The 101,803-nt window shown below is 38.7% G+C and overlaps 4 protein-coding genes across 4 annotated transcripts in view; 3 read left to right on the top strand and 1 right to left on the bottom strand.

Annotated features, from left to right (window-relative positions):
* The first annotated feature begins 1,659 nt into the window (after positions 1 to 1,659).
* g2e3 (G2/M-phase specific E3 ubiquitin protein ligase) lies at positions 1,660 to 14,967 on the top strand. The gene is made up of 17 exons (XM_085440704.1): positions 1,660 to 1,807; positions 3,328 to 3,402; positions 3,736 to 3,833; positions 4,261 to 4,362; positions 5,038 to 5,162; positions 7,161 to 7,329; positions 8,144 to 8,250; positions 8,373 to 8,489; positions 9,501 to 9,625; positions 9,809 to 9,902; positions 9,975 to 10,145; positions 10,234 to 10,388; positions 10,485 to 10,669; positions 10,766 to 10,938; positions 12,065 to 12,104; positions 12,350 to 12,521; positions 12,713 to 14,967. The coding sequence occupies exons 2-17, from the start codon at positions 3,345 to 3,347 to the stop codon at positions 13,009 to 13,011; spliced, it is 2,190 nt and encodes a 729-aa protein (XP_085296830.1). The 5' UTR covers positions 1,660 to 1,807; positions 3,328 to 3,344; the 3' UTR covers positions 13,012 to 14,967.
* A 4,512-nt stretch (positions 14,968 to 19,479) lies between these two features.
* On the top strand, positions 19,480 to 57,425 carry scfd1 (sec1 family domain containing 1). The gene is made up of 25 exons (XM_085440804.1): positions 19,480 to 19,564; positions 20,745 to 20,815; positions 21,410 to 21,498; positions 22,083 to 22,173; positions 23,155 to 23,277; positions 23,645 to 23,732; positions 28,216 to 28,305; positions 29,211 to 29,266; positions 30,254 to 30,339; positions 30,762 to 30,861; positions 33,216 to 33,352; positions 34,574 to 34,664; positions 35,046 to 35,119; positions 37,696 to 37,777; positions 38,497 to 38,593; positions 38,796 to 38,866; positions 49,431 to 49,510; positions 49,704 to 49,766; positions 50,728 to 50,803; positions 53,069 to 53,122; positions 55,144 to 55,196; positions 55,302 to 55,335; positions 56,007 to 56,072; positions 57,067 to 57,135; positions 57,235 to 57,425. The coding sequence occupies exons 1-25, from the start codon at positions 19,534 to 19,536 to the stop codon at positions 57,256 to 57,258; spliced, it is 1,896 nt and encodes a 631-aa protein (XP_085296930.1). The 5' UTR covers positions 19,480 to 19,533; the 3' UTR covers positions 57,259 to 57,425.
* A 19,515-nt stretch (positions 57,426 to 76,940) lies between these two features.
* coch (coagulation factor C homolog, cochlin (Limulus polyphemus)) lies at positions 76,941 to 92,651 on the top strand. Its single transcript, XM_085442095.1, has 15 exons — positions 76,941 to 77,038; positions 78,130 to 78,181; positions 78,281 to 78,325; positions 78,883 to 79,039; positions 80,315 to 80,448; positions 80,841 to 80,912; positions 82,406 to 82,462; positions 84,506 to 84,653; positions 85,220 to 85,323; positions 86,177 to 86,403; positions 87,320 to 87,434; positions 87,888 to 88,031; positions 88,114 to 88,270; positions 88,631 to 88,725; positions 90,814 to 92,651. The coding sequence occupies exons 2-15, from the start codon at positions 78,151 to 78,153 to the stop codon at positions 90,984 to 90,986; spliced, it is 1,659 nt and encodes a 552-aa protein (XP_085298221.1). The 5' UTR covers positions 76,941 to 77,038; positions 78,130 to 78,150; the 3' UTR covers positions 90,987 to 92,651.
* A 4,751-nt stretch (positions 92,652 to 97,402) lies between these two features.
* The window catches only part of strn3 (striatin, calmodulin binding protein 3), a 53,118-nt gene continuing 48,717 nt past the window's right edge, over positions 97,403 to 101,803 (bottom strand). Inside the window, exon 16 of the mRNA XM_085440846.1 lies at positions 97,403 to 101,766. Coding sequence (XP_085296972.1) covers positions 101,597 to 101,766 — 170 coding nt within the window. The 3' untranslated portion in view covers positions 97,403 to 101,596. The remainder of the gene's footprint in view (positions 101,767 to 101,803) is intronic.

Here is a 101,803-nt window from a genome sequence, read left to right as displayed (position 1 = left end):
GGATAGTTTTTTAGGCCCTCATACAGATGTATGACATGAAAGTAAGTAAAAACTAACTGTAGCCTAATTAAGCCACGGATGGAATAGTACGGAAGGTTTAACTTGAACTAAAAGTGCTCATTATGCAGACTTATATAAATGAGAGTAGCGATTAGATCATAATACTGATTCATTAATGTTTCTATTCCTTTAGTAAAGCAACAGGAGATGGTTCTAATGAATTTAAGCTTAATCTGTAATAATGCAGTAACATATATTAGTAGAAGTATAATGATAAGTAGCAAAAGCCAACATACGGTTACTTCAATCAAACTATTGTGAAGTAAAAAAACTCAAAGGACAGTAATCAAGTAAATATACTAAGTTACTTTCCACCACTAAACTGTCCTTTAGTGGTGGAAAGTAACTTAGGACAGCGAAGAAAGTGAGACAAGTGCAACAATATATGTTAAATAGTGCCATGAAAAAATATTTGCCTACTTCTTGATTTGTTAGTTTTTTAAAAATATTTGTCGCATTTAAATGTTTCAGATCATAAATTACTTCTACTATTACTACTATTAATAATAATGGTAATAAACAAAGATAAACTGTGTAAATACAGTTTTTGAATGATAATGTGAAAATAGAGCTGTTGTTATAGGGAGATGTTGTCCTGTAGCACCCACTATTATTGAAAAACCACCGCAGCATATGTGTTCTATAAGGATTAAATTGCTGGAAGTTAAAATAGCCAAGGGCCAAAACAGAAATGGTCATTTTAGAGATATTTATTTTTTGGATGCTCCTGGTATTGTATAGTTTAAAAGGGTGTACACCTTTCCTTTCAGTGGATCATGCAGTAGCAAAGTTAGACCAAGCACAGTAGCAAATCTAAAAAGAAAAAAATATCACGGTGTTGCAGCCAGTGAAAGTCCAGACATCAACCAGACTGAAATACTGTAGTGAGTTATTAAGAGAGCTATTCATAAAGGAATATCTGTAAACATCAATGAATTGAAGCAACATTTTTTTAAAGAAAAGTTGACTAAAATTCCCCCACAAGTGATGTGGGAGAAAATTGGACAAAAAATCTTCAACCTTCAAGTGACTTATTACTGGCAGAGGTGGTTCCTTAAGTTACTGAATCTTATTAACTTACTTGCTTTTTCACAAACTGTTTCTGCATATTTGCTTAGTGTTTATTAATAAATAATAACACTGTGTATTATGTCATGTTTTGTAGTTCATCTGAGGCTGCATTTACCTAATTTTAAGGCCTGCTAAGAACCATATTATTATTATTATTATTATTATTATTTTTGTTGTTGTTGTTGTTGTTGTTATTCAAAAGTCCAAATAATGAGATCCTGTGTCAAAGTCATAACCTTTAACTCATGTTAATTTTGAAATACCAAGTGTGTATCATGATTACCAAAGTTTCATTTTAATAAAATTCTGAAAACTTTACCTACCTTAAAAATGTAGTTTGTGTATATATTATGGAGACACTGTTTTTAATCAGGATTTATTTCCTCCACATATCTTAGTTTTTCACCATCTGTTGAGATATTTAATATTATTGAGAGCATTATCAACACCAACCATCAGGGGGCGCGCATGTAGGCAAATGAGAACCTAGTGCGAAAAATCCTCTAAAGCAAACGAAGAAGAGGCGGAAGCGGAAATAAGGTTCTTTTGTTTTGAAAGAGGGAAATTTAAAAACTCGACGGTGTTAGTCGGAAATAAACAAAAGCATTGGGAGTAAGCCTTCAAAAAACGACAGGAAAATGGACGCAAACTAACACTCTTCGCCCCTGAATGTAAAGTAGGTCACCGGAGAAACATTTTGTAGTGTTTAGGTTGCGTTTGAAACCGAGCCTTTCTTTGATGTCAGCGTCTCAGCTGAACGTGTTCAAACTCCTTTTCCTTCTTGCACTTAATGTATTTTTCCGACTAAATGTTTACAGATAGGAGTATAATGGAGTAGCTATAACGCAATGTTAGGCATCATGTTAGGAACATTTGGTCGACTGTAGGTCTAACAGAGAGAGCTGTCGATCTTAGCACAACGGAAGCTTTTAGAGCTGCCACAGAAAATAATTTGAATGCTTTTATAGTTAAATACTAATATTAGTTGTAGTTAAGGAAATATCAAAAGAAGAATCTTTCCAGGCATAAAGATTACTTTTTTATTGTTGTTGTTTTTTATTTTTATTTAGCTGATATTATTATGTGTTTTTGGGTTTTTTTCGGTGTGTGTGTGTAACAAAACAAAACGAGACATCACTGTAAGACTTTCAGGCTCGATTAACCTTATGAGAGGCCGTCAGTGACTTCCGGTATACAACTTTGTTTCTAATAAAGTGAGACCTCTTTGTAAAATGTAAATAAAATCAAAAGAAAATATTATTTTTGCTAAAAAATATACGCTTGTTCAATTCAATTAGTATTTTAACCATATGTATTTAAAAAAAAAAAAAGAAGAAGCTTCAAACAGGCTGAATAAAAAATGAAAAATGCAGATTAATCTGAAAGGCTGCCTAAATAATTTAAGAGCATTGTTTCTGCCTAAATAATTGCCTGGAGTTGACACCAGGATGGTTGCTGAAGTGAAATGGATAAAACAGTCCTTTTGCCTGACTAATAAAAACGTGACATATTTTTTGGAAATGTAGGAGCAACTGTAGGCATGTCCTCCCAGGTAACAAAGAAAGAGCACGAAAGCACCTGAAAGGAGGCTTGTTTGTTTTTTAAGCTATTACATCCGTAAAGGCACCATGAATGCTAAAGGATACATTACGTTAAAATAAATAGTGTTGTCTCTTCAATCCTCAGACATTCTAAATGTATTTTATTGTTAAAGTTTACGCTGAGGGGGAGTTTTCTTTTAACTTTCTACTCTTATTTGTTTAATTAAAAAACTATATTTTGTGATAAGTCAAATTGTTCTTGTTATATAATGTAATTTTTGTAATATCATAATGACTTTGCTTGAAATATCTGCATATGTGCAAGTGGTGCAGGCCTTACTCTTAGAGCTTAAACAAATTTGAGCTCTAAATTTTATGTTGAACTTTAGCTTCACTTTCAGTTTAATGACCGTACAGTGACAGGTATTTGGGGCTAGAATATGTCTCTAGATTCATTCCAAATCATTTTTATGAAAAAACTAGTAAAAATGGGAAAGCTTAGGAGTTTATCGTCAACCTGGAATTCTTTTCAGGGAAGTCAAATATGGTCAGGTTGGAAGCATTTGTTCAATAACCCACTGCGTTGTGTAGTGAGCATGTTGTGATGACAGTGTTTGTAAAAGCTCAGTAAATGTGGTCTTTCATTTTCCTGCAGGGTTGATTCACACAAACATGAAGAAAAAGGCAAGGAGGTCGCAGGAGACACACACAAACAGTGTCCAGGAGGAGTGTGAGTGACTTTCACACACAGTTGGAAGTCAATATCTCCTGCTGCTGTTTTTTTTGTTGACAAATGTGTATTTAAACCACCTTTTGACTGCTAATTCCAGCCATTGTGTGTTGTGTGTTAGGCTTGACTTTTCAGCTCTGTTGTGTTGTCGCTGTGGTTTTAGATATAGTGCTCTTACTGTTAAAAAAAGAAAATCAGCAACTAAAGCTATATCTTCACATTTCTCCTTACATACGTTAAAACCTTAATGAGTGTTTATGATGATGTCTTTTGGGGCCTTGAGAAAGCTTTTTTAGTTGAATGAAGGTTTGCATATTTTGTGTGTATCTGCAGGCTGTGCTTTGTGTAGGTGCAGTGATGATGACCCAGCCATGTTTGGGGAGAAAGTCACACTCAAAGAACATAAACTCTCTGTCCACTACTTCTGCTTGGTAAGACAACGCCTGCAAGTATTTCTGTTTTCACAGGAATATGTATTTTTCAGCCTTCAAGCATATTTTATTGAGACTTGCTTTACAAGTGCCTGACCAACAGTTATAGCATTAAAAATATTCTTTCTGAAAGACTTGTACAAACCAAGTCACAATCAATCGAATATAAAAATAAATAAATAAAAGAAGCAAACAAAGAAGGAAATGATTTATTCTATGACCTCATTATGATTTAAGTGAATTTATTTGGTGGTAAATATTAGAGGAGGGAGCACAGTCACCACAGAACAAGAGGGCTCATGGTTTGTATTTTTCTGTCCCACAAATAAAGTGACAATGATGTATTTTCTTAGATTAAAAATGCTTTAAAAGGGTCTGTTTGTTAAGAGTGTGTCTTAATAATATTGTAAGCATGTGTTTGTCTCAGCTAACATCTTGTGGAGTTTATCAGCGAGGAGAGGAAGACGAAGGCATCTTCGGTTTCCTGGTGGAGGACATCAAACAGGAGGCCCGCCGGTCAGCTCGACTGGTGAGCAGTTCAATATTATTACCTTGCATATATTAAGAGCTCTACAGTATCTCACAAAAGTGAGTACACCCCTCACACTGCATACAATGGGTCTGCATGGCACAAGAAAGCCCACAAACAGTTTGCTAAAGACAAGCAGACTAAAGACATGGACTACTGGAATTACGTCCTGTGGTGTGATGAGACCAAGATGAACTTATTTGGTTCAGATGATATTAAGCATGTGTGGTGGCAACCAGGTGAGGAGCACAAAGACAGATGTGTCTTGCCTACAGTCAAGCATGGTGGTGGGAATGTCACGGTTTGGGGCTGCCGGCACAGGGGAAAAAATGGTGGCCACAAAAAATATTGACACGTTGGACACAATTTGGACATTTTCATTTAAGGGCGTACTCGTCTTTGTTGCCAGCAGTTTAGACATCAAATTTATACTGTTATATTATATCAAAGTGTCATATCTTCAGTGTTGTCCCTTGAAAAATTATAATAAAATATTTCTTAAAAGGTGAGGGGTGTGCTCACTTTTGTGAGATACTGTAGAGCAAATACAACAAATAAGATCCCAACACCCTTCTACATTTGGTCAACAGCAAATCCTCTAGGTGTGATTTGTGATTGAAGTGTGCGGGCCTGTTTGTATTTACTGTTTCCTTGTGTGCTGTATATGTGTCTCAGACATGTTTTGGCTGTAAGAAGAAGGGAGCATGTGTCGGCTGTAATGTCAGGAGCTGTAGGAAGATGGTTCACTTCCCCTGTGGGAGGAAGCAAATGTTTGTCTCCCAGTTCACTGGACTCTTCCCGTGAGTGCTGACAACACATTAAATTCTTTAATTGTATTTGTAGGTTGGTTAAAGGCATAAAGCACTGTTTGCTAACATGAAATACTCCTGCTGTGGCCAAACGGTAGTCATAAAAGATATACACAAGCTGATTTTTCAGTGTTTGCCACACATAGGCTTTACATGCATGGGTGTTAGTTTCTTTCTATGTCGCCCTAGTATGACAAACGTACTAGGGCAACATACTAAGATTTGTCATGGATGCAACCCACATTCTCATCTCTACTGCTTAATCCACAAATGCATTTTGCTTACAAATGTGGCAACATTTAAGAGAAAATAAACAGACTTTCCAGTGGTATAAAATTTATTGCCAACAAACATTGTTACAGCAAAGAAACAACTGACCAAAAGCAAGTTACTTTGTGTGCTAAGGTACATATAGGGTTCTGGGCAGTAACTTAGCTTTTTGTAGGACTGCTCTCTTCTGGACAGAATCATCTGATGTTGTGCTGGGAATCTGCAGGAGCCACTCTTCCAGTTTTGGGGTTATAGCTGCTAATGGTGGTGGTCAGAGGGCCCGGTGGCGCCAGTGTCCGGCAGCCTCGCCTCTGTCAGTGCGCCCCAGGGTGGCTGTGGCTACAATGTAGCTTGCCATCACCAGTGTGTGAATGTGTGTGTGAATGGGTGGATGACTGGAAATGTAAAGCGCTTTGGGGTCCATAGGGACTAGTAAAGTGCTATATAAATACAGGTCATTTAGGCCATTTAATGCTCCTGATTACTGATCTCAGCTCATCTTCGGGGGTCATCTTCTTAGATTGTGGGTCTGACACTCACTAATCTCTGCCCTTCCTCTTTCCATTGCTCACAGAGCCTCAATGATGGAGCACCTGTCTTACCTTCTGAAGGTATTTGACTTGTTGACATTCAGGCATCTTTATCATTTTTCCTTTACCCTGTGGGACACCTAGGTACTTTGGTTGTCCAGTATATCTTTTAGTCTGACTTCTGGTGGCTCCATCCCTTTAGTTCGAATCACCTCGCCTCTATGAAACCATTTGACCACACTGGGAATGTCTTCTGGTGTTATTTCCAGTGCCTACTCATCTTGTCATGATGTGGAGAGGCTGGATGAATGAGTATTTGCTGTTAGCAGCCCATTTATTTTTGTTGCAAGGTGGTCATGGAGTGCATTTAGCTTCTTCAGCCAGTAGGCATGGCTCGTGTCAGGTCTTCATGGTGTACAGCTCTTCATTCCAGAGACTCATTGTTGGATGTCTGTCTTTGACTGGCTGTTGACTGGCTCTTGTTCTAGAAAGCTATGGTCTGCTCTGAGTTCCACCAGGCACTTGGCTCTTTCTCCAAAATGTTCTTCCAGTATTGCTTAGTTTCAGCTCTCGGTGGGTCTCCTCCTGTGCTATTATTTCTTTGAAGCTGATAGTACATCGTGGATCTTTCTTTGGAGAACACACCATTTATTTTCTTGGCCTATTACTTTGTTGCCTCATCAGTTCTATGGTTAGACCTACTCCAGCTACACCATCTCAGTCTGCATCTAGAAGTGGTAATCCTTACTCTGTTGCTGCAGCAGATCCACAGATGTGATTTAAGAGTGGAGTCTGTCAGAGAGGCAGGTGAAACTGTTATTCATTTATCACCAAGTACTTTGGGAGTGATGTATCTGTAAAGAAAAAATTAAGAAGTAGATGTACCTCTTCTTTGTGAACCCATAAAAAACAGTTTCTGCCACAAAAAGAATCTAATTCTACTGAAAACTGAATTACAAAAATGTCCAAACTATCATAGAATTTAAAACTTAAATTCTTAAAACTTAAATAAACTGCTGTAAAATGCTGTCAAAGTTCAGCTTCAATAGTGTTGGTTCCTTTTAAAAAGTATATGCACCAAATTGCAGAGAAATTGCAAAACTCTTCCAAGCTGCAGCTGCATAAAACTGCTAAACTATAATACTGTAAATATAAAAGATAGTAACTGCCCCTCTGTCTGTGTGTCCAGATCTTACTGTCCAGATCATAGTCCCTCCCAGTCTCTGTGTACTGGGTTAGACATCAGTCTGCCTCGATCCTGCTCCATCTGTCTGGACTCTATTGATCCCGTTTTGTCTTACTCCATCCTCAAGTGTCCATCCTGCCATACCAGCTGGTTCCACAGAGACTGTGTGCAGGTACCATGAGTGTGCAGAGAGCCCTGATTTTATATGTTGGGTTGGCTATTTAGTACTATTTAGAAAGGTTTACAGGAAATGCAGCTCGACTTTGCTTTCATGGGAGCTGAATGTTTTGAAATATTCCCTGAATATGTGGTCCTGCATTTTTTTTAATGGTTTATATGGCTGTCCTGCATACTGGACTCTGCTGAATTGATTATCTGCAGTTCTACCACCAAACTGTGTCCATTCAGTTTGAGAAGATTAAATTCATTTTTTACACTCCATGTTACAGTGGTCCCTTGTTTATTGTGGGAGTTACATTCCAAAAATGTGAAATCCACGAAGTAGCAAACTTAATTTTTTACAATTATTATAGATGTTTTAAGGCTGTAAAATCCCTCACTACACGCTTTATACATTTTTCTCAGACAGGCATGAACATTTTCATACTTGTATCTTTTGTTTAAACACTCTCAAAGTTCAAACCTTCGTAGAAAAATAAGTCCAGTATTATAGAATGAAACCAAAGGCACCCGCGGCTGCCTTGGACAGTGTAAAATGTTTCGTCGACGTGTAAATTTGACAAGCTGAATGCATTCTGTACTGTACAGGAGACACTGCACAAGATTGATTGACAATGTTCTACAGCCAATCAGGATGCAGAACACAATGCGCTGTATGGAAAATTGCTCAAAAAAAATCTGCGAAACAGCAAGGCCCCGAAAGGTGAACCGCGTTATAGCAAGGGACCACTGTATATAAAAAGTACAATGCATGTGTAACTTTTTGTATTTCTGTGTATTTTTATTGGCGTGTGTCTGTGTGTTAGCGTCAGGCCCACAGTGCAGGCCTGTTCTTCTTTAGATGTACCCTGTGTAACAACAAGGAAAACTTCCAGGAGGAAATGCTCAGAATGGGAATATACATCCCAGAGAGGTAACCTTAAATTATATCTGCAGCGTTTCAGCACTTGTTTGTCCAGGAAAAACTGTTATTTGCTTTGGTTTGTTTTTGTTTTTTGCCCCCCCACCTGAACCCTTTGTCTGGGCTTCCTGCAGAGATGCCTCGTGGGAGTTGGAGGCAAATGCATATGCAGAACTGTTGGAGGTTTACAAACGCTGTGACGCTCTCACCTGCCTCTGCAACAATGGTTGTACACACTCTGCCAAGAGCGGGTATGGCATTTATATTTTTCTTTCATTAGTTTACAGATTTGTATCTTTCGTATCTAAGGATGCTTGTAAAAACAACATTTTCTGTATATTAGTAATGTATGCACATTACTAATATGTATTCCAAATATATATGCATATATATGTGTGTGTGTGTGTGTGTGCGTGCGTGTTTATACATATATGTCAAATATACAGCGGTCAGCAGTTTGAATAATGTGCAAAAGGAATAGCAATATGAATGGACTGTATGTAATGGACTGTATAGTGTTGAAGTTCCGGTAGATGAGGGTGAGGTGTCTATGAATGTCACTGTTCAGCAAGCGTTATTACATTAATAAAGTTTGGCCTATTTGAATTAAAGAAATACAGACTCTTAAGTTAGCAGAGTTTCTTAAGGTTAATATCAGTACATAAGTGGAGAAACTATTGAAATCCATCAGATTTCAATAGTTTTTCCATTCAATTAATGTTCAGACTTATTGGAGACAGTTCAGATTTGCTCCTTTAAGTGGTGTTTAACAGTCTGAGATTAAGAAACAAGAAAAGAATAAAAACTAAGTACAAAAAAGTATTTGTTTTAAGGTCATACGTTATTTCTTATAGAACATTAAAAATGTTGTAAAATTGTTTAGAGCCAACAGGAAAAATAGTCAAGAAGTAAAGTTGCGTCTAAGGATCTATATTTATAACTGCTGTTTATCAAATAAAGACATTAGTTACTGTTAAAAAAAAAACTTAAAATCCTTTAAACAACAGAACCACATTAGCACAGGGGCAGCTGTTTGTGTGCTAATGCTGTGCTTTACATTATGTAAGGCATCAAGACTGGCAAAGTGTAGCAATAAAATGAGTGGAATAAAAAAATTCAGTGCTGTTGTCTCAGCGGAGCAGATCTTAGTTTCCTCAGCTGTGTGAAGCATAATCATTAGTGATATTTCTCTGGCTTTCGTCATCTAGAGATTAGGAAATATTATGGGAATCACTTTATAATTCTGTTTTTGTGTTTCTCAGATGGTTTGAGGTGATCCGCTGCCGACTGTGTGGCTCTAGAGGGACTCACAGGAAATGTTCGGGACTAAAGTTGGACACTAAAGACTGGGCCTGCACTGACTGCACACAAGCGACAGATGGGAAAGGTATGGGTGGTTAATGATGGCTGGTTCCATGTTTGTAAAACACTGGCTAATCCTACCTTTTCCATTTTTTTTCATATTTGACAACGTCTGAGACAACATGTCACTCAGCTCTGCCTCCTCTTTGCTTTATAAATTGATGGAGAGATGACTAAACACTCTGAACCGTGTTACCTTGTTCTCCAGCCTCCCTTGTTAGGTCTCCTCAGGGAGGTCCGAGGAGAAGTCTGCTGTCCAAACGCCACAGGCCTTCAGTTCACTCCTCCATCAGCTGTAAAAGGTACAAGTTAACCTGCCAGTACCTCATCGAGGATGCAGGATTTGTTCTTAATTGTCACTCTCTGTCTCTTAGACCATCTTTACCCGAAAGATCTGGATCGCCTGAAGAGCTCCTGCAGTCTTTGGTCCCTCAGCTTCATCCCCCAAGTGTCCAGGTGGAGGTGATCGGGGACCAGGCTCTGTCAGCTGGTCTCGACTTAGTCAGGAGGGCTGATTTTGACCCCACACAAACCCTGTCTGTCAGGTCAGTGGCGAAAAGCTTTCCTGAGTTGTGCTTGTTGTTTAGACTTTTTGCTATTTGTCTTCTTTACTGTGGGATGTTATTTGTCCAGGTTCAAAGACATAGATCAGACTCCCCTTCCCAACAACCTCTGGGACAGTGACACAGCCAAGGAGTACTTCCTGAAGCTGCTGATGCAGCAGATACAGGAGTGTGTAGTGTTCGAGGGCCCAGATGGATCCAAAAACTTGGCGCTGGACTCAGGGGGTACTTCCAAAGCTTATTTTTGTGTTATAAAGCCATTATGCAGTTGTATGTAAATGAAAAATTTGAACAAAGACACTGACTGTGTATGTTATTCAGCTCTGCGTGAGGACCTTTATTTTGATGTCGGCTGCCTGCTGGCCCTCTCTCTGGTCCATGGTGGTCCACCTGTTGGCTTCTTCTCGCGTGCTCTCTATCAGTGTCTATTCAACTACCCAGCCAACCGTCCCCTCAATGTCACACATATGACCCCTGACACACACTTCACCCACCAGGTCACCAAGGTAAGAACAAGACAAACTTTCATGGAAGGCACAGTGGCTAAAAACGTATAAAATAAAATTATAGGTAGTTTTAAAATAGAGATCGAATCATTTCAGATCACAGAGGCAGAGTCTTTAGAAGAGCTAAAAGAAGTCATGGCAGTCAGCTGGGAGTACCTGGAACTAGCTGGCTGTAATCGACCAATCAGCAGCCTGAAGGAGAGAGAGGCTCTGGTGGAGGATTTGGTGAGCTTCACCATAATCACCAGGATGCAGCTGCCACTGCAGAGGTAAGATAAATAAACATGGAAGTACAGTAGATGGCTGTTTTCCTGCATGCACTGCAGTCCTGATCTTTTCTGAATGTCACCTAATAGAGGTGCCCATAAATGTGTATGAAATCAGTCTTAAATAGTTATAGCAGCACCCTAGTGCATGGCCCGTGTGATGTTTAATCGCTCCCGTGTAAGAAAAGTGAAGGTAATTCTCCAGCAAAGTCAGCGTAAGCATGCCAGGACCCCGTGTGCTTTATCCTAGAGGAGAAAGGGCTGCTGTGGCTTGAACTGGTGCTTATGTTATTTAGACCGTTGTTCTGAATATAAGACGCAGAGTATAAAATGACCCCGGTTTTCTTTATGGACAGCTAAAACTCCATCACTGAATATAAATAAAGAAAACAAAGAAAACAACAAAAGCTTGTCAAAATATAATTCTCCTTTTCTAATTTACAAAAATATTACCACTATGGTCATCAGAGGTGTACTGCTTTAAGTCATTAAATGTAATTAAACCTATTCTTTGAATGTGACCTCAATCAGACCTACTCTCATTAAGGAGAATCCTAATCCATCCATCTCTACAGTAACACACAAATATTATTTTCCATTTATATATTAAACTTTGTTACATACAACTCTGGGCAGATGGTGGTGCAATAGTTCGCACTTTTACTCACAGGCAAGAAGGTCCTGAGTGTTATTGATCTTAGTCATTTGTTATTTTATGAATAAATACTAAATGAGTTGGGGAAGCAATGCTTAAGTGGAAACTGATGTTGCCGTACACACAAAGATTACTAGTCTCATCCTCACAGTGGAAAATCCAGTTATTAATTTAACACAGTTATGAGATCAGTACTTGGTATCAGCAGATGCATAAAACCAAGACATCGTAGCATATTAGAACGGGAAAAGCCTGGATTGGTGCATCCTAGTTACTAATTGTAGTCCTAATAGTAAAAGAAACCAAATTAAACAACACTTCCTTATAACAGCACCTGCTGATCTTCTTTAGGTGTCTTATTTTGTATTTTTTAAGATATGCTTTTTCCATTGTAATGATTGTGGTGATAACTCTCCTGTTTTCCTTGGTCTTTCTTGTATTTTCAGTGTTTACTTTGCTTATTTTCATCCTCAGGTTTCGGGAAGGTCTACAGACTTTGGGTGTCTTTGATCAGGTGACTGAAGTTTGAAAAGAAATTTACCCTTTTCTAAATCAGTTCAAAAATGTCTCAGAGCTGTTTGTAACCCTGTTAACACAAATGGGAATATTTGATGGGAAAACAAAGACTAAGTGACTTAAACTGGACTGATTAATATAAAAAGCAGCAATTAATGTTATTAAACATCAAGATAAAGTATTCAGAAGTTGAAATGAAGAAAAGTGAAGCTAAAAACTCTAATTACATTGTACTATGATCAGGTTCAGCTCTTCCCATCTGTCTTCTGTGGAGTTTTCTGCGAAGCTGGTGATCATCTCACAGCTCAGAAGATTGGTCAGCTCTTCACCATCAACTTCTCTGAGCAGGAGGAAAAATTGAAACGAGAGACGCCCGTTGTCACCTTCTGGAGGCACTTCCTGCTTGAGTGTGAAGGTGAAATGTTAATCCTATTTTTTATTATTATAAATAAAAAATATTGCATTAGGATGGATAAAAGTGGTAGTGGGTCCTTTTCTAACTCTCTGTTTTATGTGTTGATACGTTTTCCCAAAGTGTCCCACAGAAATGATGATGATAATATTTATGCTCTAAAATGTTTATACTCCCTTTCTGTTTTTCCTCAGTTGGAAGGAGCTCCATCTCCCTTCAGGACCTCCTTCGCTTTGCCACAGGAAGTGCCAAGCAACAAGCTGTCAGTGCCGTCTCTTCTCCCTCCATCTCCTTCCTCCATCCTCTCACACCCTCCCCATTAGGATTCAAAGAAGGGAGAGGTGTGGACTGGAGGGATGAGGGACTCTTCCCTCAGAGTGAGCCTGAGTCCAAACACCTCCTCCTACCCGTCACTTCCTCCTACCAGGCTTTTAAAAGCTCCATGGAGCAGGCCATCAGCCACCATGTGCACCTTCTCCCCTCAGATGGTTAAAGAAGTAGGTGGGGTTGGCTCTGGTCTGGTTTGGGATCTGTGTTTGAAGATAAACTCTGATTGTTTTTTTGTTTTTTTCCAAGGGGTTTCTTTGTGATTGACAGAGAGAAATTTGGGCAATGTACGCATTTAAAACATAATGAACAAGGTTTTTTGATGTTTTGTTAAAGAAATCACTATTTGCTTCAGCAAGAAAAACTTTCAGTATCGTAGCTGGTTGAGTGGTATTGTTTACAGATACCATGACACGGTATTAATGTGTAGACCTTAGTGTTTTCTATATCATTTATACTGAGTTAGCTGGTGTTGTATACCTAGAGGACCGACAGTGTTACGTAATACTCTTCTTTTTTCTGACATATGTATAATATTCTTTAGTAGAATGCTAGCGCAGCATGCCTTCACAAGCTTGGAAGAGTGCAAACTCACAAGCACTAGGCGATTCCTGTCAATAGGCTTCTTGGAGTTGGCTGATAAGAAGAAAGAATGTTCTGTATGTTCTTTTGAAGATGTAAATCTAGATGCAAATATCCATCCTTTTATCTATTTACTTAACTGCTTAAACAAGCACGGAATATGAATTGAACCACAAACCCTTTCCTTCTTGTGGCGCTCTGCTCCAAGCTCAAAGGTTCCTGCTGAGGATCCAAGCTGTTAAACGCCTCACAAATAGTTTGATCTTGACGGCAGCATCCGTGGATCAGTCCTGACTTGAAGCTGTCAGCGACGGGTGTTTGGGTACATTGAAATTTTGTCCTTTCGAAAAAGCTAGACTTCAATATTAAAACACTTCTTGAAGGCTGTAGTTACCTGAAGTGAAGCTACTATCGTATCTCTGTTATTACAACCTTGCAAACACATTCTGAGTCATGAGAGTGGTGCATTATTGTTGTTGTTTGTTTGTTTTTATCTATGTTTCTTTTACAATAACACATTTGACCAAATAGGCTTCAGTTCATTTTTAATGCTTGTCTCTCCATAGAGCTTGTCTCTCTTTTGATTGTATCCCAGTATATCTTAAATACATTTATGCTTATGGTGATTGAGGATTTTGTACATATTGTTTGTAGTTGCCTAATGATTAATCCTGCCTCATGTGTTGTTTTTCTGGGTTTGGAAGTGTGGGGAGATTTTTTTTGGGGGGGGAGGGGGGCATTTTAGAGACAGAAAACATTGATGGCCAAAACGTAGCCCCTCATCCTGGAATTGTCCTTGGAATCCATTTAGCATTAAAAGGTCTTCAACCGTCGTCACTTTCTGTTATGTAATCTCAACATCTTTTGTGATACGGTGCTGATTTTGTAACCTTGACTTTTAGTTCAGTCATACTTTACTGTACATATTTTTCAAAAACCTCTTTTAACGAGCTGTCCTTGCTTTCCTTGTACTTTGTTCATATTTGCAGATATAAAGATTAAAAAAAAAACTCTGTAATCATTATATTTTATCCAAATGTAAACAAACAAGGGGTCTATGTGTTGACATTAAATGATGTTTCGGAAGTGAAATTAACTTTACTGATTTAATATTCTCAGTGATAAACAGATTTTTTTTTCTGTGTTGTGTCAGCTATTAAGCTAGCAATGTAAACAGAGTTGGCAGCAGATTAGGATCAAGCATAACACTTAACATTTCATTTCTGTATGAGAATCTGAATACATTTGTCAGTGGCATATTTTGCACTGCTGTAACTTTACAACAGGACTTGTAGAAGAAAGTAGAAATGTACAAACTTTTACGCTCATTAAATTGAAACTACATTGTCATTTCAATTTCATTCATAATTTTGGCCTATAGCTTCAAAAAAAGCTAATTTTCATTTAAATAAGATGCCCAGAAAGCTGCAGAAGAAGAAATGTTAGCTGGAGCTTTGCCAAATAAGGAGAACTGTGGCTTTCCTGCAACTTTTTACCTTAGTGTCCTGTTTATCACACATAATAAAAAGCATTTACTGTCTGGTTGTGGTGCTCTTTGTGATAGGGCAGCATTTTTTCTTTTTTTTTTCTTTTTTTTTACTTCAACTTCTTAACACATTGGCTTTTTCTCAAAACGAACCCAACAACAGCAGTGCATTTTGTGATGAAATAAATTGTGCCGTCCTTATAGCAAATTTGGTTTTCCACTTGCTGTGGAGGGTGAAGCAGCGCACAGTTAGATTAAGACTTGCTCGTTTATCAAGGCAGTTCATAAATATGTAAGCTATAGTTTAGATGTGTAAAATGTGTTAATTTCATTTGGTTTAAGTGTTTGTGTATAGGCAAATGTTTGTCATGCTGAGGGCAAACTGCAGTTTCTGTTTGTAGAGTTCAAAAAACTGTTGTTGATTCATTCTGATGATATCGTATTTTTGTGTCTGTAAATTCAAACTGGGTCCTTATGCTGCTAATGTCATTTGAAGTTTAAACTGGTGTTAGGCAGCCATTCTTCCATAGCATGAACAACAGTAATATTCTAAGGCAGTTTTGGACTAGTAATATTAGTTTTTGAATTATTGTTAGTTTTAGAAATTTCAGGTATTTTTTAACTGCTTTCATATGCAATCATTCAGGGTGTTTATTTTGATTGAAGTGCTGATTGCTGCCCACAGCATCGTGTTTTGGAATACGGTTTTAAGGGTTTAAAAGCATTACAAGGTGAAAAGAAATGGCACTTGTGTATCATTCTTACATCTACTTGTATGACCAGGGCCTTCTTAAATAAACCGGACACGAGTGAACAAAGGTGACTAAATCTGCAGTCTCCATGAAACTTTTCAACTCATATACTCTTTCACCAGTCTGCGAATAAATACTGTGATGGCGGTCAGACCCACACCAGGTCCTGAGTTTGATATGTAATGAATCTCCACCAGGAGGTAATGTGGCAGATACCCACAAAGAAAAATTGGTATGGCCCGGATCTGGCCCACACAATATGCTTACATATGGCCCACCTACCGCGAAGAATGACGGCCCTTTGGTGGCCCAGATCTGGTTTGCCAGAGGTGGCCCACACATGGGCCAGCACAAGGCCAGTTGCAGACACACTGCTGGCCCTGTGCTGGCCCAGAACAGTTTCAGCTCTGGCCCCAGATGTCCTTAATCAAGCCATGTAATAACAACATGTGCTGGAACATACATAATAGTGCAAAAATACCATGACAAAACTCTGTTCAGACAGTGAATGGACTGATTCTCATATAGCACTTCTCTACCCTCACATATTACTCAAAGTGCTCTATACAACATGCCACATTCACACACTTTTTCTAAACTGAGTGCTTCCTAACTACATTTGAAGTCTCCACACGCTGACTAGAGGAGAGAGGGGTCAAACCACTAACCTTCCGATCAGTAGATGCCCTGCTCTACCTCCTGAGCTACAGCCACCCAGTGTTGAACATGAGTAAACCCTCACTAGGTTTCGGATAAAGTGTACACTCACAAACCTGTCAAACCTGCATTTGAAACGCTGGCTACCATAGGAGTATAGTATTGAAACATGGCATTTGGGTCTTCTAAAGAAAATAGGAACATAAATAGTGCCATCATTGCCAGACCTGGCCCACATCTGGTTGACATACACCCTGCCATGACACCAGTCAGTCAGAAGTGCCAGCTTGGTGCCAGATCCGGGTCATACCCGTTTTCTATGAGTTTGGGCCAGATGGACCAAACCACAATCAGTCCAGATATGGCATGCCATCACATAAAGAGTGCTATCTATGCCAGGCCTGGCCTATATCTGGATGACATACGTCTTATCATGCCAAGAGTCAGCCAGCAGTGCCGGCTTAATACCAGATCTGGGCCAGACCTGCTTACTATGTGGGTAACCCTGGGAATCTTCACCATTAATAAGGAAGGGGCAGAACCTACAGATGACCTTAAAGATGTTGGAAGAATCATGAAGGTGTTAAAGTGCTTCATGACCACATAACATTGCAAATGCATTCGCCATTTTATTTAGCCTCATTTACTCATTGGTCTTGAGCTACCCCACAAAGCCTAAGTACACATTTGAGGTTTTACAAAAAATTGTGATGGAACTGGATGGAAACTGTCTCTCAACAAAAGATCTAGTTTGAACTGTTTGAATGAAGAGTTCAGACAAGAGATTTCAAGAAAACAGGGGAGCACTGAAAGACTGTTTAGTGTACCCTTGAAACCCTTGGACAAGGGTTTTTGTCCCAGACTATCAACACAACTGGAATATTTTGGATCCACACATTGAACTACTAATGGTCTTCGGAAATGATGTCTGAATATATTTTAGCAGACTTTTAAATTGTTCATATGAGGTTTTCATTTTATGTTGGTCAGGGAAGGGGGGGAAATATAAATGGAGACTGTAACAAAGATTGGCATGAAAAAGTGGGCAATAAGAGATGGACTGTGGTCCAGTCCGGTTATGTGGACCCTCAGCAAAGATGAATAATGTCAGAAACACCAGTTTTATTGTTTCACTGTGTTTTTTAATTTATGTATTTAATATAACTGAAAATGAATAAGAAACCAGTAACAGATGATAAAACACATTAACACACAGATTACATAATAACACAAACAATCATACTGGCAGTGATTGCTTGTACTAAATTAAAATCCATTAAGAATGCGGTATTTATTTAAGGTTATTTTTCTTTACACTTTCAGTTGGCATGCGCTTTTCAAACATTACTTTTAAACTATTTAATATAGCAGTTATTCCATTCACTCACTCACATCTTTAATAGTTTTTGAGCTGTTGGTGAAAAATGTGTTCATGACAGTGCAGATTTCACTCATTTTGTGTAAGTTTAAGCATGTAACGATTTGGTTATTTTTAATACAAAAAAGAGTTTGAAATCATGCTTTCATGCTATTTATGCCTTTTTTGTTGCTTTTTTTAAAAACTTATTCTTTTTAAACTGTATTTATTTTTTTAAAACTGTATTTATTCTTGTAGAGGCTGTAGAGGCAGGTGAGAAACAGTATTTCATTTCAGGCTGAGTAACACCATACGAAATGACAATAAACTTCTTGAGTCTTGAGTCTTGAAATTAAGTTAGACTTGTGTTTTTAAATGAACCACCCTATGTTGTGTAGCTTTCTGGATTTTATACTTATTGGACTACATACTTATTTACTATATAGGCTATACAGTACATAAAATCCAAATTTGCATGTTTTATATAACTGAAATGTTTAATTATATGGGCTAAAGAAAATAAGAAAGTTATAGAGTATATTTATATGAACCATGTGTATACTTACTGCATTTGATGTATTTTGACGATATATAATGCATATTACAGAATGTAACACCTGCATGTGTGTAAAAGCCTTTGATTTTGCTACCACATTCGATTTCCATGCCACCCTCATACCAGCCTAAGAAAATTTCTCTAGATCTGCCCCTGGAGAAGAATGTTCACTATTAGTGCTATATGGATTGATATTGCTACTATAGATGCTTAAGGGACTAGAAAGAGAGAGCATATTTCTCCTGTTTTGGCTTCCCTTCATTGGCTTCCTGTTAAATCCAGAATTGAATTCAAAATCCTGCTCCTCACATACAAGGTCTTAAATAATCAGGCCCCATCATATCTTAATGACCTTGTAGTACCATATCACCCTATTAGAGCACTTCGCTCTCGCTCTGCAGGCCTACTTGTTGTTCCTAGAGTATTTAAAAGTAGAATGGGAGGGAGAGCCTTCAGTTTTCAGGCCCCTCTTCTGTGGAACCAGCTTCCAGTTTGGATTCGGGAGACAGACACTATCTCTACTTTCAAGATTAGGCTTCAAACTTTCCTTTTTGCTAAAGCATATAGTTAGGGCTGGACCAGGTGACCCTGAATCCTCCCTTAGTTATGCTGGAATAGACGTAGGCTGCCGGGGGATTCCCATGATGCATTGAGTTTTTCCTTTCCAGTCACCTTTCTCACTCACTATGTGTTAATAGACCTCTCTGCATTGAATCATATCTGTTATTAACCTCTGTCTCTCTTCCACAGCATGTCTTTTATCCTGTCTTCCTTCTCTCACCCCAACCGGTCGCAGCAGATGGCCCCGCCCCTCCCTGAGCCTGGTTCTGCCGGAGGTTTCTTCCTGTTAAAAGGGAGTTTTTCCTTCCCACTGTCGCCAAAGTGCTTGCTCATAGGGGGTCATATGATTGTTGGGTTTTTCTCTGTATCTATGAAGCGCCTTGAGGCGACTTTTGTTGTGATTTGGCGCTATATAAATAAAATTGAATTGAATTGAATTAAGGCTGAGCTCATTTCAAATATTTCATACTCCTAATCAATTCCTCATATTCTATTAAATCAGTGCCTGTAGTGGCTGTTTTGTGAGGACCACATAACTCTGAAAAACAGCTGTTAAAAATTTCATTATTGGTCTACTGGAAAACGGAACTTTACTTTGATGATCTGCGTTCTTTCTTGTATTCTCTGTTAAACAGCACCAGAGTGAGACCTCTTCACTTTCTACTCTTCTCTGACGTGTGAGCTGACGTCGAGCTGGTGCCACGTCATCAGTCACTCCGTAACTAACAACATCAAACATGGCGGCGTCTGTCCGGGAGAAGCAGACAGGTTTGTTAAAATGTTTTCTTTCCTTCGTTAGCATTATATCAGGCGAAAGACAGCAGCGCTGACGGTCTGTGGAGAGGTCCACCAACCCGAAGTCTGACTGAGATACCATTCCCCCTCTTAAATAGCTGACAAACTAAACTACGCGCTAAACTAACAGGGGCTGAGCTACTTCATTAATGTTCCTGTTTCACTATTTATAGCGGAACTCGTTCATTTTTCCTATATTTACAGACACGTTAACTTGTCAACCACACTGTTAAATTATTTACCCAAAGTTAACCCGTCGTCCTGTCAGCTATCAGTGCTGCTAGCTCTACTACGGTAGAAATAGCTACGGATAGCTAGCCTCCTGCTAACTGTGAAGAAAGCCTTAAGCTATTTCTAGTTTCTAGCTTCATATACACTGGATGAATCCTCTCGTCATCATGTGATTATACTCTTATGGTTTCAGTAAGCTTTGTTGTTTGGATCAGTTTATTGTTGTATTGCTTTTTAATATTATTTATTAATATTAAATATTGGATGGACAGGAGAATGTGGATGTCTTATTCTTGCATATACTTTTTTTTATTCAAGTACATTTATTGAATATTTTTGTGGGCAGTCTGGTCAGTGAATAAAGAGATTTATCAATGTGTGATCTAGAGCTGCAGTGATTAGTGGGATTATCAAATCGATAGCTGGCAAAAAATAAAGCTAGCTGTTTACTGCAGTCCCAGAGGACTGCATTAGTAGTCTAGTTTCAAGTTAATAAATATTTTCTCTATGAAATGCTCAGAGAAATGTTTCCACACACTAAAATCACATCCTACAGAATTTCGTTTTTAGTCAAAAGTGCAACAGTTAGTCAATTATGATTATCATAGCAGATGGTCATTATTGATATTTTTAAGAAACAAATGTGACAAATAAAGCCTAAAATGCAAAGATTTTAGGCTTTATTTTGTCATATGGCATGCCATATCCCCAGGCTCGTTTCACTATTAAAAAAAAAAGCATGTTAAACCCTTGACATATTTCAGAAGAGTATTTGTTGAGATGTCTAAAACAATATTTTGATTACAGAAACAACTGCTTCTCAGTTAAGCTAGTATTAATGGAGCAGTATTTATTAGCCATGTGGATACTGATCTGGTTGTGTGTGCCCTAACATAAAAGTTTCTGTGTTGCATTTCTGCAGTCGCTTTGAAGCGAATGTTGAACTTCAATGCACCTCCTCTGAAGAACACTGCAGCTGAGCCAGTATGGAAGGTAAGTCACTTTGACAGTGCAGTAACTCAACAGGCGTCAAGGAAAAACATCCAGCCTGAAATCATGACTTAAATACTGAGACTCATACTCGCCGTGCATAAATGCTCAATGTCTTCAGAAAATGCAGTGTGCTGCATTGTGTGTTAAATCTTATTTAGGATTAACTCAGCCTCTTAAAATCCACATCCTGTGTTTCTAAGAGGAGTTGAAGGGACAGTGTACGTGCTTACTGTGTAATGAAGAATGTCATGCTTTTCAAGGTGAACTCAAAGTTTAATAAATAAATACATAATAATTCTATAGTTCACATAGGCCATGTAGTCAACCTAAGCCACAATGCTGGCAAATCAGCTGATGTCAGTGCCAGCCCACATCCCCAACTCAATCTTTCATGCTGTTAATCAGTGTATGTATGTATCAGTAGTTCACCCTCAGATCTGCATTCCACTAGCAATCACTGCGTTCACATGCCAGACTTTTCACACAGTGAAAGCAGTCACATAAATAAGTGTTGTGTGGTTTATCAGTAAGACTTTGTATTTGTGATTTCTGCCTGGGTCAGAAAAAGTCTTTTGATCTCTGCCTTTTCTGCAGGTGTTAATATATGACCGGTTTGGCCAAGACATCATCTCCCCACTGCTGTCTGTCAAAGAGCTACGAGACATGGGCATCACTCTGCATCTGTAGGACACACACACACACACACACACACACACACACACACACACACACACACACACACACACAGAGCTGTTTTAAGAGAACAGCAAAACAAAATATTACATAATCAAAAATAATCATAATCATCGGTAATCACCACAAAGCCAGCTGGTCACATGCTCCTCTCAGAGAAGGCACTGGAGAGTCACCTCAGCTGTTTACCTCGGTTTAAATATGCTGTGGTTTTGGCACCAAAACTTTCACACACTTTTTCTGAAATCAGTTGTGTATAACAAAAAACTTGCTGTTATATAATCATTATAGAAATTCATAAATAGATTCAAAATATGAATGAATTAATACATTTCTTCAGTTGAATCTGTGAAAATAATAATTGCTAAAAATGTTTCATTTTCCTAGCAAAATATAAAGAAACAAGAGTTTTGCACAACATTGTAGCAGTTGATTATGGGGCAGCTGTTTCCCAAATTTTACTTTTGTTTCGTTTTGCAGTTTTTAACAGAGAAAAAATTTTGTGTGTGTGTGTGTGTGTGTGTGTGTGTGTGTGTGTGTGTGTGTGTGTGTGTGTGTGTGTGTGTGTGTTCAGGCTGCTTCATTCAGACAGAGATCCTATTCCAGATGTTCCTGCTATTTATTTCGTCATGCCCACAGAGGAGAACATCGACAGGATTTGTCAGGTGATCGCACACAGTAACTCATTAAGCTGCACTCAGCTCTTTGCCTGAGTGCGTTTATCTACTCTGGGAATTACAGAAGAGTTCCTTTCAGAAGTTGCAGGACCAAAACCATGAGCTAAAAGACGCTAAAAGCTCAAATCATTTTTCAGTTATCCCGTTTAATTTTCATCTGTCATTAAAGTTTGGTAAAAACATTGACAATCCCAGCTTTATTCGTTTATTCGTCCGCCTTTCTGGAGCTTGACCTTTCCTTTTTATTGAGAAATGATTTATCATTTTTCTGTGTTTGTGTCATCTGTGAGGAAAGCTCACGGCTTTCCTTCTTAAATTTAAGCCCAAGTTTCTGTGTTTTTGTGATTTGATGAGTTCATTAACCTCCTAATGCCTCTTTAACTCTTGAACTCTTTAATTGCATGAATCTTTAATTTCTCTTTGCTATTTGGGTTGATTGTGCAAAATTTAATATTGTGGTCTAGACATCCCAAAATGTGATGTCCACATATGTGGACGACAGGTTCTTAGAGGTTAAAAATGCAGCAGCAAAATATTGTTATTATCATTTATCATCTTTTAGCAACTGATGATACTCAGCATCCCACACTGGAATATTTTCTGGATTTTTGTTGTCAGAATACTCTAATACAGAACTTGCTTGCAATAAAGAACCAAGTACTGCTGCTTGGTGTGGAGGGAAAACAGAACTTGATGAATTGATCCCGATTCTTAAAGGATGTCTTGGTTCTGTTGTGTCATGTCATTTTTTTTAAAATTGTGGCACATATAGTGTGGACACTTAGGGATGATCTTGAGCTCTGGAAACATTTTTGTTGATTATTTAACGATCCAATAATCAGTACTTGTCAGACTGAGATATTTTGGCCTACTACGCACTAATTTTTAGAAATGCAGTGTTCATCATATTCGCAATCTCATCATTGTGTGTGTGTGTGTGCGTGTGTGTGTGTCTGTGTGTGTGTGTAGGACTTGAGGAACCAGCTGTATGAGTCATACTATCTGAACTTCATCTCTGCCATCAGTAGAAGTAAATTGGAGGACATTGCCAGTGCCGCATTGGCTGCTAACGCTGTTACCCAAGTCACCAAGGTTACGTTCTTTCTGTGTTTATGAAGCACTCCTTTTTGGTGCAGTGACAACTAAATAAATGTTTAAAATGCAAAAATATTTCAATAAGGCAATGACAATTTATTAAATAACAAAAAAATTAGCAACATTTGACAAATGTAAATATTAAAAGGTTTATTTGATTTTTTTACTTTTGCTTTTATTACTATCATTATTATTATTATTATTGCTAGATTGTGGTCATTATTTTTGCTTCCTTCTCTTTGCAACCTTGCGGGATAATTTATATCAGCTCAGTAACACAGGTTTTGTAATAGATTCACCGAGCAGGTGTAACATTATTGTGTCCAGCACTAATTAATCAGGCTGATATCTGTTTGTGTTTCAGGTGTTTGATCAGTATCTAAACTTTATCACTTTGGAAGATGATATGTTCATCCTCTGCCATCAAAATAAGGAGCTCATTTCCTACCATGGTAAAACAAAGACACACACACACACACACACACACACCTTTCTGTCTTTGTGATCTAAATCTACAGTTTCCCGTTATTTCTACAACTCTGATTTTCCTCTGACAGAGTGATTGGAACAGATACTCTTTTGTCACAAAAAACATTCATGAAGTTTGGTTCTCTTATGACTTTATTATGGGTTAACAGAAAAAAGTGATCACATCTGCTGGGTCAAAAATATACATACAGCAACATGAATTAGCAATTTTGGTGACTTAGAAAGTTGTCAGTGAAATGAGCTTCATAGCATAGCCTCTTAACTTCTTGTGAGTGATTATGAGTGACTACAGCTGGTGACTTCTCTGAGGCCAGTTAAATAGGGCTCATTGGATACAAACGCTACAATGGGGACAGTCAAAGGAGCTCAGCATGGACCAAATTATTGACTTGAACAAGTCAGGAAAGTCACTTGGGGCCATTTCAAAGCAGCTGCAGGTCCCAAAAGCAACAGTGCAAACAATTGTTTGTAAGTATAAAGTGCATGGCACTGTTTTGTCACTGCCACGATCAGAAAAAAAACGCAAGCTGTCATCTGCTGCTGAGGGAAAAATGGTCTGGAGGGTGAAGAGTCAACCGAGAATCACCAAAAAGCATATCTGCCAAGAATTAGAAGCTGCTGGAACACAGGTGTCATTGTCCACAGTCAAACGTGTTTTGCATCTCCATGGACTGAGAGGCTGCCGTGCAAGAAGGAAGCCCTTGCTCCAAAAGCAGCACCTTAAGGCTCGACTGAAGTTTGCTGCTGATCACATGGACAAAGATAAGACCTTCTGGAGGAAAGTTCTATGGTCAGACGAAACAAAAATCTAGCTTTTTGGCCACAATGCCCAGCAATATGTTTGGAGGAGAAAAGGTGAGGCCTTTAACCCCAAGAACACCATGCCTACAATCAAGCATGGTGGTGGTAGTTTGATCCTGTGGGGCTGTTTTGCTGCCAATGGAACTGGTGCTTTACAGAGAGTAAATGGGATAATGAAGAAGGAGGATTACCTTCAAATTCTTCAACATAACCTAAAATCATCAGCCCGACGGTTGGGTCTTGGGCGCAGTTGGGTGTTCCAACAGGACAGTGACCCCAAACACACATCAGAAGTGGTAAAGGAATGGCTAAATCAGGCTAGAATAAGGGTTTTAGAATGGCCTTCCCAAAGTCCTGACTTAAAGCTCATTAAAAACATGGGGACAATGCTGAAGAAACAAGTCCATGTCAGAAAGCCATCAAATTTAACTGAACTGCACCAATTCTGTCAAGAGGAGTGGTCAAAGATTCAACCAGAAGCTTGTGGATGGCTACCAAAAGCACCTAATTGAAGTGAAAATGGCTAAGGGACATGTAACCAAACATTAGCACTGCTGTATGTATATTTTTGACCCAGCAGATGTGATCACTTTTTTCTGTTAACCCATAATAAAGTCATAAGAGAACCAAACTTCATGAATGTTTTTTGTGATAAAGAAGTATCTGTTCCAATCACTCTATCAGAGGAAAATCAGAGTTGTAGAAATAACAGGAAACTCAAGAGAGCCTTGATATTATGTTCTTTACAAGTGCATGTAAACTTTTGACCACAACTGTAAGTTGAAGCTTAAAACCAAATCTGAAGCTTCAAACAGCATTTTGATGTTGTGAGGTTTTTAGATGTATATTATTGTTTTCTAATAAAATAATTTATTTGAAACATTTTATTGAGTCACGTTTCAAAGTGCTTCACGGAAGAAGCTAAATAGGAAGATCAGAAAATCAAGTGACAATATAAGAGATAAAAGTATATGATAGTGATGTACACACACGAAGAAGTCCTTCAAAAGTACTTGGCAATCCATAGTTGTCATGCCAGACTTGGTGGGCAAAACAGTTCAGCAGTTCTTTATTCTCCAGCCCTCCTTTGAATATCTTTGAGTTTAAAAATGCCAGATAGTTACTGTGCTATTGAATGCACTACTCACTATGTATTTATAACTGTCAGAGGGGCGTAGAGTATGGCACCAACATGTGAGCATACATCTCCTAACCCTTTCCTACGGGTTTACCTGACCTGGAAAAATACTCACTCAGCTTTACTGTTATGACACAGCATTTATGAGATAAATGAATACTATAGGAACTTTTTTTCTGAAAGTCCAAGTCAACAAAATGTAAGATTTACGTGTGGCAGTTTGTTTAATCTAGCTATGTAGCACTTACCTGTGTTTTAATGAACAATTTAATGCTCCTCACCCCCCACGTGGTGGCATTATTTCATCCAAATATACATTTACAGAAACCAGAGAGCTCCAGTACAGCACCCACAGCCTGAGGACAAGATGTTTTGACAACATAATTTTTCCCCTCCCTTTCCAAACCAGTGAGCACTGTCAGTAGCAGATGTCACAGCCACAGCAATTGCTTTTTCTCCAGCACAGTTTGCAGCAAATTGCAGACCGCAAACCTTAGTAAATTGGGTTTGTGCGATTCATTTATACTGTTCTTCTAAAAACTTTTGCCCTCTCAAGCGGAAACATATGTATGGAAATACATGGAATTAAAGTACAAAACACAACGTGTTGCTTTAGGAAATTCTGACAGGACCTTTTTTTGGTCATCATTTTTGTGGGTCTTGTTTTTTTGAGTTATTATGATAAAAGCAGCCAGGAGATGACAGCAAAGTAGAACAGAGCAGGGTAAGGGCAAATACTACAAATAACCCGGAGCACATTAGAACCTGGACCGCTGTGTTCACTTCATGGCATATACATCACCTGCTTGGCACTAGGGCTGCCACAAACGATTATTTTGATAGTCGACTAGTCACCGATTATTTTTGCGATTAGTCGACTAATCAGATCATCATCCATTAGACGTAAAACTACAGCTTATTGCACCAGCAGCATCTGCTCTTATATAACTATCATTAGCTTACAGCTTTAAGTGTTTAAGGTCTGTGCTAACTAAAAATAAAGACAAGATGATAGTTTATTAAATTTTAATGAAATTTGCAGATTGTTTCAGTGAAGTTTAATAAACTCCTTGCCATCTAAAATATAACAGGACACTGGAGTATATTCTGGAGCATCTCACACTTCTGATAATCAGTTGTCTGCTTGACGTTTATTCAGCTGTGTAAAAACTATAACTTTAATCTCAGACAAACTGATTTACTCAGGAACAAATAAAATACTAAAAAAAAAAAAGCCAAACAATAACATTTTAAGTTATCTAAGTGACTCATATATATTTAACCTGAGTAGCGAAAGACGGCGGTGGGTTTGAAAACGATTTGCGGGGAGTCCGGTGTTCTCAGGGCGCTAGTGAGCCTTGCCCCCGGTTCGCTAACGAGCTAGTGGGTAACAGATGTCTCCGAAAACGTCGGAGCGCTTTTGAAAATATGTGGTGTCCTGATAAACTGAGCAGATATTTGAGGTTTACACAGCTACATTCTCGCCTGAAAATATGTTAAACGTTTATTTTGTGACCCAGAAAGAATAATAAGAGTAACATTAAAACTAACTAGCTGCCGCCATTGTTGGAAACTGCGCTGGGCCGCGCTATGAATTCTGGGACACAGTTGCTTCTTCTTCTTCTTCTTCTTCTTCGGGGTTTAACGGTAGCTGACATCCTTGTACATGCAATGCTGCCATCTTCTGTTTCAGTCCGTTATTACACTCTTAAATCCTGCCACTTATTCCTGCGTCTTTTGTGATCTTACAAAGTTTCAAACGACGCGTCGACTATTAAATCAGTCGTCGACGATTTTGATAGTCGACGTAATCGTGACTAGTCGACAAATCGTGGCAGCCCTACTTGGCACACTGAGCTAAACAATGACCCTAACACTAAAAGAGGGTTACATGCTGGTGCAGACCATTAGCAAATCTGTCCCCGAGACTACTGAGGTGCCTTCACCTGCCTCGTCTGAAATCATTATTTCACTTATCCATTTAAATCTACTTAGATTTAATTGAAGTGTAATAATATTTTAATTTAAAGGTTCTGCTAAAATATCAGCAGGATATTTCACATTGCAGAAGTAGTTTGTGATGAACTGATCTAAGATTGTGACAAATGGTGGTTTATTGCACATAATTCAGTATAAACCTGAAATCCATGTATTAAGAGTTAAGCTATCAGGTGTGTAGATTAGCAAAAGAACACAACACATTATGTGTCATAAAACCCTGATGGATATGTATGTGTAAAGAGGAGTATCTTGTCTTGTATTTCATATTATGTGTACTGACATTTATTAAATTCAAAGGAAATAGTATGACATACAGACAGCTTTAGTCACTGAAACTTGAATGACCAACACAAACACACTTATATATATATATAGTGAGCATAGCTTCCTATACTAGACGTAATATAATGACTAGAAGAGACATGTTGTTTTAGCTGCCACCTTTTCTACTTAAATAAACACAGAGTAAGTGTTTCTGCTTTGCCTGTTTTTTCACTCCTGTGCAGCCATCAACAGGGCAGACATCCAGGACACAGACATGGAGGCCATCATGGACACCATTGTAGACAGTCTTTTCTGTTTCTTCGTCACTCTTGGTGAGTGTGGCTCATAGAATGACAGCCAAGGCAAATATCTGATATCTGTGTGCTTACAAATTCACCTGGATTTCACAATGTTTATTTTTTTAGCTGAAGCATTTTTTTTTCAGTTGGGTGTGTTACTGTTACAGTCCACTAGATGGTAATACAATCTTTTTTTATTATCGGGGTAAAAACTCCTCAACTTGTCAAACTCCCTCGACTCTGTCAAAACCACAGTAGCTTTGCTAGTTTACAGTAAGGACAAATTGGCACAATACCACAGTGGCCAAAGTATGTAGATGGGAGTGGAAATCTCTTAGTTTTCTGTTAACGATTTATAATCACAAATGCAATCAGTCCTCTTCACTAATGTAGTATATACAGTAATACTGTTTCACACATGGCAATTTAGATCAGTGAAAACCAGCCAAAGAAGAATGAATAAGCTTTTCATGTAATGGTGAACTCTTTTGTCAGAATTTTCTGGGGATTGTGTAGGTTGGGACAGCTATTCACTGGGTCGATCTGAAAGTTCAGTTAGAAAGTTAGACTAACTCTCTGACTCTGTCAGTAAAACTGACCTTTTAGAGTCAATTTTTCTTTGTAAAACTGGTCTCAACATTTTTAGACCACAATAGTCAGTATAGTATTTGAAGGTTTTTTTGACAACCTTAAGTTACCTGTAACTCACTATTTGCACATCATTCTTATTAAATAGTGGCTCAACATTGAACCAAGTAGTGATGCTTCATTGGAAGAAAACATCTCTCTGAATTCTATTTGTCTGTAAACCATTTTAACCTTCTAATTTAGGGATTCTGTTGATAAAGATGTGTATCTCTTTGGCAATTGGCATTATTATTTTTTTTGTTGTTGTTAAGTTTAATGAGACTTCATTAAAGTGTATTGTTGTTGACCAGGTGCGGTTCCGATCATCCGCTGTCCTAGAGGAAACGCAGCAGAAATGGTTGCTGTGGTGAGTCCACTCTAACATGTAAAAACTGCTCATTGTATCTCAAAGTATTCCTTCCACTGCCCACCTATGACCTCAGTTGAAACTAGCAGAGTCCCATCCCCACTATATTGCATGTTGATGGGAACCTGCTCTTCCTCTCCTGAGTCGTTTGCCAGAAACATTTCAAGGCCGACCAAAAGTCTTGCTCTGTGACCTCAACGAACTCTTCCCACACCCCAGTTTTTGCCTTGGCTGCTGCCTTGGCTGCTGCCTTGGCTGCGCTCCGCTTAGCTTGCCGGTACCTGTCAGTATCCTCCGGAGTCCCTCAAGTTAACCATGTTTAATAGGACGACTCCTTTAGCTTGAAAGCTCTCTTCACCTCCAGTGTCTACTATCTGGTTTGGGAGTTACCACCACAACAGGCACCATCCCCCTTGCAGCCGCTGCTCCGTACAGCCATGTCAGCAATGGAAGTACAGAACATGTTCCACTCAGATTCAGTGGCCTCAAGTACTAGCCCAGACTCCTCCTCCACTAGCTACCTATTCCAGTTACCCAAAGCAGAGTTTCAGCAACTGGGGATCGGACCATGGTCTCTGGCTTCAAATGTTACCAAATCCACATTCCACTGGATCTCTATTACCCCTTCTACAGGTGGTGGGTCCATAGAAGGGGTGGCCCATATGGCTTATTTAGGCTGAGCCCTTCCAGGCCCCAAGGGCTAACACCCAATCACTATATGCACGTTGATCCCCCTGGGCCTAGCTCCAACAAGAGGTTGCTCAGAAACCCAAATCTGGTTGTTTTGTTTTGTTGTTTTTGTGAACTGGAACAACATTTAGGTGAATAGTTTGTTTTAAAAAAAATCATCCCTATGAATACCAGCATCCAAGATTTCCAACAAAAATAACACATTGGACAGAAAAATATTAAAGGCATTCACTTTAGTCATTATAATTTTGTGGAAATAGGAATGCTTTGTGTTGAATTGTGTACTTGTTTGTGTAGAAACTGGACAAAAAGCTCCGTGAGAACCTGCGTGATGCCAGAAACAGTCTGTTCACAGGAGACAGCATGACTGCTGGACAGTTCAGGTCAGCATTCTTAACGAATATGTTAGTTTCTGCAAAATTATAAATATTGGGAATATAAATCAGGTGATGCCATTTTTTCTTCTTTGTTTCAGTTATTATTTTAGTCTGTACCATTCTCATTCTGTAGTGTTGCTCAACTAGCATTAGCATGAGGAGTTAAATGGTAGAAAAACACACAGTATATACTGTATGTATTTATATTAGAGGAAGATCTAGATCGACTTTCAACATGTTAACATTAATGTTAACATTGACAATATTGCTTTAGATATCCACTGAATAAAAGGTAATCAGTATGGTTTACTTTAGTTTTTGAGTCCATGTGAGACTCTATCTCCCATCATGCAATATTTTTTCTCTGCCAGTTTAAATATTGGCCCTGTGTTTAACCACGCTCAGCAGTATTATACTCTCCCCTCTAGCTTTCAGAGACCCCTGTTTGTCCTGGTAGATCGTAATGTGGACATGGCCACGCCCCTCCATCACACCTGGACCTACCAGGCGCTGATTCATGATGTGCTGGTAAGAAGTCACCTGTCTGAGAATGACCAGAAATACTTCTGCTTTTCCTTTTGTCTTTGAAGCTGCAAAACCATGTGGTACACAACAAATTTCATGGTGCCATCACCATCACAAACACAGTAGAGTCCATTTCATTGGCTGGATTCAGTGAAGGCGATTCCTAGCAGACTACAAACAGCTACAGCCTCTTTTGTTAGCACACCTGTCAATCAAAGAAGCCACTGCCATAACTTTAAACTTTCCAATATTCCATTGGATGAGTTTTTTAAAAAAGAAAGCAGTTATCCATTATTCAATTTTTAAGTGGGAAACTATCTATAGAGACCAAAACCTTTAACAAGTACTGGGCTGAAAACATTCTGTTTTTTGTCCTAAATTTGGACATTTTAAGATGGGGATTGGGGTCTGTGGGGATTAAATCGCTTCTGGAGTCAAACTCAATTGACTTTTAGAGAAACAGTAACTTTTAGCATGTCACTGGCCTCATTTTTCAGTCTCTGCTTGGTCTCTGACAAATGCTTCACAATTAGGGAAAATAAAAATGGAGCCGTTTTGCTTTCAGTTCTCAATGGTCATTTGAGTTTTGATGCTACTCAGTGCAGCATGTCAAAAGATTCTGTTACAAAAGAAGATTAAAGTTGTGTTAAGTTTGGGAATTCTAATTTCCATATAGTACGGAGAAATGAATGGACGATTCTTAGATTTCTCTACTGCGCTCATAGCTCCCATGGGTTAGCGACCTACCATCATTTTTCCTATGCTCTGTCCCTCCTCCTTGATACAAGCCCACAACACAAAGTCTGAAACTGACAAAAATCTAATTTGTAGCCGAAAAAAATTGAAACTGTTAAAAAAAAAGAAAAGAAAAAAGATTAGCATTAAAAAAACATTTCATTTTTTTCATATTAAGTGCACTTGATTATCTGCCCCTGACTATTATTTACCCCTTTAATTTCTATGGAAGCAGAAACGGTGTACCTAATTTCTAATATACTACTTTGGCATCTTGGCTTAATTTTTGTTAAATAATAAACGGGTGTAGTGTGTTGTATTTTTCAGTGGCTGTATTTAGCTGATTTTAAGAACTGCTAAGGACTGGATGTTTTTATTAATGTCCTAATATATAAAACCTTAGAACTGAAGGAGGGTGTATTTTGTTTTTCAGATGACTGTACGCACATTATGGGGGCTTACTGAATCATAGTCACATTTATATGACTGTCAGAAACACATATCCCCATGTTCCCACAATGCACACAAATTCTCACACTAATTCTTGCCAGAGTGCTGTCAACTAGTGAGGTGTTGAGGTTAATACTGACAGCACTGGAATGTAGAGGTGAATGATGTATTATGTAATCAACACACACACACACAAATGTGCTTGCTCTCATAAAAGTTCAGCTTTTGCTAATAAAGCCCATAAACCATCACTCTTAAGGAGTCATTTGGTCTCATATTTATTCTTTATCACTTTCTCTTCAGAAAGTGTGTTAAGATTTTTAGAAAGTCAGATTTTTACATATCTGGTTAATATAGCACAAATAAACTTCTAGATCTGATCTGATTAATATGGGTAAGGCAGACCTCATTGCTGGATAGTGTAGGCGTCTATGAAAGCTGCTAGACAATACAAATAAAAAGTGTATATAAATGATAAAAGTAGCGTCAGAAGTTATCTCATCTAGCCTGCCTGACTTATGGATGTTATTAGTCAATTTTAGCTTAGTTTGTGTGGGAGTTATTTTGAAATTAGCATCTTGAAAGAAGTCTGAATCAGACACTTTACTATAACTTTTGAACATACTGATTTTTTGTTGGAAGATAAAAAGAAAAAGTGTCAGCCTGCTTTAGGATGGATTTCTGTTTGTGGCCTTGTTTTGCCAGTAAGTGCTGCATCAGTCCAGATGGCAGCATTGCCGACTCCACATCTCCGTCTCTATTTCCTGTAAACGTGACCACGCCCCCCCAACAGGAGACTGGATTGTAACACCAAGTGTTTGTTACTATGCCTCCTCTGTTTTCATGGTAACAATAATATTATGGTTCTTCTCAGCGTTTGGCGCCATTTAGTGTACTGGAATTAGCAACGATGTGCTGTAGGAAAGATTGTCTTTGCTCTGTAGCTCATTCCAATTTTCTTTAGCACACCAATACTTCTTCTCGGAATAGCTTTCCTGGATTCTTGATCAGGTTTTATAATAAAAAAATATATTCCAGAAAACTGGATTAGTTTTAGTTCTGTGATGAGCTCTAACATACCAAAATAACCGACTAACAGCAATAATCATAGCACTTGGACAAAATATTAGCCAACAATACTTAAAAAAAAAATGTTTTCCTGTGTCCACCAGGACTTCCATCTGAACAGGGTGGTGATGGAGGAGGGTATGGGGGCAGAGCCATCAGCTGGTGCTAGACCAAAGAAGAAGAGCAGGAAGACCTATGACTTGACTGCCGCTGACAAGTTCTGGCAGAAACACAAGGGCAGGTCAGTTCCCAAAGAGGTGGTGTTTTGTTTCAGTCTAGATCATCATCATTTAGAGTAAAAATGCTAACAACTCTAAATTAAACTTCATTCTTAAGAGGACTTCTTTGTTTTGTATGATGTTAAATGAAATATCTTTGACTTTTATGACATTTTTATTTTAGAAAATCTTTTTGGCTGTTTTCTGGCACCTGTTTTGAAATCTTTTAACAGAATAATCAGCAGAATAATCATAGAATTAAATTACATGTTGTTTCCCATATATTAGTTGTTCATTCATCTGTGAACATGTGAAAGCCTCTTTTCAGATTTTGCAAGTTTAAGTGCAACTAATATGTGTAAGATATAATTGAATGCATCCTTATAGTCCTGGTATTAAAGCTCAGTAACCGCTGAAAGTGCTTTTTACTGAACAATAAAAGCTAGGGCATTGACCAAATATTGAATGGACAGATGACCGCGTTAACGTGTGCTAATCCACCATCACGATTAACACGCTTTAAGTTTTTAACGCAATTAACCCATCTGGAGCGCAGAATAGACAAACTGCCCGAAATGCGTTGACAGAGACATTTCAAGGATTTTGAGTCATTCTGCACACCTGATTGGTTTATTGCATAAAAAATTTTAAGGTGACGGATTAATGCGAGTTAACATTAACAGCCCTACAATTTATCTTAACTTGGCACAGAAATGTGGGATTTGGGGCTAAATATTATTTGGACTAGGCATACCATTCCTGACATGTTTAAGGCCAGGATGCCACACTTCTTGGCCGTATTGATAGTGTTCATTTTAATCTCCTGGTTTTCCAGTACAGACATGACTTTTAAGGAAAGTTGATAAATTTTCAGTAGCGTTGGGAAGGTTAATATTCCCAACGCTTTAGGTCCCATTTTTACTTTTCTAAAATCTGTATTTAATTTAAACAGACGACAGCAAAAACCTTTGTGTTACTATTTCTGGAGTCACACTGGAATAACTACAACAATGTTCAAACATTTTGCTATTTAAATTTGTATTGAGGAAGTGCTTTATTAGGTGCCAAACAGTAATAGGGTGTATGGATGTGTGTGTATCAGAACATTATAACATTGGTCTCTATGCTGATGATGTCTGAGTTTATCTGACTAACACTTCATCTTCTTTAGTGCCTTTTTCTTTTCTTTTTATTATACTGAATATCATTATAATATGGTTATTATAATTGGTTGTTTGTTACAGTCCATTCCCAGAGGTTGCAGAGTCAGTTCAGGAGGAGCTGGACACGTATAGAGCGCAGGAGGATGAAGTCAAACGGTTGAAAAGTATCATGGTAAGACTCACATATACAGCATGAGACTCAGTATGGTACAATCCAGCTCCAGTTTCACAGTGTTTGAGGCTTTGTCTGAGTCACAAAGTTAAGTCATATTCAGAGGTCAGTCACATCAGTTTTGAGTTTCAAGTCTAAGGTGATATGTCCAAGTTTATGTCCCAAGTTTTCAAGAGAATTTCCAGATCCCATGTCTAACCATCTGCTGTTGTACTTCAAGAAATTTAAGATGATATTGCATGGCAATCAAGGTTATAATCACAATACCTTACATGAAGACTATATGGCAGATTAGTCCTGATGCAGTCCTATTTAAGGCGGTTGTAAACACTACAGCATGATTTTGCATGCTACTTCTTGTGATGTCTGTTCTGACTGCAGGGCTTAGAGGGGGAAGATGAAGGAGCCATCAGCATGCTTTCAGACAACACAGCGAAGCTAACCTCTGCTGTCAGGTAATGAACAACACAGGGTAATTTAAATACAGTGGGGCAAAAAAGTATTTAGTCAGCCACCGAAACAATGAAAACTAAATTGCAAAAAACTGACAAATTGTGGATTTTAAGTAATCTAAATTTAAAATTTATGATACCTTTTATCTGAATCAGAACTCACAAACAATGACAATGGTAACCAACTGGACATAATCTGGTTATAATCTTGCACATACAGTGGGGCAAAAAAGTATTTAGTCAGCCACCGATTGTGCAAGTTCCCCCACCTAAAATGATGACAGAGGTCAGTAATTTGCACCAGAGGTACACTTCAACTGTGAGAGACAGAATGTGAAAAAAAAATCCATGAATCCACATGGTAGGATTTGTAAAGAATTTATTCGTAAATCAGGGTGGAAAATAAGTATTTGGTCAATAACAAAAATACAACTCAATACTTTGTAACATAACCTTTGTTGGCAATAACAGAGGTCAAACATTTACTATAGGTCTTTACCAGGTTTGCACACACAGTAGCTGGTATTTTGGCCCATTCCTCCATGCAGATCTTCTCGAGAGCAGTGATGTTTTGGGGCTGTCGCCGAGCAACACGGACTTTCAACTCCCGCCACAGATTTTCTATGGGGTTGAGGTCTGGAGACTGGCTAGGCCACTCCAGGACTTTCAAATGCTTCTTACGGAGCCACTCCTTTGTTGCCCGGGCGGTGTGTTTTGGATCATTGTCATGTTGGAAGACCCAGCCTCGTTTCATCTTCAAAGTTCTCACTGATGGAAGGAGGTTTTGGCTCAAAATCTCACGATACATGGCCCCATTCATTCTGTCCTTAACACGGATCAGTCGTCCTGTCCCCTTGGCAGAAAAACAGCTCCATAGCATGATGTTTCCACCCCCATGCTTCACAGTAGGTATGGTGTTCTTGGGATGCAACTCAGTATTCTTCTTCCTCCAAACACGACGAGTTGAGTTTATACCAAAAAGTTCTACTTTGGTTTCATCTGACCACATGACATTCTCCCAATCCTCTGCTGTATCATCCATGTGCTCTCTGGCAAACTTCAGACGGGCCTGGACATGCACTGGCTTCAGCAGCGGAACACGTCTGGCACTGCGGGATTTGATTCCCTGCCGTTGTAGTGTGTTACTGATGGTGACCTTTGTTACTTTGGTCCCAGCTCTCTGCAGGTCATTCACCAGGTCCCCCCGTGTGGTTCTGGGATCTTTGCTCACCGTTCTCATGATCATTTCGACCCCACGGGATGAGATCTTGCGTGGAGCCCCAGATCGTGGGAGATTATCAGTGGTCTTGTATGTCTTCCATTTTCTGATGATTGCTCCCACAGTTGATTTTTTCACACCAAGCTGCTTGCCTATTGTAGATTCACTCTTCCCAGTCTGGTGCAGGTCTACAATACTTTTCCTGGTGTCCTTCGAAAGCTCTTTGGTCTTGGCCATGGCGGAGTTTGGAGTCTGACTGTTTGAGGCTGTGGACAGGTGTCTTTTATACAGATGATGAGTTCAAACAGGTGCCATTCATACAGGTAATGAGTGGGGGACAGAAAAGCTTCTTACAGAAGACGTTACAGGTCTGTGAGAGCCAGAGATTTTCCTTGTTTGAGGTGACCAAATACTTATTTTCCACCCTAATTTACGAATAAATTCTTTACAAATCCTACCATGTGGATTCATGGATTTTTTTTTCACATTCTGTCTCTCACAGTTGAAGTGTACCTCTGGTGCAAATTACTGACCTCTGTCATCATTTTAAGTGGGGGAACTTGCACAATCGGTGGCTGACTAAATACTTTTTTGCCCCACTGTATATACACAATGTATGCAAAACGACTCTCCCTCTGAACTGCATCAAAACAAGCATAGGTCATTTTAAAATCAGCCCTTTCAAATATAAACCTTACATGAATGACGTTCCTCATCATAAAAACGAAACAAAAAATATGTGTATTTACAATGGTTCTTTGGGTTTAAGGTGTCCCAGTGTTTTATTGCTCAGACAGACAGGCTGATATTTTATGGCCTAAAAAAAAAATCATCGTCATACTGGCTCCATAGTTCTGAGTGGAAGAAAAGTTTACACCACAGTGCAGGTTGTCCCTGAGTCATGCACTCAGTGAATGAGGTGAAATTATGGTTAAATGGTTCAAAAGTGAACACAGAGCTTTTTATTTAACCCCTTTCACTGAATGTCTTTGGTTTTGCGTCAGTCTGTTTCTCAACAACAAAGAAATTATTTCCATGAACTTAAGAGGACAGATGAGTACTGATGCAGGGAACATCTGATTTAAGTTTTGGTTTGTGAGATTTCCATAAAATAAAGCTCTGTGTGTGTGTGTGTGTGTGTGTGTGTGTGTGTGTGTGTGTGTGTGTGTGTGTGTGTGTGTGTGTGTGTGTGTGTGTGTGTGTGTGTGTGTGTGTGTGTGTCACACTGTCTAAAACAGCCTTGTAGTTGCAAATTCTTTACAGACTTGGGTACAATAAGAGTTTTGACCATATGATAGGTAATAAAATGCAGACTGAGTTTTATTTGTCTTGTTTTTGACATTTTTTGTACCTTCTGCAGCTCTCTGCCAGAGCTGTTGGAAAAGAAAAGACTGATTGATCTGCACACCAATGTTGCCACAGCAGTGCTTGACCACATCAAGGTATACAGTAGTTTCCAGAAACTGAGGTTCAATTTAAGTGCCACACACCCAAAGACTATGTACTATAAAATGAGTTTATAAAACTCTAATATTACATTGGACTTGAAGGTTGACAGTTCAGTTGAGTTGAAAAACTGATTGCTTGGCTTGTTTAAACAAATGGGGGCACTGTTGTCACCAGATGACAGATTGCAGACGTGGCTGGGTCAATTACTGGAGCTAACCAATCACTAGCAAGTTAGTTACTAGCAAGAATATAATGAAGCAAGGAAAAATGTTCTTTTAGATAATATTTAAAAACAAAGGGCTCTAGAAATTTGAGAACCTCTGCTGGATCATATAGGAATGGTGAATAGTCAGAAGATGGAGTATTTGTGTTTCTTGTTATCTTGAACATAATCTATTCTCCATTAAAAGTCAAACATAAAGTACAGTGACATCATACCTTTGCTAAAAGTCATCCACCCTTTGTAATACGGGTTGCTTGTTAGGTGGACCCAGTATCACTGAAGTTTCTCCTCAAATTACAGTTACTTCACTTTACAGGCTAGGCCTGCTAGCATTGGAAACATGTTACCATTACAAAACAGTGCACTAATATGTATAAAGATAAGAAGTGTTTACTGGATGGTTTACAGCAGTACCAGTGCACTGAAAATACAATACAGAGTGTGAATATAGTGTTTGTTGTACTGATTTTATGCTCTTTGTGTCCTCAGAGTCGGAAATTGGATGTTTACTTTGAATTTGAAGAGAAACTGATGAGCAAGTCAACTTTAGACAAATCCCTTTTGGACATCATCAGTGACCCAGATGGTACACACACAAACACACACACATAAACACACTCACATGCAGGTACTTAATTATCATATACCATACTGGGATAAGTGCAAAATCTGTAACTGCAGGGTTATTTTAAATGTTGTTTTAATTGTATTTGTTTATATTCAGCAAGCATGTATTACAGAGACAGAATAAACTGAATAAGCTGTGTGTAAACGTGTGTGTTTGTCAGCTGGCACTCCAGAAGACAAAATGAGACTTTTCCTCATCTACTACATCACTGCACAGCAGGCTCCTTCAGAGGTAACACACCCACCGACACTAATTCATAAAATGTCAGGGTAAACACTTTAGTAGTATTAAAAGGTTGGGAAAGGGGGGGTGTAAAACGTGCCGCTGTAAAGGTCAGAAAACCAAGTTATTTAAAGTAGATTAGACCTGAGTGTTGTGTGGCCTGTGGGCCACGTCTGGCCTATTTGTTCTTGCCTGAATGAGGTTAGCGGAAAATTAGGATTCAGGTGTAACGTCATGCAGCTTGTCCCATTTCAGTGTGTGTTCTTTCATTTTAAAGGTGGCTGGTATTTCTTTTTGTTTTTATTTGCATACGTACTTGTGTGCAAGTGAAGCAGCTTTGTTATAAATGTGTTATAACGTCAATTAGATGATATGAATTTGATAGGACTGAAAGATGAATATAGAGCCATTAACATACATAGACGCCCAAATATTTATTTACTGAAGGAAGAGGTAAAGCCACATGCATAAACTGTGGAGAGCAGACTTCTGTAAGGATTACAATTTCAATTGCCATTACAAGACTGAACACGGAGAGAATTACAAGAACTTGATTGATGCAGAGTGGGAACAGACAGATGTATTCTCATTTCTGGAAATCGTTTGAGTGGTTTAAGTGAGGATCGTTTATTCAGGAGACAGCGCACAACAGCGACTCACTCGCCACGTAATCACCTCCTTTATTCTCACAAGTATGTCAGTAGGCCTCCCAAGGACTTTGTGCTCAGGGGTTAGAAGTTTAAAGACTGTTTGTCTGAAACAACTTTATCTGACATTTGTGCTCTGACATGAACCTCCAGTCAGGCAATAACTAGAAAACAGCTGCAGTTCATGTTTAGTATTTAGTATTTATTTATTTATTGTCATTGTCAAGAACAATGAAATTGCGTTTGGGGCTTCCATACAACCCAAAAAAAAGAAGAAAATAATAAATACCCCTTAAAACCCAAGTGTACATATTTAACCCAGTGTGACTCCAATGCAATAAGACAATCCTTAGCAATAATGTTCGTAGAAATTCAGACAAAGACCTGAGAAACATGACAAAATACAACAATGCAACCCATTCAATATTATTGTACTGTGAGATATGATATCAGATATGATAGTTATCTATTTAAGAAAGGGGGGGGGGGGCAGGAGGGGGAAGAGAATAAAGATATGATGCACCAATGCAGACCAGTTCATTGCTATTAAGAAGTTGGATATGGTTATTGTCCGTGAGAGGGGGGCAGAGAGTTCAGGAGCCTCACAGCCTGTGGATACAGGCTGTTGGCCAGTCTGGATGTTCTGGTCTGTATAGACCTGTACCTTCTCCCTGAGGGCAGCAGATGGAAAAGGTGGCGCGCAGGGTGATGTTGGTCCCGCAGGATACTGTGCACCCTCCTCAGACAGCGAGTGGGGAAGATATTACTAATCTCTGGCAGACTTGTTCCAATAATTCTGCCAGCTTCTTTCACCACCCGCTGGAGTGCTTGCTGCTTTGAAAGCAGCTTAAATGTTGTGAGGTAGAAAATCAAGTGTCATCAAACACCAACTTTTCTCATACGTATTTTGAACATCTTAAAGGTGAAAAATGATTTAGAAAAGCTCCTTCCATATTTATTGTAGGAACATTCAGTGAATTGGCAAATGTGTTTTTGTTTTTTGCCAGCACACCAAGTCTAACTAATAGTGTCAATGAGAAAAACGGCCTCTGGTTTCCAGAGTCTAAATATTTTCCAATGTCTAAAACGTTTTTCTCTCCAGCCCTACTCTGGTCTATTTTTTATTCACCAAAAACCATCCAAACTTTTACCAGAACAGAAATCCAAACTTCTATTCTGGTAAATGTCAACAGACCATTTTGAAGGTACCAAAGTCATGATCAACATGAAGTCCCCAAATCTTTCCTGCAAAACATCTCAATTATTCTTGTAGTGGTTTATTAAGATAACCGAGTTGGCAACAGGAACATAAACATCTCAGCAGGGATGAGCCTACAGCAACAGAAGAACACACTCAGGGTTGGCTATTCATCCATCTGTTTGGTGTGAAAAAGTGCTCGCTTTACAGAAGCGTTAACCTTAACTTTCCTGATGCAGCTGTAGAAGAGAATTCAGTTCAGATGCAAATGCTTAATGCTTGACTAGATCAGGATCATTCAAATCAGTTTTATTTATATAGAGCCAAATCACAACAACAGTTGCCTGCAGGCACTTTATATTTTAAGGTAAAGAGCCTAAAACAATACAAAGAAAACAAAGAAAACACTGGATACACTTTGGCAACAGTATGGTATGATTGCCTTTATTTAAGATTTCGTTAAGATCATAGATGATGATGATGATGATGATGATGATGATGATAATAATAATAATAAAAAGATTTATAAAGAAGATTTATTTAAATATATTTATTGACACAATTTATACGCTATCAGTCAAAGGTTTGGACACACCTTCCCATTTCATTTTCCTTTACTTTTACAGTGTAGATTCTCACGGAAGGCATCAAAAATATAAACGAACACATGCGGGATTATGTAGTAAACACAAAAGTGTGAAATAACTCAAAACAGGTTTTATATTTTAGATTCTTCAAAATAGCCATCCTTTGCTTTGCACACTCTTGGCATTCTCTCGATGAGCTTCATGAGGTAGTCACCTAAAATGGTTTTCCAAACGTCTTGAAGGATTTTCCAGAGATGCTGAGCATCTTATTCTGCGGTCCATCTCATCCCAAACCATCTCCATTGGGTTTAGGTCAGGTGACTGTGGAGGCCAGGCCAACTGTTGCAGCGCTCATCACTCTCCTCTTGGTCAAATAGCCTTTACAAAGCCTGGCGGTGTGTTTGCTGTCATTGTCCTGTTGAAAAATAAATGATGTTCCAACTAAACACAAACTGGTTCGGATGGCAAGATGCTGCAGGATGCTGTGGTAGCCATGCTGGTTCAGTGTGCCTTCAATTTTGAATAAATCCCCAACAGTGTCAGCAGCTGTGTGTGTGTGCGTGCGTGTGTGTGTTTTTAAGTTTCTAAAATAGCAAAAAGAGAAATTATGCAGTAGTTGATCTTTATTCCACATTTAAGCTTGACTTGAGATATTAGACTCACATCTCAGAAGAAGTTTTAAAAGCACAGATGGGAAGGCGCTTTCAAAATACATTTTTGGATAATAGAAATATTTTTCTTTAACTTATTTTTTATATATACTTTGAGAAAGTCTAATACCCATATTAAGAATGGACTAAAGGTATGTAAAAGTAATTAATTTAACCACATACGTTTTCTATTTCAGCATATTTCAAACATGAACACACATTAATTGAGCATATATAGAAATATGTTTATATCTAGCTTGTGATTTATACCATTGTTACCAACAGTAAGCAGGTAATGAGCAGAATATTTAACAGGCATAATGTGCTGTATTGTTGTTGCTGCAGAGACACAAAAGGCTGGAGTAAACTCAAAAAGAGTATTTAATGCTAAAAGTCCAAAATATGCAGAAATAAACTGAGCAAGGAAATCAAAAATTGTTTGAGTTAATTGAGAAACATTTTCAGTCTTCAACACAGTTTTAAGTGAAGAAATTCTGTTTCTTACTAGATTTACAGTTGGCTTTTGGAGCCTTCATACCATTGTTACAGATCCTTTTCTATTGTGTGCCTCTCTCTTATTTTGTATATGTTCTTCCTGTTTCTTTGTTTGTTTGTTTTTTCAGGCATATTTAGTGTAGAGCACCTAAAATTTTGTTCTACAGGGTGGGCCATTTATATGCATACACCGTAATAAAATGGGAATGGTTGGTGATATTAAAGTCCTGTTTGTGGCACATTAGTGTATGTGAGGGGGCAAACTCCTCAAGATGGGTGGTGACCATGGGGGCCATTTAGAAGTCGGCCATCTTGGATACAACTTTTGTTTTTTCAATAGGAAGAGGGCCATGTGACACATCAAACTTATTGGTAATGTCACAAGAAAAACAATGGTGTGCTTGGTTTCAACGTAACTTTATTCTTTCATGAGTTATTTACAAGTTTCTGACCACTTATAAAATGTGTTCAATGTGCTGCCCATTGTGTTGGATTGTCAATGCAACCCTCTTCCCCCACTCTTCACACACTGATAGCAACACCGCAGGAGAAATGCCAGCACAGGCGTCCAGTATCCGTAGTTTCAGGTGCTGCACATCTCGTATCTTCACACCATAGACAATTGCCTTCAGATGACCCCAAAGATAAAAGTCTAAGGGGGTCAGATCGGGAGACCTTGGAGGCCATTCAACTGGCCCACGACGACCAATCCACTTTCCAGAAACTGTTCATCTAGGAATGCTCGGACCTGGCACCCATAATGTGGTGGTGCACCATCTTGCTGGAAAAACTCAGGGAACGTGCCAGCTTCAGTGCATAAAGAGGGAAACACATCATCATGTAGCAATTTCAAATATCCAGTGGCCTTGAGGTTTCCATTGATGACAAATGGACCCACTATCGTTGCACCCCATATACCACACCAAACCATCACTTTTGTTGTTCCAACAGTCTTGGAGGGATCCATCCAATGTGGGTTAGTGTCAGACCAATAGCGGTGGTTTTGTTTGTTAACTTCACCGTTCACATAAAAGTTTGCCTCATCACTGAACAAAATCTTCTGCGTGAACCGAGGGTCCTGTTCCAATTTTTGTTTTGCCCATTCTGCAAATTCTGTGCGCCGATCTGGGTCATCCTCGTTGAGATGCTGCAGTAGCTGGAGTTTGTAAGGGTGCCATTTGTGAGTAGCTAATATCCGCCGAAGGGATGTTTGACTAATGCCAGTCTCCAGTGACATGCGGCGAGTGCTACGCTGTGGACTCTTGCTGAATGAAGCTAGGACAGCCATTGATGTTTCTTCATTAGTGAAAGTTTTCTTCGTCCACATTTTGGCAAATCAAACACTGAACCAGTTTCATGAAACTTAGCAAGCAGTTTGCTAACTGTAGCATGGGAGATGGGTGGTCTCGTAGGGTGTCTTGCATTGAAATCTGCTGCAATGACCCGGTTACTGCGTTCACCAGATATCAACACAATTTCAATCCGCTCCTCACGTGTTAACCTCTTCGACATGTCAATGGCTGTGAACAAAGAGAAACTTGTAAATAACTCATGAAAGAATAAAGTTACATTGAAACCAAGCACACCATTGTTTTTCTTGTGACATTACCAATAAGTTTGATGTGTCACATGGCCCTCTTCCTATTGAAAAAACAAAAGTTGTATCCAAGATGGCCGACTTCTAAATGGCCACCATGGTCACCACCCATCTTGAGGCCTTTGCCCCCTCACATAAACTAACGTACTATTACGGTGCATCCATATAAATGGCCCACCCTGTACATGTGCAATAACAATAATGGGCTATTCTAAACTATCTACTAGATTTTACATAAAATTAAAGTCAAGATTAGTCAAAAGTCCAGCAAATTCAGTGCTAGCACAAATCAGCTTATACTTTTCTACACATCCAAATCTCATACATGATCCTTCTTTTAAATTGTTTTGGTTTCCCTCTAATTGCTAGACATTCCAGATTTGTCTTGAATGCTGTTTCTTGATTTGTCACTGTCTGATCTGTACTTGTCAGAGGCAGAGATATTGTTTTTGCTACTCTCACTACATCTGGCTGTCCATATGCACTTGGAAGAGCAGGGAGGTCTCAGAACAGAGTGGCAGCCTTAATTGTAAACGCATATTTCTGCAAAGGAAATTGGGAATTTTAAAAAATACCTTCTCATAAACACGTAATGAACTGCAAGAAGTGCCACTATGAGATAAATGGTGAACGATACCAACTGTACTTTACTGATACTGTAGGAGAACCCCTAAATAAAATCGAGATGGAAATAAGAATCTTTTCTGGCTCCTTAAAATTTGCCTAGATGTTTACGTTTTTGCCCTTTTGGGAATACAATGTTGATGAGGCTGTGAAATTTGCACTTCGGAAAAAGAAAGACAAGAATATCAAAAGCCGGTATAGTAGCTTATTTCTCTGTGATGGTTTCCACTATTTGACTTCAGCTCTTAATACCTTTCTCTGAGAGAGATGTGTTAATAGAATGCAGCATATACAAATAACATGACATTACAAAGTATTTTTAACACGTGAGATCATAACGAAATTTTCATGTTTGTTCATAAGGAAATGTAGTGTGGTACTGCCACTGCAAAAATCCAATGAATGTTCTGTAATGGGTAACTGTTTCGCAAAGAAGCGAGTCAACTGTCTTGACTTTTTGTCAGTGTACAAGCCAAAATAATATTCTGTTATGGGTTGTACACATTATGGCTATTCTATTCTATTCTATTCTATTCTATTCTATTCAAAGCTAGCAAATACTAAAAAAAATTATAAGACTACTCATTATGCAAAAAGGCACTTTTAAAAATGGTAGGCGTTATTTTATAGGATCACAATTATGATTGAACAAGAGATTAACTAGATTTATTCTCTCAGTTAAACACTCTATTATAAGTTCACTGATTAAATAAAACTCCTTCCGTAGTGATCTCACTGTCTCTTCCATGTTTTGAAGTGGAAGCTAACCCGGCCAAGTCTCAGCATCTTGTTTCAGACTTCTGAACCAAACAGAATTTAATTTGTCATCTTAGATGACAGTGCTCTAGATCATCGCTCAAAAAAATGGCACAGAGGAGACTTGCAACACCAGCTGTGGTTTGGCAAATAATAGAAATGGTTTGTGCAGATGGCTTGAAGTAGGTTGCACTCTTGTGTTCTCAGAACCAAAGGATATTGATCGATAGCCACATTTTGGATGTGCTGTATGAGAAACATCTTTTTGGCTGTACCGTATTTATCATTTCATTATGAGCCACTGACAAATGGCTGAACCAAAGTTTCTCTCAGAAAAAAACTGACTTGGTTAGATTAGAAGACACCAAGAGCTACCTGTCAATTGAAGCGTCCCATTGCCCCTAACTTTAAGCCTAGCCAAAAATCAATTTTAAGATAGGAATATTTGGAGAGCCAGCCTCAAGTGGCATCAAGAGTAAGTTCAGTTATGTTTTGTTTTGTTTTTCTCTTCACTGTTTGTTCTCATCCACACCTATTTTCCCTCCACTGGATTCTTGAAGAATGGATCTTTGATTCACATCTTGTCCGTCACAACCATTTCCAGATGACAGAAATGTTTTTTTCTTTTTCTTACAACCCTTGGATGTTGTTTTATGAAAGCATCCCATTTTCCGCAATGCCTGATAAGTTTAAAGTACACTGGGGGAGGTCACATTACTGATTTGGCTTTCTTGATGCATGCTTAATCATCCAGGTAAGTAAATCCCAAAAGCTTGATTCTGTTCATCTGGACGTAGCGTTTTCAGTGGGAGAACTCATCCAAGTGACTTTTTCACTCTCAGCTGAATGCAGGTATCCCCAGCCTTATAAACAGTACCTTTGCACAATGACTGAAAGTAGCCCATTGATTCAGCTATGAAGAGTATAAAGCAAAACTCTTGAGCAACCCTTCATTTCTTTGTATTTTGCTTGAAAGTCGATATTTGGGAAGAAACCTTTATTCTTTACACAGTCAGAATTCTCTCAGGCAGTCTTTTTTTGTCATTTGTGTAGTAACGTTGGGCAATATGTAAACATTTCCAACTGACCATTCCACCTGATGAAAGGGTGGCAATTAATGAGGCTGTTGACGACGCTAAATGTGACCGTCAGGTCTCAGTTCTTAAAGACATGACTTTCAGATACTGTTCGTCTGCTCTAGATAGTTTTTTAGGCCTGGCACTTGTATTTCTTAAGGACACACTGCACACCATGCTGAGCTATGGTATAGTTTATTGGGATTCAAACTTTTTAGTGTAAAAATACTGTATATTGTCTCTCAAACTGTGTTATTCTTGGCATTTTTAGTAGTTTGGACCAGTATAATTCTTATTGTTGAGATGATATGTACCAGTATGTTGTGGATAATGCAGTATAGTATAATTCTAAGACATTCCCATTTCAAGGAGTGATTGGTCAGGTTTGTGAAGGAGACCATGTCTGGAGTTGTCTGTTGAATCGTCTTTTTCGGCGAAAAGTTTCCCAAATGTGAACAACAGAAAGGAGACTGTTTGATGGTTGTTTAAGATCTCCACTTTGAGCTCTGTGATTCTCAGAGTGTCATCCTCCATTTCCTCTGCTGTGAGATGGTGTGACTGCTCGCCCCTCTGCCAAAATGTGAGCCTCACTCTTGCTTTCATCTTTCATCCAGCTGAGAGATGTTCCCCATTGGGAGTACCCTCTCAGCCCCCTCTCCTCCACCCCCTCTTTCACTCTTTCCCCTCTTCCTTCCTGTCATCTCCGGTCATCCCTCTCCCTCTGTGACCAACTCTTGGCCTTCTGTCCATGTCTTTTTGTCTCTTGCTCTCTTTCCTCTACCTCCTGTTTTATATCTCACAGACCTCGCTCTCACCCTTTTCCTTACTCTCTTCTATTTGCTTTAAGGTTTCTGCGACTGCTGCTGGATTTTCATTAGTGTGGATTAGATAAATATCAGATAGCTACAAAAACAATCAGGCACACTTTTGTGCGCCCTCTAACATGGTTTGGCACTTTAATAATGCCTGGGTGGCTTCCACGAGCTGCTCATCAGAGTAAGCTATGTGTGGACGATCCACACTGCATCATATTCTTTCACACTGAAGTAAACTGAACTATATACACTAATGTCTTACTTTACTTGGCAGGACTCTGAACAGCTAAATTCTGTGTTATGATTAATGCATAATGAAATATTTGACATGGGGTGGCTTAAGTGATGTTTCATTTATTTTTGTTTCAGTCAAGAGTGCAGGCTAAATAAATCCCACATGTACATCAGTGATAACTGACAATAACTAAGACTTTTTTCAGACAAAAACACATCACAGAGCACTCCTCTTCCATTAACCTACTCTGCTCTATTGTGAATGGCACCAGCTTATCCAAAATTAAATTGGTGCACAAAATTCAATCATTCCTATTATGATATGCCTTGGCTGACAAACTCATTTTAGTTCATGGGCCACATACATTGCAATTTGATCTTGAATGGATTGGACTGTTGGATAACCTAAGAAAACACCTTTTGTATTTAATGAATGAAACAGGTGGTGGACCTTTTGAGAAGTCCTAAGAAAAATATTTATTTCAGTTAAAGTTTTTTATACATTCACACTCATAAGTCAAAGAAACTTGTTCATACAGTTCTAGAAGAAGGCTTACGATAATGACCAGTTGGTCACTTAAAGTGAAAAGTATTGGTTTCTGGTGCAAAATAAAGTAAAAGTCAAAAGATTATGCCTCGTTCCTCTGTCATTTTTATAGTGTAAAACAAACTCCAGTGGGTTGGATTGCCACAGTTCAGCAAACCTATGTTTGACACTGCTGGTGTAATATTCTGCCACGGTACAGTAAGATTTACTAAGTGTGTGAAAATTAGCTTGATGTTGCAATCACAAATATGTGCTGAAAGTAAATTTGGGGGTCAAAAATGAGCAGACCTGATAAGGGAGTTAGTAACATTATATACATAATACAGTGTAAGAGCAATCTTTAATATATTGAGAATCAATGTTTTTCGTATATTTGCAAACTTTTCTGCTAGAAATTGTTTGGGACTGTGTGCGGTAGAATAGTTGAGATAGCTGTTCATTCAATAAATCTGACAGGTCAGGTGGAACATAGGGTTTATGCACACAAACCTGAAATCCTTGTATACAGTATTGCCTTGTATTGCATGTAATAGCACTGTGTGCACACTGCTGAGAGATAAGACGCAGAGATTTTTGTATAGAAATGGGACTAAAAATCTAAAACACTACAAACCAGTCATTCGCTGCAAAAAGTGTCTTGACTTTCTTGTTCATGTAAGTTCTCTCTTTCATGAATATAAGTGTTGCTGTAGACCAAATATATTTGGTGCTCAACTCTAAACATTCAGGGTGATGACTCAATGAAGAGTTACAAGACACAGCCAAGTTTTGGAACGCGATCTACAGCTTTGATCATTTTGTCAGTGTCAGTTACACACTTGTTTTGACAGCATCTCCCTCTCAATTCTAAATAAATAAACACTCCCAAGAGCACTTATCACAATCACATCAAGTGCAAATAAGATGTACGTTTTGCAATATTCAAAACAATTTGTGTTAATTTGTGTGCTGCAAACTTATGTGCTTCAAATCATAATTATATTATTTCCTTAAATGTTCTCCTCCCAGAACTTTTGCCAGTACCTTTTAGTCGCAAAGCTGACACTGCACCTATTTCAAAATACTCACAGTGTCTGTTTAGCTTTTTATTGAATATAAACAGTCACTCCTTATTCAATGATGTAAGAACATCTTGATTACATGTTGGTGGCACTATTAGGAAACATCTCTTATGCTGAGGAAGGTTTGTGCGATTGATTTTTTTCCCCCCATTATTTAACCTTTTATTATTTTATTATTATTTTCTGTTATTATTATTGTTGTTGTTATTTTCCACCTATTTTCTAGCCTTGGGCGTCTTTATGTGTTAACATTAGATGACTGTGGGATTTTGTTTTTGTGTTTCAGTCTGATTTGGAGCAGTATAAGAAGGCTTTGTTGGATGCAGTCTGTGACCTTTCACCTCTAAACTACATTAAACAATGGAAGTAAGTTGTGTTTTTTCCCAGCAGCATCATTTAACTCCACATATTTTGACCCTCCAATGGTCAACAGATTTTGTAATAAATGCTGAACTCAAAATTTCCATCAAGGCTTTATCTAAAAATCATTTAATTTACACGGTATTGACTAATTCGTCAGTATGCTTAAGTCTTTCTGGTTTCTTCTCATGCTTTCAAGGGCCTTTACCAAAATGGCTGCCACACCAGCCAATTATGGCAACAGTGGAGTCAAACCTATGGGGTAAGTAAATAATATTATTAGTTTGTACCTTTTTAACATAGTTTTAGAATTATGAACTAATAAGTGAGATGACAAGTCTAAAATGATGTTATATGACAATTTAAACATTCTTTTCATTGAGTAATCAGCAGTGAATTAAACAGCTGGACCAGCTTTATGTATTAATTTTGTAAGGTTTTTCCACTGAGATTTAGCAGCTTTAGAAACTGTTTAGAAACAACATAACCACATATTACTGTGCCTTAATTGCCTCTCAATGGCTGTGAAATATAACTGGAGCCTACTATGATTACTCTCCTACTGTTATTGTTAGTCACATATTACACCCTATTTCCGTGTGTTATTGAAGTCTAATATGTCCAAATTTAAGCTCCAAAGGAATGGCTGCTGTGTGTGCTTCATTCATGTAGTGAGCTGTTCCTTTCCTGCCTCTGCCATTAGATACACTAGTGAAAATGAGACAATAAAATAGTGGGTCATACCTTTTCACTCTGTGTATATACGTCTATATTCGTAGCCCTCTAAGAAAGTGGTTCTCTGTGTGTAGGCATACAACCAAGGTTGATGGTGATAGCAGGCACACTGGTACCATAGTGTGACAGCAGTTATGATTTTGCTATAGTAGAGGTAGAGTAGGGGGTGGATCCAGGTGGGACTAATTAGGTGCTTGGCTGTGTAATTGTGATATCACAGTGTAACACAAATCCTGAAAGTTTGTTTTCCTGAGTGTAGGCTGTGGTCATGTTTTTTATTACTCTATTTTTGTAAACTGACTTTTTGAATCAAAAAGTCAGGGACATCCCACTCTCTCCTTTACTTTAGAGTTTCTTAGACTACCAGCCTAACCCTGTCCTCCTGCCCTCTGCCTCTTGCTTTCCTCCATCCTGTCTCTCCTCCCGTCCTGGCTTTTCTTCATCTATTTCTCCTTACCACCCCCACCCCCCCAACTCCATCCCCACAGACTGTTCTCCAGAGTGATGAATACTGGCTCCCAGTTTGTCATGGAGGGTGTGAAAAACCTGGTGCTCAAACAGCATGTGAGTAAAACTCCTTCTGTTACCATTTCAATTCCAGAAAACCAGCTGAAACAATGAACTACTCTTACCAAAATCAACACAAGAAAAGTAATTAAGAACTTGTCTAAAGTCCAGTTCATCAACCTGAACAGTACCCAGTCTTATCTGACCAAAGATGCCTTACAGCCTTCAAATTAAAGTGATAAAACTACATTTAAATCCTGCCACACAACTGCTGCATATTTACATCATCAGAGCTACACATATTTATTATAATGTGCTGTATTTATGGAAACTTTGAAAGCTGTTTTACATCACTCATGCTCATACATGTGACACGTGTCAGAGTTTTTGAGGACCTTTTAGCACCTCAGAAATGGCATTCGTTTGTAAGAAGAAAAAGAAGAATCATTTTAGTTTAAAAATAGTCCCAAATGTCACAGAGATCACATTTTTTCTCATTTATATGAAGATTATCTGAAGATTTTTTTTATTTAATTGTAGTTAATAAAGTGCTAGGTTGGAGGGACAGGGCTGTAATCAACAGCACTTTTCCTTCTTTTTCTGTTTTTTTCCTTTTCTCACATTTTTGTTCATGTTTGTCCATGTAACACTTGGGAAACTTCCTTGGCATATGTTTTCACCTGAAACCGAGATCATTTTCTTTTTTTTAAATTATATTTTTATTTAAGAAAAAAAAAGGACTTGTTACAATAAAGTGCATTGACTTTATTTAGTCAAAAAAAGAAGAAAAAACCTTTTTCTTAGTCCTTTTGTTTTACATTCTGATAGCAAAAAAATAAAATTAACTCGTTGGCTTGACAGTGTGTTACATAATGCAGCATGTTTAACTTATTTACAAAGACTACATTAGGTACATATTATGAAGTTGAGGGTCAACCTGACATACATGGGAGATACACCAATTCAGGGCTGGTCTTACCTAAATTTAGGGCGGATGGGGGACACAAAGCTAATCCATTTATTCCATATTTTGTAGAATTTGTCTTTTAGAATTTTTAAAAAGAATGTCAATTTTTCCATTTTAAATATTTAGAAAATCACATTAAACCACTCCTCAAGTGTTGGCGGATTGGATTTAACCACTTTCTGGTTATTGATTTTTTGCTGGCCGCTAATAGCGCTTGTAAGAGTTTTGTGTCCCCTCCCCGGACCGAGCCAGCAACCAAGCCCAAGTACAAATTTACAAAATTGATGTCAAATTTTATCTTAAAAACCTCACACAAAGTTTTATGAATTCCCAGCCAGTAATTTTTTAAGTTAGGGCAGTCCCAAAAGATATGATAATGATGTGGCTCTTCTGATCCACATCTTCTCCAGCATTCCCATTTTTATATTTAGATATATATATTTATATATACGAGATAATTTTGAACTGCATCTGCACATTGCATTTAACAGCCTTTGCACAAAAGCACCATCCTCCGTCTGCTTGCATCTGGCAGAATATTAAATCAAGTGCACACAATGTGACGACGTTCTCATTCCTAGACAACAGGAATATGGATGAGCACGATGACGATGACAGGGTGTTTCAGACTAAAACTGGCACAGACAAGAAAGTCATTTATAATCATCACACACACACACACACACGTACACACTGGGAGGGTGGCGTCTGTTTTCTTCATACTGAAATTGGACCCGCTGAAGTCACCTGTTCTGCTTCGCTGCCAGAACATTATTAACAGTGAGAGTAGATTTGAATGCATCTTTTGATGCTCTGTTAGGGAAGATATTTGAAGTTATTCTTGTTTTTTGTTTTTTTTTCTTCACTTGCAACTCCAGTTTTCCAAAATAGCTACTTACCAAATATCTAAAAAGAAAAAAAGTCCAACCTAAACACAAACTCATGATTCTTATGAAATATCATAAAAAGTAAATGAATTTATTGTAAGAGATTCATTATTCTTTGTTATGTTTAACCTCCTAAGACCCGAACTCTTCCACAACGTGCGTTTTTCATTTCTCTCTGATATTTGGGCTGATTGGGGCCCGATCAATGTAAAAACAAAGAATTAGCAGATTTTTTTTCTTTTACCTTATTTTTTTTATTTTTTTTAAGAAAAATAAGAGCCACATATGAGGATATTCGTTTAAAATTTTGATAGAACAGTAGCAGTATAATGTCCTCGTAAGTGGATATCAGGCCCATGTAGAGCAAAATTGAATATTTTAGTCTAAATAACCCAAAATGTGATGTTCACATATGTGGACGCCAGGTCCTAGGAGGTTAAAAGTTGTTTCTTTTTCTTTTTTTTCCAGAACCTTCCGGTTACCCGTATCCTGGACAACCTGATGGAGATGAAGTCTCATCCTGTGAGTTTTGTTTTTGTTCATGATTTAAAAAACATATTTCCAATATTAGTTAAAAATATAGGAAGTGTTGTGAAAAGCGGGAAAAGCCCAAGCCCTTTTATAGAAACACTTAATACGAGTATTAAGAGGGGGGGGATTCTAGTCCCACTGATGTGTCTCTGGTGTCCACTTCTGCGGTACAGATTGGGAAAAGTTTTCCAAAAAGCCACATTTTTACGTGAATCATTTTAAGTTGTTTTCTCTTGATGTGAAAGAAAAGTTACTCAAATGGAACTTTAATATACAATATAAGTGTAAAGTTGACCGACAGAAAGACACATGATATAAAAGCAGCTTACCATGTACGTATAGTGTGAATACAAAACTGCAGAGTACTCTATATTACATGTAGAACTTCTCTGCTAAAGAAAATATGAAAGGTTCCTCTGAAAGACCTACATATCTGTAGGCCTCAACATAACTTAATTGGTGAGAGGAAACTCAGAAGAAAGACACGTTTTTGTGTCACTTCAGCTGTGATTGACAGCTCCAACACACATGCCACAAATTACATTAGCTTCATATTAACTGCTGTGGTCCATGTGTGAGAGGAAGGAAAGTACATATTCTATTACTCACGTTTGAACCCACGTGAACTAGCAAACACACTTTATCACATTGAACTGAAAGTGCAGTTTCTGACTCTCAGCCCATGTATTCATTTTGACCATGCGCACAAATATGCATGCAAAGCAAAACCTGAATCTAACGTGAACCCTAAAACAAACTCTGAACTTTCAAAAATTCCTTTTGAAGTTAAGTCCCAAATGTCTCTGCTCAAAGCTTAAACCGGTCCTTGTAGTGACAGACTTGCAAGTGAACACACACACACCCCCTGCAGGTTTCTCAGCGTCTGGAGTTACAGACTACCAACAAAGGTCCTGTTGTTGTGAATAAAAAGGGAAAGGGTGGAGCGGGGATGGAAGTCTGGGATGAAGATAAAAGAAACGGAGCACATTCTCCCTCTATCAGATTGTCCTCAGTGTAAAACTGTTGCATTTCGAGGTTATGTTTTAGTTAAAGTATAGCAAAATGGTGGAGAAGTTTATAGAGGTTATTACTCATTTTTTAGTTAGATAAAATATTAATACTAATACTAACATTAATCAGATAAAGCCACGTAATAAAACCATGTTGCTGTTCACAGTGGAGGTTTTTGTACGATTTTCTCTTGATGTGGACAAACTGAAAGCCTTTAAAGTCTCCAACGACTTTTAGAAAATCACAGTTCAACTTTGTTTTTCTGCGTTTGTGAGGTGCTCTGGCACAAGTTTTAATTTTGACCTCAAAAACTACTGGTGCCATTGTAGACACCGGCTCAAAGCAGTTAAGGAAATACTTTTTAAGTTTGAGCTAATAAATAGGTTGTGCTGTTTTTGAGTGTCTGCACAAGAACTGAGATTTCCTGTAATTAATTTAGGATGGAGTGGGAGACGTACAATTTGCAGAGCTTTGTGTCATTAAAATGAGGAAAATATGAATATGATCAATCTGACTCGTCTTTGTTTTTCATGGTCTGCTTGGGCTTTTACATCACTGACAAAAACGATCCTTCTCCAGTACAAATACTACTTTGAACTAAACCTGTACCCACCTGCATCTAGGTCATGTGACAGTAAGCCAAAAGACACAGTGCTGTGTCATTCTGTCTGTGTTTAGTCCTTGGAGCTGAGAGACAACACAACCAGGTCAACCTGTGAAATAAATCTTTTGCCTTTGTCGTGCTTTCAATTTGGTTAACTCTGTTTTTGTTTGTTTGTTGTTGTTGTTGTTTTACATTTTGACACCAGCAGGTTTTTTGTTTTGTTTTTTAAGTTACAAATCGGAGGCTCTTCTTCATCTAATAATATCAGAAAAGCCAAACCAATCTACATATCCCTCTACCATCTACATTATTTAGGGTTTATTTTTGTGGCTGTTGAGTACAAGTGTGTCATGTGTAGTACGTCTGACTAAAAAAAATTTTCTATCTGATCCTTAAGGAAACAGATGATTATCGATACTTTGACCCAAAGATGCTGCGAGGCAGTGAAAGGTATGAAAACAAATCCAAAATCTCATCTGTAGCTTGGCAGAGCTCATCTTCTCGGTGGGTAAAATACACTCGAAGATGTCTCATCATCCTTTCCTTCTCTTTCAGCTCCATCCCCAGGAACAAGAACCCGTTTCAGGAGGTGAATTTGTGTATCTGGACCAAAGTTTGACTGATGAGATTCAGTTCAGGTTATTTCCAGGATAAACAAAAGTTGAAAGGAAACACAAGACAGACAGGAATTTCTGTTGCCGCACATGATTCTCTCATAACGCACAGTTAACTGTTTCTTAGCTGTGATGAAAGTTGCAGAGTTTCAAATCTGGAATTTTTTTATGAGATTGAATTTGATTTGGACTTTTATTAATCCCGTCACCACACAATCACATGTAAAACAACAGTTATGCGAGCAAGTCTGTGGTAGATCATAAAACAGTAACTGTGGGACTAGTAATTACATTACTATTATTATAGTAAGTAATTATAGATGTGAAAAAATAAGATACAATATCACAAAATTGATTTCTTGAACAAGTAAAAACATATCTGAAATTAAATGCATACATAAGTATAGTAATGAAGTAAATAATTACAGATCCTGAATATTGGAATAAAACTTGATTTCCTGCATACAATTAGAGGCGTCTACCTCTTTCAGTTCATAAAACTTTTGTCTTTGGCAGTGTTTATACTTGAAATTCATTCTGTAAAATCACTTCAGCAGCTTTTTTTAATCATTTGCAGTCTTTCTGTCCATCACCTTCAACATATCCTCTGATATAAGCTTGATTTTTTTACCTCCTGCTGTTTCAGGCCATCGTCTTCGTAGTGGGTGGAGGAAACTATATCGAGTACCAGAATCTGGTGGACTACACCAAGGTACGGTAGTACATTTCAAAGTTCTTTTCCATATTTTAGTCTGATGTCTCTTTAGATGAATACAATGTAGTTTCACATGGGATGGGTTAAATATCAAACTAAAACTCTTAAAGTTTAATGACACTAAAACAATTTAGGTCCTTCAGTGAAAACACTGTCACATTATATAAAATAGAAGTCGGGAAAATGTACTCAAAGTCAAAGTAAACTTTATTATCATTTCTGCTATATACAGTACAGTATATAGAGAGACGAGACGACGAGGCTGCAGTTCCAGTCAGTGCAAAAGAACAAAAATAAATATAGGAAGAGTAAGAATAAACATATATATATATATATATATATATATATATATATATATATATATACTTTGAGACTGAGGTAAGGGGAGTAAATGTACACTTTGGAGTAAAAAAGGGTTAATAACAGTCTAAAATTTACAGTTGAGATTTAAAGGGACTTTGAAGTGGTTTAAAATGACCAACGAAGCAGCTTTACAGTTTACAGTGTGAAATAAAGTGACCAACATGAGCAAGTCATAACTGCGATACTAATATTCAAAGTTTGTTGGACCAAACTTACAACACATACTAACACTAACATAACAAAATGGCATGCAGACTCTTTATATCATTTTTGTTATTTGCAAAGTTCAGTGCTTTATTTTTACCAGTAAGTGAAAGCTTTGAATACCTCCTGATATAGGCAGCATTAACCTAGTGATTTTGATGGTAGGAGAGACCGTAGCTCCCACGGAAAAACCACGCAAGCACAGGGTGAATATACCTGTTCCAAACAGAGGGGCCCTACTGTGCTTTGAACCCAAAAACCTCTATTCTTGTGAGGCAACATTACCACCGAACAACCAGCTAACACCAAAGGTGTTAAATACATGTAGATTGGTAAAAACAACAGTATTTGTGTGGAAGTGTTACTTTCTCCCTGCAATAATAGGTTCAGTAGCAAACGTCATTTTATTTTTCTGTATTTCCAGTCTAAGCAGGGGAAGAAGATTGTTTATGGCTGCAGTGAGCTCTTCAATGCGTCTCAGTTCATCAAACAGGTGAGGAACCACACAGCACCAGTGAGGGGATAAGCCAATAAGCCCATAGACGTTTCATTGTGTCTATTTAAAAACCTGTTGTGGTCTTCATTTTCACAGCTCTCCCAACTTGGCCAAAAGTGACACGGACACTGACAACATGTGAATCTCCCTCTCTCATTGCCGATATCTTTATTCCACTTTGTTTTATCTGCTCTGTTCTGTTAATGGACTAAATATTTTCTGTCTTCACCGTAATTTCTGTTCCTCATACTAAGCGCTACTAATAAAGCTCAACAGTTCCAACTCACTGTCTCTGGAGTCACGCATTTCTTCATATTTTAGAGCATTAAACATTACTTCCTGCATACATAAACATAAAACTACAAAATCGTCTTTAGACAAGTGTGTCTTTAACTCATCTTTAAAGAACCTCCTGCTATGTGAATTTGGGCAACTACCTAAAAATTTCCTTTTTAGGTTTTGTGCATTAAAACCCCCACTAAGTTTCAATTGTAACTATCAGTAGCTAATACTTTAAGGTATTAGCTACTTTAAAGCTAAATATATGGAAAATTAGAAGTAGATACATTACTTTCAATTCCTCTTGCAATTAATGAAAATGAAATTGATTATGTTTAAATGCAGCATTTTAAACAAAATTCTTACATTTGGTTAATTTGTGGACAGAAGACCATAAAATATTTGTTTTATAACTCGTCACTAAGTGAAATGTAGATGTTTCCTTTAAGAACGTTTCGCATTATTATCCCATAAAGTGCTTTTTTGTATTTTATACTTATTATATAATTATAATTACACGTGTCTCCTTCAGTTGAAGCTGGTAACACTGGTTCTGTGATAAAAGTTATTGTGCATTGAAACGGAAACAGACCTCAAATCTATACTGCAGGAATAGAGACAGTCATCACTAAGCTGTTTTTATTTTTTCATTTGTTCTTTTAAAATTATTATTTGTGTTACTCTGTGTTTACCTCACATTGTTTTATATTTTTTGCATTTGGATTCTTTCTGTCGTTTGTGAAGATGGCTCTCAAAAAGTACACACTGATTAAACTGATTCTGGTCACAGGTGATATCGGTGTCTTTAAAATAACCAGTGGTGTTGGAAAAACCCAGATGTGTGTTTAAAACCACTGTTTTGAAGGGATTTCCAAAATCCCTAATGGAGACATTTATTAAAAGTGGACTTTAACTTCTTACTTTGGCTTCTTTCCCATGTAGTAACAGCACCAAATACAAAGAATTCACACTGAGGATTATGTCAGCATGGCATTTTAATCTGCGTGTGTGTGTGTGTGTGCTCGTTTAATTGGCTAGGTGGGGACCAGTTTGTTTTAGAGCTTAGAAACAAGGACACTTTGCAACCTCAAAGATGATATGTTCTGTCTTCATTTTACTAAAACAGTTAAAATCTCATTTCTGCTTGTAGGTAATGTCTTTCAGTCATATTCAGATATACTTGTGTTGTGGGGGCTTCAAATATTATTATCTTCATCAGAGGCTGTTTGTGTATTCCTGAAACTATGTAAGAACACATTTACAACATTGGATTAGGGGGTCAAAGTCGATGAAAGCTTCTGAACCAGGTTATTGTATGGGCCTGCGAAGAGAGCTGGGGATTGTTTCAATAAGTGTGCCTTCATTTGGTTTTGTCAAACAATATTTCCACTCCCTCCACCTCCATCTTTCACTTCTAATTTCCATGGATGACTAAAAACACCCCCGATTTCTGAGATGGCCATACAGTATATCTAATAGTTAGTAATTATCTTGTATCTAATTATAAACTATTTGTCTTAATGTCTTGAGAAACGTTTCATCACTTATCCAAGTGACTTCTTCAGTCTCACCAGGTTATTACTTAATTAATTAATGACAATTGATACATGGCCATAAGTACCATTCACAGAGAGTTGGGGAAAGACTCAGATCTTTTGGAGTGAAGGGCCCAGTCCTGAAGACCTTCTAGAACTCTGTCGTGGTCATCTTTTACAGTATGATCTGCTGGGCGGCAGCATCTCTGGATCAGCCTGTTCATTCTCTTCCCGTCCCCAGCAGAGGGCCAGCTCTGTTCTAGGATGCCCTCTGGACCCATTGGAGGTGGTGAGTGACAGGAGAATGGTGGCCAAGCTGTGATCCCTGTTGGACAACATCTCCCACCTCATGCAGGAGACCCTCACAGCACTGAGCAGCTCCTTCAGTGGCAGGCTGCGGCACCTGCTATGTGGGACGGAGAGTCTCCGGTCTTTCCTTCCAACTGTTATCAAACTCTACAACATGGTCTTTGCAGATGACCACACATGTGCAGACAGACACACACACACACACATCCCATACACAATTGTAACTGTCTCCCTGATGTGCAGTATTACCAAGTGCAATTTTTCCTACCATAATAAAGTATTTTATTCTTGTTGTATAGTATGTTATTCTATTTTTTTTCTTGTCCTGTTCTAATGTGTTTTTCTTAACTTTTACTTCTCTTCAACTTGTTCTTTCTGCCGTGACCAAAAAATTTCCCATGTGTGGGACTAATAAAGGTTTGTCTTATCTTTCTCCCACTGAAAACGCTACATCCAGATGAACAACTATAAGCTACAGAGGTAAAAATTTGTTATTTAGACGCACTGTTGTTTTCAGGGTTTTTTTTTTTTTTATATCAGATGTGTTTTTATTTATTAAGCTTGTTAAAACATTTCAATAATTTATGATGAAGGCAGATGTTCAGCTGAATGAGACAACAGACTGCCTCCTTTTAATGTATTTATTCATGGCAGTTTGTTTTGATTTTGGTGAAGTGCTCTGCTCAGTGACTTTGTACCACAGAATAAATTAAGTCATGGATTTTTACATATCTGATACAAGTGAACACCTTTGCTGTTTAAGCACAGTTCTGCAATCTTTTTAATGACAAATTATGAAACATTAAACAGAGTTTACATTTTGTAGGAGACGTCTTCTAAAACAAATGAAAAATAACAGAAATAATAATAATATTAGAAATTAAGTACTTTCTGCCACAGCATTGTCATCCTTTTGACCAGAACAAAATAACCACTTGATCCATACTCTGCAGTTAGAAATTTGCTGTGAATCCTTATTGAAATGTGACAGATCCCCATGTTGTATGTCAAATAGTTCACCAATTTGCTTGAACCAAAATCATGTAAGATAAGATAAGATAACCTTTATTAGTCCCACACGTGGGAAATTTGTTTTGTCACAGCAGGAAGTGGACAGTGCAAAAGTTATGAGGCAAAAATTAGAATACAATAAGAATAAATACAGTACACAACTGTACAGAATAGAATAAAATAAAATACTATATACAGTAGAATAAAATAAAATAAATATACAATAAGATAAAAATAGAATACAAATACAAATACTATATACAACTGAGTAAAAATACAACGATGACAGAAAGGATTATTGCACTTAGTATTATTGCACATGTGTGGATGTGTGTGCTTGATCAGTTAAAGTCTTTATTGTGGAGTCTGACAGCAGTGGGGAGGAAAGACCTGCGAAATCTCTCCGTCCCACACCGTGGGTGCCGCAGTCTCCCACTGAAGGAGCTGCTCAGTGCTGTCACAGTCTGCTGCATGGGGTGGGAGATGTTGTCCATCAGGGATGACAGCTTAGCCGCCGTTCTCCTGTCACTCACCACCTCCACTGGGTCCAGAGGGCATCCTAGAACAGAGCTGGCCCTTCGGATCACCCTGTTCAGTCTCTTCCTGTCCCCAGCAGAGATGCTGCCGCCCCAGCAGACCACACCATAAAACACGTTTCCGTTTTAATTTTTTATGCTGCAGACTTCCACCCTCACACACTACCTAAAGGTTAGAAGTGCTTAGAGAATAAGAGAATAAGAATAATAAAAGAAAATGGGAGAAACAGAAAATAAGGTTTTCGTGAAATAGACAGAAAAGGAATTCACGAGGTTCAGAGAAAGAATTTTGCATCTTGTATATTATCAGATTTTTTTCTCTTGATCTTTAACATTTTGTTCCCAGACAACACATAATAGCTTTATTTAGGGAAAAATCAACTAGTCAGTTTAGAAAGTTCTTAGTTCTTAACAGTGTCACTGTCTTATATCATATACACTGTTTTGCAAATTCAGAACAAATGTAAGTTCACGCTTGAACTTTGTGTTGTCTTATCAGTGGATTTAAACTAACAATCAGCAAAATCTGTTGTTATAGTTGTGCTCTAGGAAAATGTAGGCAGACTCCCCTGTGTACAAATATCAGCTCATGTATCAGCAGCCTGCAGTGTGGAGGGTTTTTTTGTTTTGTTTTTTCTTGTCTCAGTCAGATGTGCTAATAAAGGCATCTGTAGTTTAAGTCTGTCTGATTTGACTTTCTAATCTGAACCCCTCCACTATGATTGTGGTGTCTTCTGGAGCCTTTTATATTTACAAATAATATTCCCTGCCCTGTGGAAAATTTTGCTTTAGGCTTTTGGTGAAATAAATTCGTACATTTTAATTTCCTTTACACTAATTTGTACTAATTAGCCCGGGTAAGGCAAAGTTGACTAACTGATCTTAGCAGATAATTTGGCACTTCATCTTGTGGCCCTAAAAACTCATCATAATCACATTGCTCTGGAACTGGTTATCTCTTATTATCCGGTTATCGGAATTATCTTCGTGACAGTCAGCAGCCTGTTGTCAATGAGGAAATGTCCAGAAACACTCACATCGACGGTAATGTTCTTATTCCAGCCTGTTGGACCTCAAAAGCAACCAAGAGCGCTTTAAGCACTTTTTAATTCTGCTTTAATACAGCCACAGCTCACATTGAATTAGGGTTTAACTGTTATGTAAAAAGGATGTTCTGGGATTAGAGTGGACTAAAAGCCTCAGCAGTGTCCCCTACAGACTAAAGTCTGTCTTGATTATGACAAATCAATAATTTTTCTGCTGCTCGTTGTGTTTGCATGGTATTTCCAATGATGCGTTGTGTTTAAATTCAAATTGCTAAATTGTATTTGGATTCAGCTTGTGGTCTTTTTCATCTTTTATCACCTCCATCCATTTTTTCAAGCATCTGATTAGTTCCCATCTTCTTCCTGCTTTGGCAACTGCTGTCCATTAGACCTTTTGTTTGAATCATGTTGACACTTGACAAACTCGTCCTGATCTGATGTCTTACAGTAACATTGGTCCCGTAAGGTTTTTGGCAACAGAGACATGGAAGACTCATACAAAGAGCTATTTGTTCTCAGAGGACACTGACACACATAGATCAGGTGTCTGCAACTTTTCCACTCCCTCATAGTTGGTTCTCAGATGGAAAGGAGACCTGTGCTTTTAAATAAGGGGGAAGTTATGTGTAACACTTACACTAATCCAGGAGGAAAATGATCCAGGTGTACAAAGAACTGCTTCACTTGGCCAGATTGCGGATTAATTTTCTTCCTTTCAGACAGCTTGCTTCTTTTCTTCAGAAGAAAAGAAAAGAAGTAGCCATTTAGATTTTCTTTTAACAAATCTGAATCTTTGTGGTGCATTCAAGGACACTTGTCCCCAATCTCTGTTACCTTTTCTGTCAGTTTTGCTCAACAAATATTCAGAGTCACACTCGGCAAAACCTCTTAACTGCACAAATTACAAGTGCATCAGAGTTCCTGTCCTCTTTTTGTGACAGTTACGCACATGTGCCTTTTTCTTTTCTCACTCAACAGATATGGTATTAAGTGCCAGTGACTAGTTTGCTGTCTGTAATAACTATGGCATTGGTTAGTCAGTAGTAGTAGTTAGTGGTATGCAGACCCGTGGTGGTATACAGACTTGAAGAAATTAGACCAGACCAGAAGTTTCTGTTTTCCATCTGTAGTCCTCATCAGTTATTATATGAGTTGAATGCCATTAAGCAAATTCATGGAGAGACTTTATTTATTTATTAAGGTATATTTATTATTATTAAATATTTGAGATCACTGTAAAACCTTTTCTTAGCCAAATTTATAAAAAGATGAATGTTGTACAGAACAGTAAGTTTGAACTGGATATCTTTCATCTACTATTTGGATGTCCTCGTTACACCAGAACCTCCATGTAGCCTTTGGGGACGTGGATATTTTTCCTTGTTGGCAGATTAATAATAATAAATGGTAAATGGTAAATGGCCTGTATTTGTATAGCGCTTTTCTAGTCCCTAAGGACCCCAAAGCGCTTTACACAACCTGTCATCCACCCATTCACACACACATTCACACACTGGTGATGGCAAGCTACATTGTAGCCACAGCCACCCTGGGGCGCACTGACAGAGGCGAGGCTGCCGGACACTGGCGCCACCGGGCCCTCTGACCATAATAATAATAATAATGGATTGCATTTATATAGCGCTTTTCGAGAACCTCAAAGCGCTTTACAATTCCACTATTCATTCACTCTCACATTCACACACTGGTGGAGGCAGCTACAGTTGTAGCCACAGCTGCCCTGGGGCAGACTGACAGAAGCGAGGCTGCCATATCGCGCCATCGGCCCCTCTGGCCAACACCAGTAGGCAAGTAGGGTAAAGTGCAGATTAGCTGCATTGCCAGACTATTCTGTTACAACAGTTTTAAATTATGTGGACAGTGGCAGTAAGATGGCCCGGCCACATCCAGACTGTGCTCTTTTTTAGTTTTTTATTTTATTTATTGTTTTGTTGCATATTCTAAAGTCAGCTTCTCTCAGTGCATTGCTGTGCTAACATGGCACAAAACACTTTAACATTCCACTCGCAAAATGCACATTTTCAGATTTTTAATTTCAATTTCCAGATTTTTAATTTTAATTTCCAGATTTTTAATTTCAATTTACTTCTTGTTTATAATGTCTGCACAGGTTAGGACACATTTCATTGTGTTTTCTACTTGTATGACTATGCATGTGACAAATAAAGAACCTTGAAGAAAAACAGTATTAATCTCCTGTGATGCCAGGGTCCCATAGTATGTTTTCTCTCGTCATATTTTGGCCCTCCCCTTCAAGCTTGGCAAGACCTCTATGGGAGATGATATACACAGATCTCATTCCTGCTCCAGACATTCCTCTCAAGGAGCCCATCTGATAAAAGATTTACAAAGAAACTAAGATCTGTTTGAACTCTGCCAGGCCTGGAACAGGTATAAAGCTAATAACATCATGCCCGCCCATTAAACCACAGCTAATAGGTCTGTCTACATCTCAAATAAGTCAGCAGCCATGGCTTCCGTATTGAGGAGGTTTTTCATTTGTACTGGATTAAACTGTGGAAGCAGCTCATCTTTACGGACTGTGATTGGTCACTGGCAGTATTGATAGGGTGGGGCTAGGTTTCACAGTGGGTTCACCCGAAACCTTGGCTGATTGTGACCAACACCTGTTTTCACACCTTAGCTCGTGTGATTAGGTAGAAGATCAATAGGCCCTATTGGAGACACTCCCATAGGGTTTAAAATCTGGGACTCTCCACCAGTTGCTCTTGGAACTGAAGAAGCTTCTCGGATGAAATGTCTTAAAGGAAAGACTATATTCTTGTTTTAGGTTTTAAGGAGTTTCCCCACTCAAAACCACCAGATAGTTGCAGCACATAATACCCAGTTGGTCATCAGAATCAGAGTACTTTAATGATCTCTGAGGAAATTATTTTTGTTTGAATCAGGTGTGTTGGAGCAGGGATTGGGATTACTTTCTGAGAGCACTGAGTGATGGGATGTGTAATCAATCAAATTATCCACTAAAATGAGCACAAGAACATTTCACAGGAGGATAAAATTTGACTGGACAAAACATGATGTGAAAAAGTGTTTGAACACTTTCTGATTTTCTGAAAATGTTTCAGATCATCAAACAAATTTAAATATTAGACAAAAATAAAAACAAGTAAGCACTAAATGCAGTTTCTAAATGAAATAGTTTATTATTAGAAGAAGAAAAATCCAAACCTGCATGGCCCTGTGTGAAAAGTGATTGCCCCCCTAAACCTGATCAAGCATTTTTGATAACTGGCAACAAGTCTTTTATAGCTTTGGAGGGATTTTGGCCCACTCATCTTTGCTGAATTGTTGTAATTCAGCAACACTGGAGGGTTTCCAGACGTGAACCATCTTTTTAAGGTCATACCACATCATCTCAAATGGATTTAGGTCAGGACTTTGGCCATTCGGAGGTGGACTCGCTGGTGTGTTTTGTATCATTGTCTTGCTGCAGATCCCAAGTGCATTTCAGTGCACATTCTCCTTCAGGTTGTTTTGGTAGACAGCAGAATTCATGGGTCCATTTACCAAAGGAAATCTTCAAGGTTATGAGGAAGCAAAACAGCCCCAGACCATCACACTACCACCAACATATTTTACTGTTGACACGATGTTCCTTTTCTGAAATGCTGTATTAGTTTTATGACAGATGCAACAGGACACACACTTTCCTTTGTTTTCTTTTGTCAAGTTGGTCAATTAAATCATCATTTAAAAACTGCATTTTTTATTTACTCGGGTTATCATTTTCTAATATTAAAATGTGTTGGATACCACAAGGAAAACAGGAAGGGCGCAAAAAATGTTAGATACTTATGTGGTACATGTATTTTGACTTTTGTTGCCATGATGCTAGGTCTCTCTTGGAAAGGAGATTTTTAACCTGGATAAATGAAGGACTAATAAAGAAACAAACTTTTATGATACACTTACAATTCAATGTTCACCATTATAACAATCATCATTTTACATGTTATTATTCACTTAAAAGTAACACAAAATGTAGCTGAAGCTGGTAGGAATATTGTTTGTTTTGCAGATTTCAATGTGAAAATATTTTTGACCTGACTGAGAAAAGTTAGTGGAGTCTTGAAACCAGACATTCAAAGCACATGCAGTTTGAAAATGAAATGTTCTTCTACTCTGGGTAAAGACTTCAGCCTTGCTGTTAATCTTGCTTGTCAGAAATAACCACCGCCTCATATCATTTTACAAAAGCACCTGTGAGCTGCAGGCAGGCTGTGGAGATTTCATACAACGATGCTGCTGATAGCTCAAAGTCTGCCTGGCAACAGGACTGTTTTGACTGAAGCTTTCATCCCATGAGGCCCTGAGATGCAAAACAAACCTACTCAAAGTGAATGAACAAGAACTAATAAGTCAAAAGCTAAAAAAAGAAAAGAAAAGTGAAGTCCAGGAAATTGATTTTCCATCAGAAATAATTTAAAAGACCTGATCTGATGACTTTGACAAGAGGAGTGGTCATTTTTACATTTTATACGCTACCTCTCTGCCCTTCTGTTTTTCTATCTGAACCGGCATGAGTTTGAGAAAATGTTCATCTTTGCTCCAGTTACCTTCCTCCCTTCGCCCTTCTCATTTTACAAGGTGCATGCTGGGAGTTAACCAAACAGAATTCCTGACTATTGCTGTCTGGTCTGCTAGTATACCGACACACAGTTCTGCTCTTTTGTTACCTAGATGATTCTGGACTCTGCTTTCCCCATGACAATAACCACAGCCACAGAGATGATAAATGAGACTGACATTAATTGAAAACAGAAATTATGATGACAGAAATTCTGGATTCTGTGATTTTGCAATTTTGCCCTGTTGCTAAAGGCCCATTGCTACAACAAACCTTTTACCTTTTATTACTGATCCCCTCCATGTTTATATTCTTGAACTTTGAGTATCTAATACTTCAAACTCATCTTTATTGACCCTTTGTGCAGCCTTTAAATTCACACATCATAAACAAGCTGCTTATTTTCCTTTAAACCACCTTTCTTCTGATTATTTCCGCCTCACAAACAAAAGATTGAAACATCAGGGCTCACAGTCAGAGGTGTGTGTCTGAGACGGTCATACTACATCTGCTTTTAGTGTCATTCAATTCAATTTTATTTATACAGTGCCAAATCACAACAGCAGTCACCTCAAGGTGCTTTATATTGCAAGGTAGACCCCACAATAATACATTAACAGAAAAGCCCAACAATCATATAACCCTCTATGAGCAAGTGCTGCGGTGATAGTGGGAAGGAAAAACTCCCTTTTAACATGAAACCTCCAGCAGAACCAGGCTCAGGGAGGGGTCGGCCAAATGCTGGGACAGGTTGGGATTGAGTAGATGAAGACAGGACAAAAACATGCTATGCAAGAGAGACAGGAATATATAATAGCATATAATTAATGCAGAGAGGTGTATGAACACATACTGAGTGAAAAAGGTGACTAAAGAAGAAGATCAATGCATCATGGGAATCCCCCAGCAGCACCTATTGCAGCATAACTAAGGGAGGATTGAGGGTCACCTGATTCAGCCCTAACTATATGCTTTAGCAAAAAGGAAAATAAAAAGTGAAAGTAGAGATAGTGTCTGTCTCCTGAATCTAAATTGAAAGATGGTTCAACAGAAGAGGGGCCTGAAAACTGAAGGCTCTCCCTCCCATTCTACTTTTAAATACTCTAGGAACAACAACTAAGCCTGCAGTGCGAGAGCGAAGTGCTCTAATGGACTGATATGGTACTACAAGGTCATTAAGATAAGATGGGGCCTGATTATTTAAGACCTTGTATGTGAGGAGCAGGATTTTGAATTCTGGATTTAACAGAAGGGAAGCCAATACAGGAGAAATATGTTCTCTCTTTCTAGTCCCTGTCAGGACTCTTGCTGCAGCCTTTTGAATTAACTGAAGGCTTTTCAGGGAGTTTTTAGGACTTCCTGATAATAATGAATTACAGTAGTAGTAGTTGTAGTAGTCCAGCCTAGAAGTAATAAATGCATGAACTAGTTTTTCAGCATCACTCTGACACAGGATATTTCTAATTTTTCTAAAATTGAAGAAAGTGGTCCTACGTATTTGTTTAATATGTACATTGAAGGACATGTCCTGGTCAAAAATGACTCCAAGGTTCCTCACAGCGTTACTGGAGGCCAAGGTAATGCCATCCAGAGTAAGAATCTGGTTAGATACCATATTTCTCAGATTTTCAGGGCCGAGTACAATAACCTCAGTTTTAACTAATACATCAAAACTGAAGAGTGCAAGCATTAGTCCTGTTTTATACTTAACAGAACTATCTTCCAGCACCCATTTATATCTTAGCATATACACTAAAAGTTCTTATTTATTATATTTAATTATATCGGATGGAAAAGTCCAAAACACGAGTGTAGACAGAGGTCAAATAAAATTTAATGAAAGTTACACCAAGCTTGTTACACCAGACAAGCAGCCGGGGATGGCTCCATAAGGGGTGGGTTAGCTAAGCCAGTCTCCTCGGTGCTGTCCAACTCCATGTGTTGTCCATAGCCGGGCACAGTGACAGTGGTTTACTCCATGATGCAGTTAACTCAGATACAAAGTCTGGGAACATGGGAAGGCAATTTTTGGTCGTTCTGGGCTCCAGTGGGAGGAAAAATCCTGCAACCCATGACAGCTTCTGAGCTGACAGAAGAGAGGGCCAGTCCACCTGCAGCTTCTCAGCTGTACGGTGAAACAGCATGGAGGCTGATGATGGGCTGACGATGGGTTCTCCTCCTCATCCTCCAACCAAGTACAGATCTCCAGACCAATGTCCAGCACGTCATTGTCTTTCCACATGGTTCTGACTTATCTTTGGTTAACCCATGAAGATATCACATGTGGTCAGCTAATTGCTGGGATTCTCCTCGTCTTCGGACTCGGATGAAGCCAAGGCCCCAGACTCAGAGAGGAGAGTGTCATGCCATGCGACAGCTGTTCGTCTCAGCACTTTCTCCATAAACATCACCTGCCTTTTCGGAGCTGGCGACAAAATGCACAAGCTTTGGGCTCCGTCAACGCTCTGCTAGCATGTAGAATCCTCAGGTAGACATGCTTGTCTTGCAAAGAGAAATCCATTACAAAACGCAAAGCAAAACACTGCACAAGAAAACTAAAAATTAGCGCTCCACTGGCAGTTAAGCTAACTTCAAGTTTGTAGGTAGCTAGCCCAACTCAGCAGATAAGTTTTCAGGTAAGGAGTGTAAGCACTGAAGGATGACTGTGGATGCTATGATATCCCATACTTATGTGTTACACTGAGTGAATCGACTGAAAAGGAACCCTGTGGAACTCCATAATTAACCTCAGGGTGTGAAGAAGACTCTCCATTTACATGAACAAATTGCAGTCTAGATGGATATGATTTAAAACACTGAACCGCAGTACCATTAATACCTAGCCTACAGCATGCTCTAATCGCTCTAATAGAATATTATGGTCAACAGTATTAAACCCTGCACTGAAGTCTAGCAGGACAAACACAGACATGAGTCCACTGTCAGAGGCCATAAGATCATTTGTAACCGTCACTAAAGCTGTTTCTGTGCTGTAATGAGCTCTGAAACCTGATTGAAAATCTTCAAGCCATTCCTCTGCAGATGATGTGTCAACTGTTTGACAACTACTCTTTCAAGAATTTTTGAGATAAAAGGAAGGTTGGAGATTGGCTCGGCTGCCGGGGGAGAGCTAACGGGGTCTAGCTTCGCCTGCACCAGCTACAAGGGCCTGCCTATTTTTTTGATGTGCACACACCAATTCAGTGATCCTGGCGTCCAGAGCTGCAAATGGGCTACATTTATTACATTAATCATGCTGCTAGTGAGTCAGTTATGAGCTAAGCTAAGCTAGCGAATTCCTAAAGACACAGGGAGTGAATGAACAAAGAGTGCTTTGGATGAAGCACTTGGAGATTACACTTAGTAAGTTATCTTGCTTAAATTAGCTATACAGATAAGCTACACAAAGCCACTTTGTGTTGTAACAGGAAGTGATACTCTGCAGAGAGAGAGAATGATGGCACCGCCCTACTGGATTTAGGAAAGGTCAATGGTTGTGGTTGTTCATATCCAGTGATGGGAATAACGGCGTAACAAGTAACGGCGTTACTAACGGCGTTACTTTTTTCAGTAACGAGTAATCTAACTAATTACTATTCCTATGGTTACAATGCCGTTACCGTTACTAACAAGAAAATGCGGTGCGGTCGCGTTACTATTTTTCAACAAACAAACGGTTGAAGCTATCTTCAGCTTACCGCTTCTTATATCAGTTGCACGGAAGTAGCTGTCTACGTAAGTAATCCGGGCGCTACAGCTTTAAGCAGCTAAGTGCTCCCGCGGACGGCAATCATTTTCTGGCAGACGATCACTTTTTGGCATAACACCTGGGGCTAAGGGGGCAAAACAATTGCATGTGTGCTGCTGTTTGACTGAGGAAGAATAAAGTAGTCGTGGTAAGCCAATCACATGACCACTTCAAGATGACAAAGCAACAAGGTGACATATACCAGTCATGATAAACAGTATATACACCTGTTTTTTCCTGAATTTAAGGACAGCGCTAGGAACCACTCTCTGCTTATGACAAAAAAAAATTAAAAAACAAAACAAAAACAGCCCTTTCGTGTTGGTGGAAAAAATGCACCATGTCGGCCAATCAAAAAAAAAAAAAAGATATGGCAACATGACATTTGGTTGTTTAGGAAGACGGGGAAGTTTTAGGTGTGACGGCGAGAGAGAGAGAGAGAGAGAGAGAGAGAGAGAAAGACAACAGAAAAAGAGAGAGAGCGAGTTTTGAGAAGTGAGAGATTTGTGACGTTTAAGGTGTTTGGAGTGTGTAGTTAATGTGTTGTCTTGTGTAGTTAGTGTGTAGTGTTGTGGATAGTTTTGTGTTGTGTCAGAACAATGAGGCGACTGCTGAATGAAAACAGGATGAGTGATACACCTGCTGCTGTCAGACATGCAGGTATCAGGCTGTGATGTTCTTCTTTATAGTGGACAGAAATTATTTTTTTGGAGTGGCACAAATAATTTGTGTGGCATCTTATTGAATGCAGAACAGCTGATTGTTATATAAATAGTTTGAAATGGTTATTTTTAAAAAAAAAAAGGTAAACAGCTGCAAATAACTTTGTTTGCAAAACTTGTACATAGGATTTTAAAACTGACAATTTATATTTGCATTTAAAGTTATGAAATATGATTCAATAAACATGTTTGTGGTTGTTACAGTAAAAAATATAACCTTTTTTACTTGTTATGTTTTTTTTAATGTTTTGTGTCTGATTTTATATCAATTGAGTTAATACAGTGCCAGACTAGAGTCAAGCTCAACAGGGTCTTCTTTCCCCGCTGATTTTGCCAAGCCTGTTTCCTTGGCTCTGGTTTCGCTAGATAGCAGCTAGGGATAGTGGGAATCTCGTTCATCCATTCATGCGTGTCTCTAATTAGATGATGAGGCATTTGGCTACCTTAAGAGAGTCATAGTTACTCCCGCCACTGGGCAGAAATCACATCGCGTCAACACCCACCGTGGGCCTTCGCAATGCTTTGTTTTAAACAAAAAACCTGAACACAAGGAGACTGAGATTGGAGGTACATGAAGAATGACAGCATAGAGGAACACAGGGAGACAACACAGAAGGACCAGCAACAAGCAAAAGGAAACACAGGGCTTATATATACACACAGGAGCAATCGAAGAATGGGAGACAGGAGGGAAACACAGCTGGGAGAAATCAGGGCTAATGAGACTAGGGACGCAAAACCAGACACACTCACATAAGACATTGACCTTCAAAGTAAAACAGGAAACATAACACAGCAACGTGAACCTAACACAGAGACACAAAAAAGGCAATACACTAAACACAGGGAAGGCATACAAACAAAACCCAAGATAGAAATCAGGAGACAATAAAGAACCTAGGGAGCAAGAAATATAGAAACCAAACCACAGAAACACCAAGTCAAAGAATACAACATACAAAACCAAAACCAGGGTCACTGGTCAGGTACCCTGACAGGACAGCATATTGCCCTGTAACACGGAGCCTGCTAACTGAAAGCAGCTAATCATTCCAGCTAGCTCTAAAGTTACCTTAGCTTTGCTTTCAGTATTTCTTTCATTGGTCTTTGGTTAAAATGAAAACTGGTTCTTATAGTCCACTTAAGGGTATCAAGAGGTTAAAGACTTAATAGTAAAGAATCCAATTTAGTTCATTTCTTAAAAATATTGGTATTACTCCAATGAAACCCCCAGTGTTTGACATAATGTGCTGTACCCAGCAGCTTTGATTCTTTTGTGAGTGCCAGTATGTCAGCCAGCATTTGCTGTCTTTAATATTACACTAGACACAATCCCGTGATGAGGATTCTTGTTCTGGCTTACTATAAACAGAGTACTGTACAGTTTTTAAATTAAATAAAAATAACTACAGATAAGAGTCAAACCAGGTTGTAGTGCGAATCGATTGATTAAATTATTGCAGTTACAGTGCAGATATAAACATCTATGTTTGTTGGGAGCAGTGTTGATTGTACAGTCTGACAGCTGCTGGGAGGAAGGACCTACGGAAACACTCCTTCATGCATCGAGGACGCAGCAGTCTGTCACTGAAGGAGCTCTGCAATTCAGCAACATTTACATGCATGGGGTGAGAGACTCTGTCCATCAGAGATGTTATTTTGGCCAGAGTCCTTCTGTCTCCCACCACCTGCACTGGGTCCAGGGTGCATCCCAGAACAGAGCTGGCCTTCCTGCTGAGTTTATCCAACCTCTTCTTCTCAGCTGTCGATAAACTGCTGCTCCAACATACAACACTGTAAAAAATGACAGATGCCACCACAGAGTCATAGAAGGTCTTTGAAAGCGCTCCCTGTACTCCAAATGACCTCAGCCGCCTCAGCAGGTAGAGTCTGCTCTGACCCTTCCTGTAAAGAGCATCAGTGTTGTGGCTCCAGTCCAGTTTATTATTCAGGTGAACACCCAGGTACCTATAAGAGTCCACTATCTCAATGTCCACTCCCCCTAGATGTTCACCAGTGTCAGTGTGGTGGGTCTGCGTCTCCGGAAGTCCACCACCAACTCCTTGGTTTTCCCGGCATTGATCAGCAGGTGGTTCTGCTGACACCAGTCTACAAAGTCCAGAGTCCACTGTCTGTACTCTGAGTCGTCCTCACCTGTGATGAGGCCGACTATGGCAGAGTCGTCAGAGAACTTCTGTAGGTGGCAGCGTGGGGGGCCCGGCCCTGGCGCAGGGTGCCGCCAGTGCATCAAGCCACCTGGGGGGCTCTTCAACTGGTGGGGGAGGTTGTTACATCTTGCAGGAGCTCTCCTCTCTTCAGGAACTCACTCTGCAGGAGGGGAAGATACAGGAGAGATGGAGGAAGATCTCAGCCTGGGCGTCTATTGTCTTGTGTAGTCTGGAAGATGAGTGGATGACAGGGTGGGTGCAGTTTTCTCTGAGGTGGGGTCAGGTGGGCTGTCCCGGGCTCTGTGGGGCCGGGCGGCGCTGCTGTTCTGGGCCCCGGTCCGGATGGGCCTGGCCCCCTTTCCCTGGCGGGTTGCGGAGTATGGGGGTGCTTACTGGGGTCAGTGGGGGAGCTGGCCAGCACAGTTTCCGTGTGGGGCCTCCGTACTGCAGACCAGTGTATCAGAGACACAGCCCTGTGACCTCACATAATGTGGATGTTCTGTGAGGCAGTCCAGCATCCACTGGGACATGTGGTGGTCCACTCCCGATAGCCCCAGCTTGTCTCTCAGAAGTCATGGCTGGATGGTGTTGAAAGCACTGGAGAAATCAAAGAACATGATCCTCACAGTGCTTCCAGGCTTCTCCAGGTGAGTCAGAGCTCGGTAGATGATGGCGTCCTCCACCCCAATGCCTGGCTGGTAAGCAAACTGTAGCGCATCCAATGAAGACCTCACCAGGGGGCGCAGATGGTTTAGAACCAACCTCTCGAGGGTCTTCATCAGGTGCGATGTCAGGGCTACCGGCCTGTAGCTGCTGAGGTCCTTGGGATGGGAGGTCTTTGGTACCGGTACCACACAGGAGGTCTTCCACAGCTGTGGTACTTTCCCCAGTGACAGGCTCAGGTTGAACTGATATCCTAGGATGCCACACAGTTCATCTGTGCAGCATCTCAGGAGCCAGGAGCTGATGCCATCTGGACCTGCAGTTTTCCTCACCTTGATCTTGCGAAGCTCGTTCCTCACTTGAAGTGCTGAGATAGAAAGAGTGGATTTTGGGGGAGGGGGGTGTATGTTGGAGTCCACAGAAGCCGGGGGTGGGTGTAATGACTGGGAGCTGGGAGGTGGGAAGCTGAGAGGTGTGAAGTCCTGAGATGAAGGAGATTGCAGCAGGGGGGACGATGCTGTGGGAGGGGTGGGTGGTTGATCAAACCTATTAAAATATTTATTTAGGTCATTCACCCTGTCTCCTGCAGCCTGGGGGGTTGGTTTTTGTCCTGAGGTCAAAGGAGCATGCAAAGAAAAGCGTCTGGACTTCTTTAAGTTACTTGAAGACGTTTCACCTCTCATCCAAACCCCTCTGATGTTGTCCTGTTGCTGCTCTTCCATCTTCCTCCTGTAGTTTTCCTTCCCTTGCCTTATCCATTTCAGCTTCTTCTGGACAACTCTCAGCTCCTGTTTGTCTCCAGATCTAAAGACTCTCTTCTTCTCTTTGAGGAGAGCCTTAATTTCAGGATTTATCCATGGCTTGTTGTTAGAAAAACAACGTACCTTTTTGATGGGCACGGTGTTGTGCACACAGAAGTTCATGTAATCCGTAATGCAGTCTGTGATGCTGTTGAGGTCATCCTCCAGGGGGCTCCAGAGGTTGTTCCACACAGTAGAACGGAAACAGTCCCTCAGGGCCTCTTCAGTCTCTGCCGACCATTTCCTTACTGTGCGTTTCACAACTGGTTCTCTGTGTACTAGAGGTTTATACACACCTCCTTGGTGTTGGTATACAATAAGTCCAATGTTTTATTGTCTCTGGTGTAGCAGGTGGCATACTGGGTGAAGGTGGGGAGAGTGGAGGACAGGGAGGTATAAACTCTCGCGGTAGATAGTACGGTCTCATGCTAACCACTAGCAGCTCAATGTCCTTGTTGGGAAGCATTTAAGTAACAAAGTGTTGCAGGTTACCTTTGTGGTGGCCATCTTGTTTTCCCAGTAAAGAGGAAGCCTGCCTCAATTGCAGCTCTTTTATAGGCCAGTCTGTATTAAGAAGGTGTGTCTTTAGAGTATTTAAAGGGAGCAGGAAATGGATTGGGGGGCCATTTTGAAAAGTTGCTGTCTGCATGTGCATGATGTTGGCAAGAGACAATAAAACAATTACTTTAATTGGGATGGAGTGAAGTCTGATGTTTCCCTCACCACCCCTCACTGCATAACAGTCCTTTCAGCATGGCGTCTCTTTGATAGATAAATGCCCAGAGTTACACCATCTATCGTTCACAAACACAACCAGACCCCCTCCTCTCTTCTTACCACTCTCCGCTGTTCTGTCGGCCCGGATCAGATGAAAAACATCCATGTTTACGTGTGAGTCCGGAGTTAGCGTAGTTAGCCACGACTCTGTGAAGCACATCAGGCTGCTCCCCTGATGTTGGGTAAGAGCCGCCAGTTCGTCTACTTATTGGGGAGAGATCTCACATTCCCCATAATAATAGATGGAATCACTGGCCGGTACCTCCTAACTTTACTGCGACGCCGGTCCCGGCCCGAGTACCGCGTCTCTTCCTCCTCACCTCGCGGGGGATGTTAGCTTGCTCGGCGGTAGGCAGGGCAGCGGATGCTCCGAGGGCAGGGATCAGCTATTAAGCTGATCCCTGCTGTAAACAATGGGAGGTTGCACCTCCACGCGCTTGCCGGACAAAGACGCCGTAAAAAATGTAATAAAGAACACAACTGTCCATAGAATTCTGAGCTCCATTGTGGGGGGCAGCAGTCCACAATAGAAAAACAAAAACAACAAAGAAACATGTATTAAAGAGAAAAAAGGACTCGGTCAGGTCGGAGCTGCTGATACTGGCTGCCAGCTCGGAGCAGCGCCGGAAATTTAAAAAAAAAAGGGTTGCATTTTTTTTCTAGATATTTTTTACACTTGAAGTTGCTGATAGGAAAAAAATGTTATGGAAAAATTGTGGTTGTGGAATTTGTAATCAGTGGCACTACCAGAATTTTTTTCATAGGGGAGCCACTAAAACACACACAAAAAAACACAATTTCCAGATTTATTATGCTGTTGTCAAATATAGGTTACTTGAAAAATATGGCAAAAAAGAGAGAGCGAAAAGAATTAAATATACCTATTTAATTATCTGCTATTAAATTTGATATCACTGAAAATATAAATAAATATGAAAACCAAATAAGATTTTGAAATCCTTAATAATCTGTTTTAAGCAGGAATAAATAACAAGTCAGGGTTTCAACTCACTGTAGTGTGTTTTCCTCTCTCGTGCACATGTTTATTAGAATTATTACCAACATATGACAGTCTTACCAGGGGTGGCCACTGGGGGAGCCAGCAAATTTAGGGGATGATCAGTGCCTCCCTGGCCCCCCTTTGGTGGCGCCTCTGTTTATAACAAAGCTTAAATGTGGTTTTCCGTCCTGAAGCTGCTGTGATGTAGCTAGCTATTGCACTTTCAATAATTTAGGGCTCCAAATATACTGGAAGCAGCATAAAAAATACAAATTAGAAGCACCACATTTTTAATCCTTTCAGTGTACCTCATGGGCTTTTAAGGCATGTCTTTATTAAACCCACTCAGGTTATTGTACAAAAATATCTAGTGCTATATAAATTGTATTTATATAGCACTAAAGCACAACAGTTATCTCAAGGTTTTTCTGCAGTTCACTCCTCTGCTCCATCTCAGGTTGACCTGTCACTGAGGCCCCTCCTCCCTCCCCCTCTGAAGTCACCACAGTAAGGTGTGTATGAATGTGTGTGTGTGTTGTGAGAGAGAACGCTTATTTAAAGGGCTACTTCTCTCTCGCCAGGCGATCGACACCAGCTCAGCATTGTCATTTTACCGCCTGCTGCTCCTTCCAGGGAATAACGTGTGAACAGTCTGAACAGTTTTCCTCAGAGACATCTGCTGAAGAAACAGTTCGTAAGACTGAAATTCCTGCTGATTCTGCACAGAGATCTTTCTTTAGAAATGACTAACAGGCTGGGTGATTTACATCCATTCAGTGATTAACCAATAACTTTATTTACTTGCTGTATGTTTATTACACCCTCTACTAACTGCTTATCTCTTTTTTTTTTCCATCTTTTTTTAATGTATTTATCGACTGTTTAACCTGCCAAGCTTAGGGATTGGTACTGGCTTGCTTTCTGGCTTCTGATTAGTCCTTGTATATAGGAATATATGGAGCTTACAAACCACTACTGGTTACTGGCTGTTGTGTCATTGGTGGATTCGGTCACAAACAAATTTTAAACGATTTCCTGAGATAGCTGTGGACTTGACATTTAACCATTTACTGCCTCTTCTTCTTTAGTGATGTGATGACATTGTTTTCTAATCTCACTTACGTGATGTGTGGTTCACACATAACTACATTTCTAGATTTCTTACTAATCCATAATTAGCTTGTGGACTGGTTTATTGGCCAAAATAAAATACGTTGTTGGAGCACCTTTAGCTTTGATTATGGCACGCATTTGCAGTAGGATCATGTCGATGAGCTGAATTTTATCATTTCAGCTGTGTCAATGTTTATTTCCATCCAGAGCTGCATTGGTTTTTTATCATCTCATACTAATGATGGGAGAGTCTGACCACTCCAGTGCATCCCAAAGAGTCTCCGTGGTGGCCAGTCCGTGTTTGAAAATAATGTCTCATGCTCTTAGAATCACTCTTTCACAATTTAACCCTGGTGAATCCTGGTGTCTTTCTCTTGGAATATTCTTTTGGAATTCGGGGAATGAGGAATGCAAGGAAAGGAAATGAAAACCTAGTCATTCATTTTGTTCAAGTAGTCAGCTGGCCTCATTTTGGGGGGTAGATAATGTGGCTGAACTTAGACCTCCACACCAATGGAAAGCTCTTGCCTATTTGCTTTATGAAATATAGGTGATGGTTTGTTTTTGGCTGGATGAGCCAGAGGAGGCTGGGTAAACTCGTTTAAAAAAAATACGATTTAAAAATAATACTCATTATTATTAGAGTAACTATATGTAATATCTGTTTTTCAGTATACCGAGCTTGTTGCAGAAATGCCTCAGCTGTCTGTGCTGCCTCTGACAGGTAACTTCTGTTCTTTTTTTTCCTTTTTTTTTGCTTTTTTCTTTTCTTCCTTTCTTTCATATGATGACAACTTTGTGTGATCTGTTTTTTCCCCATCAGGCCTTTTGTTCCTGCTCTCCTCAGTACTTGGCTCAGAAGTTAGTGGTGAGTCCTGAAAAATACCTGATTGCCTGACAGCAGATAGATCCACTTAGTTCTCTGGTCACTTTTGTTCCTTAGAATCATACACTGTAGAAAATGTAAAGTACACACACATATATAAATACGTGTCTATTTGTGTAATTGCTGCAAAAAGTAACCAACAAAAAAAACACAATTGTAGTAAAATCACCAATAGCCATAGCTATTTTCTGTTTTTATTAGCATTTTACATATTTTACTTTTTTGTTGTTGTTATTATTATTAACATTTACATTTGATATATGTTTATACTTTTACACTTTATAAATGTTCCTTCCCCCTTTTATCTTTTTAGAAAATTATTTTATAATGAAATTAATAATATATATTAATAGTAAAAGAAATCTGTTTAGTTGTATTCTGTCGTTTGTCTTTTTTTATGTTTCTGTCTGTTTTTAAAAATGCTTGGTCTTGCCTCTGGACTAAACTAGCTTACTCTATTTAATGAAGATGAAACCTACTACCTAGATCAAGGATTTTAATGGAGTATTTTGACTGGACATCTTCTGTTTTCCACTCAGTGCCCTATCCAGTGACCTGTACAACACGTGGAGCAGACCTGACCCAGGACACCGTGGTGGTTTTATGTCCACCACAGTGCACACAGTGGAGGATGTCTGTGTTTGGGACAGGAGTCTATGCTGCTGTCTCATCCATCTGTGGAGCTGCAGTCCACAGGTACAGCTTTCCTTTCATATCAGCTGTACCAAAATATGTTTTAATTACATATTATAGTAAATATTAACTGTGATATTTCAGTCTATCACTGAAAACACTAAAACATAATGTTGTACACTTGCTTGATTTTAAAGCTACACAATTAAACCATGGTAATATTTAGAGGACCGTGACGTGGTTGGCTGAAAGGACCGACAGAAAAATAAGCAAAATGGAAATGGAAAAAAAAATAACAAAAATAGAAAACAAAGTAAATCCTTCTTATCTTCTGATTTTCATTTCCATATTTTGTTTGGAGGGTTTTTGTTACTAGTTTTTCTTTTTTTCTTTTCTTTTTTTTAACTTTTATTCATGTATTTATTTAAAATCAGTTTTTTCTCATAGTTGATTCTATTTTGTATTGTTGGTTCATTTTTAATTTTCATTCATTTTTTCATTTAGTATATTGTATTGTTTTGTGTGTATATTTTCAATTAAAGTTTTTTTTTAAAAATTTAACCTAGGCTTTTTCAATATTGTGTTAAAGTTCCTTCAGTTTAATTTTTCTTTGCTTTTATTACATTTTTAATGATTAGACGCTCTCCTTCTTATTCAGGGTCTTCAGTCATTTTTTTTTTTGTATTTTTTTATATTTATTTATTTATTTTTTAGTTTAATGCAACTTTTTTTTGGTGGTGGAGCTCTATTTGGTTATTTTGCTTTGTGGTTCACTGATTACTTCCTTGTTACTTCCACTGCTTCTTGCCATTGTTTTTAGTTCCCTGTATATGATACTCTTAGCAGCCTTTTCAGAGCATGAACACCTCGTCACAGCGGTGCCGTTGGAGTGAGAATTGTTTTTTCAAACATGTGGATTAGACTCTGTGTTCCGCTGCCAAGATGTGAACCTTAACAAAACACCAACACCATGAAGGAATGTGCATGAAAGGAGGATTAAGTTCTCAGCCCTGAGTGACCTCCTCATTCCTCTGCAGAGGGCCTCGGTGGCCTACTGAGAAGAAAAATTATGCTTATTCTTATCTTTTTTTCTCCTTCACAGCTGTGTCTTCTCCTTGTCCCATAAAGGTTTTTTTTAGTTATTTATTTTACTATGAAAAGAACTTCCTGCGCACGTGTGTGTTTTTAGACAAATTTTTTTTTTAACAAGGTCTCGGTCCAGATGCACTAGTTCAAGCTGCATTTGTAATTGACTTCACGAGTAGCAACTCTCATAACTGTTAATGATGATCTTTTTCCACTGTGATAATAATACTTTTATTTTGTCATTTCATACAGAGGTATCCTGGGCCCAGCTGGGGGCCCTGTTAGGGTTCATAGGCTGCAGGGACGGCACAACTACATCAGCTCATATGCCCACGGTATACACTCACAGGCCCTGTCTCACTGGACCGCCTCCTTCAGCCTCACCAGTAGGTGGAGCCACTTTGGTGAATTGTTTTTAATTAAGTAATAATCCAATATGAATAACCTAATAATGTTAATATTTATTATTATTTATTATTATTTATTATTTATTATTGCGAGATATGCTTAAAGTACCTAGAATTGTGATTTCAGAATGATATATACATTATTTTAATATATAGTTATCTGGAGATTGTTTAAACTTATATAGTACTGGAAAGCTTTACCTGTAATTATACAACAGAAAAAATAATTTTATTTTATAAACTGCAAATTAGCAGGGATTAGACAAAACAAAAACACAATTTTTAATTGATTAATATCATCATTTGACTGCAGATGTGAATGATCCATATCTGTCTTCTCCACTAATTATCATACCTTCTGTGTGTTTTAGAGCCCATTAATGTTCCACAGGAGCTGATCAGCGAGACCAGCACCACAGCTCTTCCTGCAGCTGCGCGACCAGGTAAATGATACACACCTTTATATTAGGAATATATATTTGTTCTTGTTCTGTCTGTGCTTTCCTAGTGTCATGACACCACCCTGATCTGAGCACTTTTTCTAATTAACTGTTTCCTTTTGGTAATTCATCTTGTTATGTCTTTGACTTTCTTTTGTCAGATTTTTATTTTCATTAGTATTAGTGGTTAACAGATTTGTTTGGCAAGTGAAGGATCACCGGTTTCCAGCTTGAGACAAAAATCTCCGTTGGGGTTGTGTCAGGAAGGACATCCGGCGTAAAACTCTGCCAAATCAAATAAGTAGAGCAACCCACTGTGACAAGGGGACAGCCAAAAGTGGCTTCTTTATTTGCACTGAGCTTAAGTCAAAGGCAAAATTAAAAGAGAAGCTCATACAGAAGTAAAAGGACGGCATCACACATATACACACATATAAATATATTTTTAAAAAATCCCCTCTCGCCCTGTGGGCAGTCCTCAGGCTCAGGTCCTCTACCAGAGGCCTGGGAGCTTGAGGGTCTTGCGCAGTATCTTGGCTGCTCCTAGGACTTCGCTCTTCTGGACGGGGATCTCGGTTGTTGTTCGTGGGATCTGCTGGAGCCACTTGCCTAGCTTGGGGGTCACTGCACTGAGTGCTTACTACTGGGATCACTGTTACCTTCACCTTCCCCATCTTCTGGAGCTCTTCTCTGAGCCCTTGGTACTTCTCCAGCTTTTCGTGTTCCTTCTTCCTGATGTTGCTGTCACTCAATATCGCTATATCTATCACTACGGCTGCTTGTCCACCACTACTATGTCCGGTTGGTTAGCCATCACCATTTTGACCTCGAGGCTTCCAGGCCATACTCGGCACAGATGCTTCTGTATACTGTACTGACCACTTTCGGGCCATAACTTTCATTATGACCTGTTATTCTCTTTTGCTCTTTTTCCAGCAGATCAGAATACAGATCATGTGAGTATAACTTGATGGTTGAGATAATTACCTGTTTGGCAGGATTAACTTTTTTTCTGCCAAGTAAATGTCTTATTACAAAATATAATTAACCTGTTCCACAAGTCAGACTTTGTTCCACATCATACTTTTTTAATGAGAGAGTACCTAGAGTGCCAAAGTTAGGGAATTTATACAAAGTACAAGTTACTCAGAAAATGCTCTTTGAATGTGTACTGTCCATAATTTATTATGACAGTCCCTTCCCATTCCTATTTAAGCAATAGGGGTGACTCAGACAGGAGATATTCTGAAAATATAAAGGCATAAACACAATAGAACACTGGATATGGATTACTCAACAGGAGTTTGATGCTTCGACCATAAATACTGTGTTACCTCAGTTGACCTTTATGTGTGTGTGTATTTGAGTGTGTATATGAGTGCCAAGCCCTTAGAAGTTTTAGTTTTTAGTTATAGTAGTGTAAGGATGGGTGAAGCGCTAAGGAATGCATTGTATCAATGACTGTTTACAAAGATGTACAAATGTGTGTGTTGCAGTAAAGAAACTGCTGAAGAAGCCATCAGTGAAAAAAGCCCTGGCAGGTGGGAATAAAGGTACATTGTATATATCATTGGTTATACAGTTCATCTGTATAGTGACAATAAAGGCATTCTATTCTATTCTATTTTATTCTATTCTATTCAGGATTTGTTTCCAAGTATAGAATATCAGTTTGGTAGCTGTTTAAAATCACTCAACAAAAGGTTCAAACAGATGTTGATACAGGTCAGGGAGACATAATTAAATAAGAACTTAAGGAGTGGCCAAATCAACAGTCTGGTAAAAAAGAACCACACTTGCGTTCGCAGCAATAGCTAAAGACCTAATATTTCACAGACTGGGGCTTCTGCTAGATGCTCCCAGCACACCTTCATTACACATTTGAGCACACTAGACCTGTCCCCTGCCATCTGATCCCAAGCTTAAGCTTACAGATTAAAACTTAAATTAAGTTATTATTTTTTATGGTTTTTGTTTACATCAGAGTTTATTATGCATTACTTTTTTTTTAAAGTGAGCCAGAAATGGGTACAAGACAGTAACTGTAGAACAATGACTGTAGAAGGTGGTTAAATAGAGTTTAGTCATCTGCATATATAAGTATCACATGCACTTTTTAATTGACTGTAATAATTGTGGCAATTCAATTCAATTCAATTTTATTTATATAGCGCCAAATCACAACAGCAGTCGCCTCAAGGCGCTTTATATTGTACAGTAGATCATACAATAAAAGATACAGAGAAAGACCCAACAATCATAGGAACCCCTATGAGCAAGCACTTTGGCGACAGTGGGAAGGAAAAACTCCCTTTTTAACAGGAAGATTCCTCTGGCAGAACCAGGCTCAGGGAGGGGCGGGGCCATCTGCTGCGACCATTTGGGGAGAGAGAAGGAAGACAGGATAAAAGACATGCTGTGGAAGAGAGACAGAGATTAATTAACACATAGTGAGTGAGAAAGGTGGCTGGAAAGGAAAAACTCAATGCATCATGGGAATCCTCCGGCAGCCTACGTCTATTGCAGCATAACTAAGGGAGGATTCAGGGTCACCTGGTCCAGCCCTAACTATATGCTTTAGCAAAAAGGAAAGTTTTAAGCCTAATCTTGAAAGTAGAGATAGTGTCTGTCTCCCGAATCCAAACTGGAAGCTGGTTCCACAGAAGAGGGGCCTGAAAACTGAAGGCTCTGCCTCCCATTCTACTTTTAAATACTCTAGGAACAACAAGTAGGCCTGCAGAGCGAGAGTGAAGTGCTCTAATAGGGTGATATGGTACTACAAGGTCATTAAGATAAGATGGGGCCTGATTATTTAAGACCTTGTATGTGAGGAGCAGGATTTTGAATTCTGGATTTAACAGGAAGCCAATGAAGGGAAGCCAAAACAGGAGAAATCTGCTCTCTTTCTAGTCCCTGTCAGGACTCTTGCTGCAGCATTTTGGATTAACTGAAGGCTTTTCAGGGAGTTTTTTGGACATCCTGATAATAATGAATTACAGTCGTCCAGCCTGGAAGTAATAAATGCATGAACTAGTTTTTCAGCGTCACTCTGAGACAGGATATTTCTAATTTTAGAGATGTTGCACAAATGGAAGAAAGCAGTCTTACATATTTGTTTAATATGTGCACTGGACCAGGACATTTTTGACATGTCCTGGTCAAAAATGACTCCAAGGTTCCTCACAGCGTTACTGGAGGCCAAGGTAATGCCATCCAGAGTAAGTATCTAACCACTCACTATGTGGTTAGATACCATATTTCTAAGATTTTCAGGGCCGAGTACAATAACCTCAGTTTTAACTAATACATCAAAACTGAAGAGTGCAAGCATTAGTCCTGTTTTATACTTAACAGAACTATCTTCCAGCACCCATTTATATCTTAGCATATACACTAAAAGTTCTTATTTATTATATTTAATTATATCGGATGGAAAAAGTCCAAAACACGAGTGTAGTCAGAGGTCAAATAAAATTTAATGAAAGTTATATAAGCAAAAACTGCAATAATAATTATTATCTATAGTAACACTGAACATAAAAATAATCAATGTTGTTAATCTCTGGATCAACATCTTTACTTTTTTGTGTGGGCAGATTGTCAGATGGACATTGCGATGGTGATTGACAGCAGCAGCAATATTGGGCAGCGGAGGTTTAACCTGCAGAAGAACTTTATTGCCAAACTGGCGGCTATGCTAAGAGTCGGACCAATAGGACCTCATATTGGTTTAATACAGGCCAGGTCGGGCACACCACACAGAGTCACTTCAGAAAAATCTTTATTTCTTTCTTTTTACCTCAGCCTTAAACCACCCAACAATGTCATTTATACTAACAAGTCTTGAGAATTGTGGTATTTTGGGATAGAGGTGAGTAAATAAATGTAAAAAAATAAAGGCAACTTGTCAGCCATTTTTATTTTATTTCCAAATAAAAATGGAAAAGAGGACATTTCATTCATAGATGTTCTGTTGACAAATCTCCAACAACTGATGATCAATTGTATCATTTCAGTATTGATCAAACTCTGTGAGGAAAACGTCCATCACTCACAGCTTCAACAATCTATTGAAGACTGCTGAACCTGTGTCACAATTCTGAAAGGAAATCGGGTATTTAATAGAGTATCCAATGGTGTGTTATACTATGCCACATAAAATTCCTTTTACCTCCCTTATGAGTGAACTCGGGTTTATGCTTTTTAAAGTTTAGATTAAAGTTAGGTTTAAGGGCTAGATAAGAATTATTACATCAAAAATGCAGATATATACATATACACTAAACATTTGTCTTCATATGTGCCTGCAGTGACTCTCCCAGGACAGAGTTCCTACTGACTAACTACACTCAACCTAAAGAGCTGTTGTTTGCTATTAAGGAGCTGGCCTACCTAGGAGGAGACTCGAATACAGGTAACACACACTTACACATATCTTGATTAACCTGAATTATAAATTGAAAAGTTAAAAAATACACATCCTGTAGCCCATAGCTCTTTGAAAAGGTGACAATCAGACAAAATTTCCTCATTTATGATCAAATGAGGTGAAAAGAGTAAGTACATGTGATGATTCAGTAGGCTGTAGGATCACCTTTAACAGCATTAATGTCTGTATGACATCAGTCTCCCACATTTTGTGGAGGAAATCTAACCCACTACCTGACAAAGTTCAATTCAATCTGATTTATATAGTGCAAAATCACAACAACAGTTGCCTCAAGGTGCTTTATATTGTAAGGTAGACCCTACAATAATCCAAACTGGTCATCATATCACTACCTCTCTCTCACTACCATCCCTATCACGCTTGCTGCTATCCTTCTGTCAGTAGTTGCCACTGACACTCTTCCCCACCCTGCCTGCATTCCTTTCATCAGTTAGACAAAAAAAAAACAGGTGATCCAGGTGTTTTGTTTCTTTTTCTTTCTTCCCCCCTTTCTCACCGTCTCTTCTCCCCTCTGTTTTTCTTTCTCTCCCTCTCTTTCTTTCATTCTTTCTCCCTGTCCTATCACCCAGTCATGTCTGTCCCGTTTGTAGCAACCGAAAATAAAATAAAATAAATACATAATTATAATAAAGGTCAATCAAATGGACCAATATGGCAAGGCCATGATGATCCACTTGGTAAAATAAATCCGCTTGGCATCTTTCTTGGCCTTAAGACAACAATTCTGATGGCTAAAGATCCAAACGGGACAAAAACACAAAACAAAAAAAAAAAACAGGTAATGTAAAAATATTTATCGTGTTGTTGGTCTTCCTAGGTAAAGCCATCATGCATACAGCAGAGACCTTTTTCTCTCAGGAGAATGGGGGGAGAAGGGGTCACCCCCGGGTGATGATGGTGTTAATTGATGGCTGGCCATCTGATGACCTGGACCAGGCGGCCATGTTGGCCAGAGAGAGTGGGATCAATGTTTTTCTGGTGTCTGTCGCCAAACCAGCGCCTGAGGAGCTCAGCATGGTTCGAGACAAAGACTTCATGAAGAAGGTTCACATGTTATTTGAATTGCCTAAATGTTAGATAAATGTTCATATGTTTCATTAATAAGGAGTGACACTCTAACATGAAATATACTTTAGACTGAATTGTCCCTTCTTGTTTAGTTTAAACTTAAAATGGATACATTATGCTGCTCCTTTTTTTCTTTCATATAAAAACAGTGATGCATGGCTATTAAAAATAGCCAAAATTTAAGATAATGAGGTCAGTAAATGTGCAGAAGATGCTTGCTGTCAAAAGAGAGGATATATTTAATATGGACATCTCAGACACAAAGATGTGAGCCCATCTGCTGTTCAAAAACTTCTGCTTGCAAAAGTCCAGTAAGACTTTGTATTAAGGCCAGGGAAAGGAAGTTAAAATGCTGTGTTTTAGACAGGAAATCTGCCCTGGTTTAAGATAAATAAGGATTATTTTAAACAGTGTTTAATAGTGTCCACAGTTGCAGAGTTGGATTTTTAGTTCCCTTTAAACAACACAAAATCGCATATAAACCTTGTGTAATGTTGACCCTAAACAAACAGCAGTTTTCAGACAGATCCTGTTTTCAGACAAAGAATTCAACTCTGCTTGAACATGTTGGTGTTCAGTATTGTGTCTATGACTCCAGAAAACAAAAAGGACTTCTAGGACAGGTCCTAGAAGTCTGAAACAGAACTGCCTTAGCTGAAAATTTTCCAAAAAGCACAATCTGTCCATCCATGCTCAGCTGGACAACAAAAAAACAACAACAACAAAAAAAAATGTAGCATATGCATGCGGTTATTGAGAGTGGTTATGTGCAGCATAAAAGTAGAAACTTGAATTATTATTTTATTATTTTAGTCAAACCCAAGAGGCATTCATCAAATCACAGTAAACATGTTTTGTATTAATGACAGAATTTCTACCTGTCCTCCTGCAGGCTGTGTGTAAAGACAACGGTTTCTTCAGTTATCCAATCCCCAGCTGGTTCAGCACCACCAAACACATCAGACCTCTCATTCAGAGACTCTGTTCACTAGACGGCCTGCTCTGTAGTAAGACACACCTTCATCAACTACTGTAATGCAGCTGTCAGGAGATACCTTTGAAAACACACAGGTCATGGCCATCACATTACATTTGATAATCAAATATTAAGGTATTAACAGTTCTACCTTTGCATTAAAAACAATACCAATAATTCTTTAATTTTGTAATATCAGATTTGACCAAGAAAAATGAAATAATATTGTTTTCTGCTTGGAAAAAAAGTTTTGAAAGAATTGCTACACTATAAAATATCTTTTGGACATGCAACTATCACATGAAAATACTTTCAGTCTCTTCAGCATCATCTCTTTACAGCTGTGGTTTCACCATTAACAGTATAGCTTTTTAAGTCATTTTGTTTATTACAGAAACAAAATTAATGAATTCATAATATTTACATTTGATTATTTAGATGGATGTGGCTCTGCTGTGACATTGACATAAAATGTATTTTTTAGGTAAAACCTGTTACAATTCTGTGAACATCGGCTTTCTCATCGATGGTTCATCTAGCGTTGGGGATGGGAATTTCCAACTTGTCCTGGAATTCCTAGCAGGAATTGCAAGAAGCTTTGAAATCTCAGATGTGGGAGCTCACATTGGTCAGCTTCACAACATGCAAACCACTGATTATCTTATACGTTATTAATGCTGGTTGGCTGACTGGCTGTATTGGTGTTGTAGGTGCAGTGCAGTTCACCTATGAACAGAGGTTAGAGTTTGGCCTGTCTGACTACTCAAACAAGGACGATGCCATCAATGCTCTGAGAAGGATCTCCTACATGAGTGGAGGAACATCGACCGGTTCAGCCATAAGCTACACCACTCAGAACCTGTTCAGGTAACAGTGGCGCTGTTTTCTTTCTAAGCAAAGCTCTCCACACCTGCAGTGTTGGCAAGTTTAGCCTTAAAAAATTATTTTATTCATTATTTTATTGAAACTGCAGGGCCTTGCAATACTTAATGAGATAATTAATGATAAAAAAGTGTTAATCTTTGTCTTTAGAAAATGTAATTTTATGAAAATAACGCTAACATTTGTACCACAACAAGAGACAGATGTCAGGTGCTCTTAAGGTTCGATCTAAAATACTCAAAAATGGAAATACTCAAATCAAATTTCTGAAAACTGTGTTTACATTCTGCAGGTTTTTTTTTTAAACTGTATTAGAAGTTACACTGTATTTGTTGTTTATGGCAGACGAACAGGACCAGGTCGCAATTTTCTCATAGTGGTGACAGATGGCCAATCATACGATGACGTCAGAGGCCCAGCAATGGCTGCACATAAGCAAGGTATGTGTGAAAACAATAAATGAAAGCTATTTGATGTTACTACTGTAACATCTGTAACTGTAACAACTGTAACAACTGTAACTGTAACTGTAACAACATCGTTACTATTTTAACTACTCTGGATACGCTGGATACTGGACAGGAAGATCCCTGTTGGACTGCTAAGGAATGGAGTCCCATGGCCTTTGCTACATGCCCAAGTGCATCTCTTGGGAGTAAGCTATCTTCACCTGAAGACTTCTCCGTCATTATGATCTTTGTTCCCTTTCAAGGAAGACCACTTCTATTCCAGCTTTACTGATAAGTGCTACAAGGTCTCTGTCAGCAAGAGCATTCAGTGTCTCTTCTATAGCTTACCAAGCTGAGCTAGAGTGAGATTGAAACTAGAAGGCAGTATATCCTCAAAGGTCCTTGCCTTTAAGGCTCCCTAAAGTGCAGGCAGCCGGCCAGGCTGTAGGGGGTCCAAAGAATCCATGGACTAGCAGTCTCCCCAGGCCAGACCTCAAGTTGCTCCTCCCCCTGCTGCTGCAATCAAAATGAAAAAGAAACGGCTGGCTTGACAACCTCTCCCCCTGGCTGCTCTGCCCTGACCCAGCCCCGTTCCAGAACAAGTTCAGTGGAACACGTTCCATGCAGGGTCAGTGACTCTGTTTCACTGGAAACAGAGTCACTCTGTTTCACTGGAAACAGAGTCAGTGTTTGTAGTGTTGTTTCACAAACATTTCACTGACATGTTTTGTATTCAAAAAGTCCAAACTGAATGTGCTGTAACTGAGTTTAAGAATATGATCCACCCACTGTTATCATCTTTAATGCCCTGTACCAACACAGAGCAGAGCAGCTACCCGAACGCTACTCCCACAGAGGTCGGTTATCTTGTTAATAATTTTACCTCCTCACTATGTATGACACTGGATACTGAAGTCTGTGAAAAATAGAGCCTCAAATCAGAAGTACTTGACTCCCTGGTATAATTCTCAAACATGTAGCCTAAAGCAGATGGCTCGTAAGCTGGAGAGGAAATGGCGTGTCACAAATTTAGAGGATCATCATTTAGCCTGGAGAAATAGTTTGTTGCTTTATAAGAAAGTCCTCCTTAAAGCTAGAACATCTTACTATTCATCACTGATTGAAGAAAATAAGAACAACCCCAGGTTTCTCTTCAGCACTGTAGCCAGGCTGACAAAAGGTCAGAGCTCTGTTAAGCCAACCATCCCTTTAACGTTAACTAGTAATGACTTCATGAACTTCTTCACAAGTACAATTTTAGCCATTAGAGAAAAATGTACTCCTCGTCATCTCGCAGATGTAACATTATATACAGCTACTTTCAGTACCACTGATATTTATTTAGTCTTTTTCTCCAATTGATCTTTCTGAGTTAACTTCAGTAATTACGTCATCCGAACCATCATCTTTTAGATTCCTACAAGACTGCTCAAAGAACTCCTACCATTAAAAAATGCTTCAATCTTAAATATGATCAACCTGTCTCAATAATTGGCTACCATAGCTCTTCAAGCTGGCAGTAGTTAAACAGCTACTTATAAAGCCATCTCTTGACCCAGCTTAGCTTATAGGCCAATCTCCAACCTTCCCCTTATCTCACAAATCCTTGAAAGAGTAGTTGTCAAACAGCTAACAGGTCATCTACAGAGGAATGGCTTAATTTGAAGAGTTTCAGTCAGGTTCATTACAGCACAGAAACAGCTTTAGTGAAGGTTACAAATGATCTTGTTATGGCCTCTGACAGTGGACTCATCTCTGTGCTTGTCCTGCTAGTGAGGTCTAGCAGCGTTTAATACTGTTGACCATAATATTGTAGAACAATTAGAGCATGCTGTAGGTATTACAGGTACTGCACTGCAGTGGTTTGTATCATATCTGCATAGATTGCAATTTGTTCATGTAAATGGAGAGTCCTGTTCACACACTAAGGTTAATTATGGAGTTCCACAGGGTTCATTGCTAGGACCAGTTCTGTTTACATTGCTTCCTGTAGGCAGTATCATTAGAAGGCTTAGCATTCATTTTCACTGCTATGCAGATGACATCTCACTTTTTCTCCTGTTTCTCCTTCCCAACCAGGCATTACCATCTTCTCAGTGGGCGTGGCGTGGGCACCCCTGGATGATCTCAAAGCGATGTCATCAGAGCCAAAGGACAGCCACACTTTCTTCACCAGAGAGTTCAGCGGCCTTTCTGAGTTTATCCCACTAGTGGTCCGAGGCATTTGCAAAGACTTCACTGAGAATAACTGAGAACACACACAAGGGTTTGCATTTCTTTATTTGTGAGGACCCTTACCTCGTCGTTCATCCTCATTAGAAAGTACTGATTAAAGTCACATGAACGACCATTACATTCACATAAACACTGTCAGAACAACACGCGTATCTACAGTGACAAAAGTTTCTACAGCAACATCTTTTATATATCTTATTTCTTATATTCTTTTACACTGTGTACTCAGACATGTAAAGAAACAGATATATTTAAGGACAATGGATTTTCCTACAATTTCCTACACAAAGTGTCCAACACTTGTTTTTTTGTGTGAGTACAACCACTTATTTAAATTTATAATCTCTATTAAATCAATTATGTTACCTGAACTGATTTGCTCCAACCGACACTTAACAGCATACTTTAACTGATATTGTTTGCACCTAAAGTATGAAAACCCCACAACCTATATAGCTCTCTATGACATTCACAGTTCTCCATGTAACAGTAACAGTAGTTCTAATTGGCTCTCATTTAATAGTCTAAAAGTGAAATGTGCCTTTGTAGCTTACCGATCTCAAATCATATTCTCTAAAATAAATCATGAACATCCTCCTAGCACATTATAACAGTGCAATGATTCAAAGTTTCACGAGCTAAATAATGACTCAATGCCTTAAAAATACACTTCTTATAAAACTTGCCATTAGCTAAACCCGTCATAAATTCAATAACATATATACATCTGTATATATACTGTACACATTTATTTTCAAATACAGAAAACACATTAATGTACATAAAGGTCTCTTACACATTAAAATGTTAATTCTATTTAAATTTTTCAACAAGCTGTTGGAAAATCATTCAAAAATCAACTAATTAATAACAATAATTAGCTGTCTGTATGAAAATATCAGTAACTCCTCACAATGACAAGTCCAATCTGAAGCCATAACCATTGCAGTGTGTAGCTATAAAAAAAATTAAATTTTAAAAAAGCTATATGAAGGCAGAAAACAACATGAAAGAAAATTGCTAAACAATAATCTTCGATCAGGTATGATTGTTTAAGAAAAATGCTAGCTTTGTGCTATAAAAGTTTTAAAATAGGTTTTAGCCATGGAGGGTATAAGGAATATATTCATAATCCATGGAATACATTGAATGAGGCATTATAATAGATTTTGAGCCCAAAATACAATCCCCATTGTTAATTTACATGAAATAGGCCTTATAATTCTGAGTAAAAAAAATTCTTTTCAAAGGTTACTTTGTAAATATGTTTTTTATATATATCACGGGTAATCCACTAACAGTAGTTTGTACATTCATGTTTATATCACAAAGCTGCTAAGAGATTATTCTGGAATATTTTCTAACAGCTAATAGTTTGTAGACAGAGCAGCTCTCCTGATGAATGTTTGTCTTGAAAAGCTTGCCGGGGGTGAAAGCTTTGCACAGCAGTCATTTCCTGCAGGAAGGTGTATAAAATCCTCTATTTTTTTTTTCTTTTTCTTTACTTTGTCTGATTTGTGGCATCTGATGATTTCAACTTTTTATATAGACTAACCCATGCCCTTAACTCCATCTCACAGCCTTGCTCCAATATGATCACATGACTTTTCTTTTGGTATATGTTTTACCGGTGATTGTTTGTTAAATTCTGCCAAACAGAAATAAAGTCTTTGGTCATCTCCTATTTGCATTTGACATATTTTATTTAACCTATAAAGCCATTTGGCACGTCTGTTATTGTTCTAATATACAAACTGTGTAGATGTCTGTGGATTTCCTTAAGGTGCAGTCTCTTTCTCTGTAATATCTCATTAACAAGGACAGAAGTGTTGCTGTGTTTACACCTGTACACCTAGACACATAAATCTTTTGGTTTATGTCATTACTTTAGAAAAATATCATTTATTTAGCTTTGAGCAAGACTCAGAGCAGGACTACCTGTTTTTTCTCCATTATGATTAAAAATCTGCTGTCTGAACAACTACAGTTTTAAAGGTAGGGAGATATAAGAAAATAGTGGCTGAAGTAGCTTGTTTTACTAAATTTATTGCATTTTGTTTGCCAATTTTTGCATCTGTTTGCATTTAGTCTTTGACAGATTACAAACAACATGTTTGTAAGTTGAGGCAGGGCGCTAGTTTAAAAGAAAGAAAGAAAATGTTTCTTTTCACCAGTTAAGTAATCATCATCATTTCTGTCACATTTAAAATTTTGCCATATTGGATTTTTATATCGAAACTATATTGAAGACAAAAAATTCGTCTGTAAATAAGTTCGGAAAATTGTGCTTGTTATCATCACAAAATCCCCTCTGTATGGAATCTGACACTTCATCTGTCAGACAAGAGATCAGTTCTTCTAAAAATGTCCATATACTCAATTTACACAATTCTAAACTGAGGAAAGAATTGGCCAAGTATTTTTAAATTGCGACTCTTTGATGGAAACATTTAACTGTATTTATTTTCTATATTTGCCAATAGCTGTTTTCACACCTGCTCCACTTGCCTGTGTTCATGTTACTGACATAGACAGGGCACCATCTGGTGGCCAAAATATAGACAACAGGAAACAATGAGGAACAGAGACGTAAGTTCATTTACTGGAGTTTCTTCTTTATTATTGGCTGTTGCTCTGTTAACAATGTAGCTGATAGCTTGTTACCTCAGCAACATGCTAATCCAGTGATAGAGGTCTGTGTCTCCAGGGACACTACAAACAGGAGTCTTCATGCTTTATAAAATGTAGCCTAATGTAAATGTAAAGCCCTCTGTGTAAATCAGTAAATAAAATAAAACACTTAGCTAATATTTTCATTAGAGTGTGAATGTGTGTGCGGATGTTACCTTACTTACCCATTATATTGTATATTATATAGCTTTCTTGTTATATGTAAAATTGTATTTATTTAAATTTTTACTTTTTAATTATTTTACTTGCATTTTTTAATCACTTTTATATTTAAATATATTTAAATGTTCATTTGCTATTTATCTAGGGATTGAAGAGTAACGCAATTTCTATTCTCCGTATGTCCTGTACATGTGGCAGAATCGACAAATAAAGTTGACTTTGACTTTGACTTTGAAATAAAATAGAAAATAGAAATGTTGCATAGAAAGCACTCAAGCTAGAAAAGTGCTATATAAGAACCAATCGGAACCCCCCCAAAAAAAGAAAATTGTGGAAAAGGTTTTTTGGTCATAAATTACATAGAGTTGTACATTCTTAATGCATGAAGTGAAATATTTTAAGCCCTTTCTTTGTTTGAATTTTGATTATCACTGTTTGTCTGTGAAGGTTCTCAGTCATTATCACTGCTTATAATTCATAAAAATTCTAAACTTGGTAAGTGAAAATTATTAGGATAAATGTCAGTCGAGTTCAGTAAACGGAGAAAAAGGAACACGTTTCCCATCTTTATCTTTAGATCACATCATCATATCATAATCACACACTTTATCAAAGATCGAAAGAGTCAGCTATTAAACCCGATTCTTTGATCCCCATGGTAGAACAGAGAAAACCCGACTCAGAGTGGTCAAAACATTTATATTTCTTTATCCAATCATCTTCCGGAAGAGAGAGCCCTGCACAGCCCAAAGCCAGTTGCAGAATCTCTAACATTAGAAGCTAAAAATGTGTCTCATACAGGTGTTATTGTGGTACTTTACACGTCACACATAGTTTTGATACAAACAACTCCTTATATGTTACTAGTTTCTCTTTTTGTCTGGGTTCCTGTTTTTATTTATATGCTTGTATAGCTCTACACTAACTTCCTGTTTTACAGTCTGGCTGAGCACTTAGTTTGAGTCAAAAGTGGCCTTGCTTTACAAGCCTTTATTACTAAAATACATAAAACAATATAATCAGAAAATAAGCACTAAGAATATATGTTTATTCCTTAACACAGCCTCAAATGAGACTGCAGGAAGCCATCAACCAAAGAGCGAACTGACTGCAGACTGGTCAAGCTGCACAAAGTTGCAGTGAACCTGATGGTTCCCTGTTTCCTGATCTAGAAGATGGAGATTAAAATTCAAGATTAATTCTTAAATAAAATCCTTATAATGTAGTCTCCTGTCTTTATGTGTGTTTTTGGTTTCAAACATTTCAGTTGAAACTGTTACATTTCTAAAAAGCAAAACCAAATCTTGTGGTCACACAAAAGAAACAGGACCTGAAACAGAGAGGCTTTAAGGGACACCAGAAAATCCGATATTCTAACCATTAAATACTCACTGAAACATCCATCCATCCATCCATTCGCTTCTGCTTATCCTTTTCAGGGTTGCGGGGGGCGCTGGAGCCTATCCCAGCTGTCATAGGGCGAGAGGCAGGGTACACCCTGGACAGGTCGCCAGTCTGTCGCAGGGCCAACACACAGGGACAGACAACCATTCACACTCACATTCACACCTAGTGACAATTTGGATTTTCCAATTAACCTATCCCCACAAGCTGCATGTCTTTGGACGGTGGGAGGAAGCCGGAGTACCCGGAGAGAACCCATGCAAACACGGGGAGAACATGCAAACTCCACACAGAAAGACCCCGGCCTGGTGTTGGAATTGAACTCAGGACCTTCTTGCTGTGCGGCAACAGTGCTAACCACCATGCCACCGTGCTGCCTAAATACTCACTGAAACAGTAAAAAAAAAAAAAAAACAGTACCTAGATGGGGGAAAGGCTGATCCTGGTAAACTGGGACAAACTACAAGCTGAAGATGTTATCAAGGAAATTGCTTCAGGAGCTTTGGATAAAAGTATCAGAAGGACGTTTGTGTGCTGATGAATACATCCAAAGTAAAAAATAAACCACAATGGCAAAACACCAGACAGAGAGAGTACAGGAAGAGAGGGAAAATTGATTTATCTGACTTTTAACCCTGTGTGGATTGGAGATAATCCCCCAAAATAAATTCAAAGTGCTACATCGAGTTCTTGTTTTTTAAGTCTTTAAAGATGTATAATATACAATCATTTCACCCTGGAAAAAGAGCAGTTCAAAGACATTACTAAACGCTCAAAATTACCATTTATGCCCATGATGAGTGTTTGTGCCTTTCTGATTCACATCCTGTGAATCAGATCAGATCCGTCGCTATTTCACCTGGTATCTGTGTATAGCAACTTCACAGCTGTGGAAATTTTACTGAAGCTTTCGATTGAGATGAAATTTTACAAACGACTTTTTCATAGATCAGGTTAATATGATCACCGGTTTATTCTTCATTTGTATTGTCATTATTGTTAAAAACAGAGGAAAACATGATGCCTGTGCCTGAAGATTACCACTGAATACAGAGCTAACAGATCAACTGAAGATGCCTGTGTTACAACACTCCACACCACCATCTCCCACCTTGAACAACAGGGGCGTCACGCCAGGCTGCTCTTTGTTGACTTTAGTGCTGCCTTTAATACGATACTCCCGGACAGACTGATATCTGCTGGATATCAGATTTCCTTTTACCACCTGCTGCTGGATCAGACTTTCTCTCAGACCATGTACAGAGAGTTAGAGTGGGGCCTCATCTTTCCCCAGCCCTTAGCCTTAACACTGGCTCTCCACAAGGCTGTGTACCGAGTCTCCTGCTGTACACATGACTGTGTCAGTACCCACCCAGACACTACAGTAAGTTTGTAGATGATACCACTGTGGTGGGGCTCATCTCTGGTGGTGATGAGACAGCATACAGAGTTGAGGTTCAGAGGCTGTCGGATTGGTGTGCAAACTACAACTTGGACCTCAATATCACCAGGACAAAAGAGCTGGCAATCAACTTCAGAGGCAGGAAGTCTTTGCTGCAGCCGTGGACGTGGAAAGGGGGGCCAGCTTTAAGTTCCTGGGTGTGCACATAGACACAGACCTCTAATGGAGCTTAAACACCTTGGCGGTTTTAAAGAAGGCCCAACAGCCTCTCCATTTTCTGAAAATCCTCAGAAAGGAGCTGCTGATCGCCTTCTACTGTTGCTCCATTGAAAGTGTGCTGACATACTCACACTGACGTGAGAAAGTTTCCAGTTTAGTTGTACCATCGCACTAAGTATGACTGTCCAATGACAAAAAAAAAAAAAAAAAAAAGAAAGAAGAAGAAAGTTATATTATCTGAATAAACAAAACCTCTGGCTTCCATTAGTGCAAGTCCTCCAACACTAGTACCTTACATCACTTTAGGTGGTTTTACCACCTGACATTTGATTTATCGCTGCCTGAAAATGAAACAGCACAAGAAAGAGCAGTCACTGTAGCACCTGTGCTGTTGCTGTAGAACAGACAGCAAAGCTTACAGACAAGCGTTCCATTGCTTAAATGTTGCAATGACTAAATTTGATTAATTTTAATTTGATGGTATATGGACCGAAGGAACTCCAATCTATTGAACACACCGAGTGCTTTCCTACAGAATGAAGAGCAGGCAGCAGGTGTTGTACAGGTACACAGTTTAATAGTTATTATAGACATTTTATGTACATTTCAACAGCTGTATTCTATGTGGTACAGCCTTTAAAATCTGCTGTTCATAGTTTGTAAATAAAAAACAAAACACAAAACTCATCAAATCTCGCAAACAGAATTTTTTTTTTTTCATTTTTCGGAAGACTAAAAAAAATATTTTATTGTATTAATCATGCATTACACAAACGAGAGTTACACAGTAAACTGTAGCATTGGTGAAAATAAAAGAAAAAAATTATATAATAATAAAACTGTGGATCGTAACAAACCAGAACAACAAATTAGACTTCCCCCTGTGGGCCAGCCAGTGAGACAGCAGCTTTTCAAAGATTGAAGCGATATGATGGAGGCGGAGGAGCAGAAGTCTCAGCCTGAACCAAACAAAGCTGTAACTTCACCTGTTCACACTCGAACTGAGCTCGTGCTGCATTCAGGTACCATTTCCCAGCTCATTAAACCAATTATTTGCCGGTTTGTTATTGGAAGTTGGCCTTTAACTGGAGCAGCCCTGCGTTCAAATCTGTGTACATCAAACTATTCTTTGCCCTGTTTGAGGACAAAACTTGTTTTTACATAAATTAAATTTGCTTATTACTAATCAACAAATTTTAAAAAACAAAACAAAGCAAAAGAACCCCCCACAGTGACCACTTTATTATAGGTACCTAAACACGGATGGTGTTTAGTACAGCTGCCTTGCTGTAAGATCTGTCTTCACAAATATCAGAATATTCCACTTAGTGATAGTGTCAAAAATGCATACTTGCATGTGTAAGAGTGTGTACACGTATACAAATGAGTCAGTTCTGTGGGTTCAACATATAAAATGTGGAACTCTGACACAAGTGAGTGTACAGAAAATATAATTAAAAAAAAACTACTTTTGATGGGTCAGAATATTAGAAACACCTCTCAACCTGATGAGATTTTGTAGTTTATACCCATGACCTCCCTTCAGATGATAACAAAAAAAAAATTACAGCCATATCAAAATGATCTTTATGGCAGCTGTATTATACTATAACAAACTGCTCATGTGTACAGTGTACACAACATTTTAAAACTTCATTTCTTAAAAAACAAACAAACAGAGCTAATTAGATGCCAAATATATTGACTGTGAGGAAAAGGCATCATTTCAGCAAGTTGTGTATTTGTAGTTCAAGAAGTTCTCACCTGTAAAACCTTTTTGCTATGACCTCACGTCATTTTATCCAGTCTACATAAACAAGGTCATATAAGACTGGCCTAGGAAGGAGTTGGTCAGGCTTTTTTTCCCCCAGTGATTTTATCGGCTGCAGTGACAAAGACTAGATACTGCAGTGTAAATTAGAATGAACAGAATGACTTAGTAAGCATTCGGCACCTTGCATTTATTCATAGGTCTGCATTTGTATGCTTGGATTACATTTTCTATGCAAATTAATTTTGTTTGTACATTTCTTTACAGGACATAATTAGTTCTGTCTTACACCAGCATTAAGTTGGCATATAAATGTAACTTTCTTATGCCAAATAAGTCTTTTAAAAATGTAACTTTTTAAAACTAATTCTAGCATAAGACAAAGCTAATAGTTAACATGCCAAGGCTGTTGTGTAAAAGACGCAAGGGTTTCACTGTGGAGTAATTAAAATGTATCTTGTGCTTGGAGTCTTTCAGTTGATGATAGTGGACTTGCATGCTCTACCCTCTGGAGCAAACACCTTATCACTGTGATAAGCTGCTGTTTCACACTGGAATGTGTGCCATGTTAGACATTAGCTCGAATGGACAAATGTATATTAAAGGTTGATATTTAACATCAGGACAGACACTAACAGATACAGCTGACCCTCTCCTCAGCTGTCTCAACACTCAGCAGCAGCAGTTCCTGTGTTTACATGATCTGAGATCAGGGCCCAAAACTGAAGCCAGACGTCCTGACATATCAGACTGAGGTGAGGTTTTTGGTTGATGGGTCATCCATTGTGGCAGTAACTATATTGTGGATTTTTAAAAAGAATTAAAAAGGACTATAAAAACTAGATTTGTTTTACACAAACAAAAATATGTAACTACAGTAATGCTGAATCCTCCGCTTGTTACACTGTTAAACGTGGGGCTCTGATAGGCCCAGCAGGAGGCTGAGGTCGGTGAGTATTAACCAAACTTCCATTCTCACCAAAACATTCTCAGAGGCAAAAACAAAATCTGATATTAAATCCATTCTGTTTGCTCAAAACATATTTCTTCTTAATTTTTCCCCATTTACAAACTGTAAAACTTGCTTTGCAGAAGTTTTAGTTCAGATTTAATTATTAAAAAGTGAAAGAGAGAAAAAAACAAGTTCAAACATCACATGTTCTGTTCTCAGGTTGACGTTTCTGAAGGTTTAAAGGAAAAATCCCCCTCGGATGTGACTCCAACATCTGATTAACCTCCGGGCTTTCTCTTTAGTACAGTTCCTCAGGCAGTCTTAAAGCAGGGTTTAATGTGGCTAATATGATTTCACTGTCACTAAACAGATGCTGAAATTGTTGTGACAGGAGGAGTGTTTCCATGGACACAAGTACCCCTATTCTGATCATACTATGGATGATACATAGAACAGCTTACAGCTTCCTGTGTTGGGACACGGGCATCTCGAATAATGTCCACCAGTGGAACAGCTTAGATGTTGTATGATTATAAATTGGCAAATGTTTTTTGAGCAGCTAATTAAAATGCACTTTAAACTCATGCACATATGAATTAGACTACACACAAAACACTTGATTACTAGGTATTTTTGCAACTTGGAAATCATTTTGAACAGGCCAAACGTCTAAAATCAACTTAAATAGCTGCTACTTTTCAGTGTTTCGGCATTTAAAGATTGATGATAGTCTATGACATAGTTCAATTTTTTGTTTCTGTGCAGGTAGCTGTGTGACACACACAAAAAAGATCTGAACAGAGACGCTCTTCTCCACGTAAACACTGAAGAAGCAGTGTGTACAAAGCACAACAAAGACAGTACAAAACTGTACTCAACTCGAATTCTTTGCTACTCTATATTTTTGCTAGTTCAACTAGTGGTTAGCTCTACTAAATGGATTACAGTAGGAGAAAGTGCAGACTTTGGAGACTCATTAGAATGCTCCACTCTTGGACATTTCTAGCTGTATCACCTCATGTGAAGTGTCAGACTGGGAGAGCAGACTGCTTAATGCACTACAGTTGTGCTTAGATTTGGTTTCATATGCCACTGAAGCTTCAACACCTGGGGAGTAATAGAGCTTTTATAATGTATAACAAACATAGAGAAAACACTGGCAGCCAATTATAACTGTTCGGGACTGCAAGCCTGCTCTGAACTGCCTTGAAAGTAGAGTTCTTTAGAGTTATTGGAGAAAAATTAGCCAAATGGGGGTGAATTCAATACAGATTCCAGGCAACTTCTCACGAGGGCCATTTTTCGAGTTGTAACTGTCTCCACTCAGACATGCCTGAACATTTAGCATTGACTCAGCATTGAGTCCAGTGGGACAGAAAGAGAAACAGGGGAAAGGTGCAAAAATGTCCCCACAACATGTAGACTGTAGTGCTACGATTCCACAGTTTAATGTGCTACATTTGACCGCCGTATTACGATGCTAAATGACAACAGTAAGAAATAAAAGAGCGATGGGTTAACTCATCTAGATGTCAGGCTGCTTTCCTTGGCCAGCTCTGACCAGGTCTAATTTTGGGGGGATTTTTCCTTTACGTCTGCCCTCAGCTCCAGCTCTTCTGTCTGGGATCAGGAGTCACAGTAGTGTTAGTGAATAGGGACAGGCATGTAGTGTCAAAGCTACCTTAGGGATTTGTGAGGGGCCAGATGGGTTTCAGGCAAGCTGCTCCAAGTTGATCATTAAACGCGTTTCTGCTGTCTCTTAGCTGTAGGGAGATCACACCACTCCACCTCTTAACTTAAAAATTTGTGTAAGAAACCTGTGTGTGTTTGTTCAGTTGTCCGTTGGAGATTCTCCAGTCTTTCATATTAATATATATTCTGTGTTCAGAGACCTGAACAGACCTGAATCCTGTTTGTGTACAGACTAGCCCCTCTCTCTCTTTGTCTGTCTCTGTATCCCTCACCTCGAGGTCATCTCCTCTTTTTTGTTTTCTTTTTTCTGTTGTTTAAATCTTCTCTTCCTCGTCTATACGTAGACTCTGGCAAGGGCGTCGGCTCCAGCGGAGGCAATGTAGGCCTTGGAGGGGTGGAAGGCCACGTCGTAGATGGCCTCCTCGCTCTTCTTACGATGAGCTGTGATCTCTTGAACACACGTTTTACTGTCTAGGTTCCACAGACGCAGAGAGCAGTCGTGACCTGAGGAGAAGAAAAAAATGTAAGCCATTATGTCAAT

Source organism: Copadichromis virginalis, linkage group LG19 (assembly GCF_057382275.1).
Source record: "Copadichromis virginalis isolate Kocher_CV1m ecotype Utaka linkage group LG19, C_Virginalis_male_GT1.1, whole genome shotgun sequence".
NCBI lineage: Eukaryota > Metazoa > Chordata > Actinopteri > Cichliformes > Cichlidae > Copadichromis > Copadichromis virginalis.
This window is presented reverse-complemented; position numbering and strand designations above follow the sequence as displayed.

Bases quoted from the DNA above. Each gene is read 5' to 3' on its own strand.
- g2e3 (XM_085440704.1), top strand. From the start codon at position 3,345: ATGAAGAAAAAGGCAAGGAGGTCGCAGGAGACACACACAAACAGTGTC. The intron at 10,670-10,765 runs GTAAGAACAAGA...GAATCATTTCAG, and splicing joins TCACCCACCAGGTCACCAAG to ATCACAGAGGCAGAGTCTTT. The intron at 12,105-12,349 runs GTGACTGAAGTT...TACTATGATCAG, and splicing joins CTTTGGGTGTCTTTGATCAG to GTTCAGCTCTTCCCATCTGT.
- scfd1 (XM_085440804.1), top strand. From the start codon at position 19,534: ATGGCGGCGTCTGTCCGGGAGAAGCAGACAG. The intron at 22,174-23,154 runs GTGATCGCACAC...GTGTGTGTGTAG, and splicing joins ACATCGACAGGATTTGTCAG to GACTTGAGGAACCAGCTGTA. The intron at 29,267-30,253 runs GTGAGTCCACTC...TTGTTTGTGTAG, and splicing joins CAGCAGAAATGGTTGCTGTG to AAACTGGACAAAAAGCTCCG.
- coch (XM_085442095.1), top strand. From the start codon at position 78,151: ATGCCTCAGCTGTCTGTGCTGCCTCTGACAG. The intron at 84,654-85,219 runs GTCGGGCACACC...ATGTGCCTGCAG, and splicing joins ATTGGTTTAATACAGGCCAG to TGACTCTCCCAGGACAGAGT. The intron at 87,435-87,887 runs GTAAGACACACC...TGTATTTTTTAG, and splicing joins ACTAGACGGCCTGCTCTGTA to GTAAAACCTGTTACAATTCT.